At 43.7% G+C, this 112,119-nt stretch overlaps 2 protein-coding genes across 14 annotated transcripts; one reads left to right on the forward strand and one right to left on the reverse strand.

Moving 5' to 3' along the window:
• The first annotated feature begins 4,289 nt into the window (after positions 1-4,289).
• LOC128345254 (uncharacterized) lies at positions 4,290-10,167 on the forward strand. Of its 13 annotated transcripts, none has more exons than XM_053296960.1 (5): positions 4,294-4,546; positions 5,689-5,756; positions 7,470-7,523; positions 8,452-8,517; positions 9,655-10,167. In XM_053296960.1, exons 1-5 carry the CDS (start codon positions 4,483-4,485, stop codon positions 10,111-10,113), a joined length of 711 nt encoding a protein of 236 aa, XP_053152935.1. In that variant the 5' UTR covers positions 4,294-4,482; the 3' UTR covers positions 10,114-10,167. The 13 variants fall into 13 exon arrangements, with proteins under 13 accessions (XP_053152961.1, XP_053152935.1, XP_053152999.1 ...); XM_053297024.1 differs by having other exon boundaries at positions 4,296-4,559; XM_053296996.1 differs by having other exon boundaries at positions 4,297-4,559; positions 5,686-5,756.
• A 6,421-nt stretch (positions 10,168-16,588) lies between these two features.
• On the reverse strand, positions 16,589-110,601 carry DYNC1H1 (dynein cytoplasmic 1 heavy chain 1). The gene is made up of 78 exons (XM_053246649.1): positions 110,211-110,601; positions 101,510-101,597; positions 98,320-98,493; positions 97,386-97,641; positions 96,326-96,512; positions 95,920-96,191; positions 94,733-94,960; positions 93,197-94,273; positions 92,452-92,631; positions 91,934-92,083; positions 91,017-91,163; positions 90,723-90,863; positions 90,449-90,625; positions 90,150-90,260; positions 89,435-89,554; positions 88,775-89,014; positions 88,205-88,360; positions 87,954-88,067; positions 86,790-86,900; positions 86,484-86,693; positions 85,615-85,761; positions 85,218-85,384; positions 84,904-85,077; positions 84,113-84,278; positions 83,816-84,004; positions 82,940-83,134; positions 80,946-81,228; positions 80,545-80,645; positions 79,608-79,767; positions 78,665-78,908; positions 74,238-74,421; positions 73,480-73,692; positions 73,086-73,324; positions 72,838-72,994; positions 72,106-72,333; positions 71,709-71,939; positions 71,429-71,569; positions 70,197-70,430; positions 69,456-69,662; positions 69,254-69,375; positions 68,606-68,771; positions 68,322-68,485; positions 67,234-67,363; positions 60,587-60,720; positions 53,947-54,061; positions 53,661-53,822; positions 53,107-53,321; positions 52,790-52,994; positions 52,450-52,623; positions 52,210-52,329; positions 51,979-52,099; positions 51,056-51,251; positions 50,272-50,389; positions 49,909-50,124; positions 41,744-41,956; positions 35,043-35,170; positions 34,077-34,230; positions 33,820-33,966; positions 33,578-33,728; positions 33,143-33,396; positions 32,894-33,028; positions 32,698-32,792; positions 31,742-31,916; positions 27,705-27,780; positions 27,047-27,207; positions 25,768-25,879; positions 25,621-25,681; positions 25,408-25,531; positions 24,758-24,871; positions 23,897-24,067; positions 23,464-23,681; positions 23,269-23,372; positions 22,576-22,787; positions 22,165-22,318; positions 21,480-21,622; positions 20,197-20,365; positions 17,058-17,185; positions 16,589-16,943 (listed from the first exon to the last, which is right to left on the reverse strand). The coding sequence occupies exons 1-78, from the start codon at positions 110,476-110,478 to the stop codon at positions 16,815-16,817; spliced, it is 13,953 nt and encodes a 4,650-aa protein (XP_053102624.1). The 5' UTR covers positions 110,479-110,601; the 3' UTR covers positions 16,589-16,814.
• Positions 110,602-112,119: the final 1,518 nt, after the last annotated feature.

A 112,119-nucleotide genomic window follows, 5' to 3' on the forward strand; every position in this document is an offset into this window, starting at 1 on the left:
CAGGCAAATAAAAAGATCTTAACATGGCACCTAAGATGGAGCAAGTAAGGTACCAGGCAGACGTATCTGGGGAGGGTATTCCATAAGCAGGGGTGCCACCACAGGAGAGGCTCTCTTGTTTATCACTTCCTGCCTCATTTGGGAAGGAAGAGGCACCAGAAGAAGGGTCAGTGACCAATGGTGTAGCAATGTTGGTGATGGCCCATGTTCAAAATTTTTGCCAGGTTGCTGCTGCCATAGCCCCTACCACCACCCCCATCCTCACTCCTCTGTCACCTCTCCTTCACCTGCCTGCCTCCCCCTCCCCCCCATGTTACCTGCCACCTCTGCAGCTGCAGCAGTAAGTCCACATTCATTGCGCACCGGCTGGCTTGTGAAGGGAGTGAAGGTTTCCTGGCTGCAGTGGTGGGCTGTGATGTTATACTGTGCTGCAGCCAGAAAACTTTGCAATGTATGCAGACTTAGTGTTGCAGCTGCGGAGGCAGGCAGGTGAGTGGACAGGTGAGAGGCCCTCGGCACAGCCTCTTTTATTGGGGATGGGGCCCTCATGTTCTTTGAACACACCTGCTCAAGTGTGGATACACCCCTGCCTCCAACAAATATTGTAGGTAATGCATGTGGGTGCCACTTCCAGGACAGTCTTGTGGCTCTTGGGAGCTCACTAGATGGCATCCCATCCTCTCTCTGGATTGTCATAACCTCCGCCTGGTTGCAGAAAAAGGAAGGGGGTGATCAAGGCAGGGAGGAGCAAGAAGGCCTGCATCTGAAGGTGGGGGGGAGGAAAGAGAAGGGGGTAGAGAGGTGGGTAGTGGGGAAGAGAGCCTGGCAGAGAAGAAGCAAGCAGGTTAGAATGTATGACCTGGGCAGGGCAGGTCCACAGTCCTGCAAGGTGGGTTAAGCGGGGGAAGGAAGAGGCAGTTCTTGGGGAGGAAGTCTCAGCTCAGGCAGCAAATTCGGCACTGAGCCTCATCCAACAAACCCAGGAATGTTGTTACACTGAAAACTGAAAAGGAGGAAAATGGGGCAGGGAAGTAGAAGTGGTAGTCGTCGCTCTCCCTTTTTTCTCCTCTTCTTTCTCAGGATACCAGCCGCTTCTATGCTGCTCCTTCCCTGGTGCCATTTCCCTTGGGGAGTTTTTTCTGGAGTATGAGTAGAAGGGCCACATGCAGATGTAGTTCCCCCTCCCTGCATACTGCCAGGATTTATTTGCTACCAAGATTTAATCCCCACCTTTCCCCGCAAATGGCCCAAAGTGGTTCAAGATAATCAAATAAGAAGCAATATATAAAATGGCTTTGTTTGTTTGAATTTCAAACATCTATACCCCAGTTTTTGAATCTGTATCCTGCTGTTTGAATGTATTTGCTTTACTGGGGTTTTTTTTACACCTTTGAATTGCTAATCACTATAAAAGCTGCTTTTCGCTTTATAGTGCTAAAGTTTGTAAAAACAGTAAGTGAATAAATAGCAATAGCAATAGCAATAGCAATAGCACTTACATTTATATACCGCTCTATAGCTGGAAGCTCTCTAAGCAGTTTACAATGATTTAGCATATTGCCCCCAACATTTCTGGGTACTCATTTTACCGACCTCGGAAGGATGGAAGGCTGAGTCAACCTTGAGCCCCTGGTCAGGATCAATCTTGCAACCTTCTGGTTACAGAGCAGCAGTTTTACCACTGCGCCACCAGGGGCTCTTTAAATTAGGTTAAAGCAGCACCAATAAAAGTTCTTAAAGGCATAAGTGCAGCACATGGAGCAATAAACAGTGGTGGTCATTGCCAGTTCAGAAGGCCGGCAGTCTCCATGATGGCCCCTATAGCCATGCCCACCCTGACAGCCACACCCCATAGCCACACCAACCCCAACAGTCACCCCCCACCAGATAGATGCAATAAATTGGGGGAGTCTGTCACAAGGATAGTTTTCTAACTCTGCAAAGCTTGAACCCAGAAGAGCAGTTCTGGATTGTCAACCACAAAGGGTGCAGCATACTCCTTGTAACAGAATATGGGAAGAAGGGTAATAAAATCAATTATAGTCAGATATTCAGTTGCATAACAAACTGATGGAATAGCAAGAACAGCATATTATTTCCATTTAGAAAGCAAAGGACTTTGCATCCCTGCTGAGACCCTGGAGAGAAAAAAAGAGAGTGCTTGGTCTGCATTCCTACCTGTCCCTGCAGCATTATACCACAGGCAATGGACACAAAACAGCAGCAATGAAGCCAATGTTATAACTCACAGTGTTAGGATATGGGATCACTAAAAGTTTTGTGGAACAGGAATGTCTATTGCCTACCTAAAAGTGGGCAGGGAGGGGTCTGGTGGCTTTTCTTGAAAGGTTATTCCAAAGTAGTGGTTCTACCACCAAAAAGCCCCAGGTGTACTACATATAGCACAAATCACATCCCAACAGATCCAATGATAACATAAATGAAAAAAATGTTTGGGTGTCATGACCAAGCTTGGCTTGGCTTCTGATCTTCCTGAATTGGCTTGGCCAATTCAGGGTTTCTACTTGCCACTTGAATTGGCAAGTAGACACCTGTGCGGGGAGGGAAGGGAGAACATGTGCTCCCAAGGCTCAAGGGTGTCACATAGCACCAGCTTTAACCATGGCTCTGTGTAATAGCTGAACCAAACCCCAGTCTGGCATTGGCCAGTTCTGCCATTTAACAAACATCCAGAGCCAAACAAAACTGATACCATGACTAGATTGGGCCCAAGAGGCAAAGGAGCACAGACCTCCAGCGCCTTTAATAGCTGTGGAGAGAAAGGCAGGTGAGCAGGTGCCATTTTTCTCGCCCTCCATGACAAGCAGCAGCTGCTAAAATACTCGTCTGTTGCATGACTGTTAAGACACAGTTGGGGATACTGTGTGGTATAAAAGAGAGAGAAAGAGAGACCCTTTCTTCTTTCACATCTGGTCAACCTTGTTTTAACCTTGTTGTATTAATTAATGAATCCCAGGCAAGTGCAGGTTAATCTGAAGTTTAACACAAAGATTATTAAATAATCATAAGAATGCTTCAGTGAACTTACTTTAGAAGACTTGTGGAAGAGGAAAAGGCATTCATCATGACTTAACCAATCTGACTGTTTATGTGCTAACCAGTATGTACCAAGAGTCAGAACAGTATTATTAATTATTATTATTTGCAACATTTTTATACCACCTTTCTGCCTTGACAAAGGAACTCAAAGTGGTTTACAATATTAAAAGAAGCAAATTATAGAAGATTAATAATCAATCAATTTTTTTATTACAGCCGTTGGCCCCCCCAGAGATAAAAATCAGAATAACAAATATAAATAATATACACAAATTGTAACTGATAATAACACACAATAAAGCAGGATAGATTACTTTAAAAACAGTAAAACAGCTCCTAAAATTGAGACCTTAATCTCATAGCAATATAAAAAAATTTGGCCACCACTTTTGTGATCTCACAGCTTGTATCCGCAAGGCAATATTGTGTATAAAAAAGCTCACACCTAGAAGTTTAACAAAATGTCTCAGGCTGTTGGTCTTTTCAGGAGCTGAGGACAAGAGCTCCCTGGCCTGGATGCCTCCTTTCTTGCCTTCCTCTCAGGGCACACTGGTCTTCTTAGTATATATTTGGGCATGATGAATGCAGCCTGTCATATGTAAGTGGGAATTCTCTCTCTCCCCGCCCCCCATTTTATACCCCACTTTTATACAGACAAAAAGAGAGAGAAAGAACTGGTAGCAGACACCATCTGCCAACTAAATGTAACACTTATTTACAGGTCCAGTTGCTAACAAGTAGTTGGAGAAGAGATGCTGGTAGGAAGTCCGGTCATTGGGGCAGGGGATGATGGGAGTTGTAGTCCAGTAACATCTGGGGACCCAGTGTTGGGAACCCCTGATGGAGAGAGAGAGAGAGAGAGAGAGAGAGAGAGAGAGCACCTTAGTGGTCTCCCTCACCAACCTGTTCCCTGGACTATGGAAGCACAGCAGACCTACAGAAATTAGCCAATAGCCCTTGGTTATCATAGAATGTTAGGGCTGGAAGGGGTCTTGGCAGTCTTCTTGTCCAAGCCCCTGCTCAGTGTAGGAAAACACTTGAGCTTCCCTGACAGATGGATTTCTAAGCACTATGTGGAAACTTGTAGCCAAGGAGAATCTGCCACTACTGCATGAGGCACATTAGAATTCTAATCTCCATGAAGGAAACTATAGATACCTATGAGGATTGCATGGTCCCTGTACCTTTAACAGAAGAGGGCACAAGAAAAGCAGCACCAGCTGAAATCCCCTCTTTCCCACAACCTTTATAGGAGCTCTGTCTGTTGTACCTGGTCACTTCTAGCTGGAAGTTTCATAGAGGGAGGCAGCAGGGGTGCAAGGCCCTAAGCTTAAAAAAGAAGCAGCAGCAGCAGCAGGTGGTGAGGAGGGGGAAGTGTGACACTGTTAAGCCTGAGGAGCATCAAAGGTTGTTGGAGATAGGATGGCAGCTGTGGAGCGAAGGAAGCGGAGGAGAAAGAAGTTCCAGAATGGGAAGCCCATGGCAGGTTTGAGGAAGGGGTTGGTGTGGTATTGAACTTTTTCTGAATTTGTAGTATTTATTGACTATTATAACTATGTCAGTCCTCCTCCTTTGATTTAAGGACTGGTCTCTCCAAGAGCTGATAACTTGACTACTATGAACAGTTTTCAACAAAAATTATCAGTGGCTAACACAGAAATGAATGAATAATAAATAAGGTGGTTCACTGTCTCAAAAGTCTAAAAAGAAACACAAGGAAGACACCAGCAACAGCCACTGGGGAAAAAAAATACTTGCTGGGGTTGGATGAGGCAATTACTCTCCCCCTGCTAAGTATAAGATAATTGCCACTTGTCACAAGTAATGCATAAAATTACTTGTTGATTTTAAGACTGAAATCCCATCCTATACACAAGTTATCTAAACATCTCACTGGTCTTCTGAGTAGATACTCTTAGGATTGGGCTGTTACTTGATTTATTCTCAACAGCAGTATGAAAGGGGAGAGAGAACTTCTGGAAATCTGGGGTGGGGGTGTATTTGGAAAAATATGACTACTGCATGAGATGGGGTAGGATGCCAGCATTACCATATTTACCAAATAGAAGAAGACTCTGAATTTAAGATGATGCCTTAAGATAGTGATTCAATACAGGTTATACTTGTATTTACCCAAAAGAAAAAGGACTCTGAATTTAAGATGATCCCTTCCATATTTAACAGGAAAGAACTGGGGGGAAACCTCATCTTGGATTTGGATGAACATGGCAACTTATTACAATACTGTTCTTACAATTCCCATTTGTATGCCCCATTGGCATAAATAGTATATTACTACAACATGAATCTTGAGTTTGCATGTTGTGTTGTGAGTTGCTGCTGCAACAGGGTATTGTGCTTCTCAATGGAGTGCATTTTCAGTTCAGCTTCTGTATTCAACAAAGAGCAATCTTAAATTTTAATATACTTACATGTGGAAATAATCAACATCTTCTGAAATGCTATCTACCTGTCTCACTTAAATCCATGTGTGTCCATTGCAGGTCTGTTGATCAATTATTTAATCAAATAAAAGCCAGTGTTTAAGTCCATGTGATGGTTGATTTGCTATGACTGACCTAACAGATGATTAATCTAACCAAAACTTCTCCCTTTCTTCCATAGTAGATTCATATCAGTGGGTGAACTTAGGAAATAATTCTGTTGACCTAGAGATATTGGCTCACAAATACATGGTAAGAGTCTCCTTTCAAAATACCATTTAAAAACAATTGGATAGCTTAATAACAGCCTGAAGGTCATGTGTGTCTGGCTTGGATGAAACCGATTAATCTGTGAAGTGCAAGGTGGAGTAGACAGGAGGGCAGGTACATGCCGGAAACTGCCATAGCGGCATTCAACCCTGACACCGTCTAGAACTGGAACTGACTTCCAGTGCAGTTCTATGCATGTTTCCTTGGAAGTAAGTCCCATTGTGTTCCCTAGTAAGTGTGTTTGGAATTGCAGACTTTATTTTAAATCTAATTCCAGGTGGTGCAGATGAGATTCTTAGAGTTAAAGGCCTGCATAGAACATAGGAGTATTTCAAAGAGCAGTGGTGGTGATGACTCTTATATTTCAGAAGTACAGCAAGGTATTCATATTTTTAGCCTACTCACCACATGGAAAGTACCCTTATGAGGTCATTTTGCTGTCCATGTGTGTGCTCCCCTATTGCAGAATGCCTGCATCTATTTGTACCAAATTTGATACAGATGACGTGCCATCTAGATACATCTGAACGGCATGGTTTGTGATGACATTATGTGCCCTGATCCAAGATGGCGGCTGTAAGGAAAGAAGACAGTTCAGTACTTACCAAAACTGCTTGGTTTCCCCCCTGTTTCAATGAATAATAGTGGCCTTGAAGGGAGTGATTTCTCTTGGAGAATCAGGCATGGAGAAAAGGATTAAACTCCACAGCTCTGGTATTACAGTTTGATCTAACTTGTCTCCTCTGCTCCGCATAGCTGCGTGTTAGCAAAGAAAAAGATGTTGGGAGATCAGATAGTTCTTAAGTCCTGTCTGGTCCTAAGACTAAGAACCAAACAAGTTGTGCTGAGGGGCAGCCATGTCTGCTTGTTCACGTCTGTCCTTTTACCTCCTAAAGGGTGAGACTTGTTAAAAGTTGTGTGCTAAGGCTGCGACCTGAATGTTTGCTTGTCTTCACCTTATTTTATTATTTACACTTATATCCCGCACTTCCTCCGAGGAGCTCATGGTTATTTTTATCCTCACAACAACCCTGTGAGGTAGGGTTGTTGTGAGGAGGTAGGCTGAGAGACACGTGACTGGCCCAGAGTCACCCTCTGAACTTCATGGCTGAATGGGGGTTTGAACGTGGGTCTTCATGGTCCTAGTCCAGCACTCTTACCACTACGCTATGCTGGCTCCTATAACCTCAGGCACTTTTCTTCTGGCCTGACTATATCTGGCTGAAGAGCTACATAGATGTGCCTGAGGAATAACTGCATGGGTCAGTGTGGTATAGTAGTTAGTATCTGACAAGGGGTGAGTAAACCCAGATTCAAATTCCTACTTGTCCATGAAGTTTGTGATTCTGGGCCAGTCACTCTTGGGGTGCTTTTGAGGCAAAAATAGGGGCAGGGGAATTATGTACAGTACTGAGCTGTAGGAAGGTTGAGGGAAGAGGAGGAGGAGGATGTGATCAGAAGTGTGGGGGAGTGTGGAGGTGGGGGTCAACACCCCAAATGGCATCCTATTCTGTGTTTAAGCTGGGCAAAGTGGTTGAGTTTAGGATGTTGAACTGTAGGTATATTCAGGCATACTGTTGGTAGCCTCTTACAATGTGTATACTCAAGAACTAATGTTGGGGAGCAGGGTGGACATTCTGCAAGTACATAAATAAAATCCAATTGGCTTTAAAAGCTTCTCTTACTTGCTCCTAGCAAAAGTGCACAGTTGAGTCCAGCACTGAATCGGAATCTGATGCAAACGTAGAGGTAATGCATGTGGCTGTTTAGGAGCTTTATATACTACCTTTCAAATGTCAACCAACCACCCAACCCAAGGTGGTTGACAAAATAAAGCAATGGCATTCTGTTTAAATGCAAAACAGCTCTGGTTCTGTTTCCTGGCCCCTTTGAGCCCTGGTCTATACATGCAGCAGAATGAAGTGGTAGAATGGGTTGTAACATCTCCGACGGGAGGACTACAAGGTCATATTTAAGCCCTGGATTAAAAAACAAAACCACTCTCTGTAAATAGAAAACCAGCAGAGCAGGATAAAGGGATAGGCTAGTCCAGGGGCGGGCACTCTGAGGCTCTCCAGCTGTTGGGGACTGCAGCTTCCATCATCCTTAGCTGCAATTTATTGTGTCTGGGTTTGATGGGAGTTGTAGTCCACCAACAGCTAGTGAACCTCTGGGCACTCCTGGGTTAGAAATTTCACCCAGATAGATTTGTCTTTACCCCAACGTGATGATTTTGCTGCAAATTACTACTTTAGGAACACACTGCTGCCTGGGAGAGGAGGGTGATTTCTTTCAATGTAAAAATAGTGCAGGGGAAAATACTACCTCACACATACACATATGCACTTTGTGCACATTCCTGGCCCGCATCTGGACCCCATTCAGCTTTTGTTTAAAAAGATGAAATGTTAACTTCTGGATTAAGTGTGCCCTGTAATAAAGTGTTTAGTTTTGCATGTAGTTTGGCCCTTCATTAGAAAAATCCTTTACCATCTAGCCCAATGGACTACCGTTAGCAAGCAGTTCAGTTCCATACGGTGAACCTTTCTCTTAAAGTAGAAATTACTTCCAGCTTGTTCGACTTGTTCTCACAGTTAATGTGCATGGTGGGCGTGTGTGTGTGTGTGCGCGTGTGCGTGCGTGTACTATACCAACATCTGAAGTGTCTCGCCAAAAGCAGGTTCTGAACAGCAACAGGCTTCCAGAAGGGCTCTTTGAGCAAACGAACCACACAAAACTTAAAGTAAGTCTGCAACTTCTTTATAGAACTTGAGCTACATTTTGTTGGTTGAACGTTTTTAAAACTAGTATAATTCTGCAGTATCTGATCAATTTAAGTTTAACTTTTTCTTGCTACATAAGTTATTGAACCAGAAAACTTTCTTCTGCAAGAGGCTACTAGGTGATAATCTTGTGCTATATTTTAGTGAGCAGTCTACACGATGCCTCATTTCTCTGTAGAGTTGCTACATAATAAAACTTCTTCTGAATGCAGGGGCGTAACTACTATTAGGCAAGGGGAGGCAGCTGCCTGGCAGCCCCCACGTCTCGAGGGGCCCCCCAGAGGCAAGTCACATGTGAAGTGTGTGTGTGTGTGTATCAGTGAGGGGCCCATTTTAAAATTTTGTCTCTGGGCCCACTCCAGCCTTGTTACGCCCGTCTGAATGAATTTTTCTTTTTAATGGAGCAATTTAGATTGCAGGTCCTTAGCATACCTGCCGCTCTGTTTTTTTCTGACTTCAATTCGCTGCTGCTGCTTGCCTAAATGAGATAAAAATTATCCAACTGGGCCCAACTTGAATCCTAACTTGTGTGAGCAGAGAGGAATGTTGGGCTTGCCATGAATGTTAATTATCTTCAGTGAATGGAGGTTATCCAGATATGGGTTTCTCCTCCAGTTGCTTTAGAGGCAATAATATGCAAATGACCTTGTGCATCAGAGCAGTAGCACTGGACCTGGAGTCCAGACTCTCTCTGCTGGTGTAGAAGGTTACCTATTGTGCATTATCCCCACCCACTTCCTCCAGAAGGCAGGACGATGCAAACACAGGAAAACCTCAAAAGGACCCCAGTGGGTGGCTCCCTTCAGTTCACTGTCCTGCCTTCTCTCAGATAGCCACTCTTCCTAGCCCCCACCACAACCATAAAGGACCATATTCTGCAGACACCTCTTTGTGCCAGAACTGGTAATCTGTAACGTTGTCTGGAATGACATGAAGGGATCCCAACAGAATGAATTAGATTGTGGCCAGAGTCCTGTCATTGTTCAAACACTCTTCTTGGGCATTTAAGAAATAACTAAGGATAAGTATTGTTTGTAGGGTTAGGTGCTCTAAATGTCCCTGCTGCAAGAATCCTGCAATTATGTCTTCTATTCTAGTTCTTGGATCCTTATGACGGTGATTATGAGGAAATCTCAGGCACATCAGACTGTAGTTTGGATTCCCCTGTTGACTCCAGACATAGTAGGGTGATCTTCTGGGAGCATCCCACTCCTCATGCTCTGACTCCAGACGACCCTTTTCCTCCTGAAGGCCAGGAGCCTCTCTCTGCTTCACCATATAGGGCAGTCTCTGCAACTGTAACTCAGAAGGATGAACCAGAACTGCAGGACCCCTGTGAAATACTCCAGCTGCCAGAGAAACCTTCCTGGCTTATGGGGCCCGATTCCTCAAAACATGGTAGACTCCATGAAAACACAGCTCCAAGTTCTGCAGATCAGTCCATGTTGGAGTGTGACAGTGGGATGTGTGAAGATCCAAATGTCAACAGGAAGCAAGGACGGTCTGTTCTGGAGAATGCTGGAGAAAAACTCAGAAAGAAACTGCGGGTGACTTAACCCTTCTAATTAGTATATAACTATTCATTAAATAGTATATAAATACAACCTTAACTATAATGTCGGTGTGCTTTGTGGGAGAACAAGTTCCTTCTGCTGGTGGGGTAGACCTCTGAAAGTGACCACCAATTGGCACAATAAATAAGAGCACAAACCTCCTGTTTTAACAATCTTTCTGTGCAAAGAGGCTATTTGCCAGTATTAAGAAGTTATGAACACATAGAGGACTTTTCACAAAAGCTGTCTTCTAAAACGGGTGGGAGAGAAAAGCTATAGGGCCAGGCTAGTTCTGAAATAGTATGATCCATTTGTGGTTTAATAGTAAAATGCGACTCTGTTATGTGTGTGGGACAAGAACTGAGGAATAAGTGATTGGAAGACAAACTTTAATGGATAAAAGGTATTAAAATAACTTAGATTTTTACACAAAACATGTAAGTGAAAACTAAGCGTAAATGTTCTGGTGTAATACACCATCCTCCGTTCTCCATTTGACGTACTAGCTGAAGGCACAAACACAGAAGCTGAGAACCAAAGCACCAAACAGACAATAGGTAACACATGAGGGAGCAGACCTTTTGCCAAGAAGATATTAACTCTTTCAATGACTCATGTATCTCATGGCTTGTTTCATCTCCCCCCTAACATTAATATTAGGTTTCAGTTCTATGAACATTGCTAGAAATTGCCAGGATGTGCCCCTGCCAACTTTGGCTTCAGAATTCTCAGTGGGCAGACTCAGTTATGCTCTTGGCTAACTTCCCCTTAGTTATTTTTCCTGTTCCTATGGGAATTTTGAACAGGAATTACTCAATACTAGATGTTTTTCAAACTAGCAAAAGGCACCAGTTTCTGGGGAATGCTAAAAAGACAAATATTTAAAAATGGACATTAGGGCTATTCTCATGATTGATAGAAACTGGGCTAAGGGAGCCCATCGATCATAAGAACGCATGGGCAACCCCGGTGGTTCAGTGGCAGCTAGCCCATCTAAATACCCCTCCCTCTAAATGAGGTTGAACAGAATGAGCATGTGCAGCCATGACAGACACACTCAGGCTGGGGCGAGGGCACCGTGCATTCCAGGGGCTGGGGCGAGGGCACCGTGCATTCCCCTTCCCCTGGAGCTCCTGAGCGAGCCGCAGCCAAGCATAGGAGCACCTGACCAAAGCCGCCGTGCAGCTGGATCAGCCTCCCGGTTACAAGCTACTGCTTGTCTGCAGGAAGAGTGGGTCAAGACCGGTCTCCCCGCAGAAACCCTTAAGGCTCTACACACTGATCATGTGTAGAGCCTCATTATCTGTGGATGGGGATAGGAGCGCTACAATTTCCTGTCTTCTCTTTATTTTTCTAGTAGACAAATATAAAAATGTGGTTACACCCATATATATATGCTTAAGTGGGGAGCTGTAGCCAGCTGATTGGGGCATGTGGACTAGAGGCTTCACTTCCTCTTCTCCTCGAGTCAAACACCCTAAGAGGGCTTGTAAAACAAAACAATTTATTGCTTTATTATATTAAAAAAAAAAAAGAATAAGCTAGTTCAGGATTTCACATATGTAGTTGTTGCAAATAAAATTAGTGCAGAGGTTACGAGAGTATTCAAAATGCCCAGATGTTCTGGGGGGTGCTTATCTTGTTCATTATTAAACTGAAGCTGGAGATAGATAATTACAAAAGCAGATACTTGGGGATACAAAGCAACACATACAAAAGAAAATAACTTCTAACGCAAGTTTTACTAAAACACTTTCTTCTAAGTCTAACCTTCTGAAGCCGTAAGCCTTGACTTCCTTCCCTTAGATCTTAGACCTAGGCGGGACCAATCCTTGCAGAACTCACCCTGTGACAATCTGGCAAGACTCCATTGTTCCTCTCTCACCTGGGCATCCTCTTTCTTCCCAGAAGCCCCTCAGGGGCCCTCTCATCCTGCCCACCTGGTTAACTGATTGGGTCATGACCTAGGGTCTCCAGTCTGCCAATCAAGGTCAACCGCTTTCCCCCCAGTTAATTCTATCAGTGCTGGCTGGCTGCCCACTATAAGAATGTTCTGGGCTTATAATATCACAATGTTAAACACAACTGTGCCAGTATAATCCCTCCCTTCACATCTATCATCATACAACTGGGATTTAACTAAATATTATTTTAGTTTTAGGTGCTGTACAAACATTAACCTTAACTCCATGTCTACTCAAAGTTTTCTGTACCTGCCATGCAAATCTATCCATTACAAAAGGTATTTATTTTTAAAGTCATTCATCCTTTCACAAACCTTACACCTCTACTCCTACTTAGTGGAAGTTTATAATCATTAACTTGAATCAACTCTTCAGCCTTTTCCCTAGATGTCACAATGTGTTCACTAGATGACACACCTAGAGCCCCTTTGTACTACATTCTTAACTATCTGCTCCTTTACAATTCTGGGATGTGGTGAATTTCTATTAATTAAAATTTCCTTTTTCATGGGCTTCCTATACCACCTAGTTTCCACATAGCCTGCACAAATTTGGATTTCAGCATTCAGATTTCACTAATGAAAAGATATAAAGAAAAGAACATCTGGTTGATATGCAGCATAATAAAAGTCTAACAAAACCATGGATGATACATATGAAAGAACACAATGGAAGAGTGACCAAAACAAAATTATCAATTTTGGCTCTGTTGAAGGGAATAAGATGCCAGATCAAGGAAGCACTGTTCATAGAACAATTGAAACTATTATTAATGTTAAGGGTGAGATGAAACAAGCCATGAGATACAGACAGAGGTCACTGAAAGAGTGAATATCTTCTTGGCAAAAGGTCTGCTCTCGTCTCCCTCATGTGTTACTTATTGTTTGTTTGGTGCTTTTGTTCTCAACTTCTGTGCTTAAATGCCTTCAGCTGGCATGCTAAATGGAGCACTGAGGATGGTGTATCACACCAAAACATTTGCTTGCTTTAGTTTTTGCTTACATGCTTTGTGTAAAAAATCTGAGTTATTTTAATATCTTTTCTGCATTAGAGGCCATTTTGAAGTGTGTCTTCGGAGCAGTGCAATGCATATTTCATCACTCTTATACAGTCTTATTCAAAGCAATGATTGGAAGGTTTCTGAAAAGTAGCTATTTTCTGTCATCTTCCTCTTCTGCATCTGGTGTTTCCTCTTTAAGCTCTGCTTGTTTTGCTGGTGTGTTTGATCAGTTCATGAGGGGTGTGTGTTGGTAGAGATCCTCTTTCTTATTGCAGGGGCCTTAAGCCAGTCCCCCCTCCTTCTGCCTTGTGGACAGTTCATCAGGTAGCTGTCCCACTGCTCCCTGGTCCTGTCTTCCATGTTTGAGCTCTTGCCTACCTAGTTCTTTATTCAGTTCTTCAGTAAGGACTAGCAGAAAATCATCACCAAACAGCAGCAGAGGACAAATTTTCACCTGTACTGTCCAGTAATTTACAAAACTCTTGCTCTTCTGCCTTCAGGGGTACAGCAAATTAAGAAATCCTGCATTAAGCATGCATTGTCCTTTGCCATATTTCACTCTTTCCTACCTTGGCTGCTGTGGTTTAATGAATCTGCTGCTGCTCTTCTGTGTTAAGGTTGCAGTCAATATATGAATATAAATTACTTGGATGGCTGCTGTATTGGAGCCTGTTGAAATACATAGCGATTCACCTGTTTTAGCTGAGCTAATGTAGGCAGTCTTCAACCTTGGGACAGAGGAATAGTTTCTTCTACATCCTGCTGAAGCTATTTGGGGTAAGTGCTGGTTGTAACAAGCCACAAGTTGTACTTTTAACTTTTTAAAAACAGATGGCTTTTATAGAACTAATTTAGAACAAAGAATATTTGTTAGTGCAGACTGTAGCTATATATAGCCCCCACCCCCCGGCCTATTGGTCAACTTGTATTCAGATATGCATATATTAGGGGAACAAAAGCCTGTAAGTACGGAGAACAGAACTTTTCTGTTTCATATAGAATGGCCCTACTGACAACTGAAGAGCAGAAGCAGCCATACAGCCTGAACTCTAGCCAGGATGAAGGCAGTGAGTGGGTCAAGACCCGCAGAACAGAACTGGGAAGGATCTCCGTCCAGGAGGCTCTCAAGGACTTGCCTCATTTACATGATCTTGCATTAAGCATGAAGATAACCCACTGTGATACCCTCCTTCAAAATCAGCAGGTGCAATGTTCTTATGCATGTTGAATATTTAGTAATTATTTTACAGATTGACATGGTGAAATGTGGATTACTGTTTCAAGTGTTTAGGGAAAATTTCCTTAGCTTCTGCCAAGTGTTGATTTTAAAGTGGTCTTATAACACGCATACACTACTACTCCTACCAAAAGAACATGGCTAGGTTTACTTGCTTTATGTTTTGCACAAGGTAGCTTGCAGAGATGACTGATTGTATTGGATATGAGAAAAGCTATACTTATTTGTATAGTGAAATTTAGCTCCATCTAGTTGCAGAAAAGTGTCAATCCTAGCATATATCAGGAGCATTTGCTAGGTGAACCATGAATATATATTGCCCTACATGATGAGCAGCATTATGGAGGTAGTGCAAGGCTGTGCTGAAAACCCCAAGAAAACTTTGGGGCTGCACAAATGGGCAGTTGCACAACCAGTGCTTCCACAAGGGTAAACAGTGAAGTGGCCAAATTTGAAGATAACACTGAACTATTTAGCATAGTAAAATCCACAACTCCAAAAGGACCTCACCAAACTGTGGGCGTTAGTGATAAAATGGCAATCCCAACATCACATGTATGCTGATGGGGTTTGAGCTGTTGGTGACTAACCAGGAGATCTTGGGGTTGTGGTAGATAGCTTGTTGAAAGTGTTGACTCAGTGCACAGTAGCTGTGAAAAAGGCCAATTCCATGCTAGGAGTCATTAGGAAGGGGACTGAAAATAGAAATATAATGCCCTAATACAAATCTGTGGTACAGCCACATCTGGAGTATTGCGTAGAGTTTTGGTCACTGTTTCTCAAGAAGGGTATTGTAGAACTGGAAAAAGTGCAGCAGAGAGCAACCAAGATGACCAGGGGCCTGGAGCACCTTGCTTATGAGGCTAGGCTACAGCATCTAGGACACTTTACTTTGGAAAAGAGGCAACTAAGGGAAGACATGAGAGGTGTATAAAATTATGCATGGAGTGGACAGAGAAAAATTGTCTTCCTCTCTCACAGCATTAGAACCAGAGGTCACCCCATGAAACTGAAAGTCGGGAAGTTTAGGACTGAGAAGAGGAAGTACTTTCTCACACAGCACATAAACTATGAAATTCCTTGCCATGGGATATGGTGATGGCCACCAGCTTGGATGGCTTCAAAAGGGGGTTGGACAAATTCATGGAGAGCAGGACTATCAATGGCTACTAGTCTGGTGGCTGTGGGCCACTCCAGTCTCAGAGGCACTATGCCTCTCGATACCAGGAGCAGGCATGCACATACCTCTTTCCTGTGAGCTCTCCAGAGGTGTCCTGTGTGAAACAGGATGCTGGACTTGATAGGTCCTGGGCCTGCTCCAGGGGGGCTGTTATGTTCACAAGCTTCCCTCTGGTCCCACATGGAGAAACATATGGAAGCACCCATTGCACAACAGCCCCGAAACTCTCTTTGAAATCTGCAGCATTATTTGTCTAACACTGCACATCATGTCAGTCACTGTTGTATACATATCTAGTTTGGCATATAAAAGACCACCAGAAACAGCAGGTGTCTCAAGATCTCTTTAGGCTAGGATAGGCAACCTTGGCTCTCTAGCTGTTGAACTACAACTCCCCCCCACCTGCCATCCCTAATAAATTGTGACTGGGGCTTGTGATAGTTACAATTCAACAACAGCTAGCGAGCCAAGGTTGCCCAGCCCTGCTTTAGGCTAACAAGCACTCTTAAATGCAGAAGGAAGGAAGAAGTGGTTGAAGGCTGAATAATACAGGGATGAGGAATGGCTTTGTTTAGGGAGACAATCCACTCTTTTCCTATTAAAAGAAAAACAAGTGCTGAAGTCGTTTCTGACAGCCTTCAATGCCTGGAGGGGAGTGTTGAAAACTTTACTCCTACACACTGAAGTAATAAACCAGATAAGGGAAAAGCTGTATGTGTTACAAGCCACATATGTGTTGGTTGGTGATTTAGTTCATTTTGTACCTTTGTTCAGATTCTGTACATTCTGGCTACCAAGGCAGACAGGATCCAAAATAGTCTATGCAATTCCTTGTATTGGAGTGCGTCCATGTCTTTTCCTTCATTAGGAAAGAATTTTCAGAATAGCAAATTTATCCTCACAACTAGCCCAATACACTGTATGGTTTTACCTTCTGGGGATCTTATAAACAACAAACAGTTTATTGTTCCTACGTTACCTAGGCCGAACTTACGTAATGCTCCCTTTTATCTATGAGAAAAAGATATTTGCTGAATGTTTGCCCTTGGAACAGAGTTATCCAATTTTAATGCTCAAAAAGAAACTCAAAAGCAGCATCCTGCTGTAACGGTTTATATTGCATAAATATCCAACATTAGTACATCTGTCTAGAACCATCGAACACAGCACATCGTTCCAACAGTCAACAGCCTGACATCTTTCAAATACATCTAGTCGCACTGCCCTCTGACAACTTAACTATGCCTTTCAGTGTTAAAATAACTTTTGAACTGAACTCCAGATAAAACATGTTTGTAATGTTATGGTTGGTTACAGGTTATTTTACTCGGTACACAGGACAGCCACACCACGTTCATAGAAGCTACGTGGATCTTCCTTGGTAGCAATTTCAAAGTCAACCGTGAAGATCAAGTCAGCACGAGTGAAGTTCAGATAAACTGGCAGTGTCACCTGCAGAGAAGACACACATACAAGCAAACAGGTTCAGATGACAGTTAATAGGAAGTACCCCATTAGAATACAGAGCACAAGATATCTGTGTGACAAAAAGACAAGCCATCTTACCACATTAGACTTTTTATCAGCATTTGTCTGCTTGATCCAGCGAAGCTGAGTTATGGGCAATATTGTTGAAATAGCATTGGAAAGAGACAGCTTGTTGTTATTGCATGTAGCTCCTTGAAGCTTCAGGCCTATAAGTTAAGGAGAGAGATATGTATTTATGTCTTAATGATTAAGTTCACCAAGTTTGCAGATTCACTACTTCATCTGAGGGTCAACATGGAGCACAGGTGGGTATTTCAGAAGACTTCAACTGCACACATACATTACAGCTAGGTATGAACACACTACTGGATGTTATTCTGTTCTTGGCAAGTAATGTTGCTGTGTCAACTTACTGCACAGGCGAAACCAAAAGATCTGTAGACCAATTTGCTAGTAAGTGCCACACCCTAGGATTTCTTAAACTACTGACTCAGCTCATGGCTTCAGCCTCAGCCTCACCCTTAACACAGGTGTTCCAGCAGACACTGCAACACAGGGCAGGTTGGGATCTCTGAGTGCCTTCCCCTTCTAAATATGTGCATGCCAGATGCAACGGCAGTCATAGCACCTTCTAGCAAAGATTTGAGATTTGGTTTTGTGGTTGCCTCCAAGCCTCTGTGGGATCTGTGGCTGAATTCCCCTTTTCAGTTTTCTTTTCACCAAACTCTTCATTTTAGAGAAGCTTCCCTTTCCGAACTTCAAAGTGTTAGACTTCCTTGGCAATTCTCTCCTCGCATGGATACTGAATTTGATCACACTATGGTCACCGTTCCCTAAGAAGGTCCATGACACAGACATCTCACACCAGGTCCTGTGTACCACTCAGGATTAAATCCAAGGTCACCTTCTCTCTGGTTGGTTCCATGACCGAGTGGTCTAGGGCACAGTCATTCCACTTATCTAGAAATTTGGTCTCTCCCATTACCTGAATGTGAATTTACCCAGTCTGTGTGGGTAACTGGTCACCCATTATTACAGCTCTGTCTCTCTCTTCGATGTCTCCTTGATTTCCTTCTGCAACTTCCAGTCACTGTCAGCATTTTGATCAGGAGGGCAATAGCATTTTCTTAGTAGCACATTTCGTTTCAGGCCTTGTACTGTCAATCCACAGTGTTTCTGGGGAGGACTCTGGTCTTCCTGGGTTTTCTAACTTGTTAGATTCTATCCTGTCTAATATGCAGTGCTACTCCACCCCCAATTCGCTCCTCCCTGTCATCTATATCTATAGCTATATCTCCAGATAATCATGTCCCACTGGTTCTCACTGTTCTACCAGGTTTTCATTAGCAATGAAGCACTCCAGCTTGCCCATCTTGGCTTCAAGGCCTCTGGCATTGGCATATAAGCATCTATACACTGAACTTCTTACCTGGTGTGTGCTATCTTTCTTATGGCCATTTGATCTCTTTGACCAGCTAGCACATCCTTCTGTCTGCTCTTTACCTGGTTCTGCTCTATCCTCTTCAGGTTTTTCTGAAGCATTTACACCCTTGCACCTTAAAAGGGTGGCATTTGCGAAACCAGATACTGCCCTGCTCCTGTTGGCTATCCCCCAGGTGTCATTTTAAAAGCTGCTCTGCAACATTTTTATTTTAAGTGCGAGCAGTCTGAGCCTACCCCTTTTGTACAGGTGCATCTTGTCCCAAAATGTATTCCAGTGCCTAACAAATCTAACCCCCTCCTCTGGGCATCACTGTCTTATCCAAGCATTGAGACCCCTCCACTCTGCCTGCCTTGCTAGCCCTGTGTGCAGAACAAGTAGAATTTCTGAGAATGCTACCTTGGGCCTCCTGGACTTCAATATGGTACTTAGCAGCCTAAATTTGTCTTCCAGGACCTCCAGACTTTTATTTCCCAACATCATTGGTACCGACATGCATCACAACAGCTGACTTCTCCCCAGCACTGTCTAACAGCCTATCTAGATGCCACATGACATCCGCAACCTTCACACCAGACAGGCAAGTCTACATGCGGGTCACAGACCCATTTTTCTATACCCCTGATAGAATCATCCACTACTAGGAGGCCCTCATCTGTCGGAGGAGTATCCTCTGGGTGAGAAGATATGGGCTCATCGTTCACAGAAGGGGTCTCTTCTAAGTGAGCATTGTTTTCTTCCTTGGATTGATGTCCCCCTTCCCTGAGACCTCCGCCTGGGAGTGGGATGCCTCTATCACATCCTTGAAGGTCTCGTCCATGTGCTTCTCTGACACTAAGCTTCTTCATATCAGCCACCTTAGCTTTGAGGGAACGTTCCCGACAGCCAGGAGCTCCTTGCACTGAGTAAACAACCACAACTTCTACCCATTGAGCTGACAGTCATACATGCAACTTTTTGTGCAGTATACTGGGAAGTGTGCCCTCCCCTGCTGCCTTTTGATCTTCATGACTGGTTTTGTTGGCTGTTTAGAATATTTGGAGATTGTTTGAAAACTAGGTTTTAGCTGCAGTTGTCAGCTATTAAACTGTTTAAACTTTATTTCCCGAGAATATGAAAAAGGGAGTAGTACTTCCCTTTCCACTGGGCTCGGTATGATCAAGAGGGGCTCCTTTCAAGCTCTCCCACACACTTCCCTATTAAACTCCATGCAAAACTCCTACGATACCCGTTTGCTAATCTCTGGTCCCTTGCCGCCTCTTATGTCGAGAGTAGGCATCAAACTGAGGCAACCAAGCTCAAGAGGAATGTGGCCCCTCCCACCAAGTCTGACTCACTTCTGCCCTAGCTGGCTCCTCCCACTCTCTCCAGGAAAGAGAGAAACTAAAACTGAAAGCCACACAAGCACCAAAACAAGCCCTGGCAAAAGCCAAGCGCGCACACACGGACTACTTCCCTATAGAGATACCAGCCCCTCAAAATCTCTCCCTCCTCTTTTTGTTTGAAGAAAAATAAAACTTCCCCCCCTGTAAAGCTTTAGCAGCCTCCATATCACCAAATTCCTATTCTAAGCCAGCACAACACACACACCCCTCACATAAAGCCAATGATTACTATTTCAATATAAATGAACTGATGTGCAATTTAATCACTGTCTTGACATGGTGACCTTTTGCCACTGTGCATTCAGTGCAGGTTATCTCCTCCCCCAAGAAGCTAAACCTCCCCAGCATTAGGAGCATTTCCTTTGATTTCACTCTTGAAACATTAACCAACCTGTGACTCCAAAACTGCAGGCATCCAGTACTGCATTCTGAGTTGTTGTAACATTGACTTCCAGACACAGCTCTTCAAGGGACCAGCTGTTGGCTTGAGCCACATATTGCCTTGTAGCAGTAATGTAGGCCTCAGGTACAAACAGGCCTCCCAAGCACACGTGGATGTTCTGTTAAGGAGGAAAGGCACAACTGAACTGTTTTGATGCATTTTTCTGAGCAAAACTAGAAGCCTGCAACAAAAGTCTTGCTCATAATTTCAGATCAATATGTGTAGTGTTCCCTACGTCTATGCCACTAATTCCCTCTCCATTTGTCATCCCCCTTTGCTCTCATTCCTCTGAACCATGTTCTTCTGATTATGCTTTGTGAACCCCCTTTCTCCTTGTCTACATTCTTCTGCCAGCTCTACTCCTAGGAGCTGTACAGCTTAGATCTTGGCAGCCAGACTCTCTTTGCCTGCCTGCTAACTTGAGGTGATAGGTAGGAGAGGAGAGCTGGTCTTGTGGTAGCAAGCATGACTTGTCCCCTTAGCTAAGCAGGGTCCACCCTGGTTGCATATGAAAGGGAGACTTGATGTGTGAGCACTGTAAGATATTCCCCTCAGGGGATGGAGCCGCTCTGGGAAGAGCAGAAGGTTCCAAGTTCCCTCCATGGCTTCTCCAAGATAGGGCTGAGAGAGATTCCTGCCTGCAACCTTGGAGAAGCCGCTGCCAGCCGCTGTGTAGACAACACTGAGCTAGGTGGACCTATGGTCTGACTCAGTATATGGGTGCTTCCTATGTTCCACTGCCGGAGGCTACACCACCTCTCCAAGAAAACCCGTTAGCACAATACAAGAGAAATTTAAATATAGCAGCTGAAAGACATTAAGGCTGTTCTTATGTTCTAAATGGACTAGTGCAATCCAAATTGCTAAGAAGAGTGCTTTCCCAGGGGTGTTTATGCTCATAACCATCCTATTTGACCATACTAGACAAAACAGGATGATACTGAGAAGCAGGATCCACAAGGGTGACTGAACTGTACACAGCCCCAGAGGCCACCCCCTGCAACACACACCAAGACACATACTGAATTTTGTTAGAGGTGGCATTTTGCCACATTCTTATAGTAGTAGCTTTTCAGTGTTCCTGAGTACGAGGCTGAGATGGGTACATCTGCATCACAATCCTCTCATCACCAAAAATTCATTATAGTTCAGATGAAAACTATTGAGAAGCTGACCATCTTCATGGAGTACACGATGGTGCTACTAGGCAGGAAAAAAGCAGTTTGGCTTACCTTTAATTCTTTTGCACCACCAGAAGCAGCTGCCTGGGAGATGTTCTGCAGCTGTTTAATGCGTTCACTGAAGTCTGACACCCACTGTATGACTGTCATGCCAGCAGGTACTGTGTAGTGAGACCAGCTACGAGGCAGGATACCTAGAGAGGAAATATAAAAGGATTTATTTATTTTTTTAAAGCAAGCGACTACACTCTCTTAAAGGGATGATTTCTCCTTCAAGGGTAGCCAACAGTGGCATTGTGTATCAGCATGTCTGGATCTTATTACCAAGACCACATGTACATTGAAACCAAAGTTCTTATTTGTGTCATGATAATGCAAACAGATAATCATTCTACAGCTTATATTTAATAGTTAAAAATCAAATTACTAAACTTTCAAATGCTCAAGTCTATATTTAAAACTTTCAGAAGCCTCTAAAATGGATTTACACCAGCAACAACAGAATCTATAGATAATTTTCCAGAAGGTATGGAAGCACTTGATAGCACTAAGGTGCATTTGTAAATTTGGTTCAAGTTTAATATAGGTACTTAGTTGTCCTGGCCGGGGGTGGGAGTGTGAAACCAATAATTTAACCTCACTAAACTCCATTTTCTGTTAAGATAATAACAGAAGCTTATTCCCATTACTTGGAAAGCTCATTGCACATTTCACAAATCTGTTTGGAGCAGCCTACCTTTCACCAATTCATTAATAAGAGTTCGCAGATAGTTGGTCTGCTTCTTCTTGCCCTCACACACTTGAACGACATCTGCAAGATCCTGACGGACATCCTGGAGGAGTTTGGCTCCCATCTTCACCTCTCTCTCAAAGAATCGGAACAATGGATCCTTGGTTTCAAAACAAACAGCAAAACATTAAGTCTTTGTTCTTGAAAGGGTGATGCAAGCACACACCGGTTCCTTGATCTCATGTAGAAGTGTTTCAGCTGCTAGATTTCTCTCAATTATAAATATTCTTGCATAGGCATAACATTGCAATAAGGAGACAATCAGCATGTTTCAATTTTTGACATCAAAGCAGAAGTTCTTAAACGTGTTAAAAAGGTATTTGTGCGTTCTTGTGCCACACACTTTGCACTTCTCACCTTAATGTTTTCCACAGTTCGCTTCAGGTGATTAAGAGTCTGTGGGATGAGGTGGAACCAGTTGGAGGCTGTTGTATGAAGTGTCCGCATCCAGGCTGGGCGACCATCTGAGGTGGAGTCTGTTCGCGCCTTCTTCTCTGTCTCTGCATAGGCTAAATCATCCTCATCTTCCAGCATTTGCATTTTCAGCATTTTACTGATCATATCAATACCTAAAATGATGACATGAAACAATACCTTCAATGCAGTTTTTGTAATGAAATGCTTGGCCTTTTTCGGGGGGGAGGGAGAGGTTGCTAACATCTGTTAGATGCAACTGGTTTACTTCAATGAAGGCACGATCTAGTAAACCATCTGAAATTCTAAAGCCATACAAAAGTCTGAATCTGCAGGATTAGAAGTCCACAAACGGTACCATCTACACTGGGAGATGGTTTTATTGACTTCCACTTATTTACTTCTCCTGTTTGCACTGTGTATGCCACCTCAGCTTTCAGGATTTATTCCTCCCCTACCCCAAACACCTCTGCTCGTGTGTGTACATGCCCCAAACCTTCACTGATCCCCTTTTGAGTATTTGGTGAAAAGGGCTCTAGCCTACAAAATTCATGCCCTCCCTCCCCCCAAGTTATTTCACATTTACAGCTTTGACCTTTAGGAAGAGCAGAGTGAACCAAGATTTTTTTTTTTTACCTTGTGTGGTGAGGAGAACCTTCTCAGCATTGTTTGGTAACCCAAGCCAAGATGGGGTTTGTGTGTCTGGCAGCAGCTCAACCCACTGGACAAATTCTTCACGCCTGTTAAATGACAATGTTGGACAATGATCAAGTTGCTCCCAACATCAAGCAGCAAAGTTTGCACTTAATTCTCAAGGCAAAGCTTAAGTACCTGATTCCATCTGGCATCTGGATGTCTTTATGCCCATCAACCTTGCAAGCCAATTTGAATTCACTGTCAAAGCTTGAAGTGGTGAAGAGGCGCTCCAGGAAAGTGTTCAATAAGCGCTGGTCGAATTCGTTATCGATGCGGCCTCCATAAATTGACTGAGCCATCAGAGTCTTCAGAGCAGACCAGGGAATCTTGTCAGGAGAAATGTTCTGGCGGCCCTGGAGAGGGAGACAGCTTTGATGTAAAGGGAATGGCTTATGGATAGTAAAGTTTATGAAGAGAACGTGACTGAAACCCCCCCCCTCCCAATTTTTGGGCTATATTCCAAGTTACTCATGTTCAAAAGATAAGTTGGTCTTCATAGAAGAAATTAACCACATTTTCCTTCCATAGAGGAGAGGGAAAAGAAATAGAACCCTGCAATTTTACTTGCCTTTGCTGTATCATCCAGCCATGTATCCACAGTATCACATGCAGACCTTAGATCAGATTCACCAAATTCATATTTTTTGGACCAACCAAGAGGTGCATATCGCAGGCGCTCCTGAATGATGGCATGGAACCATGCAAGGAGGAAATAGAGACGAGCACGCTCATTTGGCGCCTAGGGAGGAGAAGAGACAAGAATTACTACATGTTTGTAACGGTGCCAATGAATCCATGAGCTACTTAGGAGAACAAAATTGCTTCTAGGCTGAACCTGCTTATTATATCCTCCATCCTTGGATCCAACCTTTTGCCTTTGTATATTGTACCTTGCAGTGTTATTGGAAAGCTTCTTGCAAATTTGCTTTGGAAAACAAACAGTTGACATTTTTTGTTTCCTCAGAAATGTGAGGATATGGAGCTGGAAGAACAAAGCAGCTGCAGAGCATTACATCATCTGCCTGCTTTGTGTGATTTGGTAAGCAAAATGTGTTCAGGAGTTGTAGTACAATGCTGTGCTCTCCCTGTCACCCCTTCGTCAGGTGCCTTGAATTTTACCCAAGTGTCTATACCAAAGCAAGGACCAGTTCTCTATTCTGTGCAACACTGGCCCAGAAGGGATACCAATACTATCCAGGGAGGAGATAGTTTCGCTTTTGGATTAAAGCAGCAAGTCGATGACTGGTCAGAGGTCACCAGTGAACACTGCTGCCAATGCATCACAAACCATTCACAGATGAAGGACATCCACCTCTGAGTGGGAACAGGGCCCCAAACCAAAGTAAACTCTTTGGATCCCATTACTAACTCATAAGGAGGACTACAGTTTTGAACAACTACAGGGACTGCAAAATAGTCAAAAGATTACCCTGCACATTCTAGACACAGGAATGCCACTGAAGGTTCTCAGCATGTTGGCCTTTACACCAGGTGGTGGCTCAAACACAAAAATTCTTCCAGCACGTAGCAAGTTCACTGGTACCTAAACACAGAAAAATGTCCTTCATTACATACTCCTTCTCCTCTTTCCCAGACTTGTCCCACCTTGGAAAACTGCTAAGCAAGTACACATTTATGGGGATCATTAACAAGTTTCAGGTTACACTCTGTAGCTTCTTGCTTTCAACAAAAACGCAGATAGGAATGAAGATAACACTGGCAGTTAGTTATATAACAAAATATCTCCAAGGAAAGATTAGCAGTCTACAACTTGGCAGACAGCAGAGGGCAGGGAGATCTAGAGTAGTTTTCCCCATGCATGTTTGATATTTTGGATGTATGCAGTGTGCTTTGAACATCCAGAAGCTAAACCTATTTTCTAATGTTAGCATTAAATTGAGTTTAGTGGGGAAAAGCTTAACCACAGATAAAAATTAAAACCTAAAAGACTCCTGGGAAAGGGGTTTACAATAGTCTGGCCATTTTAAGATTAATTTTTGCCCCAGGAATAAAGACTTTCAAAAGAAATGATATGGTCATGTTCAGTGAATGGTTTGGTTTTGCTCCAGAGCTACTTACTTTGGGATTTATCTCCATTGTAAGGAAGAGTCTAAAGCATGCATGAGGCTGGAGAGAATGCAGCTTCTTTTCCAGTTGCATCAGCCATCCAGGTGCCAAGTGGACATTCTTTAGCATAACCCACCTAGAACAAAAGTTTAGATGTGCCAGGATTATAATGAGGCTTTAGAGTTTATATTATACAAAGTCGGTCAAAGAAGTGACTGAGCCTACCTGCCCGACTTCACTGCTGTATTGATTGCCTTTTCTGCTTGATTAAATCCTTCGGCAGAACCTACAAGGATAAAGTTACAATATGATGATCAAAGTTTCAGTTACCTTCTATGGTATTTGGAGTGACAAAAATACTGAAGGTCTCACCTATAGCAATAGAGGTTATCTGAGTGTTTTGCTCAGCAGCAAGGTCCTCAACATGACCACTAGCATCATAGCCAGGTACAGAGCATGTCAACACGGGAGTATTAGGCTTCACCTAAAATCCAAGGGAGAAAGTGAACTGGGATATATGTAAGGCAGGTAGGTTTGCTGCTACAGCATCTGCAAGAATGGATTTTAGTTCTGTGTTTGTGATTCTGCTAAAAAGTTGCATTTCTTGTACTGCTAAGGCTCAAGGAAAACTTCCCCTTTCTAATCCCAGACATGTGAGGGTGGGCAGAATGCCTGCCGTATTTGCACAAGATCTTTGTTTTGTCTTCATGTGTTCCAAGCTGACCTCCAGTACTTAAATTCTGGAGATAAGTCCAGGCTCAAACCAAGCCCCAATTTTACTATGCAGCGTTCATTTCATTTTTGAGAAAGGAATCTTTGTATACTACATCACCATATACAGCCATATAAGCATATTACAAAAATGGATCATGCAGTCTTGTATTGTAGCCTCTGGGATCAAGCATTGTTCTAGCATCGAGTTAGAGTGGCATGGCCTGAAACACCACATACAGAAGAACAGCCCTGCTGGACCAGGCCCAAGGTCCATCATCATGTTTCACACAGTGGCCCACCAGATGCCGCTGGAAGCCTACAGGCAGGAGTTGAGGGCATGCCCTCTCTCCTGTTGTCACTCCCCTGCAACTGGTACTCAGAGGCATCCTGCCTTTGAGGCTGGAGGTGGCCTATAGCTTTCCGACTAGTAGCCGTTGATAGACCCCTCCTCCATGAAGTTATCCAAATCCCTCTTAAACTCATCCAAGTTGTTGGCTGTCACCACATCTCATGGCAGAGAATTGCACAAGTTATGCGTTGTGTGAAAAAGTACTTCTGTTTGTTGGTCCTAGATTTCCTGGTCATCAATTTCATGGGACGACTCCTGGTTCTATTGTTATGTGAGAGGGAGAAGAATTTCTCTCTATCCACCTTCTCCACACCATGCATGATTTTATAGACCTCTATCATGTCACCCTGCAGTCGTCTTTTTTCTAAACTAAATAGCCCCAGGTGTTGTAGCCTGGCCTCATAAGGAAGGTGCTCCAGGACCCTGACCATCTTGGTTGCCCTCTTCTGCACCTTTTCCAGTTCTACAATGTCCTTCTTTAGATGTGGTGACCAGAATTGTATGCAAAGTACAATTCTACAATTGTAGTACAAAGTACCTACAAAGTGCTGCGGAATAAAGCAGAGCGCTAATTAAAAGTCTACTTGCCTCAGTATCTACAATGTGTGCCAGATCCAAAGGCTGCTCCATAATAGACATGAAGTTTTCTCCAAGATTTGTTGAAACAAAATGATGTGCCATGGCCAGTAAACGATCAGGGCGGAAAGCCTGGATGAGAAGCAGGCGATGGACGGCTTGGCCAATGGGTGCTGAGACCAAAGAGAAAGAGGAAAACACACACACGGCACATCAGTGCTTGGTTTGCAAGTTTCAAAAGCACACCTGCTGCAGTTTTCGTATTCCACCACCACTCCATCCCCACCTAGACTATGGAATGCCCTCCCCAGGGAGACCAATATGGCTACCTTGCTGCTTGCCTTTTGACATGTTACAAGCAGCTTAAATGTCACTTTTTAAAGAACAGGAATCCTTTGGCCTGAATCAATCTGTTTGCTGCTCCTATAAATGTTATCTTAGGCTGTGTTTTTTGGTTAGATTTTGTTTTTAAATGGCGTATTGTACATAGGCTTGAGGATTTCTGACGGAAAGCCAGGATTATAAAGATTTCTGAAAGTAAACCCTGCCCCGCTCCTGCACGCACAACTGTTGTCTTCTCATGACATGGGGGCCCCATGGAAGAATTGCTTGCATCTCTCACCTTTGTGGAGATATTTCTCCACATGCTTGAATATAAAAATTCACTTACTTGCAGGTTTGTCTTCAGTCCAAAGATAGGGCACAGTCTGTTCTGGCGAACTGCTATCTAGCCAGATGCAGAATTGCTGTAGATCAATAACAGTTACAAACAAAACTGTCAGCTTTGATTCCACACACAAGATCTCAAGGATGTATCCTAAGGTTTCTTTCCTCCAGAGGAAGTAAGTCTCAAGATACAACACAAAGTATATTAGACTAAGGACCACCAACTACATTGATAATCTCTATGTAGGAAAAGAAAGCATGCACTTTGCTTCGTATGTGGTGATGTACAAGAATGTAGTTTGTTGCCCAGCACACAGATCAGTCAGTATTAGCTACCCAATCCATGTACTGGTAAGCAATTTGTACAAGTCTGAATAGTCCCTCTCCTAAATAGATCCTCAGTGTAGGAAAAAGCATTCACATATGAAGTGGCCCTAAAAGTTATGGTGAAGCCTTGGGTAAAAGTGCTGCTGGGTTAGAAGCCCAGCAGAGAGGGAAGGGAGAGTCCCATCCATCTCCCACCCAGTGCTGCCTGGAGTGAGAGACCAGGTGGGTGCTGGGGTTCCTTCTGCTGTTGCCTGCCTGCTTTTGCTTCCCCTGTGGGGGAAAGCAGCCTCAGGTTGGGCTGCAGCCTCAGGTTAACATCTGTGGGAAGTGGGGGCAGGATTGGGACCAGCCCCTGAGTAACTCAGGGAAAAGCTATGTGGGTTGTTGGCAGTGCTCCCCGAGATCAAAGAGCTGGCAGGACAGCCGGGAGGGGAGACAGCTATTAAATGTCTGGCTACCCTTCCCCTGGAATGGCCCGCTGACCTGCCAAAGTTATTCTTCTATTCCCTGCTCCTCTGTAATGCCAGGTCGGTCCAAAATAAATCTGAACTCATCCATGATTTGATCATGGATGAAGGGGCCGACCTGGTATGCATTACCGAGACTTAGTTGGGGGAGGCTAGTGGTCCAGTTTGGTCTCAGCTTCTTCCTCCAGGATATTCTGTAGAGGAGCAGGTGAGGGGATGTGGGCGGGGAGGTGGGGTGGCAGTGGTCTATAAGAATAGCATCTCCCTTACCAGGGTCCCTGTCAGGGTATCGGACCATATTGTATGTGTGTACTTGAGTTTCGGGACGAGGGATAAATTGGGACTTCTGTTGGTGTACCGATCGCCCCACTGCCCAGCGGAATCCCTTACTGAGCTCACAGACTTGGTTGCGGAACTCGCATTGGAGTCTCCCAGACTCTTGTTGCTGGGGGACTTCAATGTTAATTTCGGGACCAATCTGTCTGGGGTAGCTCGGGAGTTCATAGCAGCAATGACAACTATGGGCCTATCCCAAGTGGGCTCTGGACCGACGCATATTGCAGGTCACACGCTTGATTTGGTATTTTACTCTGATCAGGGTGGTGTTCCATGGGTGGGGACTCCTGTGATTTCCCCATTGTCATGGACGGAACACCATCTGGTTAAGGTTGGACTACGACCACTTCCCACCTCCGCAGGGGCGAGGGGCCCATTAGAATGGTCCACCCGAAGAGGTTATTGGATCCATTAAGATTCCAAGAAGCCTTGGAGAAATTTAATGTTGTCTTTGCTGGTGATCCTGTTGATGCCCTGGTTGAGAATTGGAACAACTTGCTCACCAGGGCAGTAGACACGATTGCTCCCAAGCGTCCCCTCTGACCCGCTTCAAATTTGGCCCCTTGGTATACAGAAGATCTACGGGGGCTGAAGCGGCAAGGTAGGCGACTGGAGCGCAAGTGGAGAAAAACTCGACTCGAATCCGACAGATTACGACATGGAGCACATTTAAAGATCTATGCTCAGGCGATACGTGTGGCAAAGAGGTGATTCTTTTCTGCCCATATTGCCTCTGCGAATTCATGTCCAGTGGAGTTGTTCAGGGTTGTGAGGGCATTAGTATCTGCCCAACCCCCAACCCCCCAGCTCTTGAACCAGAATTTGGAGTATTAAGTTACCCGCTGCGATGTGTTTAAAGAGCTTTTTGCAGATAAAATCTCTCAGATTCAGGCCGACCTAGATGGAGACTCCACGATTAATTTGATGTCTGAGCTGGAGGTGTCCAACGACTCCTCTTATGTGATTCGACTGGATCGGTTTCAGTTTGTGACTCCTGAGGATGTGGACAAGCTGCTTGGAGCAGTGAGGCCTACCACTTGTTCTCTTGACCCTTGTCCAACATGACTTGTTCGATCTAGCAGGGAGATTATTGTAAACAGCCTGGTGCAAATCATAAATGCTTCTCTGAGGGAGGGCAGGATGCCTCCTTGTCTTAAGGAGGCAATCATTAGACCTCTTCTAAAGAAGCCTGCATTAGATCCCTCAGAGTTGAGCAATTGTAGGCCTGTTTCCAACCTCCCATGGGGGCAAGGTAATTGAGAGGGTGGTGGTCTCTCAGCTCCAGGCGGTCTTGGAGGAAACTGATTATCTAGACCAATTTCAAACTGGTTTCCGGGCGGGCTATGGGGTGGAGACTGCTTTGGTAGGCCTGATGGATGATCTCCAATTGGGAATTGACAGAGGAAGTGTGACTCTGTTGGTCCTTTTGGATCTCTCGGCGGCTTTCGATACTATCAACCATAGTATCCTTCTGGAACGTCTGAGGGGGTTGGGGGTGGGAGGCACTGTTTTACAGTGGTTCCGCTCCAACCTCTCGGATAGATTCCAGATGGTGTCGATTGGAGACTGTTGCTCTTCAAAATCTGAGCTTAAGTATGGTGTCCCTCAAGGCTCCATACTTTCTCCATTGCTTTTTAACATCTACATGAAACCGCTGGGAGAGATCATCAGGGGATTTGGAGCTGGGTGTTACCAGTATGCCGATGACACCCAGATCTACTTCTCCATGTCAACTTCTTCAGGAGTTGGCATATCCTCCCTAAATGCCTACCTGGAAGTAGTAATGGGCTGGATGAGGGAGAATAAACTGAAACTGAATCCAGATAAGACGGAGGTACTTATTGTGCGGGGTCATAGAGACGATTTTGATCTGCCTGTTCTAGATGGGGTCACACTTCCCCAAAAGGAACAGGTTCGCAGTCTGGGAGTACTTCTGGATTCACACCTCTCCCTGGTTTCTCAGATTGAGGCGGTGGCCAGGGGTGCTTTCTATCAGCTCCGGCTGATACGCCAGCTGCGCCCATTTCTCGAGATCAATGACCTCAAAACAGTGGTACATCTGCTGGTGACCTCCAGACTTGACTTTTGTAATGCACTCTACGTGGGGCTGCCTTTGTACGTAATCCGGAAACTTCAGTTGGTTCAGAACACGGCAGCCAGGTTGGTCTCTGGGTCATCTCGGAGAGACCATGTTACTCCTTTACTGATGGAGTTACACTGGCTGCCAATAGGTTCCTGGACAAAATACAAAGTGCTAGTTATAACTTACAAAGCCCTAAACAGCTTAGGCCCTGGGTATTTGAGAGAGCATCTTCTTCATTATGAACCCCACCGCCCATTGAGGTCATCTGAGGAGGTCCACCTCCAGTTACCGCCAACTCGTTTGGTGGCTACAGAGAGACGGGCCTTCTCGGTTGCTCCCCTGAGATTGTGGAAAGAGCTCCCTGCTGAGATACAATCCTCCCCATCTCTGGCAATTTTCAAAAAAAACACCTGAAAACCCATCTTTTCACCCAAGCTTTCTCAGTTTCCTAAACTTTGGGGGTTTTAATATCTGGTTTATTTTAAAATTAAAAACCCAATTTTGGGATTTTAATCACTGTAATTGTTTAATTGTTGTTTTAAAATGTTTTTAAAATTGTTAATTGTTATATTGTTTTTAATTTGTTTTAGCTCTTTACTGTTTTAATGGTTTGTTTTAATTTATTTATTTTTATTTATTTTTGCATTTATATACCGCCTTTCGTTAAAAAGATAACCCCAAGGCGGTTAATTGTAAACCGCCCTGAGCCATTTTGGAAGGCAATCAAAATCAAAATCCAATCCATCAATAAATAAAGTGTGCCCACCCCACTCGGATCAGAAATGGTCTCTGAAGTTCAGCTGAGGGGGGTTTACAGCATCTACTTACATCATCAGCTTTCACCTTGGAAACCAAATCTTTAAATTCAGGAAGGCAACTCAGTCTCATCATGGCTTCCAGTTGTTCTACAGTCAGGCCACTGATCTTGGGGAGGGAGGTGTTGGTAAGTACAATTTCTTTCCCTCTCAAGAAGTGCTGGAATTCTGCATCATAGGCAGGCTCCCTTCAATTGAAAAATGGAAGAAACTCGCATTAAGAAAAATCCAGTCTATTTTGTACTTAACTATTGCTTGTGATACTTAGGAGCAGAGCTGGGAAATGTACTGTGGATAGCAGTTTTTAACTGAACAGACAGCAACAGAAGAAACTAAGACTCATAGCCAACATTACTTTTTTCATATGGTAAATCCAAACTTGTATTGACTGATCCTCCCATGTCATACAATCTGGAATTTGTCACATCACATCACCAAACACACACACTAACCTTAACACAATAAATACCAATATTACCAAATGTGGAGGCACAAGGGCAAATATTCACATCTGAAAACAGCTAAGAATTAGGTTATAGCCAACACTTCTTTAGATAGGGAGCCTCTAAGAAGTCTGTTTACTTCCCTGGAGAGAAAGCTTGTAGTGGAACATTTCAATGCTTCTTCTCAGAGTTCCACTGTTGCAGAATTCAGGCAAGTTCTCCTTGCTCTGCCCTAACTAATTCGAGGATGGAGGGAAACTAAAAAAAAAATACAAATTTTTATCTTTGAAGTGGAATCTCCCACAGTGCATGGAGAAAATTTGTATCTTTCATGGCCCTGTTTTTCTGGAAGGTACAATTCCATTGGAGGATATCTTTCTTCACTGTGGGAGAATCAAGACAAATTGTCCACCTCTTACATCAGGCCAAGAGACTGCATCAGGGCGTCTGATATAGACCTATGACACTTGAGTGCTTGAAAACTCTGCATTCATAAGGGATGGAAATGTGAGAATTATGTGCTTACCCAATTGTGCCTTTCAGCTTAATTCTGGCCAACAGCATAGCAAAGGTGATGTGATCCTGGTGCAGCATGCCACGAGCAACCCTATTGAAAGCCACCTATCAATAAAAAGGTAGCAAAGTTAGCTTGACAGCAGGATTCCTACGGAAGAAAAAAGGCTTTTTGAAGTGTTTCAATGCATGAAATGCCTCTACTGAACCTGGAAGAGATCCTTAGTGATGATGGAAAGGCGCTGAGTATGGTCTGTAATGCCCTTCAAGTTTGGATTCTCATACAGGACATTGTGATAGATATCCAGGAAAAACTGGAGAGAATACTGGTACAGGAAGTGTATCTAAAGGAGTTGAAAGGAAAGCGCATTGTCAAACAGCAGAGAAAGAAACAAACTGTTAAAATATGGTTAACAAGCAGAGGAAGGGGAGAGGAGCAGTCAGCCCCTCTGTTTTACCTGCTTTAGTGACTCCATTGTGAAATAGATACTGCTACATGCAGTAGAAAGCGGGAGATACTGCTGAGACACTGTCTCCACCTCTTGCATGACTATGTCCGTCTCCTCTACTTTTCTGGTAACTTCAGCTGCTTCTTTCTTTAGATTCTCCAGGGTAGTAATGATTGTGTCATCATCCAAAATTCGTCCCTTCACTTCATTGAGAGCTTGGAGAAGGGATTTTTCTAATTGCCGCAGACGCAACTGGAATTCACCTTTAGCAAAACATGCAAACACACAAGACATTCTTAAGTAGAATTCAAGTAGCATTGCACAGGTCTAGTATATCTACAAGACTCCTTGAAAAATACTCTCAGCCAGAGCAAAATGGTATTGATGGTTTCAACTGCCTATGGTAATGAGCCCTCGTAAGGTCTGGATTTCTCAATATCATACCTTGAAGTTTAAGGAGATCAGAGCGTTTCTCATCCACATCTGGTCTTTCAGCTTTCAGTACCTCATTCAGACACTGGCTCTGTAAGCTGCTACGAGTTACTGTGAAGTTGACAAAGGTCACACGGGAACAGAGATCTGGTGGGAACTCAACCTACCAAACAAAAACATATCAGGATCACTTTTAATGGCATCTTTCCCTTTAGCCCCTACCACATGATGTTCTGAAACAACTTTTCCCTTACTGTTGGATCCCTGGTGGAGAGGAAGATGACAAAGGATGGTGACAAATCAATATCTTGATCCCCCAGAGTAATAAGAACTCGACCACCAGTTCTCCGGACTTCACGGTTCAGCACAGGATTCAGAACAGGGTCATAACTCTCAACATCCTGGAAAAGAAATGAAAGATGAAAAATGATCAATTGAAGTTCTTGAGTTGATGATGTGATGTGAATCTGGTGCCTAGTAGTTTTAAAGGAAGGTGGGAGTTGCAACTAACCTGGACAAGCAGAGGATTACCAAATCGCAAGGCACTCTCCAAATTCTTCCTGAAAGCATCATCTAAGAAGCTAGTACGTGTGATCTTACGGTCCTTATATTCATTCATGATGAACTCTGTAGCTTGCCCTGAGGGATCGATGATGAGGGGATACCTATGGAAAAGTTTATGAGTTATTAATTAGGATTTCTATATCACCTCACCCCGATGGCTCTAGTTGGTTCACAAATATAAAAACAGGTAAGAACAAACAACTCATTAAAACAAAATTAAAACCAGTTAAAAATCATTTCAATAATCAGAATAAAAAGGTATGTAGCAAGTAAGATCACATTTAATAATCTCAACAGGACAAAAAAATTTGCTCAATATACATTGAAAATGCTTCTTTTGTTGATATATATTTATGTAATGGACATTTATAATTGTAATAGGAATCCTTCACAGATTTTAAAGGCCTTCATTGGGTATTTTGAGATTGTATAATGACTAAATGGTGGCTTTGATTTGTTTTTACTTTAAGCAGGTGCTTTTTAGCAGAGTATTCTTTAGCCCAGAGAGGCCCAGTCAGATGTCAATGGGAATTCACAGCCAGTCTAAAACCAAAATACTCAGCCCTAAAATCAAAGATCTACCTCCTTTGAACAGGCATGTTCCAGTTTAAGTTATCCCTAGACTTGCTTGCCACAAGTTTATTTAATGCAGATTTATAGCTATCCATACATGTGATCATCACAACATTCTTTGGCAACCAACTCCAAGTTGTGTGTTACATGAAGAGTATCCCCTTGTGTCAGTCCCCTCAGTTTGCTATCTAAAATGACAAAAGCCTAACCATTTTCAAGGAACACATATGTATCAAAATTTCTGGAGGAGAAGGATTGTTAGAAGTGTTCAGGTGGTATTTTTTGACCCTGATAAGGCGGTATTACTATGTTTGAAATGCATGGAGAAAAACAAGAGTACCTGTTAAATCTCTTAAGCATGATCGCATTTTCTGTGCACAGATCATCTGCAGGTAGAGAACTTGCTTGCCAGCGAAGGCGTTCATCTGCATTGGACAGGTATTCAGTCCTAGCAATATCTGTACGGAACTGTAGAGAAAGTATTATTGCAATTTAGTAAAGCCAAGAACTGACAATAGTTGTGGCTAAGCAAGCATATTTGCTTTGTTCTTGTTACAGGCAAACCTTGTTACTCACGGGGGTTCCATTCCTCTCCTATTACCGCAAGTTAACGAGGCATTATTCCTATGGGGAAAGGGGGGTTAGCAGGGCCAGCTTAAGCCATTAGCCAAATGGCACCGGTCAGGGGCGCAGTAGGTTTATGGGTGCCATTCTCTTGCTGCACGGGGGCTGCTAGCCGAGTGGGGCCAGGGACAATGAAGGAGACAGATCACCAGCCCCTAGGGAGAGGACAGCAGCAGGATGATCTGGTGCAGTGGGGGGCGGGCAAAGGAAGCAGCAGCAGCCTGCCTTGCATCTGCACCTCCTCCCCCAGTAAGGAATAATGGGGCAAGAAATCTGCCTCACTGATTGGCTGCTGATTGGCTCAGCAGCCAATCATGGAGATGGATCTTTTGCGCTGGTTTTTTATGGGAAAGCGGTGGAGCGGAGAGCTGGCTGGGAAAGGAGTAGAGGAGAATGCATGCATGGTGTGGGGAGTCCCAGCACCAGAGGACAGGAAATGTGCCATTCCTCCTCTAGTGTGGAGCAGGTCAGTGCTGGGAAGGAGAGGTTTGCTGCACTGCATGCCTGCACACAACAACAACTGCCCTTGGTCCCTAGTCCCTGCACAAATTGGAGGCTGAGTGCTGCCTCTGCTCTGCTCCCAGCATTCCTCAGACAATGTGCAATGCTCTGTCCTTCCTGTTCTTTCCTTCCATCCCCTCCCTCAGTCAAGCCTTGACTCCTCCATAGGTTGTTTCATGATTCATTTCCTTATTTTATTTCCTTGTGATTGACCATAGTTGGCCCCAATGGGTATGAAAGTGCTGTTGTGGGGGGCGGGATGAGAAAGGAGAAGAAAAAGCCCATTGCGGACTGCCTGTGCTTGCGGTTGGGGACTGTGGAGGTTACTGGAGTGGGGTGGGGCTTGAGCAAGGGAGAGAGAAAAGCAAGTTGCTTCTGCTTGGAGTGCACTGCAGTGACGGGAGAGACACCCATTGAGGAAGGATCTATGAGGGTGCAAATAGTTACACTTTGGGTGGTTTTTTGGGAAAAAGCTGAAATCTCTTTAAGGAAAGAAAAGGAGGTGAGCAGCCCAGCTTTGATGGTGCAGGTTTTTCCTTTCCCATAGGATCATGAGCAGCTTAATCATGTCTACTCAGAAGTAAGCTCCATTGTATTCAATGGGACTTACTCCAAAATAAGTGAACCAACACTTGAGAGGCAGTGTGGTGTAGTGGTTAGAGTGTTGGGTTAGGATTGTGAATGCCTGGGTTCAGGTCATTCCCTGCTCAGCCATGAAACTCACTGGGTAACCTTATGCCAGATAGTCTCTCTCATCCTAACCTGCCTCACAGGATTGTTGTCAGAATAAAATGGGGTGGGGGAAATACAAAGAGCCTTGAGCTCCTTAGAGGAAGGGCAGAATATAAATGTCATAGATAGTAAATGCTCACATATATTTTGTTTTTGTGGGCCTAACACTGCATATGTTCACTAACAGCGTTTGGAAACTGGCAAGGTCATAACAAGGGGGGGCAGGCAGGGCACGTGCCCTGGGCCCCACTTGAGGGAGGCGCAAGAGGCCACTGGTTGCCCCACCCCTGGCACGCCCACCCCCAAATTTTAGTTTTTGGTGCCCCTGAGCACCCCTGCATTTTGGCTCGGGCGCCGTGCACTGCTCTGCTGCGCTGCCTCAGCCTGCTGCTGCCTATTGGCTTGGCCGGGATGGACCTAGCACTCTCCACGGCAGTGGCACGGCGGCGTCATCACGTGCCATGCACGCTGCGAGAGAGTGTCTGCTGAGTCGGCTGGCTTTGTTCTCTCTCTCTGCTTGGGAGTCGGGCTGCACAACTTCAGTGTCTCTTCAATAAAGCTTGAGCATATCCAGCAAGGTGTGTGTAGTTTTTTTTTTTTTAAAAAAACCCTCTTCTTTAAATTAAATTTATTGGGGGGGGAGGGTTGAGGTGACTGCTTTGGGCATTCTTCGGGGGGGGGTCTACCCTAGCGGGGTGGCTGGGGGTGGTGGGGTGCCAGCAGCTGGTGGCCTCCCTGAGTTGAGGTTGTTTTGTTGAGTAGTGGTGGGTTTAAAAAAAAAAAAAAAAAATCTTTAAATTTACTTGGGGGGAGGGTGGTTGTGTAGTTCTTCTTGGGGCTCTGGGGGTGGGGGGCAGGCGAGCGACCTCCCCAGTGGGCCACAACAATGACAGTAACTTTGGGAGTGTGGAAGGAGAGGCGGCGGTGGTGCAGCAGAAAGCCTGCCCTCCTAGACACCCCCCCCCGCCCCCAGACTAGCTAGAAAGAACTTAGAGGAGCCGAAGGCTGATGCGGCCACTGCTCAGCGGGATTTCTAACTCGAAGGAGCCTTCCTTCCCCTCAGGCAGCATGGCTGGATTGTGTTTCCACTGCTGCCTTTCCCAACCGGGGGGGGGGGGCATCCAGATAAACTTAAAGCAAAAGGTGAGGAGGAGGAGGGTGTGGAGAGGAAACGGCTGGTGGTTGGGGCGCACATGTCCCTTCTAGAAGGAGCCTTCCCTTCCCCTCAGGCAGCATGGCTGGATTGTGCTTCTCATGATGTGCCTCTGAGCAGGAGCTGCCGCCACCGCTGCTGCCTTTCCCAGCTGGGGGTTTCCAATTAAAGCAAAAGGTGCTGGGGGAGGAGGGCTGAGGAAAGGAAATGGGAAGCCTAACCTTTTTTGGGGGGAGGGGGTCTGGCTGCGGACAAGTTTCCTTGCATGTGCTACAAGAAGTTTTTCTTTGCTATTATTTTAAACATTCTCAGAGTCTCAGTCTTGGTAGTGCAAACAGATCCCAGAACAGATCCCTGACAACAATTAAACTCTCCTGGGTATAGGCAGGGGAAGAATGGTTTCATATCTGTGACCTGTTGAAGTGTGGGTTTTGGAAACTTCATTGCTTATTCAACAGCTGCAACTCCAGCCAAATGCATGGTTCTCTCCCCGCCCCCCAAGAATATCACTTGTGGAGTTCCTTCACAAATTATTAATAATAATAATAATAATAAATATAATTTGTTTTTCAATGAAAAAATTTCCAAGCCATTTACACAGAATTGGTTGTGGCTGGAGGAGCAGAGGGTCAAGAGCAGGGCTGAAAGGCAAGGCAGGTTGTTACTGTTGTTTAATATAGCATTTATCAGGGGTGGGGACGATTTGTTATTATCCTGTTTATAGTCATCCTATGCTGTATGCTCACAACAGCTTGGAAAATATCTTTCCTATTGAGGACATGTGACTAGATATATGGCTAGGACCTGACCCCTAGTACTTGCTCATGTTATCAGTGAATAGTACAGCAAACAGGAGACATACCGTTTATGATTATTTCAAGGGGAGTAATGTGGGGAGGCAAAGTGTTTGCATATTTATCTACAGAACTGTCTTTATGAAAAATTGATATCAGTACCCCAATGTATTCTAGTTTTATACATGTGTGGACATGCACCCAAAGATCTAAAACCATCTGAGCCTTCTACAGCTTTGTGTGTGTGTGTGGCCAAGTAAATGTTTGCCCAGTCATCTTATGCTGTATTCACTTTCTAAACAGTCAGGCCACTCCATCCTGCAGAAACAGATTCAATAATTGATCATCTGTAGCATAGATTAGCTCTTGGTTGAGTTTTGACACATCTGAATAAACTTTTCCCCCTAATCAATGCAGAGCTGCCGCTGCATGATCTGCCAGCCTATTCTACAATCAATCAGTTTTTATTACAGCCGTTGGCCAGCCCTGTTCTACAAGAAAAGAGCTCCTCTTGTGGCTAGGGCGTAGTGTTAGATTAACAGTCCAGCCTCCTTTTCTAACACCACACTGCGGCTTGTTAAGCCTACATAATGCTGCAGGTTTGCCAGTATAACCCCCTGTTGGAGAACATCCTCAACTTTCTATTTGCAGTTATTTTTTACATTTTATATTCCGCTCTTTCTCCAAGGAGCCCAAAGTGGTGTACTACATACTTAGGTTTCTCCTCACAACAACCCTGTGAAGTAGGTTAAGCTTAGAGAGAAGTGACTGGCCCAGAGTCACCCAGCAAGTATCATAGCTGAATGGGGATTTGATCTCGGGTCTCCCTGGTCCTAGTCCAGCACTCTAACCACTACACCACGCTGGATTCTCTTCTTCCAGAGAATCTGCAAAAACTGATGTTTATCAAGCCTCTGGTGGGTCACCAGTTGTGCCTGGACAAGAGACAAAACACCCCAAGGCACAGTGGGTTATATATACTTCTAACGTATAATCAACTGCCAGGGGACTTGACTTGTGACACACTCACTAGTTGGTACAAAGTGACTTTATACCATGTGGGATTTTCACTTCTAAAACACCTGAAGCCTGCCACTAAATCTTGCTATCTGAATAGCTAGAAGGATTCTATCTCAGACAGCAAGACAATTTGCGTCAGTGAAAGCAAGGAAGGCGCAGTTATAATTTTCAGGTATGTCATAATTTGTTAATTAAAAGATTAACAAGCTTGACTTGTATTGTTGAGCTAATATTATGGTAAAAGACAAATTTTCTGAAAGATGGGTGTCAGCTGTTTGGACGGGGGGCAATTTCAGTGCTTGCCCTAGGCACCATTTTCCCTAGTTACACCCCTGGAAACTGGCCCAGATCTTCAGCCTCCAAGCCCGAGAAGCTCAGTTCCAGAGCGGGGATATGGTCAGTATCCTCCACTGTGAAGACAGATGCAAAGAATTCATTCAGCTTCTCTGCAATCTCCTTAATAATCCCTTTCACACCTATAAAGGTGCCTCGAATTAAATCAGACTGTTTAAAAAAGTGTATTTATTCTAATGTAAGTATTTTTGAAAACTGCAAATGGCCATCACTAGTTTAAAAGAGACATTCCCCTCTTCTCTTACACAGGAAGGAATGCCTGCTCTGAGATTATGCATACTGTGACATATACAGGCATCATTCTGAAACCAAGTGTGTGTTTTTTTAAATGCAAAGCTAATTTTATTCAGACACAGATTCACTTTTGAAGTGAACACATGTACAATCATTTACACAAAAAACATGTACATGTGCTTACAGCTGTGTAGAAGGACAGCATGGAGGTCCCATGTGAAAGGCCCTCTCATCTTTAAGCCCCTCTCCCCAATATAAAGCCACAGCCACATGGGAGCATTACAGGATAAATTCAGTATGGCTGATGTATCAGGCTTCCACAATTTCTTTTAGTTTTACCTTTACTGGTATGGGAGCTGCTACAGCTACTTGCTGCTGTTGGAAGTCCAAGGTCACTTGAGAGAAGTCTATAGCCTGCCTTCTTTCCATACAAGTGCCATTTCTCTGAGGTACTGCAGCAACACTGGCATAGGAAGAAACTATGGAACTGACTCCTGCTCCTTTGTAACCTTGGACTTGGAAACTTACTGAGCAGTATAGGAAAGAACTATGTTGATGTGGGTCTTTCAGGCCTGCTTTTTCAAACCTGCCTCTGATCTCTACTGGTCCAAATTGAATATCGCCTAAGGACAAGGCAAGGAAGTCAGAAATTGTGTCCAGCGTGCATGGCTGAGGAAGCAATGGTCCACATTCCTTCTTCTGAACCTGAATCCTGAGGGTTTGGGGTGGGGTGGTGTCTCAGAAGACATAGAAAAATTATATTAAAAATGGGGTGGGGAAACAAAATTGGCCAAAGGTGCCACAACCCCTTGAGCAGGGACTGGAGGTTAGTTTACTGGATTGACTAAAAAGAGCAAAAAAGCAAAAAGGACTGCTGCACTGTGTGCCGTGGGGTCTCTTTGTGCCCAGCAATGCCTCCCAAACCAGCAAAAGTAGGGTAAAAAGGATGAAAAATGGCAAACAGGCAAACAAACAACTGTACCGTACTCTGTGGGGTCTCCTTGTGCCCGGCAATGTCCCTCAAGCAGCCGAATGCCCCCCCAAACCACAAAAATAATGGAAAAAACGCCTTTAAAAAGAGAAATGATCCACCAAATGGGCTCCTGCTTGCATGCTGTTTAGAAATGATTACAAAATGGCGGCCAGAAGTGACCTCGTGGCCACTTCCAATCCTCTAGGAACCATGGATACATGGGTTTTAACCCTTTAGTATCCGGGGATAATGAAATCGGGTATCAATTAGACACCCGCTGATATGCGGAACTTTGAATAATGAGGTTCTCCTGTACTTGTGTATTTGCCAGGACCTGCTGGTTGCCTCCCTGGAACAGAGGTGTCGTATAGCTTGGTATTTCTTCAAGTTACCCATCTGCTCCTGGTTGCAAGCCATGCCTACTCCCTGTAATTAGTGTCAAAAATAGATGGAGCTTCTCTTCAAAATGCTTAAAAAGGTTATGGTGCTTGCACCTCCCTTCTTTAGGGAAAACAATCCCACATTCCTCACTCCTGGTTAAATACCAACTTAAACTTCCATTTCTGGGCAACTTATGAGACTATCACATGTGAGAATAGACAAGAATAAATTTTATAGATAAAACTGATTTTATAACATACAGATCACTTTTTTACCTGAATGTTTGCCTGTTGCAAGTGATGGGACCATGTTGTGAATAGGTTTTGACGCATCTGTTGGTCAAAGTAACCAGCATACGCAATAAAGGCTCCTGAGAGCAAACAGTCCCCAGCAATGGTGGACATCTGGTTCTTGAAGGTCTCACTTGTTTTTTCCCATCTTTCACGTTCTGCAGACAGACTCTTCAAGAGAGCTGTGCTACGGTTTACCTGGAAGGGAGACAATGCAACTTAATAAAACCTAGAATGAACAATCTCTGCCAAAGCATTACAAACTTATGGAGACATTTACCACTACACCAGATTTAGAGCCAGGTTTTCAGAATGAACATACATATTTCAAAGTATCTGAAGTAGTAAGGAAGGGTAAGGCACAGTAACTGCACCTGCATAGCATAGCATACTTTGCTCTTCCAGAAATGCCTAAAACTAAGAATCCTGGGCTCAAAGTTCAGAACTCTTACAAAATCAAAGAATCCCAAAGATGCAGAGTTACCCAAAAGAAAGAGCATCTTGAATTTCAGTCACTACTAGGATAACTTATGCTGTGATATCAGAAAGGCATGCCAAAATTGTTTGCTTATCAAGCTGATCTTAAAAGGCAGCCTTAAACATGTACATTGGGCACTTGAACTAAGCTATGTTTATAACTTTTATTCAAAATGTATTTGTAACATATTTATGTATTTGTAATATAACTTGTTTTGAATCAACACACAGTGGCCACAGTAAGTCTCAGAGCAGGTGGGAGGAGTGACCCAGCCTGGATATACTTGCCCACCAGAGGGTCTGTGAGAGTATCTTAGAGGAACCTCTAGGCCCAAGATCTTTGCAATTTCTTCGATTTGCACTCGATAAGATTTAGTTTCTTCAGGGGGGGGCGTGTTGATGGTTGATTCCCCACATTGTCATTGGGTGAAGTACCCAGACGCACCTCAGAAACATCAGAGTCCAGATTGGAGGTGTACGAGAACTCCCCATTGGAATCAGGATCCTCAGGTAGCAGGTCCTTGGAAGCAGGCCGTAAAGGAGGAGCTGGTGATGCAGGCACAAACGGGGACGCAGGGTACACAGGGCCAGGGGTAACCTGAAGAGTAGGCATCTGAGGATGTGTAGAAATGGGAGGATCAGGAGCAGGTGACACCGGCAGCACTGGTGTGGGTGGCGGAGGCATGGGCAGTGGTGTAGCAGACCTCGAAGGTGCAGGTGGTGCAGCCGGCTTCTTGAAAGGGTCAAAAATGTACACTTGAGGGGTCTGGAATAAGCTCCTCTGAGTCGCATGGTTTTCTAGAGCCTGTATTCCTCAAAATAATAAGGTAAAGCTGGTGAATTACACATTGAACAGGAGCAAAAATGCTCTCTGGCCCCGAGATGTGCTGATTCAAAAGCCCCCAGGGAACTATGATAGTTCAGGGGGTCACGAGGGACGTGGGAGGCTGAAAAAAGGAACTGCTCCCTCCAGGATAGAGACGAAGGACATCTTGGTGTTGAGGTAAACAGACCACCAGTCAGGGTCTTAGGGATCAGCACAGCCAATTCAGGTTCATCATTATCAAGTCCTTATGACAGGGTAAGCCTTTAAATGTAGAGCCCGAGTCGAATTCACAGATCCAAGATGTTCCAGCTCTTGATGAAGTAAGTTCTGTAATGCTGGAGAATTCAAAGAAGGTGTCTCCAGATGACTTGGTGATCGGCGGGGAAGGTGACCGTGCAGGTGTTGAAGTGTGCAAAATAATGATGGCAGAAGGTGGTGCCGAATGAATACGCGAAAGGAGAAGTGCAGTCATAGTGTCAACCAGCACTGATGGCACCAAAGAGGTTGTGGATAGGGATATACACAGAACCAGGTGGGGGAAGTTCGAAGGCGGGGTGGTGGTGTTTGACTTTAAGGGTGGGAGAGAGTGCACTTACCCCTCCCTCTGCTTCCCCACCGTCAGTGCTCTGTTTGCAAAGGGTCTGTTGGGACATCAGTATACCTCCCTGCCGCCCCTTTGTCTCTTCGGACCCTACGTTAGTAGAAGTGCACGTTGGTGCATGCATGTCGCATTTGGGAGTGTGACGTGCGCCAGGTACTTCCGCTGATGCAGGGACTGACGAGGCAATGGGGAGGCAGGGAGGTACGCTGACACCCAGACAGACACTTTGTAAATGGAGCACCGGTGGGGGGATAGTGGAGGGAGGAATAAGTGCACCCTCCCCTGCCCTTAAAGTCAACCACCCTGCCTTTGAACTGGCGGAAGCATCGGTTGTTCGAACCGGTTCGGAGCCCTATAAAGGGCCTCAGAACTGGTTCCGTGCACATCCCTAGTAATCGACATTGACAATGTCAAGGTCTGAACTTTCACCGGTGCCAAGGAAGGGCATACTGTTGTTGAGAGAGCAGAACTCAACTCTGAAGATCATGGAGCAGGCATCGAAGACATTAAATGCCTCGGCGCTGAAGACTGGGATGAAGAACCAGAACCTATCAACAACAACGAGCTTGAATGTCCCAGAGCCAATGACGATGACGCAGCAGGTTTCAACGACGGGAAGGGGAGGGGGCAGAACGAGGTGTCAGGCTGAGCAGATGATGGAGACAGTGTCTTCGCTGGACGGAGTCGACACTCTCGGCACAGAGACTGGCGTTGAATGTGACTTAGCCAGCATTGAAGTCGCTGCGAAATTATGCTGCAGAGGGAGCATGCTTATCTTTTTTTGTGTGGGGCTCTCTTGCTGAGGAAACGGAGCATTGGTTTCACTTACCGTGAAGGCTTCTTCCGGTTGCTGGGGCCAAGGACATCTCATGGGTTATCCTCTCTCAAGAGCTCCAGGCAGGACAGAAAGTAAATAGTTAAAAAACTAAGCCACACCCACTAGAGCCTGAGGGGGATAACCCCACCCCAGTTCTTTCTGGCCCGAGACATAAGAGGACAAAGGCAATACAGAACAGCAGAAAACAGCAGGTCAGAATAAACAGGTTTAAACATTCCAGAATAACAGAGTGTAGCAACCAACTGCAGAACTAAATGTCAGTCTCCACCATTTCAACAGAGGTAGACCAGAGTGCAAAACCACAACTGGGCGGGCAGAGATGTCCCTGGCCCCAGCAACCAGAAGAAGCCTTCACGGTAAGTGAAACCAATGCTCCGTTCTCGGTTGCCGAGGCCAGGGACATCTCATGGGACATACCACAGCTGTCCAACTCGGGTGGGAGCACTCTGGTCTACTAGCAAGGAAGAACTTGTTGCAAGACCCATCTGCCAAAAGTTGCCCAGGCAGACGCAAAATCTTCGATCTTGTAATGTTTGGTGAAAGTGGAAGGCGACGCCCAGGTAACCGCTTTGCAGATCTCTTCAACCGGTGCATTAGTGAAAAATGCCACTGACACTGCTGCTGCTCTAGTAGAATGTGCAGAGAGATGCGTTGGTGGCCTCAACTTCTGAACCTCATAGGCCATCGATATACACGCTATAATCCACGTTGCAATAGTGGTCGATGATACTGGGACCCCCATGGAATGCGGGTTGAACAATACAAACAGAGTGTCTGACAATCTGAATGAGGCTGGGCATCTAATATAGACCTTAAGACACCGCTTAACGTCCAACTTATGCCATTTCTGCTCCATAGGATGGACTGGTTTGGGGCAGAATGAAGGTAAGAACACATCTTGCAATGGGTGGAAGGGGGATGCCACCTTTGGCTTCATGAAGGGGTCCGGAATGAGCCTGACGGCCTCTTTCTGAAATATACAATATGATTTGTTTTACAGACAGTGCCTGCAGCTCCAAGATGAGCCTTGCAGAAGTGATGGCCACCCCAAAAGGCCAATTTAAATGATAAGACCCTGATCAGAATAGCTGTCAAAAGGTTCAAAAGAGTGAGCTTGCAATGCCTTGAGGACAGTATGTAGTTCCCAAGAGGGTAACCTATGCACTGTTGGAGGTGACATCAGCAAGGCACCTCATAAGAACCTACACTGGTGAGGATGTGACTGAGATATTTTGTCCTTTTCTGCTGAGAGCAACTCCACCAACGGCAACACCTGCTGTTTCAGGGTATTCGGACATAGTCCCTTCTTGAACCCTTCTTGTAAGAAGAGCAGGAGATGACATAACTTAGCCGTGCCCTTCGGAACGGAGTTGCGTGACATCCAGCGAAGGACTGCTCACCATGTATACTGATAAATTCTGTCGATGGACTTCGCGACGCCAGCATAGTGCTGAGAACTCCCTCCGAGTAGCCATGTTGGCTGAGGACTCGCTGCTCAGTTTCCAAACGGTGAGCCGAAACCAACATGGATCCGGGTGTAAAACTGGACCCTGATGGAGCAGGTCCGGGGTCTGAGGCAACTCCCAAGGTGGCTCCACCGCCAGATGGAGGAGCTCTGGAAACCAGGGTCTCCTGGGCCAGAATGGTGCCACTAAGAGTACTCTTGCTCGAAGAAGACACACCCATTGCAGGACTCTGGCCAACAGAGGTATTGGAGGATACACATAAAGGAGAGCATCTGGCCATGGACTGGATAGGGCATCCACTGCCATCGTCTCCCTGCATGGAAATCTAGTCATAAACGCTGGTAACTGCGCATTCTTCGGAGTCATGAATAGGTCTACCTTGGGCATGCCCATCTTCTCTGTTATCTGGGTGAAAACTGATGGATTTAGAGCCCACTCCCCCGGTTGGATGTCAGCCCAGCTTAACCAGTCTGCAACCAGGTTCAGCTCTCCCTTGATGTGGTGTAACATCAGGGAAGGAAGGTTGCTCTCTGCCCAGGACAGCAGAAGGACAGCCTCCTGGTGAAGTGGCCTGGACCTGGTCCCCCACTGCTTGTTTACATACGCCTTTGCTGTCGTATTGTTGGACTTTACTAATACGTCTGTGTCTTGGATGATCTCCTGGAATGCTAGTAGCTCTGCGTGAATTGCTTGGAGTTCCCTCCAGTTTATGCTGTGAGAACCCTTAGCCCCTGCGCCGACTGGTTGAGGCAGTGGGGTCCCCAGCCCCTGTTGCTTGTGTCTGTTGTTATGATGATCCTCTGTGGGTCCAAGAAGGTCTTTCCCCAATTCAGGTTGTTGGAGTCGATCCACCAATGGAGAGAGCGACGCAGGTCTGGTGGAAACTTCAGAAGCAGTCTACGCTTTCTTGCGATTGCCTTCTGGTGGGATAGGAGAAACCACTGGAGGTCGCACAGATGAAGTCAAGCCCATGGAACCGAGTCCGGTGCGGCCACCATCAAGCTCAGCAGTCTTGACAAGGAAGCCAGAGGAACTCTTGGACTCGCTAGGACCAGGTGAACCTCTGTCTGGATAGTCTATAACCTGTCCAGTGGAAGCAAGAGGCGGTCCACTAAGGTAACTATGATTACCCCCAAATGGCGCAGCCTGTGGCATGGCACCAATTGACTTTTTTCTCCATTTATGATGAAACCATGGTTCTCGAGTGTTGCGATAGTTAAAGACAAAGTCCCATTCTGCCTCTGGGAGAGATCTCGCTTGCGGCAACAAATTGTCTATATATGTAAACAGACGAATCCCTTTCTGATGGAGTTGCGCCACCAGTGGCGCCAACAACTTTGTGGAGACATGAGGGGCTGCTGTATTGAAAATGCCTTCCAGCATATTTAAACCGAAGGTACTGCCTGCTTTCCGGGTGTATAGGAAGATGCAGGTAGGCCTCCCTTAAATCTATGGACGCCAGCACATCCAGATGAAAGCGTGCCTCTGAAACTGCTCTTAGAGTTTCCATCTGGAAATGAGTTCTGCGGACCCATCTGTTCAAAAAATTTTAAGTCTAAAACAGCTCTCCTTGAGCTGTCCCTTTTTGGGACGGTAAATAGGGTAGAAGTGTTTTGTTTTGTTGTTGTTTTGGTTTGTTTGTTTGATTTGTTTTAACTCCCTCTCCCTCCTGTGCCAGAGGCACTGGCTCCACTGCCCCGATGTCCAGGAGGTGTTGGATCGCCTGGAACGTCGGCAAATGCTTTGAGAATGCTTTTGACCTTGGAGTGGGGATAAAGCAGCGGGGGAGAGGAGTGAAACTCTATCCTGTAGCCGTGATGGATCAGCCGCAGAACTCAGTTGTCTGAGGTTGAATCTTCCCAGGCTGGGGTGAGGTGAGACACATGCCCTCCAAGCCTGAAATGCTTCAAGTCATTGTTGTGGCTTTTGCTGCTTTGACTGAGCAGCTTGCTGTTTGTAGGTACCAAACCCTCTAAAGGGTGCTCTCTGACGATTCCAAGATCCCCTCTGGAATTTTGCTCTGTACCTCTCTGCCTGGCTCCAAGCAACAGAGAGGAAAGAGGAGATGAGGGGGAGAGAAGTGGGGGGGGGGGGGAGAAACAGACGAAAGAAGGGTGGTTTTCTTTCTTTTCTTTTCAGGTAATAGCAAGTAATAAAGATCAGGGACAGAAAAAAGGATTTGGAGAAAGGAATACTGTAGTTAGGAAGTCAATTAGAGAAGTAATATCAGCAGAAAATAGAGAGAGCTAGAAAAACACTGCCATGGAGCTTGCTGAGGACAGAAAGAACTGGGGCGTGGTTATTCCCCTCAGGCTCTAGTGGGTGTGGCTTAGTTTTTTAACTATTTACTTTCTGTCCTGCCGGGAGCTCTTGAGAGAGGATAACCCATGAGATGTCCCTGGCCTCAGCAACCGAGAAGATGGTGATTATGTTTATGCTTACACGATTGCTCTCGCCCTCTCTCCACAGGCTTTTAAAAAGCGACAGAGTCAGAATTTATGGATGTCGAGGTCAATGTCGATGGCGCCGCCAGGCTAGATGCTGTGGACTTTGGCACGGTTGGCGGGCTCAGTCTCTGCATCCCCGGGAGCAGAATATTTTCATACAGAGATGCTTTGAGGCGAAGTTCTCGACTTAGGTGGATATTCTTTTTAAAGGACAGACCTTATAAGCACTGGTGTTGTGTTGGTCCCCCAAGCAGATGAGGCAATCTGGATTTCCATCCGAGGATGGCATAGTGCACTTACAAGTTGCACAGTGTTTAAGACTCTTAGGAGCAAGCAGACACAGTCATATCAAAGAAGAAAAAGGTCCAAAGTCAGCCAAAAATCAGAAGCAGAATGCCTATGCCAAAGGGAGATATTAGCCAAAGTCCAGAACAGTCCAAAGTCAGAAGCAGAGTAGAAGTCAGTCAGAGAATAGTCAAAAATACAGTCCAAACCAATAACACAGAAAAAGTAGTCAAAGAACAGTCCGTAGACAAAACCAGAAAAGTCAAAATAAGGAAGGATTTCAGTCTCTTACAGGGAAAACAGGAGCAAATCCTTCCCGAGGCAGCACGAGCAGCAGACGAGAACGAACTGAAGAAGGAGGCGCTCTACAGCCGGTTCTATAGGCACCCTTTTAAGGTTCCGATATCTATCACTGTGCCTCAGAGGGCTGGAGTACCTAAATGGAGCTAAAGATTCTTCCGTTGGCCTACTGCGCAGGCGCAGTAGACCCAGTTGTGAGGGACCATGGATCCCTACAGAGATCAAACAGATCTTCCAAAATTGAGCAAGCATGTTTCAATGTCCAAACACCATTATCAATGTTCTATTTCAACTTGGTTTTGATATCTTGTTTTACTAGCTGAAGATACACTGTAAATATTCTTCACTTTTAGTGTATTCAATTGAAATCTTAAATCCATGTCTAAATATTAACAGTAGTCCTAGGTTTCAAAGCAGCACATGATACTCAGCGTTTTTCTAATTTCTTCAACTTGCATTAGATGTTGTAACTACTACAACATCTTTGTACAAATGATGTTTGTACAATTGTACAGATAAAATTTTTTTAATAATTTTAATCATTTGTTTTATGTATTTTAATCTGATTTTCAACATTAAAATTTGTACACCACCTAGAGATGTACATATCTGGTGGTATAAAAATATGATAAATCAGTAAAGTAAATAAATAATCTTCAAAACCGCTTTCTGAATAGATTTCTGCTTTGGTCAGTACAAATGGAGTGTTGTGCTTACAAAAGGGATGAGCTGCTATAGTATTAGGATAATCTTTGGGCCCAAAGCAGGCTAAGTGCAAGTGTTCACCTGATTATACCTAGTTAGTGTCTAGGATAGAATCCCCACTTTAGTTTAAATCCTTAGCAGGGATGTCATATAAAGACGGAGGACATAGGATTCTAAGATAAAAACTGGAGTAGAATTTTCTCACTTTTGCTTCCACAGCAGCCAGATCTGCCTTGATAGCTTGAGCCTCGGAAATCAGCACGGCATACTCTTCTTTGTAGCGGGCAATGCTGGCCTCAAGGTCTCTAATCATCTGTTCCACTTCATTGGCCTTCTGCTGGTTGTCTTTGGCATCATCCTCCAGTTTCTGCAGTTCATTACGCAGGGGCTCAACCCGTTTCAACATGTCCGCATAGTTCAGCTGGGAAACAAGAACCCATCAGTCAGTTTGAGAACACTTATAGTGGAGCTACTAAATAGTAAAGGGGCAGAAAACCATTGCATCAATACTACTGAGCCTTGATGGTATTGTACGTCTTTCTGCCCTGCAGATAGAGCTGACATTTACCTGTGCAATAGCCCATTTAACCATAGGACCACAGGCCAAGGATGCTCTGTTCACTATTTCATAATTGTAACTTGGATTTGATAAGTAGTTCTTCTTCATCTTTTCCCGTATGGCATCACTAGAAGGGGAGAAAAACAAGATTTAGGAACTACATGGACAAATACCTTGTATCATTCAGCATATAACTGCAGAGGCTTCAGGGTAACCCATCACCATAATAGGTAGAGCTAAAAAACAAATACCTCATGTCGTCAATATTAAAGTTGACAATGCTGCTGATGAAATTATCTCTGAGAATAACTGGCCTGATCTTTTTCCAGTCATTGGTCTCCTCACCCAACAGGAGACAGATTGATTCTAAAGCCAGTTTTACCGCAGCAGGTGGGTTGCCCATGGCTCTTACTTCAACAAGGTGCTGCTTCTTTATAGAGCTCACAGCTATTAAGGGGATGCAAAAAAACATTCAGCATGCAACAAATATTTAAGGCTACTGCTAGGAATGGGAGAAAGAAACTTATGTCCAAGACTGAGATTTGAACACTGGTGCCCTCATATGCAACACCAAGCAATATTCTGTTTTAGTGGACCTTATGGGCCTAGACATTTTGTCCAGCAACAAGTTGCTATCTGAGAATGTCCATATCCTCCTTTGAAAGGCAAAATTGCTTATTTGAAACAGAAACAAAGGTTATGATTTTTATGCAACACTTCAGGTTGCAGAACTGTTCATGAACAATTTCTTTCAGTTCCCAGCAGCAGCCACTGCATATCTACAATTATTCACCTGATCTCCTCAGCAGAAAAGTTTACAATGGTTGGGATGAAGTTTTCCCGCATTATGATGGAACGTATCTGTTTCCAATCAGTTGTGCTTTCACCCAAGAGTAGGCAGATAGACTCTAGCGCCAGCTTCACTGCCCCAGGCGGGTTGGCCATAGAGCGGACCTCTACCAGATGCTGCTTCTTTATTGATTTTACAGCTAGGCAGGAGCAAACCCAATCAACCAGGAGAGAGAGACATCGATTTGGAAGAAAACAGCAAACAGCAACGTGATTAGCAAGTCTTGAGAGAAGATTTGAAAGATTTTAAGCTTCAGCACAGATCAACAATAATTAAATTTTAATTAACATTAAAACAAGATACTTTGTCCACTTATTTATATCTGTGGAGCTTGTAAAAGGGAGGGGGGAAGCACAGATGTGTCCCAGATTTTTTTTTTTTTTTTAAGATTCCTACCCTTTAGAAACATTTTGAATCCATAAAGCAGTGAGTAAATAGTAACTTGTCAGCAAGCAAGTGCATAAGCTTACAGCCAGACTAAAGAGTCATTTTCACTGCAAATAAGTTACTTGCTTTTCAAAAATAGGTTTTTTGTATTCATAGCTTAACATTTTTGAAATCACAATAAATTGCATAGTACCTATCATATGGCAACATGAACTGGCATTCTGAAAAGCTGCACAATTATTGCCCTGTCCTAGCAAAGATAAACACTGCTATTGTTAGATGTAAATATTTCCAAGAAGAATTAAACTTAAAGAGCACAGTACTGGTTGCTTGGGAGTCCATTAACACTGCAGGTCATCATCACGTTTCTGCTAGAGATGATACTGAAAGGTCTCATCCAAAAGCATGACAATAGTTTGCAGCAGACTTTAGACTGAACTCTGCTCAACTTAGAAATGCCATAGGCAATATTCACATACCATTCTGAGCCTCAATGACTGCAGGCTCCACTTTATCAAGATCTTCCTTCACACTCATCTGCTTGTCTGCAATGCCTTCTTGCTGTTTGTGCAACTGTTCTTGGATTTCTTGACTCATCACCTACAAGCAAATTATACAGAACACATTAGAATTTCACTTGTTTGCCCACTAAGAGCTTTTAGGACAACGTGATGGGACAACATGCATTAAGGGAGACTTGCAATCTTCACCTTTTTCTTTTCTGCCTCTTGCTGATCTTTCACCATCTTTTTCAACTTGTCATTAGCGGCTGCATTCTTGACCTCCAGCTCCTGGCTTTTTATCCTCAAGTCACGGCGCAGTTCTTCTACCTGGGATTGGGAGATTCTCCATTACAATCAAGGGTTGCTCAAGACAACTTTAAGTGTTCAGCTTCAATGTTTTGTGAAGAATCAGTCCCCACTTCAGCTCCCCCATCTCAAGGTTCATACCTGGTCAACAGTTTCCTTGATCTTCCTAAGTCCAACATTCAAATGCATCTGCTGCTCTTCTAGTTCACTCCTTTTTTCATTGAACAAGTTGGCATAGTGGTTGATAAAGTCTAAATAATGACGAGGAGTGATGGCCATTGTCCTGCCACCTCGTTTTGCTAGACGAGCATTCGCCTGCCACAGAGGAACAAAAATATCAAGAACTGATGCAAGAAAACCATGTGTTTTAAGATTCTCCATAGTATAATTTAGACAGAAAACCAAGTATTCTACAGCTGCATTTCATAGCTAGCAAGCAACACAAACGTTGCAAGGAAAAACGTGTAGAGGATAAACCCACCTGATGAAGGGTCTGGTGAACAAACACACAGCTGTTCACAATAGCTTCCCTGTGTGTTGGTGGTTGTGGGAGCTTGTCATAGACAACTGGCATGTAGTCTGGCACAATGTAGTTTGGCTTTTCAAGATCCATTTTGCTGGTGAACTCTTTGCCAACTTGATAAAGTGCCTCAGTCGACCAGTCTCCAAACCAGTTCAAGACACACCTAAAGCAAGAAGATAGCCTCAGATGACTCAACATAAAACACAGCAAGTTATTATATTTTTACTACATTGCATCCACATTTTGGTTCAATGGGAAATAAGTTGCTTGTATACCTGTTGAATAGGGCAGGAGATGTAGCTGCTCTGTCCTTCAAGCCCTCAGAAGATGGATTCATGGTGAAAACCACGTGCAGATTGCGAATGACTTGGCTGGTGAACCACTTATAAAGCTCTTCATGTGAATCCAACATCAAGCCCTCTTTCTGTGCTCCTTCCTTGCACTGCGTCATCAGTGTGGCATATTCATCTCCTTCAAACAGACCAGGAACCTAAGAAGAGATCAGTCCAATTCATGCAGGAGCTCTAGATTTTGTATTTAGAGAAATCTTTACTGTATTTATGTATCTTATAAAAGAGCATCTACATATTTGCGTGCAGCAGGTCTCAGGTTCTCTCCCTGGTGTCTCCAGGAAGGGCTGGGAGAGAGACTCCTGCCTAAAACCTTGGAGAGGTCCTGCCAGTCCATGTAGGCAATAATGAGCTAGATGGACCAATGGTCTGACTCAGTATAAGGCAGCTTCCTATTTTCCTATCTTTATTTGCATATATGTTTAAAGTGAAGGACTAGAAGTCTACTTTTTGTTGGCTTGTACCTATAATGAACTTACCTCTCCATTGGCCAGAAGAGTATTCATTCTTTCCAGGAATCCAGAATCGAGTACGTTTGATTCATCCATTATGAATGCTATTTTCTCATTTTTGCAGCCAGAGCGTCTCAATACTGTTCTCAGATCTTCATCAAAGTCTTCACCAGTGTACTTTCTATGCACCTGCGAACATGAGTAATACACTAAGTATCTATACATTGTTTCATCTGTGAAGCCTAAGTTTAGTGCTGCAAGAAATGCAAATTATGTTTACTATTCTTCTGTTTGGAGAAATGAGCACACCAACCTTAATCTGGTAGACACTCAAGCCATTCATCCAAGCCACAAATCGTGAAAGAGTAGTTTTCCCTGCTCCACTGACACCAATGAGAAGCAAGTGTCCCTGAGGCTGACGGAAGATTCTGAAAAGACACAGTTTGATTTAGGTAAAATTTGCACTGACCTTAACTGGGAAATATATATCTCTTTCCCTACTCAAACAATTCCTAAAATAGAGGGCCTGTTCCGAGCTTGGAATGGAACAGAGCTGTTTCACTTGGAATGTTCAGAGAGTGCTCCATGTTTTGTTTTTAAAAAATCTTTATAGTGAAAGCGGCAGAAGGTTACTTTAATGTTAAACATAGCTTCTTACCAGCTGCAACAGTGGTGCTCCTGCTGGCATCCCACATGGTGGTGGTATGTCTCCGGATCTGACCTGGCAGCCACACAGAAAGGTCTGGAGATGCACTGCCATCACGCGGGATATTGGCAGGAGCACTCTAGTTGCAGCTTTCAGTGCCAGCGGTACTGCTGGTAAGAAACTATATTTAATTTAATGTTAAAGTGACCTCTCCCCCCGCCCCATGCTGTCCTCACTATATTAAGGTTTTTTGTTTTTAAAAAGAACAGAATACTCTGAATTTTCTGAGCGGAACAGTTCTGTTCTGGCGAAACACCAGGGTCACCCCAGTGTTTCAGTTGCAACGTTCCAGCCATTTGGAGTTCCGTTCCGAGTCGGAACGCCAAATGCATTCCATGCACACCTCTAAAAATACAGGTTTACTTGTAACAGGTGACATTTGGTGATCCATGTCCACTTACTGTGCCTGCACAGTAACCCCAGTAAAAGAACTATTCAGCTTCTCAAGGCGCTCTTGACTCCGCTCACTGAGCACGAGGTGTGTCTATTATTTTAGGCAGTTAGGGAGCCCATTGCTCAGTTCCCAAACAACTGCTATGAGGATAGATGAAATGTGGGTGGATGTGGACAGGTGATTATTACTATGGAAGCATTCTAGCAGTGGGGAAGACTGGGTGCTGGCAGGTCTTGTGAGTGAACATGGATCACCAAAAGATCGCCCATTGCAGGTAAGCAACCTGTTTATCTTTAAGGTGATCCATGTTGCCCTCACAAAATGGGTGACTGGTGAGCTCACCTGAACAGTGGTGGGTATTAGGATGTAGTGACAGCACCTTCTTTAGAACTGCCTGACCAAAGTTGGCCTCCGCTGCTGAGTGGATGTCCACAGCATAATGTCTTACAAAAGGGAGATCCAAATTCCATGTTACTGCTTTGAAGTGTCCATCATACTTATTCCAGACATATGAGCTGCTGATGTAGCCATTGGCCTTGTAGAGCACTGTCTGGAAATGAGTTGTCCTTTTTGCTTTCCCTTAAAGGAGACAGTCTATGGGATTTTCTGAAACATTTTGTTCTTTCGATATAATATAAACTACATCTTCTGACATCCATGGAGTGCATTGACTTCTCCAGAGGAGTAGATGAAGCAAACAATCAAGACTATGTCTTGGTATATGTGAAACTCCTAGACTACCTTAGGTTCAAAGGCTGGATCTGTCCTCATAACAACTTTGTCTAGAAATAACTGTGTAAGGGCAGTTCGCGGATTCTCCTTGCTGATGTTATGACCACTAAGAAAGCAGTTTTTAGGGAGAGTAACTTAAGTGAAGTTGAGGCCAGAGGTTCAAAGGGAGGCTCTGTTAGTGTAGAAAGGACCAATGAAAGGCTCCAGGGTTCAATAGGCTCTCTAACTGGGGGAAATAAGTTATTGATCCCTTTCAAGAACCCTTTCTAATCAGGATGAGAGAAAACAGACCATGCACCCTACCCCCAGATGTCTTGCTGAGAGTGCAGCCATATGAACTTTTATGGAGGTACTGGACAGGCTGGAGTTATTTAGATTAGTTAAGTATAAAATAATCTGTTAGATAGAGGCTTTGTAGGAATCAAATCCCTTAGTCTGCTGCACAGTGTGTGAATCTCTTTCATTTGCAGTTATAATTATGTCTTGTTGATCTCTTCTTTTTGTTTAGGAGGATGCCATCTAAAGGTTGAGCTTCCATGCTATCAGGCCACTTGGAGGTTGTGGTAGAAGACATGACCCCTTTCCTGGGACAACAGATTCTGATGAAGAGGAAGATGGCAGTGATGTCCCATGACAAGTGGAGCAGGATGGGAAACCAGTTGTCTTGGCCACCATGGGGTGAGTAGAATGCATGCTGTATCCTCCTGAAGGATCTTGCTCATTATTTTGGATAATAGGGGAAACAGAGGGAAGGGGTAATAGAGGTTTTGCCTCTATTTGGAAGTCTTCCCACAATGGGTCTTTCCCCAGACCTGCTCCGGAGCAGTAAAGTCTGCATTTCTTGTTTTGTGCTGTGAATAAGTCTATCAGGGGGGTCCCCCACTTTTTGTTGTGGAGAATCTCCTGGTTTATCTCCCATTTGTGTTGCCTGGGGAAGTTCAAGTCTCTGCTAAGAGTTTCTGCTAGGGAGATGTCCACTCCTTTGATGTGAAGGGCTATTGGGAGTACGCTGTGGTGCAGGCTCCAATCCCATAGCTGAATTGCTAGACTGCATAAGGACTGGGAGACCATTTCCCCTTGATGATTGAGAAATTGGATTGCTTTTGTATTGTCTAGAAGGATCTGCACAATGTGGTTATTTGTTAGTAGGATTTCAATGTATGTAGTACCACTAGTAGCTCTAGAATATTTATGTGTAGAGCTTTGTTGTGGAGTCAATTTCCTTTGAGCACAGTATCATGCCTAATGGGCTCCCCAACCTTTAATGAGTTGTCTGTTACAATTATTGAAGGAGTTGGAAGGCAGAAGGGAACACCCTTAGACTGAGACTGCAGTTTGGTCTACTACTGGAGGGACCAAAGTACTGGGGTTGGAAGAGTCAGCCACATGTTCTGGCTGTCCATGTTTGGTTTCAACACCGACAGAAACCAAACTTGGAGTTGCCTCATCTTTAACCTTTCATGGTTTAGGTTTACTGTGGCTGTACAAGATGACATCAAATCTAGGAGACTGAATTGTTCTTGCCCTTTGTTTTGGATTCTCTGTGAATGTGGAGATCAAGAGCTTTCTGTCCTCTGGAAGTTAGGCCCTTTTTGTCTGCGTGTCCAAAATACCCCTGTGTATTATATTCTCTTTTAAGTCTTGTAGGTTTGGCTTTTTCCAGTTTGCCTGGATTCCAAGTTCTTTTAGAAGATCTAAGATGTATTGAACCTGGGAGCTTAAGCTTCCCTTGTTGGGTGAAGTTGCCATCCAGGTGTCCAGACACAGAAAGAGGGTTATACCCTGATTCTGTAGGTGTGCTTTTATTGCACACATGCCTTTTGTGAGTACATGAGGTGCCGTGGATACGCCAAAGAGAAGTATGGCATATTGGAAGATCTGGGATCCCAGAGTGAACCTCGAGAGTTTTCTTTGACTTGGTCTTATTGCTATATGAAAATTGGCACCTTTAAAGTCTGTCACATGCCATTCTTCCTTGACTAGCATGGGAAGAATGTCCTGTAAAGCTATTCTGAATTGCCTTGTTTTCACGAACTTGTTTAGGTGACGTAGGTCCATGAAGGGATGGAGGCCTCCATCCTGCTTGAGGAATCTGAAAGTATCGCGAGTACCCTTCCTTTGAGAAGCTGGTTCTATCACCCCTTTTTCTAGCAACGATCGAACCTCTTCTTGTAGTGTAGGAATTGGGCGAGTATATTTTATCTCTGAAAAAAACAGGGAGGGTGGCGAACTCTATGGCATATCCTGTTGTAGTACTCACCTCCCATGTACCTGATGTTATGCGATGCAATGCAAACGTGGGTGAGCCTGATGTCTGAAGAAATTTCTAAATGAGTGAGGCAGGTGACCAAGGGCTCAACTGATCTTGCTGTTTCATTCTTTGCCGTTTTTGTCTGACCACAGAGCTTTTTTTAGGCTGTATCAGAAAAATCTTCTGTAGTCTCTATGATCAGACTGCTTGTATAGAAATTTTTGTCTGTGACCTGAAAAGACCCTGCCCATCAAATGGCAAATTTTTCCACCTTGTACTTCATATCATTGTGAAGGGAGGTTAATCCAAGCCGTGCATGTCATCTTAAGGACACTGTGCCTACAATGGAATGGGACTCCGTTAGGTGTTTAGCTGTGCTCAAGTGTTGTCTTGAGACATCAGATAACTTGGTTGACAGGTTTAAAGTTATCCCAAACACCTTCTGATACATCTTTTAAATAAGAAAAAGAAAGAAAGAAAAAGAAAAAAAGCATGATTCTTCCTGGATCTTATATAAGTTATCTAACCTTGTGGAATTTGAGGTAGAGATTGGTGGGGGTCTCCCAAGCCAATTTAGCTGAGTTTGTCAGAATTGGCAATATAGAATATGCAGAAGAAGAACAGGACATTTATTTATTACTTAATTACATTTTATATCCTGCTCTTCCTCCAAGGAGCCCATACTTATGTTTTCCCCCACAACAACCCTGTGAAGTAGGTTAGGCATGATATGAAGTTATAGACTGGATCTTTCACATCTTGGGTTGGAGTTTTCCATTCCAGACCCAAAATTTTAGCCATTTTTGACTCTTGGAAATGGGTACGGTTTTGTTTCTTCCAAAGGTGAGTTAGATGGTTAGTTGGATACATTTTCATGTAGTGATCGGAGGTATTTTCTGCTTGGGCAGAACCCTCATCAGAATCAGTGGAGGAATCATAGACATCATCTGAATTTCCCTTTTACTTATAAGGGGTTTTCCCCAAAGGGTGTTGAGTGATGGATGATTTCCACATCATAGCCTTTATGGTGAGTTTGACCATCTCCTTGAGAAGTTTATTTCACAGGACATTGTGGTTGAGCTGGCACTTTAGGTCTTTTAAAAGAAGAGTCCCTGTTTGGGCTTTTTAGTTGTCTAGGGTCTTTCAGAGTGTATCACGTTTTTCAGGATTTCCACTTAAATTGCCTGGATTTCTACAATCTGTATTCAAAGTCATAATGGAGTGCAGGTGATGGAAAACAATAGGGATCCTTGAACCATCTAAAGCCACATACACAGTCAGTGTCTAGTGCCCCCAGTAAACTCCAGTAATCCACTGGGCATTCCATGGATGAATAGGTTGGGAGTAATCAACTTGAGAATGAGTAGTGGTATCTCTTTCCCCAGTGGAAGGTTGGTGTATATGAGGGAGAAGACATAGGTATCACTCTAGCTGGAGATGCTGAAGGAGTTTTGGGGATAGGAGTTGCTTCCATTTCTCCATCTCTGTCTAAACTGTGCATTGAGGAACCTCTGAAAGTGGATCCTGATAGGGTGGATTGTGTAGAACCCATAAATGACTCCTATGTTTTTTGAAGTAGTTGTATCTGGCACAGGTGCAATTGGGGAGGCTTCTTTAGAAGATTGTCCTTTTAAATTAGAATTAGAACCTTTGTCCTGGTCAGAATTGGTTGGGGAATTCTCAGGCAAGAAATCCACAATGATAAGTGAAGCATGGGAGGTACCTGCAACATTCTGTTGTGGGGTCGCCTGTGTCTTCGGAATTGAAGGAGACAAACATGGGACGAGGATCATTGGTGTTGATGCCAACATTGAGATCAAGAACTGCACGCTACAGGGTCCGGTGCTAGATATAATTAAAAAATGTTATTTTATTATTTATTTATCATATTTGTTAAGTTGCACTCAATACAGGTGATGATGCTGATGTTCAAGGGGACGCTCATGTTCTCTGAAGATCTGTTGGAAACACTTGAACTGAGGGAATCTCTGAACCCGCCAGTATCACTGCCAGTGAGGTAGCCGATTTCAAACGTGGAATGAAGACTGTCGATGTTGGGTTGGATGTCCATGTCAAGATAAGTCTGTGTTTCGAACCCGAGCAGTTAGGAGAATCATGCCTCTGGTGCTTCCGTTTTTTATTACGGTGGTGATGCCCATCTTTGCTGACATCTTCTGGCCTCAAACACTGACTCCAAGTGCTCTTTCTTTGAGCAGTGGGTCTGATATTCTCCCCTTTGTCAACACTCTGACATTGACCTTGATCCTGAGGGTCAACTATGGACTGACATAGAAGATGTTGAAGGCAGCTGTGACCACAGAATCAGTGTTGGAGTTCCTAACACGTTGTCATATAAAGCTGCTCTCAGTCGGAGTCCCCTGCTTTTTCTTGTTTCGAAAATGACACTCTAATTTTATGTTCACCCAAATTTAACACCGAGCATGACTATTTGAGGGCAGAGTCCCTCTACAAGTAGTACTTTTTAAAAAGTTTTTTGTTTTTTTTTAGCATTCATTAGTACCAGTCCTAATTGCAATCCAAAAGAGAAACATTAAACTATCAGAGTCCAAAAACCAGGGTAAAAGTATACCAATATCATCTCACAGGAACTGCGTTAGATCAGAGAGCGAATCCTTCACAAGGTGAATGCCACCATGATCAAGAAGGAACTGAGCAATGGGCCTGCTGACCACTGAAAGTAACGGATGCACCTTGTGCACCTTGACAAGGCACCTGGCACGATAAGTCGGACTGATTTAGATAAATACAATTGGTTTTATTGAGAAGTTCCTTTCTTTTGGATATAACTCATTAAGTTTGTCATAGGGTTATTTGCTAACAGAGCATCTAGAAAAGACAGCTTGTTGTACCTGTCAATTCTTAGCACATGATCCAATACTTCATTGAATAAGACAAGTGGAACATCAAGCTCTTCTTCATAGAAAACTTTCAGTCTGGCTTTTACATAGTCTCTTAGTTCCTCTTGATCAACTGGGATATAATCCTAAGAGATAACACAATGAAGGAGTCATTTTAAGAGATGATATTCAAGTTATAAAGTCTCTGGGTTGGAACTGCCCTAAGTTTATGACAATGTCTTAAGGTACAGCAAATGTTATTCATTCATGTTGCCCACCCCACGTTCTGCCTCCATCAAGAGTGTCCTTCATGGCAAGCAATCACCCTCATGCTTTTCTTGGGTGGGCAGCAGCCAAACCTTTCTTCATAAAGTAAGGTGACATCTGAAAAGGATGACAGTGCTCAAATGGAAAAGAAATATGTATCAAGCATGCCCCCCAGTAATATTTCTTTAGATTTTGATCCAATTGCTGAGAATCAGAGGCACTTTCATATTACAGGGACAATAAAAAAACAGCAACACCCAAGCAGCATAGTTCTTCCATGTATAATACACAAAACTATACAATGGATACTATACATATAAAAACCTTACTAGAACTGTTATTCTTGAGATAAACAAGTTGCACACCCGTAACCTTTGATATTTTGGTGATCCGGTATCCTTCACAACGTGGGCTTTGTGTGTGCACAATAAACCTTGCGGAAGGATTCTAAGCTCCTCAAAGTGCTTTGAGGATCTGTTCACACGTGGAGCACACTCAGTATCTTTGGTGGCAGAGCGCTTCTTATCTCAGTTCCTGAATGGTCACTGTGCAGAATGGACTTTGTAAAACGAGACAGGTAAGTAGACATGTACATCTGAAAGGTGGGGAGGCTGGCCGGGTGTTGTGAATAATACCAGATCACCAAAAGATCAAAAGTTACAGGTAAGCAACTTGTTTACCTTAGTGATCTGGTATCCTACACAACGTGGGTGATTAGTGAGCTCTCCGAGAAGGAGGTGGGCCCAAGGATGAAGTTACAGTACTTAAGTACTGCCCACCCAAAACTAGCCTCAGCAGCAGAACAGATGTCCAAGGCGTAGTGCTTTATGAAAGGTACGTTTGAATACCAGGTAGCAGCTTTTTGAATCTCAGCAAAGTCCATTCTGGACAGATGGGCAGCAGAGATATAGCTCTTGTTGAATGGGGTTTAACAGTGGTAGAAGGTTTAACCCCTGATTTGTCATAACAGGTGAGGATAAGCTGTACTAGCAATTCAGACAGTCTCTGTCGAAATTCATTTTGGCCCCTATTCGCACCAAAGGTTATAAGTAGTTTAGTGGATTTTTGGCAGTCCTTGGTCCAGTTAGAAGAGGAGCACCCTCTGAAAGACTGGAGAGAGCATTCTAGGGGTTTAAACTGGGTACATTAAAAGGGTAGGGAGGACATATTAACCAAGGATATCTTGGTTAATATGGAAGAACAATACAGTAACTTTGGGCAGGAAGGCTGGATCAGTTCTTATGATGAGCTTATTAGGAAAAAAGACAGTAAAAGGAGTATCTGCTCTTAAGGCAGTGAGTTAGCTAACCCTCCTAATGGTAGTTATAGTGATTAGGAAGGCTATTTTAAAGGAGAGCAACCTAATAGGGGCCGAGGATAACAGTTCAATGGGTGGTTCTGTGAGGATAGAGAGGACTAGAAACAGGCTCCAGGGCTCAACCAGCTTCTTTATCAGGGGGTAGCGGTTGTAAAGATTCAAAAATCTTCTGCAATAGGGGTGGGAAAATAAGGTTTAAGAGTTTCAGCTGTGTGGACTGTAGTCAGGTTTGACACGTGGACCTTAATGGAAAGGTCCGAGCTTTTCAAGGAGATTAGATAAAGTAGGACTTTGTGTACAGAGGCCATAGTCTGATCAAACCCCTTAGACTTAGCGCAGATGACAAACCTCTTCCATTTACAGGTGTAATTGTGTCTGGTGGAAGCTTTCAGTTCATGAAGCAAGATGTCTAGAAGCGCAGCTTCCAAACAGTCATGTTCAGGGTTCTGAGGCTGTGATGGAAGATCCTGCCCCTGTTTTGGGAGAGGTCAGGACACTGGTGGAAGTGGCAATGGAGGTCCTGAGACGGCTGCAGGAGAAGGAGCAACCACGGCTGCCTCGGCCACCACGGTGTATTATGCACCTCGTTTTGTGCTGTAGAACCTTGCTGAAAACCATGGAATAGAGGGAATGGTGGGAAGAGGTAGTAGAGATGGGAGTTCCGGGGAATTTCGAAGGAGTCCCCCAGGGATCTGGTCCCCATTCCCACCCTGGAGCAGAAAAGGGGGCACTTCTTGTTGAGGTGCATTGTGAAGAGGTCCACTTGGAAAGTCCTCCAGCATAGGAAGAGACTGGATAGCATGTTTGGGTTGATTTCCCATTCATGTTGACAGGAGAGGCTTGTATTTCTGCTCAGATCGTCCATCAACATATTGTCTATGCCCTTTATGTGAAGTGCTATAGGATATACTTGATGATTGTTTATGGACCAGTCCCAAAGCTGAATTGAGGTAGGGTCAAATAGGTGAGGGACTCTAGTAATGTCTATGGCAGTAGAAGCTGCGTTCATTGGCTGTCTACATTGGGTTTAAACTTGGTAAGGAACCATAACTGCAGACACTGAATGGGCAACCTAGAGTAGAGAACAGTCATAGTGCAGGACGGTATGAGGTCCAGGAAGCATTGGAAGGTTCTACAGAAATCTCTATCGTACACAGGGGTGATTTTTGATGCAAGTACGAAGCATGCTTTCCTGCTGGAAGAAAGACTCTCAATCTTGTGTCTAATTCAAACCTTCAGATCCAACCTTGTCCAAGAGGTGCAAACTATCCAACGCCATTCCCGCCCTGGAGCAACCCATATTTTGACTGGTTAATCTGTCGAACTAGAATGGGCTGAGCAGAGACTGGATATGAGTGCCCAGTCAAAATATGAGTAGATTGAAATGCCCTTGTTCTTAGATGAGCAATAATCGTGCTTGCACATTTTGTGAAAACGTGAGGAACTGTGGGGAGTCTAAAAGTACGGACTGTATATTGGAAAACTAGCTGCTCTACAGTGAAGCGAAGGGAATTCTTGTGTTGTTGTTGGATGCCCATGTGAAAATAGACATCTTTGAGGTCTAGCATGGCAAGCCACTCTTCTTCCATCAAGAGAGGGAGGAGTTGTTGAAGAGTGAGCATACAGAACTTTTTCATGTTGATGTAATTGTTGAGGGAGTGGAGATCTAGTACAGGGTGGAGAACACTATTCCTCTTTGGTGCCTGCAAGTACCTTGAATAAAACTCTGCCCATTGGTACTTCTGAAAGACTGATTCTATTGCCCCCTTGGATAGTAGCTCTTGAACCTTTAACAGAAAGGTAGGAGTTTTTTTTTGGGGGGGGGTAATTTTATTCCTAGGAAAGGGGTTATAGTATGGAACCCTATGGCATTAGCCAACAGAGATTATACTTAGCACCTAGGCATCAGATACGATAAGATGCCAGGTGGAAAGGGGCGAGGTTGGTGGGTGCAGAAGCTCTGACAGGCAGAGGGATCAGGAAGTCAAAGGTTCCATTTGAGCTGGTCCTGATACTGGGTCTTTTGTGGTTGTTGCTGATGTCTTTGAGGAAAGGTGCATTTCTGAGAATTCTGGAAGGCCTTTCTATTTTCTCTATGCTCAGACCAGTTGTACTGGTACCTTGGCCTGTCAAACCTCTTAAAACAGTTGAGCATCGGACTGTGGGGTAGATGAAGAGGTGAAGGTTCTAGCTGTAAAGCAAGATTTTTAAATTCTCTCCATGGTTTTGTCCATCTGAGAACTAAAGAGACGTTGGCTTTGAGAGGTAGTGGTGGATTTCATATTTTTCCATTTCCACAGCCTAAATTATTCATAATCATATAGAAGAGATGGGGAAGACTGTATGATGGGTCCTTGAATCTCCCCAACCTTCTAATGTAACGGGACCAAGGCCCCAGGGGAGCTCCAGTAGTCCAGCTGTCTCCTGTAAGAGTAGACAGGAAGTGAAAAGTGAAGCCTCTCTTTCCAAGGGTTGGTTGGAAAGTGAGATGGGGAGCATTGTGGAGTTGCTCTGACTGGGGATGCAGAGGTAGTTTCCAAAGCACCTGAGTAGGGATGCAAAGGGATCTCCAAAGCACTTGATCTGGTCTCATCATCCACGTCTAAGTCATGGAGAGAACCCTTTGAAGGTTGACCCAGAAGGCATGGTGATCGGAGAAGTCAGTATGGATTCAGTGTCCTGTCCTGAAAGAGGGGAAACTTTCAGTACTGATAGTGTCAATGGGAAGTGGGATCCAAAGACAGGCATTGAAAGAATAGCCATGTGAGCGAGTGGGCAGGCCCTTAGGTGGAGCACACTCAGGCGAGATAAGCAGCTATGTTGTTGTTGGTTGCGCTGGAATGGCAGACATCAGTGGGATAAACAGACGTCGAGAGTAATGTTGGAGGTGCATTTGAGGAGAATTTGACGAGCTCAAGTGAAAGAGGAAGATGAATGTGAAGAGACAGCCTAACAGCTGACAGGGACAGCATCCGAAAAACATCCGGTATCGATGATGTTGAATGATGAGCCAGTGTCGGTGGGAAGCTCAACATTAAAGTCAATGTCAAGAGTTGTGTTGATTGTTGTGTCGATGTCTGCAACAGGCACATCAGAAGAGAGGCAGACGGCCAATGAAATTTCACAGCGTGAACAGCAGATCAGAGAGGTCTGTGAGGTCAGGACTGCCAATGTCAAGAAAAAATTTTTATGTTTGGAGAGGGATGAAGAATCTTCCTCCTGATGTTCGCGTTTGTGATGTTTATAAGCCCATTCTTGGAGACATCCTTAGATTTCTTTAAAAGGAGGCTTTAAGCAACTGATAGAGAAGTTGAGCCAGACTTCAAGAGCGCCAATGTCAACAGTGTCAGCAAGAACGAGGAATGCAGTATTGGAGTCAATGGGCGAAGAGCCTGTTCATAAAGGGTCTCTCTCAATTGTAATTATCTGCTTTTCTGAGTTTGTTTAGAAAAGGAGAGGCAAATTTCACATGTACAAATATTATGGTCTTCCCCAAGACAGAGCAAACAAGGTTAGTGCTTGTCGGAAGAGGGAAGGGTCCCAGGGCAAGAAGAGAACTGCTTGAAGGCATTTTAGAATCCATCACAGACAAAACCAAAGCATTAGGCAAAGAGTAGTCAGAAACAGTATGGAGAGTCAAGATTGCCAATAAAGAAAACTGTAAAGTTTTTCTTTCAAGAACCAGATGAAGAGCAAATCCTGAGGGAAGTGTTCACAGCAGCAGTAAAAAAGGAACTGAGATAAGAAGTGCTTTGCCACAGAAGATACCGAGTGTGCTCCCAGTGTGAAGGACCTCACAGTGCTTTGAGGAGCTTGGAATCCTTCCGCAGGGACAACTGCACAGGCACAAAGTCTACATTGTGAAGGATATTGGATCACCACTGAGATCTGACACAATACCTAATCTTTAACACATTTATTATTATTTATTTATTGAACTTATATACCACTAATCTCTAGGGGGTGTACAGAATTAAAACATAATATAAAACATGTAAAAATCATAAAAAGATAAAAATCATTATAAATAAAAACACACATTAAAAGTTGAAGGCCTGGGGAAATAGTTCAGGGTCCTCCTAAAAACAAAGAAAGGAGATGTGCTTATTTCAGCAGGGAGTGCATTCCAAAGCCCAGGGGCAGCCACAGAGAAGGCCCAGTCCTGAGTCGCCACCAAACGAGTTGGTGGCAACCTCAGTCGGACCTCTCCAGATGATCTTAATAGGCAACAAGGTTCACGACACAGAATGGGCTCTCTTAAGTACCTTGGGCCTAAGTTGTTAAGGGCTTTATATGTAATAACTAGTACTTTGTATTTCGTTCGGAAGCATATCGGCAGCTAGTGCAGTTCTTTTAGAACTGGTGTTATATGGTCTCTTCTGGTAAACCCAGAGACCAACCTGGCTGCCGCATTCTGTAGCAATTGTAATTTCCGAACTACGTACAAAGGCAGCCCCAAGTAGAGCGCATTACAGTAGTCAAGGAAAAGTAACAGGTGCTTGCCCTTGAGGGAACTACTATGACCTACTCTCCAAGGAAGTGTGTGTGGGAGGTCAAGATAGTAACTGAAAGAGGAAACACAGAGACCTTTATTTTAGCCAATGGTCTTTTTGACTAAAGGTTTTTCAGACAAAATTCATGCGACCCACTGTAAACAGCAGGGGTAATAATTCTGTACAAATACAATACCATTTGCAGGTGATTCAATTTAACCATCCTAAGATGTATCCAGCACAATATGTGGAAATGGTGTCTTAAAATAACTTATTAAAAGGAGAGCAAGGTAAAGGTAAAGTGTCCCTTCAAGTTGATTCCTCCCGCGCAGTATGAGATGATGCCTTTCAGCATCTTCCTATATCGCTGCTGCCCAATATAGTACCAGCAGGGATTCGAACCGCCAACCTCTTGCTTGACAGTCAAGCATTTCCCCACTGAGCCATTAGGTGGCTTCATAAAAAGGGGAGCAGCACACATTAAAGCAAAAGACTTGGCTACCCATAGATTGCTACAATAAGCTCTCTTCATATGAAAGTGCAAGTCAGCAGCAGAGATCATACAGGACATCTGCCTTTACCTTTGATAGCCAATTGCTGTACAGAATGGGCCTGCACATTGCTTTCTCTTTGTCTATGTTGGGGAAGTGTTTCAAAGCTACCATGTCAATATTCTCATCAGTCCAACGTCTCTCTTCATCTTCCACAAGCCTAGATAAAAAAAGGAAAGAATGACTTACTAGCAAGCATGCAACAGCTCCATGTTAAGGCTAACTGATGGAAGAGATTAGTATTAAAATCATTATCAAAAGAAATCTATTGGAAAGATAGTCATACTTTTGACAATCCTGGGAATTTCAGTGTCAACATTTATAGTGATAAAAAAAGGAGCAGAAGCTACCAAAAACCCTGTTTCTGCAAAACAGGCAAGACCTGAACTGGGTGGGGCATCCTCCCCTGCAAGATCAAAAGGCTCAATGACCAACATGGCTCTGCCTGCAGAGTGAATGGGAGGAGAAATTTGTCTCGGGATACCCTTCCAGGCTGAAGGAGAATGTCCAAGTAGGTTTGTTCCACATGATAACTTAGGATTAGTTCATGCCAGAAGAGGCCCAAAGTCTTGATACCAAATACTGTCATGGACTCAATTTGAAATACTGGATATATGGTCTGAAGATATGCTTTTTCTCAACAAGTACAAGAAATTGAACTTGAGCAGGCAGCTTTGCAAGAGCTCTGTTATTTCTTAGCCTATTTTGCTAGATTTGGTGAACAAGGTTAGCCTAAGAGAGTGCAATCGACTCTGGGGTCATCCAGTGAGCTTCACAGATGCATGGGGAACTGGATGCAGGCTTCTCTGGTCCTAGTTCACCACTCTGATCACTACACCAGACTGGTTCTCTATATGGAGCCACTAGCAGGTATCTGACAAACTGAGTTTGTTAATAATGTGCTTCCTTCTGCTTTCCCTCTACAGCTGCCTATGTCCTGAAAAAAACAGAGTCCCTGAGAATCTTATAACCTTCAGGGACATATATATATTGCAGGCACAGGTGACTGCAGAGGGAAGGCGATTACTGAAAGTAGTCACTCCCCTCTGTGCACACACAACTTTTAGTTTGGTCGTAGGATGAAAATGAACAACCATGCTCAGCATATTCATATGTACCTGTCTTGGAAGAGACGCAATGCTTCATGTGCCCAAATTCTGATGAGGCCTTCAACAGGTAATGTTTCCAGTGGTCTCAGAGCTTCAAAGATACCTCTCACCCACCGAGTCATTTCACGGGGTGAATAAATGTAGTGAGGCTGTGTGTCTTGTGTAAATCTTTCCTGAAAAAGGAATAGGATAAAGAGATGTGAGCAGTTACTTGGAAACAGTATGTACAAATTTTACCTACACCACCTCTAGACACAAGAAAGAAGTGTTAAAGACTTTATCAGCCCAGTTACCTGTGACATTGTGTAGAACTCAACCATAGCAGCAGTGAGAGGTTCTGCATATGTACGGAGAGAGGGAATTAGCCTTAACATAGCACGATTGAAAGTGCCATAGATCTGAGTGAGGGAAGCTGGTCCGGGGTAGTCCACATATACTACAGGAACATGGCGCAGGAATCTAGAGAGGCATGCAAGAGATGAATTCTAGACAAGGTGTTGTAATTTCATCTATAAAGCTAAATACATAAAATAAAGCCAACAACAGGTATGCTCCAGCAAGATAGCTTCTTAGTAAATCCAAGCGTCCTTGTTCTACAAAAATATGAAGAATATTTTCCTATACTGGTTTCTTAGCAGTCTTATCCTCTTTAATTACTAGGGTCCTATTCCATGATCTGAAAATGATTACACAAGTGCTGCAACACCATATTTCATTCATATTGCAGCAAAACAGACAGACTTTGAAGCTATACTCAGCACTACATCTCATTAGCCTAAAGAGTATATCGTCCCATTTGCAAGATGCATACTAGGTTTTCCATAACGCACGGGGATATTCATATAGGCTACAGGTTTAAACCCCAATGCTTCATACAAGGCACATTAAAAGAACCTGACATGGGCCCACATGCCATAGAAAGACAATTGTGAATACATTACCTGTGTGAAAGGGGTTTCCTTCCAGGATCTGTAGGTGGGTTACAAGCACCAACGAACTGAATTCGCTCCAGTTTCACCCATGTCTGGTCTGATGTACGGTAGAAACCTCCATGTTCTACCATCTGAGGAAGTAAGAGGTGGTTACAAGGGAGTTTTCTCAACAACAACAAAGTTGAATTCTTAAAATTCTGTTCATACTAGCCTGTCTGATGAAGGATATGACTCTCTGTGTTCCATATTTATCCATATCTGGCAAGTTGATTTCATCACAGAAGAGCACCAGCCATTTCCCTAGCTGAACAGGAGCGAGTACCACACCATTAGGTGTACGCCTGTACTCACAGTAGTGATCAAAGGTTTTCAGTAGTAGTTCTGGAGTTGTAGCACTGGAGAAGTTTAATCCAACCACCTAAAAGTGTAAAGACATGATCAGGAGTGGTAAACCTGATGATTGTGCGATAGTTCTGTTCTTGTTCATGTATTGACTTCTGGCTCAGAAACAGCAGGAAGCTGAGTACACAATAGTCTAGTACAGCAAGGAGAATGCTGTAGCACTATCTGTTTGCTAGAAAGAAAAAACAGCCCTGGAGTTAAAGGACAAAACTAGATCAGATATTGGTCAGGATCAAAATGAGCCGTTTACCACTTCTGAAGTTTTTCTTATTTTTAAAAATGAATTGTCATGTGGCAAGGGAAGCTGGACTTCTTGGAGCTTCCTTCAGTTTACAAAAACTAGCTGCACTAGCCCTGATCTTCTCCATGTTTCACTCCCTGAAAATTTGTCTTCATTTATTGCAGTGTTTTAGTGAACGAATTCATCAATACAAGTAAACGTTCTGGCTCTGTACTGTTGAATCGCATTTTAATGGCTGCAAATGTAGCAACTCACGAAACCATATTAAATATGCAGAATGGAAGAAGACTTATATTAGAAATTATTTACCTCCATATCTGGTAAAGCTCTGAGTGCACTGAAGAGAGTCATGGTCTTTCCAGATCCTGGTGGACCACACAGTACCAGCGGTTTGTGCTCTGCAAGCCAAGTGTACAGCAATGCTTCATGGCGGACAGTGTCCAAAGTTGGCACCACAACATCAGGAGCTGCAACTTTGTGAGTCTCAACTTCAATCTGTGGAACCTTGGATTGCCAGGGCACCCACTCACCAGTGATGGAGACCTATGGCAAGAATAAGTTATTTGCTTTTCCTGCTCTCCAAGTAACGACTTTATGCTTTTGATGAGCTACTTCAGAGTTTAAGCAGAGTTACAATGTTTTTTAATCTCTCACCTGTTAAAAACAGGCAGTTGATCTGGTTAAAAATTTGACTAATGCTCCTGATTAATAGTTATTTAATATAAATGCTTATAACAAGAGTCAAGTGCTGTATTAAAGAGGTATTCCCTCTTGTTTGAGGGAATACTCCAATATGCTGCCAGCTGCAATACATATGTACATCATCTAAGGACTAAAAAGGAAGAGTGTTTTTTCTTTAGAACTATAATTTGACATATGCAAGTCCAGCAGTCAGGTTTCCTACCCGTCTTCACTACCTAATCTGAGGAGGGAGAGAAAAATCAAACCTATGCAGAGAAGGTTAAGGGAAGCAGCAGCTCCGGAAAGGTCTTGTTGATGTAGAACAGGCAAGACCAAAATGGGCCAACCCTCTTCCCACAGAAGGTCAAAACACTGGAATAGTTCTGCCCGTGGTGTGAGTGGGAAGAATAACCCATCTCAGGATACTTTCACCCACTGATAAAGAATTACTGATTTTTCCTACATGTAAGTTGGTGTATCATTAAAATTCAATCATTTAAGATGGCCAAGATACCTTTTTAACGAAATCTTAAATTTCATCTACTGATTCTCCCTTTCCTTCAGTCCCTAATGTGACATGTTGTTACTTTTAGATTGTATGCTTAAGGACAGGGACTTTAGATTTCTAGTTTTTGCACAGCACCTAGCAATTTTATATATAATTCTAACATACTGTCACCATTAAAAAGCCCTAACTTGGTTAAGTGCCTAGTCCAACATGTAAACATATGCTTCACACAATGCTGTAAGTCTGCAAAATAGGTTTGTTACATTATGTTTTATCCAGGTAGCTCCATCAGAAATAGTGATTACATTATGAATGATGTAAAGTTCCCAGTAGATCTGAACTTTTGTTTTACCTCATAATCAATTATTGGAATATTTGGTGCAGTAGGCAGTGGCACAGTGGTAATTCTTCTGATGTATTCACCGAGCTCTGCTCTCATCTTCAGACGGCTGTCTCCAGAGAATGACCACAGTATCGCATAAACTAGGTATCGCTGTGGAAGGTACAAAACTGGTAAGTGCAAGGAGAAAAAATATTCTATTTAAGAGGCACATGGAAAATGAACAGCAAGTTTACTAAAAAAAAAAAAATTGGCAGCTTCGGTGCATTTTTCTGTGAACAATGGGAGTTACCTGGATGTAGCGCTCCAGCTGATCTATCTGCATAGGGAAGTCTGGATGGTTGGCGTTGTACTGAGCAACATTGCGGCAAGCCTGGTGCAGCATGGAGAAAAGGGAGCCCAGGCAGCGCAAGCGTGTGAGGTCCATAATGTGCTCCAACTTGAAAGCATGTTCTAGAGCTTTTGTCACTAATCCATTAGATGTGAAGTAGGGCTGCATAATTGTTGCTGCATCTCTCTGAATCTGCGGATAAAGAGAGCCTGAAGTTATCATACTGCAAAACAGAACCACATTATTCATATCCCAATATGGGGGACAAAAGGGGCTGCTAATATAAGGTGACGAGAGAAAGAAAGAACCACAAGAAGGTATGCAGACAATCTATTGGTGATCGTGCTCCCAATTATACCTGCAACATGGGAGAAGCTGTTTCTTCCCCTTCATCTTCTTTGCCCTTTCGCCTGCGCTGAGCTTCCTCCTCCCCTTCATCCAGAGGGATGCTCCTCAGTCTGGCCAGGAAGTTGTTGAAAATCATGTCAGTACTCAGAACATCCTCACTGAACCAAACCATGCCACATCTTGATACTGTGGCCAGAGTAGCGTATTTCAGGTCCTGAACTTCAAACATGATGCGCACCTACAGATGAAGCAAGAAGTAGACTTTTTAGGAATTCAATGTAACTCTGAAATCTGAACTCTAAACTCTATCCAACTAATTATCTGCCAAGAATTCCCTCCTCCAATTGACCCTAGTTTCTCTCCCTGTTGGGAGACACTAATCAGAATAGTTGAGCCCAACTCTGAAGTAGTATTTTGTAACTAGGCATTCAAGTGAGAAAATTCTTGGTCAGATAAGACCAACAGAAGTTCTGATAAGGTGCTCTGAATGCACATCTTCCCCAGAAAAAGCCTACTTACACAACCATAAAAAGGTAGAAATGCCACTTTGCAAGTACTTCCTAGTCTTTATCCACATGATAAAATGGTCACATCACCACTTCAAATTAGCAACCATTTTTCAGCATCTGGCAATACTGGCCAGACAGAATTAAGTCTATTACCAAATTCTACCTACTCATTAAGTACCCTCATAAGTCTGATCGAGATTTATTCCTGGTGTTTGTAAAACAAAAAGCATTACATTTGGTGGAAGGCTCAGACGTTCTCCATTTGGCAGTGTCAGTAGCTTGTTATCATCCAAAACAGAGTTCAGGTTCTCAACCCATTCTGGATCGACATCTCCATCAAAGATGATCCACTGTCGTTTCTGAAGTTCCCCTCTCACGTTGTCTATAATCCTAGAGGGATTGTACCACAGATTGAGAACATGCTCTTGCCTGGGGACCAGGAAGGAATCATCCTAGCTTGAATCTTATTCCAAACACTTACTTTCTCAAGACATGGGTAAACAATCCATCTGTCCATTCTCTGGTGTTGGGATCCAGAGTGCCATAAAGATGGTCTTTGCTGATCGCTTTGGGATCAATGATGTGTGCAACACCTTCCACACCTTCCAGTCTTTCCAGTGCTTTCAGGAGCACCCTCCAAGCCATGCTCTTTCCACTTCCAGAAGGACCCACCATCATCAAACCATGGTTTATCTGGGTAATTTGGTAGAGCTGCAACACCTGTGGAATATCAACATCTAGAATGACAACTGTCACAGCAATCTTTTAAATTTCTAGAAGAGTATTTGCAGGTATGTCTTGTGTTGGGTTCTATATATAAATCACACCACACATTTTTATGCTACTTGTTGCCAATGAGAACTGAACCAACCTACCTTTTCAACCCACATACCACCAACGTCTTCTCCATCACCGTATGTAAGGTACATTTCCTGACAGACCTTCTTGAGTTCTTCCCTCAGGGCTGTCATTTCCCCACGATGATACTGAATGCCAGGGAACACATCAGACAAGAGACTGAAGAGCAACGGTATGTCTTCTGCAACCAGTTTTGGTACCATTGTTTCACAGACACTCTGGATTAGGATCTACATGGAAAAAGGAATATTAGACAATTTTATTAGATGCACAAAAGGAAGCAAGACAATTATTCAATAGTCTACATCTGATAGGATGTCTGAACATGGTAGAGGGATACTTGTGCCTACAATGTGAAGTTCAGATCCAATATCAGCATGGTAACATCTGGAATTATGCATTTCTTCAGAGACAGTATTAGAATGCAGACATCACACACCTTTCAAGATAATGTTTAATAAGTGAGTAATTCCTTTTTGCAATAAATACGTAAGATCTTTCAGTATGCCCCTCACCATGCAAATTTGGTCAAATGGCAATCAATCCTTGTAATGCAAACCACAGCTTTTTGACTGCTGTGTTCTGCTACCAGCTTACTAAAAGAGTCAGAGCAGTCCAGGACATTTTTGGTTTTTCAACTCATTGTGAATATGAATACACAGCGCAATATAGGATCACATTCATACAAGAGCCTTCTCTCTGTTGCAACTGTTCAGAGGCTCATCTATGTAGCTGCAGGTTGCATTAATTTCCTCACATATAACCCATACCATACCTCTTGTTCTGGTAAGTTCTCAGCAATTTCTCCTTCATCAACAACTTCTCCACGCTCTTCCTTCTCCCGTTTTATCTTCTGAATTCTCTCTCTCTTCACGTTACCTGCACTGATCAGTACACTCTTCAGGGCTCTTAAGCCAAAGTCATAATGGCTTTGAGAGGAGAGCTGTTCATCACACAATCTAAGGAGCAAGACAAACCACAAACTGTTGTAAGAAATAAACAAGTCACACTAGTGTTGGCATGGAGTTGGGCAGTCTAGTAAGGTTCAATATTCAACTGCAAAGTTACTGCTTTAAAGCTTCATATTTCAAAATCTACTATCACTTTCTTTCTAAGCAAGTCAAAGTAAGCATGCTCTAAAGATGCTCATATGTCCCTAAAGAATACAACAGCAATTGGGTAGGGCTGGCAAACGTGGTGAGAAAGAGAGAAGAGGAGTGTGTTGCTCAGCAGTTATTGTAATGCTGGATAGGATATGGTCTATATTTGAGTATAAAAGGTAATTGACTGGACTCAGAAAAACAGGTTGCTCACCTGTAACTCATGATCTGGTAGTGATCCGTTGACAGCCATTAGAAATGAGTTCTGCACCTGCGCAGAAGCCTCTCGGTGTTGTGTGACACAGCTCCTCATGGAGTTTCTGCTCTGCCCCAAGTGACTGCTATTTAAGGCAGGAAGAATGCCAGCGTTCCAGTTCCTGGACTACCGCTGGAGCAGGTGACCAATCATGCAGTAAGAAACAGGCAAGGTCTATAATGGAGACTTAAACTACTGCAGTGGGGAGGTCCGGGAACATCTAATGGATTTCAGCGGATCACTAACAGATCAACCACTACAGGTGAGCAACCTGTTTATCTGGTGTATGATCTGTTGAGCTCCATTAAAAATGGGTGTTTAGTTAGCTCCTGAAGGAGAAGGAAGCAGTAGCTCTAAAAACGGCATTTGCAATAACACCTCTCCCCAAATCTGCCTCCACTGCAGGGTGCAAGACAATGGCATAATGTCTAATAAAAGGGCAACGATGACAAGGTTGCGGCCTTGCAGATGTCCTTGAAGGATATACCAGACAGATGGGCAGCCGATGTTGCATAGGCCCTGGTGGAATGCACCCCTATGGACTTCAGAGGTTCCACCTTCTGATGCCTATGTGTTAGTAGTATAAGCTACACCAACCAGTAGGATAAGCGTTGTCTTGAAATGCATTGGCCCTGTGACTGCCCCTTGTACAAGATGAACAGTCTCTTTGTTTTTCAAACAGACTTAGTCCTGGCCAGATAAAATAGGAGCGCTCTTCTGACGTCTAGCGAGTATAAAGCCTGGTGTCAAGGGGAGTGGTTGTAGACCTGAAGGTAGGTAGGTAGCGCAACATCTTGGTGGAGGTGAAAACCTGACACTACCTTAGGCAGGAAGGACTTATCTGTACGTAGCAATAGTTTGTCAGGGTAGAATCTTGTGTATGGTTTGTCAACTCACTTACTCTGCAAGTGGTAGTGATTGCTACTAAGAATGCTGTCTTTAGAAAGACCAATTTCAGATCCTCTGAGGACATAGGTTCAAATGGGCTTTTCATCAGGGCAGAGAGCACTGAGGAGATGCTTCACTGATCTATCTGTTGTCTTATAGGTAGATAACGATTGCTTAGTCCTTTTAGGCAGCTGGGGTGGGAGAAGACAGACTTCCCTTCCCAACCCAGATGTTTGGCTGCGAAAGCTGCCAAGTGCACCTTTACTGATACATTAGACAAGCCAGCTGTTTTCAGAGAAGTTAGGTATAATAGCACGTGTCTGACAGACTCCTTAAACAGGGGAAAATTCTTTGAAGATGCGTAACATTTGAATCTCTTCCACTTGTAAGTATAGCTTTTTCTAGTGGAAGGTTTCTGTTGGCTCAACATAATGTCATTAAGTAGCCTATCCTCCAAGCTGTTCGTTTCAACGTGGCTATGTCCGTGTGCAGCACGGGTCATGCCCAGCTCTCGAGCAAAATTTCTTTGACTTGGTGTTGAGTGAAGTTGCAAATAGATCTATCCTGGGTAGATTCCAGGCTCTGAAGATCAGTGTTATGTATTCTTGGTTTATTTCCCACTCGTGCAGACTCACTTGGGTAAAGCAACGACTCAGGTCATCTGCCAGCACATTGTCTGTCCCCTTGATGTGTATGGCTTGGGGATGGACCAGATTTCGAATGCACCAGTGACAGATTTGGATGCTTAAGGCACAGAGAGATCTGGATACAGTCCCCCCTTGCCTGTTGAGACAGGCAATCACAGTGGTGTTGTCTAGTTGGAGTTGCAATGCATTGTCCTTGAGCATTGGCAGGAAAGCCTTCATCATTTGAAGTAATGCCAGAAGCTCTAGGAAACTGATATGAAGACTCTTTTGGTGAGAATTCCATTGTCCCTGGACTTTCTTCCCATTGAAGTGGCTGCCCCAGCCTGTCATAGAAACATCTGTCATCACCTATACCGAGGGTTGATGTGTTTGGAAAGCTACTCCTTGTAGGAGGTTCTCTGGGCATGTCCACCAGTTCAGAGATTGAATAATCTGGTGAGAAATGCGTAAACTCATTGGGTTGTCTGTATTTAGATGGAAGACACAGAGGAATCACAACTGTAGTTTCTGCATCTTTAAGCAGGTGTAATACACTGTCTTGCATGATGCCATGAGACCCAGGAAGTGTTGGACTTGTCTTGCAGGCTGCGTTGGCTGAGAAGTAAACTGATGAATCAACTCCAAGACAGCCTGGGACCTTTCTTGAGATGCTCTCCCCATCTCGGTGTCTAAGCTCGCCCCATGTATGGTATTGATTTCACTGGATTCCAAGATCCTGTAGCAGGTGGAATAGATGTTTTATTTGAGAAAGCAACTCTTTTCTGCTTCTTGAAGCTAGTAGCCAATAATCTAGGTATAGGTATATTGCCATGCCCCTAGTCCTGAGACATGCAACAATCACCACCATGCACTTAGTGAAGACGGCGGGGGGAAGAACCCACTATTTATGGATGATGGAACCACTATCCAGATCATTGTATTGATAAATCGAGTTGCCCCTGTGAATCTTAGGAATTTTCTGTGTCTCTCTCAAATTCCAGTGTGAAAATAAGCATCTTTTAGGTCTAGCGTTGCAAGCCACAGCTCCTGATGTAAGAGTGGCAGGATGTCTTGCAATGCTGTCAACGATACTTTCTCACTTGGTCAAACTTGTTTAGGTGTCTCAAATCCATTATTGGTCGAATTCAGCCTCCCCTCTTGGGGATCTGGAAGTAGCAGGAGTAGAAGCTCTGCCGCCTTTGGGCCCACTTCACAGAGACTACAGCCACTTTCGCTAGCAGTTATTTCACCTCTTCCAGCAGAGCAGGTGTCGCTCTTGTAAAGCATACGCCTTTGAAAACTGGTCTGGCTTTGAATTCTATGGCATAACCCGCAGAAATTATCTTCAGTACCCAGCGATCTGATGTTATATGGTGCCATGCTGGGCATGGCCTGCCAATTAGATGTTGTTGGCAGTTAATTATGCTATTCTAGGTGCCGTCAAGATAGTCATGGCAGATGTCTGCGGTGTCATGCAGGGTGAAGGTGCTGGAATCTGGATCTTTGTGAAGCTCTCTGGCATGGTGTGGGGGCGGGGGCGGGTAAGGTGGTGGGCATAGACTTCAGAGATGTTGCTTTTGGCCCTCAGGGCACAGTAGACTGGTGCTTTCACCTAACAGGTTGGTGAAAGTGTTGAGATTTGAGACACCTGTTGGAGTCTGATCTCCAGTGTCAGAAAAACCCTTGAAGGTAGCAATGGAAGGGGTGCTAGAGTCCAATACTAGTCCAATATTGCTAACAAAGACAGAGCAGTGGAGGAAACTAAAGTCCTATCGTCCTCTTCCACCTCAAACGTGATTGGTTCTTTGCATCTCAGGGTGACTTGTCTAGAGTGACAAAACAGGAGTATTTAGCATCAATGGCACATCTGGGTTTTTCGGGGTTGATGGGGATCGGACTGGTGTCATAGTCGGTGAATAAGAAGCAACTAGCTGGCCTTGTCGACATTGTCTCAGTAAACCTTTGCTTGTAGAATTGGAGTCCTCAGCAGCGAAACCTGCCTTGGCGCCGAACGCTTCGTACTAGTCAGCGCCGGCGTTGATACCGATGCAAATGGAGCCATGGCTACCAAGTGACTGATTGCTACGACAGTCGAAAAGGAACTGGAACACTGGCATTCTTCCCTCCTTAGATAGCCGCCATGTGGACACATGGGGCAGAGCAGAAACTCTACGAGATGTAGCACTCCACACTGAGGGGCTTCTGTGCAGGCGCAGAACCCATTTCTAATGGAGCTCAATGGATCATACACCAGATCTGTTATCAACAGACAAGAGTACACAACTCTTCTAAAGCAAATCATGCCACACCGCTACTGGCAGTTGCTACTTACTTGAAGAATGGGACAATCTTGTTTGCAAGTACTTCAGCAGTCCGGAATCCCTGGGAGTACAGCATGACTTGGGCAATCAGCTGACGGTCAGGCTTCGTCATGGCCAAGCTACGGAACAATTTCTTCAAGTTGTCTGGGAGATTTGATCTACCAGCATAGCCTGGGTTCATTGTGATGAAGATTGCCATGTCTGGGCTCACTTTCACTTGTTTGTTCAGCAGCTCGCAGGTAATGGGGGCAGCAGCTGAAAATGAATATTAGTAATTCAGTATCCTGTTCCCAGCAAAAATGAACATATCCCCCTCCCCTCCCGAGAAAAGTAAAATAATGCATAATGCAGTAGCAGCCTTTTATGTAGGAGGTCCCAAGTTCAATCCCTGACATCTCCAGTTAAATAAACATTGGTATCTTCGCTGTGAGAAGCCACTACATGATATCTTGGAGAACCAGAGTAGTCTATGCTGGACTAGGTGAACCAGTGCTCTGCCTTGGTATAAGGTGTGCATATGTACTTTACAGTGGTTCACCTTATCTTCCCCATTCCAATGATTTCCAACTTTCATATTTACTTCAAGAAATGCTAAAAGCAAAAACTGAGAAGATTCCAGATGCAACACAAAACCCACAAAACAGATACAATAATTAATTATGCAACCCTCAATTATGTTTTAATGCATCTTTTCCAAAGCCCAGAGATGCAGACATCTCCATCATCCATTAGTCACTCTAGCTTCTGCCCTGTGTGTGTTGTCCAAAGCTAACCACAACGAAAACGGTTATATAGCAACAGAGACTTCAAGGAACAATGGACCAGCAGGAGAAAGTAAATTAGGCTGGGGCGCAGCAAACAGGAACAAGAATTCTTCCCTCAAAATTGAGAAGAAGAGAGTCTCTATTAGAGTCTATACAAAAGTAGTAAGATGTATCAGCAAAAATTGCATACATTTGTCATAGTTTGGATTTGAATGTTCTCGCAAGGCTTCTTGGATGCACTGGATCTGCTGCGAGACAGCAGAAAGCATTCGCTCTTCCAGTCTGTTGAACTCATCAAAGCAGCCCCATGCACCCACTTGACAGAGACCCACAAAGATGCGGCCCATTGCCTGGAGAGAGAAAGGTCTTGATTAGTACTGAGAAGCCAGGAGATATCAGATGATAGAAGATGGTGGTATAAGGGGCAGCTGTAAAATGGGGGTGGATTTTTTCTCAGTTAGGTAAAGGTAAAGCAAGTCAGATTGGCCATGCTACAGGGCCGACGTCTTTTGTTTAACACTACAGGCACTCACTCTACTGACTTGGAATAATCAAGAATGGTACGAGTTGAAGGGACATTGGAGTTCTTGCAGTCCAGCTCCCTGCTCAGTGCAGAAATCTGCTATAGCATCTCTGACAGTTGGCCATTCAGAGCCTGTTCAAAGATCTCTAGTAAAGGAGAGCCCACCACTGTGTAATGTAGACTGTTTCTTTCACTGTTGAACAGCTTTTACAGTCAGGAAGCTCCCCCTAATGTCTAGCCTGAATCTGCTTCCTTGCAATTTCAGTCCATTGGTTCTAATTCTGCTCTCAGAAGCAAGAGCGAGCATTTCTTAATGACCACCTTCCAGATATTTGAAGACTTGACCCATTTCCCCTTAGTCTTCTCTTCTCTAGACCAGACATACCCACCCAGCTCCTTTTTAATTTTTTCCTCATATGTTTCCAGACCCTTCACTATCTTTGCTGCCATCCTCCAAGTCTGTTTCAGTTAAGACTCTGGACTAAATGCTGCCCAATAAAATGAATTAGTCAAGCATTCCTATATGAGAAATCGTCACTTGAAACTTGCAAGATTGTCATCATCAGTCATCAACAAAGTGTAACTGCAGTTGAAAGCACTTCACCTGGAAATCAAATGTTTCATCACAGTTGAAGACAAGAACAAATCGTCCAAGCTGATGTCCAAGAGCCTTAACAGATTCTGTTTTGCCAGTCCCAGCAGGCCCTGATTATAAAAAAGCATCGATTTTAAGAAGTATCCAAACCAAGCAGCATCCTTCCATATTCTGGTCATGCCCAACATTTACCACTATTTCCCTCTATTATTTGAAATTACTAACTCTATGGGGGTACTGCAGCATATTAAATACAAGGTCAGAGTGGAGTTTCGTTAAGGATCATATGAGCAGTTGTGAGCTCCAGAAACTGCTTTGCCACCCATTCACTATTCTTCATTTTTTGTGTTCAGCAAATGGTTAACTTGATGGGTGGATATTATAGCAGACATACACTAGCAGCAACTTACCAAATGGAGAACCTCCCAGCCTGGCTTCCAAAGCTTGTGTCATTGTCAGGTAACAGCGATCAGTAAGAGGAGTCTGCACCAGCTTATCCTGGACACCAAGGTATTCAAAACCATAGTTGAATTTGGCATTTGCCATCTGAATGGACAGCTGTTGCAACACATCAGTCTGTTTGGGGTCAAAGTAGAACCTCATTTGGCTCAGCCATTCGAAGGCTTTGGAGTTATCAATTCTGCTTTTGATCAATGATCTTGTAACATCTCTTTGGTGGACCAATTCAGTGATCTGTTAAAAAAAAAACAACGTGCAATGCAGTGCATGAGCAAACTATTCATGTTAAGTATTTCATGCTTAAAGTGAACTGAAAATTTATTTATTTGAAACATTTTATATACCGCCCACTCCGAAGACTCTGGGCGGTGTACAAAAACAAGACAGCATTAAAATTACATTCTAAATAAAATTAAAGTAACTAACCGGGGGGGGGGGGGATAGATAAACTACAGGGTAAAAGCCTGGCGAAAAAGAAAAGTCTTCAATAAAGATTAAAAAATCGACAAGGAAGGAGCTAAATGAATCTGCAGGGGAAGGGAATTCCAGAGAAGTGGGCCGGCAACTGAGAAGGCCCTTTCATGGGTCCTAGCGCCCCGAACCTCTCGGAAATCGGGGACCGACAAGAGGGCCATCTGAGCAGATCTGACAGGACGGGATGTAACTGGATGGGAGAGGTGGGTCCGTAGGTAAACAGGAGCCAAACCCCGCAAGGCTCTGAAGGTTAAAACCAGGACCTTAAATTGAACTCGGTAGCGAATAGGCAACCAGTGCAATGACTGCAGGAGAGGTGTTACCCTGACATATTTTCTGGCACCCATAAGTAAACAAGCCGCTGCATTCTGTACTCGTTGTAGCTTTCTGATCGTCCTCAAAGCTAAGCCTAGATAGAGGGCATTACAATAATCTAGGCGGGAGATAACAAGGGCATGGGTCACTGTCATTAATGCTTGCTGATCAAGGTAAGGGCGTAATTGACGAATCAGATGGAGCTGGGCAAAGGCACTTCTGGCTGCAGCCTCTACCTGCTGTTCAAGCAGGAGGTGCGAATCCAAAAGGACCCCCAAGTCACGTACAAGCTCCTTTGGGGGCAGCGCCACCCCATCTAAAACAAGGTTCACATCCAGCTGTTGGCTGGTACAAGGGCTGAGTAAGATAAGTTCAGTCTTGGTGGGATTCAGTCTTGGTGGGATTCAGTCAGAGCTTATTTTGATTCATCCAGACCTTAACAGCTTTTGGGCATCGAGTAAGCACAGAAAAAGCATCTCCAGAATGGTTTGGGATGGCAATATACATCTGATTATCACCAGCGTATTGATGAAATCTCACCCCAAACCGGGAAATGGCCTGACCCAAAGGCTCTATATAGATGTTAAAGAGGACAGGGGCAAGAACTGAACCCTGGGGAACTCCATAAAGGAGTGGCCATGGGTCAGAGCATCTGTCCTCAATGTATACCAACTGGACACGCCCGCTAAGGTAAGAATGGAACCACTGTAAGACAGTGCCCCGGATACCCAACCCATGCAGGCGGTCAAGGAGGATAGCATGATCAATAGTGTCAAAAGCCGCTGAGAGATCTAGAAGGACCAGGAGAGGGACACTACCCTCATCAAGGTCCCGAAGAAGGTCATCTACCAGAGCGAGCAATGCTGTCTCTGTGCTTTGCCAAGGCCTGAAACCCGACTGATAAGAATTAAGATAACCAGTTTCCTCTAAGACCCTCTCAAGCTGGGCATATACAACCCTCTCTAACACCTTCGCTACAAAAGGGAGGTTGGAGATCGGCCTATAGTTGTCAAGGACCTCAGGGTCCAGGGAGGGTTTCTTCAAGCGAGGGTGAACTATTGCCTCTTTAAGGGCTGCTGGTACGAAATCCTCACGTAGCGAAGAGTTGAAGATAGGGGAACTGGATGGAAAACGACTGCTTAAGTCAGCATTTTACCAGGTGTTCCAGTTTCCTTCTGCGGAGAGGTGGCTGCTCCATCAACACAGAGTCTGCAAGCACATTCAGGGTGACCTCAACATTAGTCAGCACAGACTGCAGAGGAGTGCTATCGCCGCCACCACCCATGCCATTCAAAGCAGACTCGACGTTTTCCGACCAGGCGATCTGCGCTGACAGGACAACAAGCTGGGCCTACAACATTAAAAAAAACACAACTTGCTAGATGTTTTCTGCTTTCGTCTCCACAAAGCACAACAGAAAGTAAACAAGCAGGAGGAAAATCTTGTATGGGAACTTTCTGAGTCCCTCCTCCCCAGAACAAACCCTGAAAAGGCCACTTAGGAGAGTCTCAGGAACGGGTTGGGATGGCGTGCTGGGAGGAGTACTCAGAGTCACCTTCCATGAAAAGCTGAAAATCACTCAGTCACCATCCACGAGTGAAGGTTTTACCTAGCCCTCACGCACAGCTTTTCAAGGGGGTACAGAGAAGAGCAAAGTTCCCATGTATGAGTAGGGATGTGCACGAAACGCGGTCTGAGAACAGGTCCGGCATGGGGAGGGGAGCGGGAGCTTGAACAAAGAGGAGAGCAGGTCCTTATCTGCTCTCTGCCATCCCATGCAGCTTCCTGCTGGGGTGGCACTCGGCCCAAGTACACCTGCGTGGTGACAGCACACACCTAGTGTATGCACATACGCGGGTGTTGCTGACCATGCAAATGCCGCATTTCCTCTTTCTTAAAGCTCCTGTTCCCCTCACAAACCGATGCTTGGACCGCGGTTCATGCACACCCCTATGTGTGAGCTTCTCTCCACTTGCACTGTCCAGATCCAAAACAATGTCTTTTGGCAATGCTAAAGAGCACAAGCAAATACCTGATACTTGTCAATCCAGGAGATGTAGGTAGCTGGATCAATTGAGGTTGCTTTGCCAAAGATTTCAACTTCAGTGACTGACTCAGCAAGCAGTTTGGCAAGAGTGACTCGCATTTCCTTCTCAACCAGCGTGAGCCACTCATTGATCTTGGGATGCTCGGTAATTGACACAGGAGTTTTGAAGAGTACCTGAAAAGAATTAAGCTGGTGTGAGGTGGGTTTTTTAAAAAATTCTGGGGTTTTTTTTTTAGAGCCATCCCTTAAACACACCAAATGACTCAGAGAATGCCATTATACCTCTTCTCCCTCACGTGAAGATATTCCCAGAACAACAGAGTTGTCTTCATTGAGAATGATGCTTGACACTCCAGCAAACATCTTCTTGAAGTGTTTCTGCAATTTTGCTACATTCTTGCTGTTCCCTATTATTTCAAGCAAGTCTTCATCACCAACAAAGTAAAACCTAAAAAAAAAAAGCTCGAAATCTTAATTGACCAAATTGGATACAGTAAACATAGAAAACATAAAAAGTGACAAGTATCTGGATGCTACCATACAAATTGATCTCGTACAGTAAAATTAGAAAACTGGAACATAGTTGCCATACTATTTGCAAGCCACTGATCCCTTTTTACATATATAATTAATTCTGGTCCAAGTCTTCATGGAAAGCTCTGTTCTGACACACTAAAAATAGCTGGAATGCAGAAACTGTAGAGTTCTTTCCAATCCAAAAGCTAAACTATGTAGTTAGATCTACTCCTCCCAGATGTATACATAACTCTTCACCACAACACAAGAAGTATTTAGAGAATTCATCTTATAGTGTAGTGTGAACATAATTTTGAAAACACCCACTAGTTTTTAAGAAGGAAGTTATTTCCAATGTTAAAATTTAAATGATGGCTTACAATTTTTGATCAAAGATGCAAGATTAGAAGAAGGGGATCATTAGATGATATAGAATTTGGAGAACAATGTTAATGCCAAAGAAAGCTGGTTTTTTTAAATTTAAGAGAGCATATAGACAATTTTATAAATACAGGATTATATGTAACGTGATGTGCTGAAGAGTCCCAATTCTTTACCGAGGGAATGAAGATCTCTCTCTCTCCAGGTATTCTCCCAAAGCCTTTTGGATCTTTCCGAGCAAGTCTGCTAGTCTTTCCAGTGATCTCTGGACACCCTGAATATTCAAGACATCCATGACCAGGGGAGATTTCGACACCTTTTTCATGAGGGCCAGAAACTCTGTACTGATGCTGCAAAGTCAAGACAAGAGAGTATTAGAACAGGGATGGATCAACCTGCTCAGCTTCTCAGTCAGTGTGCAAGGAAGAAGTTAGTCAACTAGTTACTGTGATTCTCACATTTACATCCAAACATGAGATTGGAGCATTACCTTTGGAATCTCTGTGTTTCAACAGGCAGTAGGTGCTTGATATCAGCACTACCAGTGAAAATGCCTTCCAGGTAGACCCAGCGCCTCTGGACATCTATCCAGACATCAAAGAGTGCCATGATACGATTTAGTTTGTCTTCCCAGCTCAGAGCATCTTCTTCAAAAACCTACAGATCAAGCACAATTTCACTCAATGAAACAAAATTAAACTCTTCCAGTTTTGCTAGCATTAGAAGCCTGTTAACATACAGATTTAAGGCAGGTCATATAGCTGTGTTCCGTCCTTGCTAGTTTGTCAAAGCTACACAAAAGGTGTAAGCTGAAGAATATGTCTTGACATAGCACTCAAAACTGAGTGAAACGGGGGGAAAAGGTGAAAGATACATTTAGCCTCTACCTTGTAGTATGGCGAGAGCTTCATTGCAGAGACACTGTTGATGTGCTCTTTGACTTTATTGAAAAGATCATCCCAACCACGAATCAAGCGGCATTTGTTCTGGTAGTTAACCAAATCCAGTTCATAGGTGTTCCACACTTCTCTTATCTTTAAAAAGAAAAACAAAGTAATGCTTTAAAATGTGTGTTACGGTAACTTGATACAAGTATGCTCAGCCGGTCAGTCTCATGCAGTTTCTTTTAAAAAGCCACCTACACAGTATTCTGTGTTAACATAAGCAAAGGATCCTTTCATGTAATGGAGGACAGATGTTAGGCTGCTAAGTTCTCAAGTAGTTCTGTCTATGGGGTCTAAATAATGGTTTCTCCTACATCAAGTATTTGCAGAGCAGTTACACACTTACTTAGAACTAAAGCTCTACCATCGAACAGAAATCGTTAGATGGCTTTTGGAAAGTCTGATGCAGGACTTTCTTGGGAATTACAAAGTTGACAGGGAGAAGCAGCTGCCTCTTTGACACCTCATGATGTGACCAGGAAGCAGAGATGCTTCCCAGGACTGCAGAATCAGGAAATAGAGAGATAGATGCTTCCCAAGCCTGAGGAACTGGCTGAGCACTGGCTCCTGACATCTTTCTTTCACAGGAAGCACTCCTTCCATACCCCTGTATGCTGGAGAGTTTTTTTTCCTTTGCTCTCTCTCTACATTAAGCTCACAAATAAAAGCGATGGTAACCAAAGTGTCTAAGTTTGTCTTGTGTCAGTTACAGTTGCAAAGGCTCACTATTTTTATTTTATTTTAGGGAAATTCCCTACGATATAGGCTAGAACATTCCTGCAGCACTAGAAGTATTCCAAACCAATAGTAACCTGCTTCAAAAATTCTTCCAACGCCATCTCTCCCTGTGCCACAAGTAGCACATCTTTCACAATCAGTTCATTCTTCTGCAAGTCAACATCCCAGATCTGTCCCAGAGTTAGTTCAGAAACCACCCAATTCACATGCAGCCTTTTCATCAGTTGTTTCCAGTGACGATCTTTAAGGGCCTCCGACTTCAGCTCGATCACCAACATGTTTATCTGAGAGAAAGGTTTTTAAAAAGTAGAAAAGTAAAATTGGTGTGTTGCAGATTAACATGCTGGTATATTCAAAGCTTCCGCAAAAAGCAAGCTTACCTTCATGTAACCTTTCAGAAGTCTCTGAACATATTCATAGGAAGCATATTGCCTCAAGCGAGCAGGGAAGTTTTTCAGCTGGTTTAGTAAGCCATCTAAACTTTGTCGAAGCTGTGAAGAAGATAGGAGTAGTTAAGAATTAGACAGAAAAAGGCTGATTATTAATTCGTCATCTTCATTAAAAGCTCATCCACAATCAGAACATCCCTCAAAAATTGATCAGAAGGTGCCAGATTCAAAGTCTCTCCCCAATTTCCCCAAATCAGACCTGGAATTGGCAACCCAAGGTGAAATCCAATTAAGAAGCCGCAGTGCCTCAAAACTAGTGTTGCGGTGTATTTTAACTAAGAACAACAACAGGACATCTAGGAGCTGCATCGTCACAGAATTCAAACATTTCCTAAGGCAGCCCCCTCCATTTTGGATGATTTTTGTTGTAAATTAGAGTGTGAGTGTTACATGCTTCAACTAGACAGGTAGTATACAATGTATACTACCTTGCTTTCAGTTGCAGCATTAGTTTGGGGTGTCAAACTCAACGAGGATCAAACCCCTTCCCCAGAAGATGCAATGGCCAAATCCCCGTGTCTCATCTTTTATTGCTTTTTAAAAAATCACCACTTTTGCCAAGAGATGGGGATCAGTAGCAGACTAGAGGTTCACTAGCTCCCCACATACTACCCTTGCCTTCCACATGCTAAGGTTGCGACTCACCCATCCTGCCAACCAAAACATCCAACACCCGTCATCCAAGTCTCCACCTCCACAAGCCACCATCATTCCACATCCTCCTCCCTTAGTTACAAATACTAGTAACCCACAAGTGTTACACCCCTGGATACCTGGCACTCTGTTAGAATTTCAGCAGGATGTTGAACAGGGGCATGCAGTAGCAGCCACTGATATATTAGCCCTTTTGCCATACTAATGGTATTAATGTGGTAGCCTTGTAGACGGTTTCATAACATGTGGAGTGTGGTGTGGTACTGTGGGCCACAGTGGGAATCAACGGGCCCAATAAAACCTTTGGTCTTTGATGACATTTCTGCAATAAATGCCACTTGACAGGCAATACTATTCACTTCTATGCTATAAGGCTAGGCATTATTTTAAAAATCATGGAAGATACACATGCGCACGCATGCACATGTCTTCTACAGCTACCTTGCGAGGTTGTACTGAAACCCATGGTTGCTCCTTCATTTGATCAATCTGTTCCCAGACCTTGGAAAGCTCAGACCAGACTCCTTTGAGGTCTTGCAGCTCTTCTAAAGCAACCTACAATACAAAAAGAGTCTTCAACACACTGTAAAGTCAATGGAGACATATGTGGCTATAGCTGGTTAGACTTCTTTCTGGTTCAGTTACAGAAAATACTGCTAGAATTTATGGACACAATTATTGGATTTTCATACCTGTACACGTTCTTCACTACCACTGAGGAGTCCTGTATCTGTAAGTTCCAATGCTTCCTTGGCCTTTGCACATTTCTCACGGTCATCCTTCAACCTCCCAAATTTTCCTTCATAGATGGTAAGTGCCTGAAGAGCTTCTTCTGGACGTAGATTGCCCTTAAGAAAGCAGCAATATCTTAGTATCATGAAGTTGATATTTTTATATTTACATTCATATCCTGCTCTTTCAAGGAGCCCCAAGCAGGGTGTGCATGATTACAAGTTACTATTACATGACTAACCACTTTTGATTGTGTGTATATCAAGTTTCAGCTTTGTAGTTTGTATACAACTTTACTATTCCCTTTACTATTTTCAGACATCTTCATGTCCCCATTCAGAGGGAAAAGTACAAGCGTCCTCATTTCCTGATGTTTCTATTAAGCAAGGTATCAGATAGTGCATACCAGGTTCCCAGGCATCACAGTCTGCTTGTTCCAAGTAACTTGGGGTGGGGGGGAGGGGGAGAGCGAGAGAGACTTTTTCCTGGGGATACAGTTCCAGTAACTAAGCAATGAGAGAGAAACTTACCGTTACAGGCTTTGTTTTTTCCCAGTCGGTCAGCAAGTCAATTGTGCGGCTCTCCACTGCTCGATCCTCTTGAACAATCTTCATTTGCAAGTTTGCAACTTGTTGCTGAATGGCAGAGTCCTTGCGGCGCATGATGTCATTGAAAGCACCCCATTCTCCTTCTATGTTATCAATGTACAGCCAGGATGAAGGAAATTGGAATCTCTGTTTCTCGAGCAAGCGCTGTCCATTGCGGTATAGCTATGGACAGTCAAAGCATGTTAAGGCTATGCCAAGAACACATGCAAGTTAGAAGTTCAGTGCAAGAGTTCAAAACTACTCTTAAAGCACAGTCACCATATATTCCTAGTAGAGGGTTTATCAGCTAGAAATAAACCTTGAAGGTTAACAAAAATTCAGCATAGGCTTTTGTGTATTATAGTCTACATCAGATTCAGGAGAAGCCCATGAAAGCTTATGCGGAACTAAATTTATTATCTTTAAGATATAAGATGATGTCAGCTGCAATAAACTTCTAGAAGGATTGTTATATTTAGAAGTATCATCTGAACAGGATATAAACAGCAAAGTTTTATCTTGAATAGGGTTAGATCTTGCATTATAAGATATTTAACTATGGAGCGTTGAATTACTTGTAGAATTCTGTCACAGAAGACTTACCTCAACTTGTTTCTCAAATTGCTTAATTTTGCGTTTCAGCGACTGCACGTATGTGATGAACGTCACTGCATCCGATGTGCTAGCTGTGTCCACTGAATGCTGCTCCAGTTCTTGCCGGGACTAAGTAATTGAACAAAATATTTTTAAAAGAACAGAAAAACAAACTCAGATTTTATGATAAAGGAAGGGAATATGGTTTAGATTCTCTGCTCAAACGGTACAGCAGACCTCTAAGGTGGCATGAACCATGTCCAAGTAGCACACTGCAGCATAGGCAAGTAGAGGAGCACATGCTATTTGACATTCCAGTGTTATTCATGGGGTTTTTGTTTTGAGGTCCCTAAATCAGTAAGTGCCAAGAATGTCCTGGGCCAGTATAACCTTGTGCCATTTCTTTCATTCCATGTGCAAAATCAGAGCAAAGATGCTGTTATTAGCTAACTAAGGGAGACACAAGCCATTTTCTTGATTTTGTCCTAAGAGGCAACTTTTAAGTTATTCCCCTTTAAGAAGGGGAATAGCAAATGCCCCTACTCAACCTAACATAACATCCCTTTCAATGGCTATTACTCGCATTGTTCCTGTGTTTCTCTTTAGACTGTGAACCATCTTCTTATTCAATTTGCCATGTAAACCATTTTGAGAACTGTTTTGTTGCTGAAAAACAGTAAACCAACCAACAACTTTTGGCAACCTAAGTTACAAGCATTCTTACCTTGGAAATTTGAGAATGGAACTCGGTCATATTTTGACCTAGCATTTGGCCAAATTTGCTGAGCACTTCTTTATGCCAAGAGTCATATTTCAAGTTCACCTTGGATTGCACCTGCACAGTTAAGACACACAGTGCTAGTTTTACTCTTTAATAATGCATTTGCTTTCCCTCCCCCGCATCTAGTTAGTTTACATTAAATACATGAAAGTACTAACGAAACAGGCAATATCAATGACTACAAAAATAAATAAATAAAAGATTCCATTAATGGTGAATCTAGGATATTTCGGAATGGTTACCTTTCCATAGTCTATGATAACAGGCCCAAATTCCTTTCTGGTTTCTGCATTGTCAAAGGTTCCTCTGGCTTTTCTTATCTGAACCAAGAGTGCTTGCCACTTATTTAAGTCTTCTCCAAGGCGGTTGTAGATATTCTCAGCTTGCATATCCCACAGGCACTGGTATTGCAGCCAAACCTAATGATCAAGCACAAATACACAAAAAGAAGTCCTGAACAACTCATTTTCACAATTCAGATGCTACTGGATAAAGCGAACAGAATTTATGTCCTACCTTAACATACTGTTCAACCTCTGTTACAATCCCCATGACTGCAGAGTAAGACTCTTCAAGTGCTGAAGGGCCATCAGGCATCCGTGTCAGTGCATTTCGGTAGAATTTCTCCTCTTCTGACAACTCGTAGTGCACACCCACCTAGCAAAATCCAGATGACAAACCACATGCATAAATTACAAATCAATGAACAATTGTTAAAAGTTAATGAAAACATATATATTAGATGTGTGCCATATATGTTGAGTCTACTCAAGCCCTCTTTGATTTAAAAGTACATTTCTTCATTCTTACCTGATACCTCTGACTTTGGATTCTAGGCAATGACAGTATTACCATCTTCCAGGCAAACAATTCTTGAAAAAGTTTATATCTGCAGTCTTCAATTGGTGGATTCAAGTAGATTACCTGATTGGTTATCCGCAGTTCATGCACAACATTCTGCAGGAATAAAAAAAGGGTGCATTCAGTTTTGCTAGCTGAAGCCATCCAACAATATACATCACACAATCAGAAGCCCCCCAAGGAAAATAGCTTTATTCTAAATTTGATTATGGCACAAGAACTGAAAAGTTATAAACACAAGTGTATATTACAGAAGCTAACTTGTTTGCCACAGCATTGTATATTTATTACATGAAAACAAGTTACACTAGATGCAGAGCTGCATACTCTTCCTTCCTTCCAATCTTCCCTCAAACATACTGCAATGAAGGTTTTGGCTTAACACCCCTCCCCAGCTGTAACAAAGTCTAGATACATGTAACTGCATTGGTTTCCATTCATTCTTTGCCTCCTTTCCTTCTATCTTTCACTCTGACAAAATTTAAATTGGATGCTCTTTGTGGGTAGGGTCCTGTTATTTTGTTTATGAAACTAATGGATCATGGGAGCAGATGGTACTGTTAACACTATGTAACAAAAAATTTAAATTCTGCATTTGTAAGTAAATATGTATTCATTTTCTTCACATAATATACTTATTTCATAACATCTGGTTGCCTATCATGTAAACATTTCTTCATGTAATCATATGAAGGATTCTTTGGATGCCTGTTCAAGTTACATATTTTGCATTTGTGCAATAAGTAAAGAGGCGAAACCTTATTTATATTGCAATACAAGGTCTCTGCAATTTTATTTCAGATCCCGTATGAGTAGTTTCTAGCATACAAGACTGCAGGGATCCAATTCAAATAAAAAACACTTACTTTGATCTTCGGTTCTCCGCCTGGTTTATGACTAACTTGTGGAGCATCAGTGTCCATGTCCACTTCTGCTTTGTCATCAGCTTGCCCCATAAGAACTTGTGTCCATGCTCTCAGCCCAGCTTGCAGACGAACTCCCAGTATTCTCTCAATCTAGGAAATAAAAGCATTGACAAAAGCACAGATTTAGACATTACCACCAGTCTCCTGCCTTAAAATTAGGGGTTTCCTGCAAGCTGTGAACCCTAACCATGTTAAGCTGTCAACCTTGCATTACTCTCTGAACTGAAAATCTGAGATAAGTATTATTCTCTCAGTGGTACCCAAACAATGAAACTTGGATCTAAATTTCCATCACAAACACGACTAATCCAGTGTTCCAGTAAGCAAGAGAAAATGAGATATCTAAATAACTGTTGACTCCAGCAGCCCTTTACCTCAAGGTCTCTCAAACTTGCAAGCCAGACAATATTTAGTAAGCTTAAGGTTATAACCTCTTTGCAACAGCCTTCGAACCTTACCTCCATGTCCAGCTTATTAACCCAGATTGGCAAATTGGAATATGAATGAAGATTTAAATCATCCACAGCTTTTTGAACTCTGTTCAGAATTTCTGAGAAGGTTTTGTGATCATACATGCAAGTTTCCAAGGATCTAACTTCCAGGTCTATTTTCTCTTCAATGATAAGCAAGTCATCCACCTGAAAGACAAATGAAAGCAGTATTTAAAATCCAGCTTCAGTATTCAAAGTGGTCCTTTTCCATACAGCTACCTACTCATCACTAAATGAGTAATTTACTATCTTTTTAACCCCCAATAATTTTTAGATGGTTGGGCGAGGAGCTATCTAGTCAACCAAAGAGGTTCACGCGCAGGCGCGGAACCCATTATTCTAATGAGCCAATGGATCACTATCCAGATTTTGAATTTTTTAAGATGCACCAGTAAAATTAACCAGGTTTACAGCATTTTTGGCAACTGAAGAACTCCTGCTCCTTTGGCCTTTACAAAAATGTTTACATAACAAAAGGGCCAATGTGACTGATTTTTGGTTGAATTGTCTTATTTAAAAGGGTCCACCAGAATCCATGACTATGTTAGACGATAGCAACAGTTAAGTCAGTCTGGAAGAACAACTGTAACCACCCTGAACAGCCTTATAGCAATTCCTCCTGGTTTCCATGTTGAAACATTATTAAGGTACATCATTCACCTTTGCATTTCAAACACAAAAATGTAAATGCTAAAAGACAGAACTAACCAACCTTTTCTTGGAAGTTGAAAACAGTTTCTGCCAGTCGTTGCACATATGGGTCAAGTTTGTACGATTCCCACACCAAAGCAATGCCTTCTCCAATCAAAGCCTGCACTTCCTTCTTCAGACCAGCAACTAAGAGGGAAATGGTGTTCCGTTCTTCCACCTTCTCACAAGTCCGTTCATATGTACGGACACTTTCAATCAGAGAAATAGCAAAGGGGTAGAGCTGATTTGCTTGGTGAGCTTTGTTGACAATTGCAAGGGGGACACGGAACCCAAGCCACTTAAGGTTACGGACTTCTTTCGACAGCGTAATTATTTCTGGGAGGAAGTTGACCTTTAGTTTGAGGACATTTCCCGTGCGGCCTCTAACGCGAGTGCTTTCAATGGTAAAAATGCGACCAGAGACGCCAAGGTTACGCTGCTGAACCTTCCTAGCCCAGTCATCAAATATTTCTTGAGTGTTGAGCTTCATACGGAAGCTGTCTCCATCTTGCTTCAGTTTCTGACCTTCCACATGGTTCTCCCAACCCTTTCCAAGAACATCTTCAACACGTTTCATATAGGCCGTGAGCTGCCTGTCAATCTGTTTAGCCCAGATGATAGAACCAGAAACTGGTGGCAAGTCCCGAACATGACTCATTTTACAAGCCTGACTTTGTGGATACTGCACTTTGAATTTGTCATGAAGTGACTCTATGTCGTCTTTCACACGCTGGATCAACTGTGTTTGGTATTCACGGATGGCACCTCTGATGTGGGGCCTGACAAACAGAGCATTGAACCTGGAGAAAATCCTGAACATTTCATTTGCATTCTTTGCAGTGCCAAGCTGGTCTCTTAGACGGGCAGTAATGCGGGTTTCAACTCTATCAATTCTTTCATCATATCGCTTCATTGCAGCCTCCCAGGCCTCTGTGCCTTCTTTTGAAACATCCAAACCATCCACTTCTTTGACGTTCTCATAAGCAAGGTTTACTTCTTCAATTGCATTTGCATCAGCAGCATCGAATAGAACTTCTGCTACTTTCATATCCTGGGGTTCAGGTACTTCCCCCTGATTTTGCTGGGCCACTGCAGTTACCTGCAGAAGGTGACCACATAGTTTAGCAAATTTTATTGGAACACTAGCAGTAACAGTCATCCTATCCAGAAACATGCAGTTATATGGATCACTAACAAGATCTCAACCACAGCCAGGCATTATCCTGTGGCAGCCTTAGTTTATCACAGTTGCTCAGCTCCTATTTTTAATGTCTTTTACAACTACATGGATAGCAAACGTTTCATGAATTTATCCTGAAGCCAGTAGGGGGAGCGCTTTGACATTTAAGCAATTCCTTTGGAAGTGGATTTGGAACCAGCCCTCCTGAATTAAAAGCAGCCTTTAAGATACTATTCAAAAGAGAAGATCTAGGGCTAGAGGAGAGTGGGCTCTGAGTCTCTTAGCTTTGACAGAACTAGTTGCATAAGATAATGTTACTCACGTTCAAAAAGCATTGATCATTATCAACAGGCCAAACAGCGGGGAAAAGGGTATTACCTGAGGTCTTAAGACTCTCACAATAACTGCTCTCAGTTGCTCATGCTGGCGCCTGAATTTCCTCATTTGGTCAAGACGAGCCTGCAATTTTCGGTGGGCAGGATTGATGCGCCACACCATCTTCAGATTCTCTTCTCGCTTTCTTTTTACAATGTCTCGTAAGAGGACCTGCAGTTTCTCATATTCATCATCCCATGTCTGGAAGACTTCAAAGCATGCTATCATGACCTGAAAGGGGATTCAATACAGACACTGAACACACACCTTCACAGTCTCTCAGTGCCCTATATGTATCCACTAGGGTAAGTTTAGGGGATGCACCTCTAAAGCAGGGCTGCACAACTTCGGCCCTCCAGCTGTTGTGGACTACAACACTCATCTTCCCTAGACACATTGGTCAATAGTCAGGGATGATGAGTGTTGTAGTCCAACAACAGCTGGAGGGCAGACGTTGTGCAGCCCTGCTCAAAACCTTGGGAAAAGAGATCAGGGGTTCTGCAGCAGGAAGCTAGGTAAAGTTTGGATGAGTTTCGATTATAATGAATGAGTCTGGGAGAGCTTTGGACTAGCATGTTCCCTTTCCTCAGTGCACCAGAAGAGACTGAAAGCTTCTGCTTTTGATTTTAAACCAAACTATAGCTCTGTGTGTAGTCCAAACTCTGGGAAATGCGGTTAGTTTCAATGGTGGTTTCTTCACAAACCAGGATCTGAAGCCAGTTTTGATCCTGGTTTGTCTGAACAAACTGCAATTAAAACTAACCATAATTCTGAGTTCAGATGACATGTGAAGCTAAGGTTAGTTTAAAATCAAAATGGAAGCTTTTGATTTCTTCCTTTGGTGCATGAAGTGGCTTTCCTATGATCGTTTACCACAATCTAAACCATGGTTTACATGATAGCCTAACCCTGGCACTGCCTTCATCTTCAATTTTGGAAATGCACAATCACTGGGAGGCTGGAAGTTGTCGAAAACCCCTTTTAAAAACAATTACTAAATAAATTTCACATTTTTCAACCTATCAGGACTGGGCTTCTCCACTGCCACTGCTGAGGCTGGGTGTGTGAGTTAGGAGTGAGATGTGAGTCTGTGAGCTAGATTTACCACATCTCATCTATGTTTTTCCCAAATGTAAAGCTCAAAATTCTCTAATGCTGCCAGCCCCCTACACGTTTAAACAAGGACTCACCTTCTCAAATTCTTCATAGGCAACATGCATCAGTTTTCGTGTTCCCAATACTTTGAGTAGCTGAGAGCTCAGGTCTCTTGAAATGGCTTCCACTAGGCGCAGTGCCCTTTGAATAGGGTACTTTGTATTTCTGATTTTTCTCAGGTGAGTGAATATTGCAACCAATGCCTGCCTTATTTTATCCAGCTCAGTAGCAGACAGCAAGTCATTCAGAGGGAAATCTTTCATCAATGGATTGTAGTCATTTACGGTCTCTAGTGCTTGTTTTAGACCTAGATGGTATAAGAGAAACTAGGTTTCACTCTTCCAGCAATATTTTAGAAGAAGCTAAGAAAACTGCAGTGCTTTCACATGTCCCAAGAACTCTGACAAGTTTCATTTCTGGGCAGCTTCTATAAGGCCTTACCTGTGTCTGTATCAAAGCTAACAGTAGCATGAAACCGTTTGCCATGTTTCAAGATATCCAAAGTTAAGAGGACTTCAGGGCTTTCACGCTTCTCCTGAATACGGTAAAGAGCACGTTCCAAGTTCAGCCAGAAGCTAATTTCTTGCAAAGCAGTGCCTGAGGCAGGATCACGATCTAGTTTGGTCACCTTGAGGGGAAAGAAAGTGAAGAGCTTAACAATGCTTCTTCTGTTCCATCAATGCTGAAATCAAATCAGCTTGAGGCATAACATCATGTATTCAGTACCTGCTGTACTTGGCTATTACAACGTGGAACAAATAAGATGCTGCCTAGCTACCTATGTATGCCAGAAGAACTAAAAATCCTGCTACTAACACTAATTAAGTCTAGAAAAGTGATCTCCTCCCATACTCTTGATTTTTTTTTTTACAAATTTCCAACCTCAAGGGAATCCTTTGCACATCAGCTTGTCTGCTGAAGAACCCATGTGTATTGCAAAGAGTTCTGGTGAGTTTATTCTCAGTTTATGCTGGGCACCAGTTAAGAGTTCTTCTAGTGCCCCATACAAACAACTAAAAATCTCCTAAGGCTGCACATAGCAGGAGAGAGTGATAGCCATTGGTCAAGGGAAGCTCATCTGTCTATACTGATCTTCTCAATGAGAAAACTCTAATAATGTCTCTAGGGTTTCTCTGATTCAATGTGAGAAACCACTGTTCTATGATGTGGTGGCGGTGATGGATGATGATGATAATAATTATTGTTATATATATTTAGCCAGATCATACTACTGAAAGTGGCAACCTCACTATCAAAAGGCAGTTGGTAAGGAATCCAACAATGAACTCAAAGGAAAATATATCCTTTGAAGTCAACACTCAAATGTCCAACACAAAACTACAGGTGTTCTCAAGCTTGGGTGCCCAGATGTTGGACTAAAATTCCAATCATCCCCAACCACAATAGGTTATGGCAAGGATGATGGGAGTTTTAGTCCAACAACATCTGGGAACCCAAGTCTGAAAACAGCTGCAATACTAAACTCCCTTTGTTGATTTACCTTTTGGATTTCTCTAATCCAGCGATTAACTCCAGACTGAAGCTGGTTGAGAAAAGTTGGGTCTTCCACTTTATCTCCAAAGTCAGTAACTTTTGGCTTTTCACCACGTTCATAGCACTGCTTGGCAACATTGGTAATAATTGGATGAATTGGCAAGCTAATTTCTGGTATTTCAATATTCTGTTGCAGATGCAGAAGTCCCATTTCAAGTTCTGCAATTTTTTTCTCAACTGAGGGAGCCATTTTATCACCATCCCTGAGGGAACAGACGCCAACTAAATAAAAATCCAACTCAGAGAGAACATTTTTTACAAGACATGTATATGCAATTTTGGGCTGCTCTCCCCTAGCCCCACAAGAACAGAAGATGTTACAAAATTTCAAATTGTTTTAAGTTAATAAGAAGTCAGGATTCAAAGGGCCAAACAGTCAGCTTCTGTTACATGCAATTTCAAAGGTGCCGCCTTCTAACTATGTCCTCTAGGCTGGTATGACAACTAGCTCCCCAAATATGGGGACCTTTGAGAGCAGCCTCTGATGCAGCATGAGAAGCTGTGGTCAGGAGAGGAACTTGGGGAAGCCTTAGTCCACACATACATGTGTGCTTAATATGCACATGAAGCAGTTACAATCCTGGCCATAATCTGCTTTCCATGTGTTATTATCCCACTCTTTATTTAGAGGGGCTGAACCAGGACTTCCCTGGTTCAGATCCTACCTCTGCCACTAGGTTGCCTTAGACAAGCCATTCCCACAGTCTTATCATCCCCACATTACAGATGGGGGTGGCTAAAACTTACTAACGTAGCAAGGGTATTGTAAAGATGACAAGATAATGTGAAGTACCTTGGGCACTCAAAAACACTGCAGAAATGCTAAATATTATTTATTCCTTGGTTTACAAAACAGAATTTGTACAAATTAAGGCACTTACCTGTCTGCTTTGCCAGACTCTCTGATGTAAGACTTAAAGAAGGGAGCAACAGCATTGCTAATGAAGGAATGCAAAGTTTCATATGGAGAGTCTTCACTGAGAGTGAGAACTCTGAGCTGTGAGGACACAGGCTTGTCTGCATCAATGATTGGTGCTCGCTTAATGAATGCCAAACTGTTGACCAATCAAAGAAATATTAGTAAGCAACTATTCAACCTAATTTGAGAACACAGACCTTTTTGGGGCATAGGATGCTTACAAATTAACATGCACTGCACTGCTTTGAAGCAGCCACTGTCAGGAAGGCTACAGCTATTGAGGCCTGGTTCACACTTGCTGGTATTAAGCATGCTGTGGGGGACTCCACTGTCTAAAAGGAAGCTACATCTATTATTTATTCATTCATTCATTCAATTTTTATACCACCTTCCAAAATGGCTCAGGGCGGTTTACAATTAAAACAGAACCATTAAAATCAGTTAACAATTAAAACAGAAATTATAAAACAGTATAAGACAGCAATTAACAATTAAAACATCATAAAACAGCAACTAAACAATCACAACAATTAAAAAACCCTGAAAACCAGGTTACAACATTAAAGCCAATTAGAACTATTTAAAAACCCTGGAAGGCCAGGCCAGACAGATAGGTTTTAAGGGCTCTCCTAAAGGCCAGTAAAGAATTCAAATTGTGGATTTCTGCCGGGAATGCATTCCACAGTAGTCATGTGCACGGACCGGTTCGGAGGCCATTCTAAAGGCCTCCAGACCGGTCCGGACACGGGGTGGTTTTGGTTCGGGTGGGGGGTTCCACAGGAGTACGGGGGGGGGCTTTACTCACCCTCCCAAGAACGACACCGTATTTATGTGAGTAAGCGGGCGGCATGCCTCCCTGCCGCCCGCTTCATTCCCCCTCTCGGCGTTCCCTCCGTTCAAATTCTGAATCGGGCGGCAGGGTATCTCCCAGTCCCTGCCGCCCTCTTTAATGCCCCCGCTCGGCTGGCGGCCGCCCCATTCAAGCCTTCAAGACCCCTGCCAGGCCGGCCCAGCCCGGCCCTTCCCTTCCCTTCGCAAGGGGGACGAGCGCCAGAACTCCCTGCCTTCCCCCTTGCCGGCTGCGCTGCAAATGGCTTCTAAGAAGCCTTTTTCGCGCATGCGCAGGTGAACATTTCCCTTAACTCTTTCTGGGAAATGAACACCAACCACCATAAGTCAGAGTTCCATAAGTCTTCGCTATAAAGGCAGGCAGGAACCAGTAGTTAGATTGCTGGACTAGGACTGGGGAGAGTTGTTCAGCCATAAAACTCACAAGGTGACTCTGGGCCGGTCATTTAACTCTCAACCTAACCTACCTCACTGGGCTGTTGTAAGGATAAACATAACATGTACTCCATTCTGGGTTCCCTAGAAAAATGTAAAGTAAAGTGTGCTGCCAAGTCAATTTCGACTCCTAACACCCACAGAGCTCTGTGTTTTTCTTTGGTAGAACAGAGGAGGGGTTTACCATTGCCTCCTCCCGCGCAGTATGAGATGATGCCTTTCAGCATCTTCCTATATCGCTGCTGCCCAATATAGGTGTTTCCCATAGTCTGGGAAACACACCAGTGGGGATTCAAACCGGCAACCTTCTGCTTGTTGGTCAAGCATTTCCCCGCTGTGCCATTAGGTAGCTATCCTGAACGGGATATAAATGCAAAAATAAATAAAAGAGGAGCATGGCTCAGTATCTGTTGCCTCTTTACCAACTGGAGCAAGAGACTAGTGGTCTTGTAATCACATGCAACTGTCTGCCTCCTGCAGGAATGGGCTTTCCCCCCTAGAGGCTTTTAAACAGAGGCTGATGCCTTTCTGTCATGGATGCTGTAGCTGTTCCTTGCCCTTAGCAGGGGGTTGAACTAGCCTTTGAACTCTTAACACTGGCCCCGTCAGCCAACATGGGAAACTTCTAGACTTCTTTTAACACTGCAATTTTCAGTCAACTTTAAAGTAGTTTTAAATGAATACTACAACAAGTAGAGCAATGGCTAAGTACCTGACAACCCACACTGACACCGGAAACCTAAAAGCTCCTATTGTTTTAAGTACCAACGTCTCCCTTTTCTACAGTACTGCTCGCAAAACAGCAGCCCAAATCTAATTTTGTAGATCCCCAAACATCCCCAATTTTGCCAGTCAACTTTCATTGGTGCGGGTGGGGGGAGAAGTCAGAAACTGACTGAATCTTATAGTCCAGGACCTTATAGGCATTATCTGCATGCTGCCTAAGCTGCTGCCCAAGGGTAGGTGGTACTGATTCTTCAGGACAGAAGGAGGGCCGATCGTTTCAAGTGCACACAAAAGGAATTCAACAAAACCAGGCTCTGCACACAGCCACTATAGGAATGCTGTTACTAGTATAATGGAAGAGAATGGAAATTTCCTGGAGGGACAGAGCTACCTGCACAGCAGTCTCTGACACAGCATGCTAAGGGCCCCAGACCTAGAACGCCAGTGTGCAAGACAGTCATTCAGTCCCTACCCTAAGCTCTTCCCCAACCCACCCCCACTGCACTCTACTCACCATTTTCTCATCCCTTACTTCCTCACAACATGGGTAATGTGCAAAGGAAAGCAAGACGATAGCTTCTTATATGACCCGCAACTTCTACCCCTTATACCTTCTATAAAAGGTGATAGAATGTTTGATCCTTTCTTATGGTCCACATTGTCACACAAGTCAAGATCACAGAATCTGCAAAATCCTGCCATACATTTACTTTTAAGGTAATCTATGACTTTTGGAAAAGGCAGTCTAATATAAAGATGAATAATGTTACTGTTAGTTTCCATACTTAGTTCAGAAATACATCTGTGCTTGAAAGCATATGATCAGAATACAGAGAACCAAAATATATTTAAAAGCTGCACAATGGCAGTAAGGAGAAAGGATCCAAGTTTAAAACACCGCTTTACTCAATTTTGTTTAAATAGTTACCAGGCAGTAATCAGAAGCCCAGAACAAAACCAGGTCCTTCTTTGGCCTAATGTGCCTTCTCTCGTGTCATCATTCTGCTCCAACTCTCTTAAAGTGCAATTTACTATTTTTATTTTAAAGAGTTAGTAACATGTATGTAGAACATCTTGAATGCAAACAGACTTTAGAGCACCTCTTAAGTCAGCATCAGAAGAGAAATAAAGATCTGACTCACCTGTTTGACTTTATTCCATAATGAATGTCTGTACTTATGCCATAGGAAATAAATTCTTTTTCTTCCTCTCCTACATCACCAACATCCTCTGCAAAGAATTAAGTTAAGAAATCTTCTAGCATCGGTTTTAAATTCCTGTCCAACAACTATTTTTGTAAAGACGTCTTATCAGTAGCCACACCATCTCATTATTAAACCAAGACAACATAGTGATGTATTCATTATCTCCCGCAGAATTTTATTTGACATTTAAATTTATTTATTTATTTATTTTTACATTTCTATACCGCCTTTCGTTAAAAGAAAACCCCAAGGCGGTTTACAAAAATTAAAACATACAATAAAAAGCAGTAAAAACATCAAGTGAAAAACAAGCATAAAAACAAGACAACAGATAAAAACACACAAAAGCAGCAGTAAAAAACGATTATGTAAAAGCCTGGGTAAAAAGCCAAGTCTTTAAAAGCTTTCTAAAAGCTGTGATGGAGTCCGAGGAACGAATGGCCACTGGGAGAGCATTCCAGAGTCTAGGAGCAGCAACAGAGAAGGCCCTGTCCCGAGTGCACGACAGCCGGGCCTCCCTCATTGTCGGCACCCGGAGCAGGGCCCCCTCAGATGTCCTTGTCAAGCGGGCAGCAACCCTTGGGAGCAGGCGGTCCCTCAAATACCCTGGGCCCAAACCATTTAGGGCTAATTAAACATGGAATCAATTACTCTGGTTTTGATCAAAACAATATTCTCTTTTCTCTCACTCCCTCTCCGCCCTCACCCCTGAATGCATATACTCATACCTTGCATTGAAAGACAGTCTGAATTTTTGGACATGCAGCCCAATCAGGCATGTTTATTCAGAAGTAAAATTTCACTTTGTTCAATGAAGCTTACTTTAAGGCAAGTGTCAGTGGGAGAGCTGGTCTTGTGGTACCAAATATGACTTGTCCCCATAGCTAAGCAGGGTCCAACCTGGTTGCATCTGAATGGGAGACCACATGTGAGCACTGTAAGATATTCCCCTCAGGGGATGGAGCGGCTCTAGGAAGAGCATAACATTTCAAGTTCCCCCTCTGACTTCTGCCAGTCTGTGTACACAATACTGAGCTAGATAGACCAATGGTCTGACTCAGTATACAGCAGCTTCCTTTGTTGTTTGTTCCATAAAAGGAATCTCATGATGTATTCCCAGAAATGCAGGACTGTGAAGCTAGGGCCTGAGGAACTTAAGAGAAGGGCTTTTACTATTGAACAAAGCCCTCTTCATTTCCTACACCTCTAGTTTACATATTTACTATTGTACTCTGACAAGAACCAATTTAGAGAATGTCTTCTTCACGATGAGCCCCATTGCCTATTGAGATCATCCGGAGAGATTAGTCTGCAGTTGCCAAACAGCTCATCTGGTGACTACACAAGGACAGGCCTTCACTGTTGCCACCCTGAGACTCCCTGCTGAAACAAGAGTCTCCCCATCTCTGACAACAGTTTCCCCAAGTAAATTGAGATCCTTTTAAGAAATATAGCAAAAGATCTAAGACGAAGACAGAAGAGCTTATCTGGCAATTCAGAGGATGATGTCACTGTTATAGCAGCCAACAGTGCTATGAAACCACTGCAATGCAGCACAGCAATGCTTCCATCTAAGAGACACACCCAAACAGGGAAAGAGAAAGAGAAAGTCTATAGGACTCAAATAATACATTAGCAGAAACAAATTAAGCCTTATTATAAGCTTTGGGGCATTCCCCATAACTATTTGCATAATCAGCTGCACTTTTTTATTATTAAAAACTAAACAACTTATTGCAAATAGACTTTGTACTTGCAACAGAGAACAACAGATTTCAGAAGATACAGAAAATATGAGAAGCTTTATACTCTCATAGAACTTCCTTGATGAAGATGTAGCAGATACTGTCTTGCTACAAATTCAAGTTTTTGAAGGCATGTATCCTCCTGCCCAATTGCTACACACAAGCATGATTTGCTTGCCTTTTAAACCAAGTTCTCACAAGCCTTGCTAAGTTGTAACCCTTTTTACTTAAATCTTACACTTGCAAATCACTCCAAAACTAACCCCGAACATTCTAAACATTTGTTTCATCAACAAAAGATTGTTCAGTCATCCCTCATCAACTGCGAGGGTTCCATTCTGGGAAAACCTCGTGGTTGGCGAGCAATTGAAATACATGGGAAACGGGGTTGAGGAATCGCAGTTGCGAAAAGACTGACTATTAAAGAAAAGCCCTCCCCCCCATCGCCAAAACACACTCTGAATCCCTTTAAATCACCAACAGTTAACAAGAGGGGGAATTAATCTAATCAAAGCATCATCCGAACCACAGCTCAAATTCTGTGCAAAGCTACAAGTAATGATTTATTACAGTCAATGACCAATCAATGCAATGCTACAATATTTCAAGTTTTTTAAAGTATACAAGATAATTTAAGAAACTTGCATGGCATGTGTTTGTTCTCTTGCTGCACTTTCAAAGACCACTTTAATTAGAGCTAAATGGGGTGGAAAGCAAGCAACACTAGCCAATGTTCCAATATATAGGACTAGGAAGGAGGGCATTTACCTTAACAAAAAGCAGTGGTGTTTCCAAAAGTCATCCCTTGCATTATTTATTTAAGTCTGCAATGCTTGCATTATTTATTTTAAAGTCTGCAATGCAACAACAAGCTGCAACAACCTAGAGAATTTCCAATAGCAAAAACAGAGGGCTTATTAAAAAATTGTGTATCTAAAAGAAATAGAGAGGGAAGATTTAAATTTAAACTTTTAATTTTGATTTTTAAACATTTTAAAAGAGTTTTTAAAATTGCTTTGTATTGCATTTTGTATTTTTTCTCCTCCTTGCCCCCACCAGCCTTATGGTCTGTTAACGATGATTTAATGTGTCTTTAATTTTATGTTTTAATGCTGTGCTGTGAGTCACCCAGAGAACAATTTGTTATGGGGCAGCTAACAAATAAACATCATCATCAAGGTTTAGTGTACATTTAGTGTACCTAAACGTATTTCTAAATACAAACAGACCTATTTAAACAGACGATACTTCAGATCTGTTCAAATACCAAGTATTGTAAAACTAGCCTACTGTTTCTGTTCAAGTCTGGGGCACACAAAGTGCTTTGAGTTGTAAAAGGAGGTGAACAAAACTCACCAATATGTTCTTGTTTAAGCATACAAGATTTTTAGGAGCAAATGGCACTGATCAAGTGAGCCAGCATTGACAACTAGGATGCCTACTACTGCAATCTACCATTCTGAGCATGCGCAAGACAGACCTGGAAGGCTCCTCATCTATATTTAAGATTGCATTGGCAAACCGTTCACTGCCTGCCACAGAAGCTGTACTCTTCAATGAAACAGATTAACTAGAGGGAAGATTTACAAACTTGAAAGTTCATGCAGCAGGAGGGTCATAGTGTTTTAATTGTTTTTAAATTTCTTGGTTTGTGTTGTTGTTGTTAACTGCTTAGGGACCTCAGCAGTGGGTGGTATACAAATATGTTAATTAAATAAATAAATAAATAAGAAGCTATTCCATGGTAAGAAAACTGATCTGTGCTTATTTTAGTTTAAAAGATCCCATGAACCTCAGTGAGAGTTATTCTAGGGTTGGAATAACTTTTATTGTTCATGGACTTTATTTAAGTGACAACCAATAACACAATGAACATGTTTGCTTTTTTAAATGGTTACATTTGTATTACAGAAGTTAAACTGTCTAATATCCCAAAAGCCTCAGCCAGTGACCCAGGTAATGCCTGGGCACAGAGAGGTCCTGTGAGAGTTTCAGAGATGGGAAAACAGGAAGTATCTACAACATAGAGATGAAGTAACACTGCTGGGGGAGGGGTGCAGAGTGCTTAAAAAAATGCTTCTAACAGGAAGTTCTTACCAAAAAAAGCTAGGAGAAAATCTCTACCTACAGCACTAGAACCTATTCTACACCCATTATGTAACTTTGCAAATAAGGCAAACGCATCAACAGTTTACAGCAAACACAATACACAAAGTTGTTTCCAAAGGTCAGGTTCTCTCTAGTACCCAACATAATCTCACCTTTGTCTGTCACACACACTCATTTTTTTCCAATACTGCATGACCACAGCAATACTGTAAAGCAATCTCATGTATATCAATCATGCAAGAGCAATTTCTAAGTCACAAATCCTATAAAATACCAGACGTTAATAAAAATGAAAGGCCAAAAAAGCAACTGCACAAGACGTCAGAAGCTACTGTGCAAGATCTTCAAACACAAGACAATATATTAAACCAGTGGTTCTCCAACTTTTCAGAGGAATCCTGGGCTCCAGCAGGATTTCCTCCATGAAAAGAACACAAATGGCAGGCAAGTTCCTAGGCACAGCCACAGCTACTTACCCTCCTTGCAATATGAGTCACAGCAGAGTGTTCCATTGGGGCAATGTGGAGATACGACAGTAGGACTGACAACAGGGGTCAGCACCGCTGGGCAGCTGCTGAGGACCAACTGCTGATCCACAAGTCTACCTCTATACCCCCAGCCCTTGTGCAATGGCAACAGAGTGACTCTTCTGCCTAAGCGCTGTTCCACCATCACATCCTTTCTCATCCCACCCACCAAGGTAAGCCCCATCACAAATCATGTGGGGGACAATTTGCCGAGGGCTAGCTAAAACCTGAAGGCAGTCCTGCCCAACAAACCCCATCAGCACCATTAATGAACCGAGCATACTCTAGAACGTTCCCCAGAATTTTCTGCAACATGGTGAGGATCCTTAGAAGACAAGCCAATGCACAAAAGGTTACATGATTATTGAAAGTTTGAAAAAGTTTCCAAATTAGACTGAAAACTTATATCTATTTACACTTTACAGTTATGTATAACTGTTTAAAGTTAACATAATATGAACCTTCTTTCAATTTGGCAGTTAAGCTTGTCTAGTTTCTATGGCTGTGTACAGATTATTATTATTTGTGCAGCACCATCAGAATACATCAGCATGAGATTTGAAGGCAACAGGAAATAATAAAGCCTGGCAATTGTACTTTTTTCATTGTAGGTGCCTGCATGGTGGGAAGCCACAGCCAACAGCAGCTTTCCAATGCACACATGATTATCACATTATGATCCAACATGCAAGCTTTCTTCATATCACAACAAAGTAATTTAGCAATATGTGAAGCTGCCCCCTTATAACTGGGAACTGGTGCTGGAAAAATCTCTACTCAGATAAGAGGTGCAGCAAAAGCCGTCTCCAAGACGGGGAAAGAAAGGCTGTAGAGCAAACAACTGCCATTGATTAGGAACATAGGAAGCTGCCATACTGAGTCAAGCCATTGGTTGTTGTTATTATTATTAATATTTTGCATTTATATCCCGTTCTTCCTCCAAGGAGCCCAGAGCGGTGCACTACATACTTAAGTTTCTCCTCACAACAACCCTGTGAAGTAGGTTAGGCTGAGAGAGAAGTGACTGGCTCAGAGTCACCCAGCAAGTATCATGGCTGAATGCGGATTTGAACTCAGGTCTCCTGCAGCAGCTCTCCAGGTTCCAGACAGGAGTCCTTCCCAATCCTACCTGGAGATGTCAAAGACTAAACCTGGGACCTTTTCCATGCAAAGCAGATGTTCTACCACTGAGCAATGTCTCCAGCAACCAGGGAGAACAGTAGAAGGAGATCTGCCCTGCTAACTGGGCAAAGAGGCACCTTTTTAACATGGTGATTCTCTTTATTGAGCAGGGGGAAAGTAACTGGCCCTATCCACCCCCAGCACAGTACCTCCAGTGACTGTTGCTGGTGTCTATCTTATGTTTCTTTCTAGATTGTGAGCCCTTTGGGGACAGGAAGCCATCTTATTTATTTATTATTTCTCTCTGTAAAACCGCTTTGGAAACATTTGTTGAAAAGCGGTATATAAATAGTTTGTTGTTGTTGACAAATAAACACACACACAATGTTTTCTCTGCAGCATACCTGAGAAGGGAGCTATCTTCTCATAGGCTACTCAGGTGGAAGTGAGGGAACAATATAGCAATATCGCAATATAGCAAACAAGCAGTGGTTTGCTCCTTCCTTAATCTGCTGGTGAAGCGGGATGGGGGGGAGTGAACTAACTCTCCTCCTATTTGCATACAGTCGTGATCCACATCTAGAAACCCTTGACACTAGGAACTGCCTCCCCTGCACAGTTGGCAACCTAGAGGCCAAAGAGGAGCAGGAAGAATGGCATCTATAACAAGTTTTACCATGACACAGGGGTGGGAAGCAGGAACGAGAATCACTGTTAGTATTTGCATAGTGCTTTCTGAATGTGTAAAGTATTATCCAGCTGTAATTCTTACAACAAGCCTGTAATGTAAACTAGTATGGAATCTGGATTATCCTCCTATTGAGACTGGGTAGAGGGAAGCTCAAGGCCACCTAGGGGGTCCATGGTAGAGGCTAGACTCAAACCGGGGAACTACTGATTGACAGCTTGATCCCTTTGCTACTACTCAGTCCCAACTAGCTGCTGACCAGGACTGTATACTGAAGGTGGGGTTGTAGCACTCTCCATGAAGAGGACACATCATGTTGGGGTGGATTTACTGAAGATTAAAGAGGAAGCCATCTTTTCCACAATGACAGGTGGAGGAACTGGATTAGATGACTCACTGTTTTGCTCTCCATCTCATATAAGCTACAAACTACCTGCACTGTCCTCTCCTCGTTCTCTCGCCCTCTCACTCAGGGCTTGCTGGCTTGTTATCAAGTTCTGACCTGTGCTCTCAACACAAACTTGACAGGCAGACCTAAGAAGACAACCACATTTCTTTCCATGCTCCAAAAAGCTCCACCAACCAATTCCTACATGCCAGGCTGTTGCCAAATGCAGGTCATGCTAGGTTTGCTTGTTCTTTCTAGCCAGGTGGCAACCCAGGGAGGGGGGTAAGTCCCACAGTGGTCAATGTGTTATATGTAGAAACTTGACCACCCAATTTAGGATTAAACACAGTGGGGTCACCTCAAAGAGTGTGAATCTTTGAGGTGACTCCAAGTGCAAAGTGTCCCCAAAGTGCACAGCAAACTGAATGACTGTGTGAGGGGAGCTATGCCCCACCCAGTATGATGATGATGATGATAATAAAAAAAGAAACACAGTTGTTTTTCATCTTAAACATCATTTTCTTTATGAAAAAGGAGTTTCCAAACAATATTTTTTCTGAAGCAACTGTGATGGAGCTCCATTCACCTCAGCAAGCTCAGGGTTTGCAAACTCTGTTTTGATTTCCAGCTTATGTTACAGGCCAGCAAGCAGGGAAATTTTGTTTTATTTATTTAGTACATTTATATAATGCCCCATACAAAAAAGATCCCTGGGCAGCTCACAATATGCTGGGAACTTTATGAATTATTGACAGACCGGAGGATGCTGCCCGCCTTACTCTGCTCATACCACCCTTGAGAGCGATAAACACAATCCCCGTACTTAAAAAGGGGTAAAGGTAAAGTGTGCCATCCAGTCAGTATTCAACTCCTGGCGACCACAGGGCCCTGTGTTTGTCTTTGGTAGAATACAGGAGGGGTTTACCACTGCCTCCTCCCACACAGTGTGAGATGATGCCTTTCAGCATCTTCTTATGTCGCTGCTGCCTGATAAAGGTGTTTCCATAGTCTGGGAAAGATACCAGCAGAGATTCGAACCGGCAACCTCTGGCTTGCTATTACTACAAATATTTATATACAGTTCTTCAACCAAAGTTCTCAAAACAGTTTACATAGACATAAATAAAGTGGCACCCTGTCCCCAAAGGGCTCACAATCTAAAACAGAAACATAAAGGTAGGCATCAGCAACAGCCACTGGAGGAATGCTGAGCTGGGGTTGGATAGGGCCAGCTGCTCTCCCACCCCCTCAATAAAGAGAATCGCCACTTTAAAAAAGGTGCCTCTCTGCGCAGTTAGCAGCAGGGGTAACTGTGAACTGAGCAGACCCCTATGCTCAGGCAGGGGTAACCCGACTTGCTAGTCCAGTCATTTCCCACTACCCAGGATGGGTAGAGCCAGTGTGGTGTAGTGGTTAGAGTGCTGGACTAGGGAGCCCTGAGTTCAAATCCCCCATTCAGCCATGATACTCGCTGGGTGACTCTGGGCCAGTCACTTCTCTCTCAGCCTAACCTACTTCACAGGGTTGTTGTGAGGAGAAACTCAAATATGTAGCACACCGCTCTGGGCTCCTTGGAAGAAGAGCGGGATATAAAATGTAAAAAATTATATATATATATATATAGAGAGAGAGAGAGAGAGAGAGAGAGAAGACGCAGGTTTGAAAGGGTCGCAGGTATAGGGGCAGGTGTGGGGGCGTTGAAAGAAAGAAGCCTCCCTCCCAAGCGCGCGGAGGGGCCGCCACTGCTTCCCGTTAGGCCGGCGGAGACAAAGCGGCGGCCATTTTGACCGCCCCGGCAGCCTCCTCCCCCTCCCCTCCCCGCGGCCACACCCCTCCATCCTCCTTGTTGTTTGTCTGGGCTGCGGCCCGAGAGGCTCCATTCCGCATCCTCCGCAGCACAGGGCGCCTCCAGCCCTCAGAGGACGGTGCCGCACCTCTGCTGGCGGGGGAAGGGCCCGGCTCCCGAGTTGACCCCCGCTCAGTGGGGGCAGCTTAGCCTGCCCTGCCCTGGGGGCAGCCTAGCCTGCCCTGCCCTGCCCTGCGCGTGTGACTCACTCACCCTTGAGGGTGGAGCGCTCGACCAGCACGGCGTGGACTTGCGGGTCCGAGAGGAACTTGCGCATCTGCTCCACGGCGCCTTTCTCCTCCAGGGCCGCTTCGAGCGCGGCCGGGGCCTCGCCGCCATCCTCCAGCAGCAGCGGCACCAGCTTGCGCAGGTGCTTCTGCAGCACCGCCACGTCGGCCACATTCTGCACTGCGGAGCCGGTCACTTCCAGCCCGCCGTCCTCGCCACCCCCACCTCCTCCGCCGCCCCCTGAATCGGACATGGCTGGTGGACTCCGATCCCTGCCGAACACAGCAGAAACGCGACCAGCAGCCTGGTTGCTCCGCTCCCGGGGTTAGGACTGAGCCCGCCGCACCCGCTTCGCTGTTCTTTAACCACTGCCTCCTTGAGACAGCGCCTCCCCCGAAGAATCCTGGGAAACGTAGTCCAGAATACGCCCAGCCCGGAAGCTCGCTGCAGAAGATCGTGATGCATCCTGGGAGACATAAGGACTACATATCCCAACATGCACCCGAAAGCCGCCGGAAAGGGGGCGCAAGAAGATTGAAGGAATTGTATTTATTTTCTCAAAGCCTGAGCATTGCTCGATTGTAATGCTTCTGTTCTTATCAGCGTAATAAATAATATTTTTTTAAAGTATTAATTTTACGTAAGCTACTCTTTTACAAGAAAAAGAGTGAGGTATACATACTTGAAAGTTGCAAAAGTATTAAGTGAAATTGCAATCAGTTAACCTTCCAGTTTAATAGGTTTTAGAGATAGGAAATTGCAGTGTCTTTTTTGCAGTGTTCCGGTTGGGAACCGGCTGAAAAACCAACAGAAAAAGATCATTAAAAAAAAAAAAAACAGCTCTAGAAAGGAGCCCATATTGTCAAACCTGTGACCGTAATGCATCTTGGGAGAATTTGTTTGGAACGCCCTAGATAGAAAAACTACTTGTTCCAGAAAGCATTGCGAACGAGCGCTCCTCCCTCTTCCCTGGCACCTGGACAATAAAGAGTTACGCGTTTTGGGCAGCCAGTTTTGATGCTGTGTCTGCGGTGTTCAGGCAACTCTTTGTTCTTTTGCTGACTGCACCGCTGCTCCCGTCACTGCAGAGAATTCTGACTTCTGTGTTTCACACATCTGATAACTACGACGACTTCCTAGTCGATAACCAAAGCTTCAGTTCTATGCACCCGGCCATGTTTACGAGCAAGTCTCACTAAACTAAGCAGGATCTGTGTAGAAGAAAGACGTGCATAAAGGCCGTAGGACTGGTGAATCGGTACTATTGAATTCGAAGGGTCTTATCGCCTAGTATTATTAGTATTATTTTTACATTTATATCCCACTCTTCCTCCAAGGAGCCCAGAGCGGTGTACTACATACTTGAGTTTCTCTTTCACAACAACCCTGTGAAGTAGATTAGGTTGAGAGAGAAGTGACTGGCCCAGAGTCACCCAGCTAGTTTCATGGCTGAATGGGGATTTGAACTCGGGTCTCCCCGGTCTTAGTCCAGCACTCTAACCACTACACCATGCTGGCTCCCGTAGTAAAAACAGCTGTAAACTTGCATAGGATCGGCTGCCTGACTACAGTCCCCAAGCTCATTTATTAGGGCACAAGTCCACTTAATTGATTTCAGCCCCTAGTAGCAGGGGCTTTTATTAAAGTGGTGGTGCTCATCTTCTGCTGGGAAAGAGCAACTGTCCCTATTCAATCCAACATAGCAGCTCACTAGGTTGCTGGTGGTGTCTCCCTTGTGTTTATGGATTGTGAACCCTTTGGGGGCAAGAAGCAATTTTTTCACTCCTGCCGGATCAAATTACCTAGAGGTAATGCAGTATACTTTCTTGCCCCTGGAAGGAACAAAAGGTTTTAAATGCCTTTCTGTCCCCCACTTGTCCCAATACTTTACAAA

Source organism: Hemicordylus capensis, chromosome 1 (assembly GCF_027244095.1).
Source record: "Hemicordylus capensis ecotype Gifberg chromosome 1, rHemCap1.1.pri, whole genome shotgun sequence".
Classification (NCBI taxonomy): Eukaryota; Metazoa; Chordata; class Lepidosauria; order Squamata; family Cordylidae; genus Hemicordylus; species Hemicordylus capensis.

Bases quoted from the DNA above. Each gene is read 5' to 3' on its own strand.
- LOC128345254 (XM_053296942.1), top strand. From the start codon at position 4,483: ATGGCAGCTGTGGAGCGAAGGAAGCGGAGGAGAAAGAAGTTCCAGAAT. The intron at 4,547-5,685 runs GTTTGAGGAAGG...TTTCTTCCATAG, and splicing joins GAATGGGAAGCCCATGGCAG to TAGATTCATATCAGTGGGTG. The intron at 5,757-7,469 runs GTAAGAGTCTCC...ACTTGCTCCTAG, and splicing joins TATTGGCTCACAAATACATG to CAAAAGTGCACAGTTGAGTC.
- DYNC1H1 (XM_053246649.1), bottom strand. From the start codon at position 110,478: ATGTCCGATTCAGGGGGCGGCGGAGGAGGTGGGGGTGGCGAGGACGGC. The intron at 94,274-94,732 runs GTAATACCCTTT...CACCTTCTGCAG, and splicing joins TGAGAGTCTTAAGACCTCAG to GTAACTGCAGTGGCCCAGCA. The intron at 53,322-53,660 runs GTAAGTTCATTA...ATCTCTTCTTAG, and splicing joins CTCTTCTGGCCAATGGAGAG to GTTCCTGGTCTGTTTGAAGG.